Source organism: Cervus elaphus, chromosome 5 (assembly GCF_910594005.1).
Source record: "Cervus elaphus chromosome 5, mCerEla1.1, whole genome shotgun sequence".
Lineage (NCBI taxonomy): Eukaryota > Metazoa > Chordata > Mammalia > Artiodactyla > Cervidae > Cervus > Cervus elaphus.
This window is the reverse complement of record NC_057819.1, coordinates 59123130-59253039: the sequence shown is the minus strand read 5'-3', so window position 1 is coordinate 59253039 and position 129910 is coordinate 59123130. Positions and strand designations below refer to the sequence as shown.

The 129910-nt window shown below is 40.3% G+C and overlaps 1 protein-coding gene and 1 pseudogene across 1 annotated transcript; one reads left to right on the top strand and one right to left on the bottom strand.

Annotated features, from left to right (window-relative positions):
• Positions 1-24186: 24186 nt before the first annotated feature.
• On the bottom strand, positions 24187-98750 carry EDNRA (endothelin receptor type A). The gene is made up of 8 exons (XM_043902569.1): positions 98340-98750; positions 93522-94011; positions 58693-58820; positions 41843-42041; positions 34771-34923; positions 29887-30020; positions 29373-29481; positions 24187-26712 (listed from the first exon to the last, which is right to left on the bottom strand). Exons 2-8 carry the CDS (start codon positions 93939-93941, stop codon positions 26572-26574), a joined length of 1284 nt encoding a protein of 427 aa, XP_043758504.1. The 5' UTR covers positions 93942-94011; positions 98340-98750; the 3' UTR covers positions 24187-26571.
• On the top strand, positions 86356-86451 carry LOC122695842 (annotated as a pseudogene).
• Positions 98751-129910: the final 31160 nt, after the last annotated feature.

The following is a 129910-nucleotide window of genomic DNA, read 5'->3' as shown; positions in this document are numbered from 1 at the left end:
AGCCTTTGGGAGGTAGCTAGGTTTAGGGGAGACATAGAGAGTACACCCATGATGGAATTAATGCATTTACAAGAAGAGGAGGTTGGCTCTCTCTCTCCACCAGTGAGGAAACAGCAAGCAGATAGATGGCTGTCAGCAAGCCAGGAAGTGACTCCTACCAGACACCCAGTCTGCAAGTACCTTGATCTTAGCCTTCTCAGCTCTAGAACCATGAGAAATAGTTTTTCTTTTCTTTTTTTTAGCCATTGAGCCTATGGTATCCTTTAGGAGCTCAGAGAGAGATAGCCCCTTGTACCAAGAACTAGTCAAGTTGGAGCTGTTGGCCCAGTGTCCATTGGGTGAAATATCCCATATTCAGTTCTCACAAAAATTTTCGTAATACCACTTGGCAATATTTTGATACTAAAATTGTTTTCAAGTAGCTATTTGCCCTATATCAGACTCAGCAAGTTCTAAGATATGAGAATTAATATGTTCAACTATTAAACTATCTAAGACAACAAACTAAAGTGTTTTCTTGGGAGCAGGACTTCAGAAAAACTTAGCTGACCCATTGCCTCATAGGCCTTGGCGTCTCGACAGATAATTCCCCCCTTTGGTAAAGACTCTAAAGACGCATCGAATGGCTTAATGTCTCACTTTTTTTTTTCAATGTCCTGTGGGTTTGTGTAGAGGGATGTTTCTTCCTTTAAATGTCATTTTATTTATTTTTTTCTCCACATATAAACATTTCTCCTTGGAGAGATCAAAAGATATAAATTGTTATTGATTTATTTATCTTGAATGCTTTTATTTGGCCTTGTATGCATGCTGAGTGCTCACAGAAGGTATTAGATTAATGAGTCTGGAGACTAAAGTCTTCTGTTTATCTACTTATTTGGGAAACTGAAGATCTCTAAGTCATTTAGTGTAAACTTGCCTGCACTATGTAGCTAATTGCCTCAAACTTGACCCAGGAAACTCTAGAGCTTCATCTATGAGTCCATGGTAGGGCCATAAAAACACTAACTACTACTCTAAATTGTTGTATAAAGAGGTCCATCCTTCCTTTTCTCTTTGTCTTTTTACTCTCTCTCCTGGTATTTCCAGGAGGCCACAGATTGGTTATTTTGTGACTTTCCGTCTCCTAAATACTGAAGGTGGCCATAACCATCTCCTCTCCAGCCCTTCAAAAATTCACTTTTTTCTTCCTTTACCTCTTAGCCCTTATGTACCTATTTTCTCTGTGTTCCTGGTACTTATCAATTACTTCCTGAATTAAACAGAAAAGAAGATAAGTAGTTTGCTAGTAATATTCTGTGAAACTCCTATCCTTATTATCTGATAAGGAAGGGGAGACCCTGGCCCTTCTGGGTCCATTTCTACAAGAGAAACTTTTATCCATTATATTTTTGTCTGAACACTTCTAGTATACCTTCACCTGAACAAAGGGTTCTGTGGGTAAAGGAGTTTAAAAACCGTTTGAGCTAGAGAATGTTCTTGCTCTGTCCACTGAAAATAGTGTTATTTCTAGAAAAAATTTGATACTGTTATGTCTTGCTTTCCTTGTCAATTTTCATTTCTGAAGTTGCCAGAAAAAAACTTGGGAAATCGGTGGCCTGTTTGAAAAGTCATGAAGTAGGAGTGACTTTAAATAATGGTTCTCATGTAAAGTTTCATTAGTCGAATCCACTTCTCACTAATTGACACAGTATAGCTAGAGAGATCTAAATAGAGTTGTCCTTCACAAAAGAAAATTCTCAGAAAAAAATATGTTCATGCACAAGAAAGTCCTAGGACTCTGAACACCTGATAAATCATTTCAATAAAACTGCTGCATATGTTAGAGAAGCAAATGAAAGTCTCTTCTCCCTTAAGGGCTTTGTTGTTGTTGTTTAGTAGCTTCAGTCCTGTCTGATTCTTGCAACCTCATGGACTGTAGCCCACCAGGCTCCTCTGTCCGTGGGATTTCCAAGGCAAGAATACTGGAGTAGGTTGCCATTTCCTGCTCCAGGGGATCTTCCTGACTCAAGGATCGAACCTAAGTCTCCTGCATTGACAGATGGCTTCTTTACTACTGAGCCGTGAGGGAAGTTCTTCCCTTAAGGGCTTTACCAGGTAATAAAGTATCACCTAAACTTTTTGTCTTTTTGATGGGGGTGTAGTTTATGAAAATGTACAGATAGAAAGTGAAAAATAATAAGCTAAATCAGAAAATTCCTTTCTCCCCCCTCAGACTTGTAGTGTTCATTTATCTTTCACTATATAAGCCACATCCTTTGGCTCAAGAAAAATAGACCTTAAAAATAGTTGACTTTCCTGGTAAGTGATGTTCATTTGTGCAGTGGGAAACTTCACTAACTTTGAAGACTGAGAACTTAATTGATACCAAAGTTTGTTTTTAAAATAAGTTCACATAAGAAATATTGTGGAACATTAAAGGAGAAGTTCACAAGTGCCCCAGAAATGTATTATTTTAGTGTTTAACTTAAGCTCTGGGGGCTAGAAGTTAAACAAATTATAGTGGACTGGGTTGTTTTGAAATCAGTATACCACTCACAGGGTTTCCCTGGTGGCTCAGATGGTAAACAATCTGCCTGCAATGCAGGAGACCTGGGCTTGATCCCTGGGTCAAGAACACCCCCTGGAGAAGGAAATGGCAACATGCTCCAGTATTCTTACCTGGAAAATCCCATGGACAGAGGAGCCTGGTGAGCTACAGTCCCTAGGGTCACAAAGAGTCAGAACAACTGAGCCACTAACACTTTCACTTTCATACTGCTCACATATCTTATTTAAACATTTGTGATTAAAAGAAACCAGATTTTGGCTCAAATAGACATCTATTTCCTCTTTTTCTTGAAGTCCCAAAATAATAGAAAATACATTTTATAAAAGAATAAGACCAAAAAAAAAAAAAAAAATCACTGGAAGGTGAAGAGAAGGACTATCAGAAGCAAACCAGAAGATCTGGAGAGTTTCAGATTGATAGAAAGCAGAAGGTATAGTATTGATGGAAAAAGCACAGCGGTAGAAAAACATAAGAATGTAATGGCAAGGAATTTAAGGATATTTGTTGGTAGAAAAGGGCTTCCCTTGTGACTCAGCTGGTAAAGAATCTGCCTGCAGTGCAGGAGACCTGGGTTCGATCCCTGGGTTGGGAAGATCCTCCGGAGAAGGAAAAGGCTACCCACTTCAGTATTCTGGCCTGGAGAATTCCATGGACTATATAGTCTGTGGGATTCCAAAGAGTCAGACACGACTGAGCGGCTTTCACTTTCACTTTTATTGGTAGGAAAAACGTGCTGAAACGCCCAATGGGAAGCCAGGGCTGTTTCCACGGGTATGTGATCTGTACAGTGGAGAAGTCCCTGTGCTTAGAGGCAGCCTCGGCTTGGCTTAATGCTCTGTTGTTGTCTGGAAATTCTTAATTTTAAAATGAAGAATCTTGCATTTTTATTTTGCACCAAGACCTGCAAACTATATCCTGGGCCCTACTAGTATTCTTCTATCCCTAAATTGGGGTGGTGAGGAACAGTCATTTTACTCTTAGGCCCACAGTAACTGTTTTTAGTCAACAGCGGTTTGCATGAGGATCCTGGAGAGATTACTCTGAACACAAAGGTAGCACAGAATTTGAGATAATGGTTGACTTCTAAAACAAAACAAAACAAAATGGAGAAGAAGGAGAAGGAGGAGAAGAAGTTGAAAAAGAAGGAAAGGAAGGAGAAGGGAGGAGGGGAGGAAGGAGGAGAGGGAATGGGAAGGAAGAGGAAGGAGAAGGAGGAAGTTTTCCAGGGGGTAAACTGCACTAAGAAGTCCTTCATAATTTGATATTTGAAAGAGTTCTTGGCTCCTCTCCCATACTGGCTGCCTGGAAACACACTGCTGTCCACTTACCCACTGTCAGATTTCAAGGGAGAGCCCACTGGAGAAAGGAACCCACACAACTAGAGAGAAAAACTGTTTCAGTTATACTATGCTAACTAGCATTGTCCATCGTTGATGAATATGAATAGAGAGCAGCTCAGTAGACACAGGAGGAAAGCAGACGGTGAGAAATGGAAGACTAAAGTGGAATCAATAACCAATTCTGGACAAAAGAGATAATTCAGAGAACAGAAGAGAATTTCTAAAATTCTAAAGACTATCCTCAGAGATATTTAAGAAACTATTATGTCCATCAAAAACCAGGCTGCTATATAAAGGGAGAAAGCAAATTTCAAGAAAGACTACACAGAAATTTAAGAAGGAATGGTAAAATTTTAAAAACTTGTACAGATGAGCTGAGTTATAAAATAAATGGGGAAAAAGATCAATTTGATAATCTAAAGATAAAATGAGATAATATCTTAGAATTTAGAGCCAAAAAGAAAAAGAGATGAAAAAAACATGAGAAATCTTTTCCTTATACCTTGCTTCCTTGAGTAAAATAAAAATACGATAATAATACAGTTCCCTGACTCTTAGAATGGAAAGGGCTCACAGAGCTCTAAGCAAATAACAATAAACACTAAAACAAAATGGAAAAGAGCATTAATTTGTTTTGTTCACAGCTCTCTCACTTGCACTTATATCACTTGTTCAGTAAAAACTTGCTGAATGAACAAATGAACAGATGAAAATATTCCCATGAAGCCTCAAAACCAAGGAAAAAGAGAAAAATCTCAAATGTGACCAGAGAGAATAAAAGAACGCATACTTCAAAGAAAAAAGAATAAGCATTCGATTGTTAGTAAATGTCTCTTCCCTGTTGGCTCAGACGGTAAAGATCTGCCCGCAGTGCAGGAGACCTGGGTTCATTCCCTGGGTCAGGAAAATCCCCTGGAGAAGGGTATGACTACCCACTTCAGTATTCCTGCCTGGAGAATCCTGTGGGCAGAGGATCCTGGTGAGTTACAGTCCTTGGGGTCGCCAAGAGTTGGACACAACTAAGTGTTTATATTGATGGAAATTGAAACATCTCTTCAACATCTATGGATCCTGATGACACAAGCAATACCTTCAAAATTTTAAGGGAAAATGATTTTGTACCTTGTTCATTATGAAGCAAAATTATCATTTCCATTTAAAGAAAAAAATAAAAGCATTTCCAATACTTTCAAAAGGAAGACATTTTCTCCTGTCTAAAAAAATTACATAAGGATATTCCCCAGGAAAAAAACCAAAAAAACCAAAAAACCTTAAGGTGGAGACACTGAATCCAGAGGCAGTGCAAGCCAGAAGTTCAATGCAAAGTGACTGCAGGATGGCAGTTCTATAGGGGCTTAGAAAGCAATACCCATAATGGAACAGGAAGACAGCGGCTCTATGAAGACTGTCTTTCAGAAGCAAAGTATTTCCAACCACAACTGGTGTGATTAAGAACACAGAGCGATTAATATCGCAAAAGCATATTTCTCTTCAGTTGTCAAAATAATAAATGGAAGACAGAAAGTAAAATGCTTCATTCCATACATAGTCCAAATACATACCAAAGCAAATTTTACTTCTCTTTTGGTTTGTAGAGCAAGTTCTAGGCAGTTCTGCCTAGTCCCGTCTTGGGTGGAAGATGAGGCTTTCTCATTATATTACTCTCATTCCGCAAAGTGTTAAAGTCTCCAAAGGTTGATGAGCATTATTGCAACTGGATACTCATTGATGATGAGTGGAGAATGCTCCTTGGTTCATGGCCTAAGTGAATTGATTTTGCTACTACTTGTTGAAAAGTCTTGAGCCTATATTCATCAGGAATATTGACCTGTAGCTTTCTTTTCTTGTAGTGTCCTTGTCTGGCTTTCGTATCAAGTTATGCTGGCCTCATAAAGTGAGTTGGGAAGTGTTCCCACTCTTCCAATTTTTGGAAGAGTTTGAGAAGAAATAGTGTCGATTCCTTAAATGTTTAGTAGAATTTTGCCAGTGAAACCATCTGATCCTGAGTTTTTCCTTTGTTAGTAGGCTTTTGATTATTGATTGAAGCTCCTTACACACTATTGATCTGTTCAAATTTTGTATTTCTTCATGATTCATTCATGGTAAGTTTTGTGTTTCTAGGAATTTATTCATTCCTTCTAGGTTATCCAGTTTGTTGGTATATAATTATTCATATTCGTCTGTAATGATCCCTCACATTACTGTTGTATTGGTTGTGATGTCTCCTCTTCCGTTTCTGATTTTATCTGTTTGAATCTGCCAAAGCTCGCTCTCACAACGTGCTCACCATGTTGTCAGCATGCACAGCAGCTGGCCATGGAGTGGAGCGTGTGTGAGTGAGGTGTGTGGCGTGGGGCATGCTGGGGGTGACTGAGGGCCGCTTGGGGGCTTCTGAGGCAAGTTGTCCCCAGGGCCTTGTGAACGGGCTATTCGAAGGAATCTGTGACACAAGCAGAAGGATCTGCTTCTTGTTCATGCCCTCTGAGAGTCTTATCTGCCTCTCTCTCCATCATTCTCTACTGCCCCCAGTCTTGCCTCTGAGGATTCAGTACTCTGTCCGTGTGAGAGGGAAGGGGCCTCTTTGGTAGCATCCTGCATAGCTGGAGAAGCCAGGTGCTCACTCACATGTTCCTTCTCCCTGCACCATCCATCACCTCCCACCATGGGGGGAGTCACAGCTGAGAAGGGCTCTCCTGGCCCTAGTCTCTGCTGTCTTGGGAAGGGGTTGTTTGGGTAAAGTCAGGCTGTTCCACTTACCCTCTCCCATGTGTCCAGACATGGATTTTTTTTTTTTTTCTTCAGTGCTGTGCTAGAACCTCTCTGCTGAAAACTTGGACCTCCACAAGCACTCTGCCATCTGTGGATGGTTGTCTAAGACAGTGTTCCCCAGGGGCTCCCAGTCCATGGCTGAGAGTAGCAGGAGCTGGTTCATGGGCCACTTCAGGTCCAAGATCTGCAAGCCTACTGCCCAATGCACAGAGTGGAAGGCGGGCCAAGGCTTTTCCTGGGTCTCTTGGCGTGTGATGCAGAACCCCACGGCTCCCACAAAGGCACTTCTGTCTGTGGGTGAATGCCACATTGTCTTTGAGGGAGGCAGTATGAGTGGGGGATGTCTTATTTGGCCATCTTGCTGATGTCACTCCTAGTATGAGTCATTTTGGAGAGCTCTGAAACTTAGGGACTGTTCCAAGTTGTTTGGTACTTGGTTCTCGGATGATTAGGGCAAAGGATTTGTATCCCTGAGTGTGAGAGCCAGGTAAAGATGGTGTGAGCTCTAGGTTAGTTGGTTTGCATATGAAAGATGAGCTTTTCAGGTCAGTTGTTTTCTATTTTAGGAATTAGCTAATCCTAAAAAGGGTCAGTTGGGGCTTCATTGGTGGATTAGCGGTAAAGAATCTACCTGCAATGCAGGAGACTTGAGTTCAATCCCCAGGTCAGAAAGATCTCCTGGAGGAGGAAATGGCTACCCACTGCAGTATTCTTGCCTGGAGAATTCTATGGACAGAGGAGCCTGGAGGGCTACAGTCCATGTGGTCATGAAAGGGTTGGACATGACTTAGTGATTAAACAACAACAAAAGGGGCAGTAGGATAAGGATAAAAAAGTTTTTCTTTTATTTTACCCAATTGGGTTCATCCTGTTTAGTAAACTGATGCATTCATATGGTGTCACTTGAGTAATGGGCCTGAGTTGCAGGGGAAAGATAGACTTTAATTTTTCCTTTTATACTTTTATAATTATTATCATGTTCATGTATTCCTTTCTGAATTAACAAGTATCATTTCAAAGAAAAGATAATCTTTCAAATGAAAGAAAAGAAAACCAAGAAAAAGTTTGTAGAATCCATATTTTTGGGTTTCCCAATGCAAAAGACTTCATAAAAGTTGCTACTGTGTGAAAGGAAAACTTTACATCTGATCTTTTGATGCTATTTAGCATTGATCAAGCTCTCAGAGTGGGAATGAGTCCCTTTCTTCCTTTCTCTCTTTCCCTCTCTTTCTCCTCCCTCCCTTCTTCCTTCCTTCTTTAAATTCTCTGCTGTTTTTCACTTAAGCAGATTTTCAGTGACCTGAGTACCATTGGAAGTAGATCTAACATGACTACAGTGATAACTAGGGTTGTCATCTTAACCAAGACACATTTATTTGAATGCGAAAATGAGCACTACTAATTAATAATTATCCTGGGACGACAGGCATAAACTGGAATAGTTTTGGTTGAACGGGGACATCCGTTCACTCTAAGCAAAGCTCTTCTTCACTGAATTGCCCTTGAAGTGAAGTCACTCAGTTGTGTCCGACTCTTTGCGACCACATGGACTAGAGCCTACCAGGCTCCTCCATCCCTGTTATTGCCTGTTATGCATATATATATGGAAACTTCCTGGATTTAAAAGGATTAATGATTCTATAATTGTGGAAGATATCTAGATAAGAAAGGAGTTATCATAAGAAGGACAGAAGTAAGTACCTTCAGTTTAGAGTAGGGTAAATATTGCCATATTTCCCAACCTCTGATTTTGTAACTCAAAGGGAACTTAAAATTCTTATTTGTTAGAGTATGTAGTCTCTAGAAAGAGAAATAACTTAAATTTCCATCAGTAAATTGCTAGCTAACTAAGTTTTAGTAAATCCACACAGTGGAATATTATGCAGTCACTTAAATTAGTAAGCTATATCTTTAAGTGCTGGATTGGAAATAGGTATAAATGTATTAAATAGAAAAATGTAGATGATATGTAAAGTATGACATGATTTTTGTAAAAATATATAAATGTGACAAGATATAAACATTCAAACTCGTTATCGTTTAAACGTTTCATTTTTAGGTAACTGTAGAGTCTCGTGCAGTAGTAGAAAGTAGCGACCTCCTACACCCTTCCTTCTGTCTCCCCCAGCGGTGACATGCTGTATGTCTGCAGCACAGTGTTGAAACCAGGACACTGACATCAATATAGTACACTGACCTTATTCAAAGCAAACTAGTATTACATTTTTATTTGTTTACTTATTTTTAAAGTTTATTTTTGGCTTTGCTGGGTCTCTGTGGCTGTGCCTGGGCTTTCTCTGGCTTCAGTGAGTGGGGGCTGCTCTTCCTTGCGTTGCAGACGCTTCTTACTGCAGTGGCTTCTCTTGTGGAGCTCTCTGACTGTGAGCTTCAGAGGTCGTGGTGCACAGGCTTGGCTGCCCCTCGGCGTGTGGAATCTTCCCAGACCAGGGACCAAACCTGTGTCCCCTGCATTGTCAGGTGGATTCTTAACCACTGGAACAGCAGGAAAGTCACCAGATCAAAGTATTTCAAATTAATTTCTGTTTTAATGAAAATTATTCATGTACATTTAAAAGATTAGTACTAAAAACTTACTACTCTTAAGTATCAATACTAAAAGACTTAGGTTCTAGTTATCTATTGATGTACAACAAAGTACTCCAATATGTAAAAGGTTAAACCAACTGTGATTATATTGTCTCATGATTTGCAGATGAGGAATACAAGCCGGGCTTGGCTGGGTGATTTTTCAGTTCCACGTGGTATTGACTGGTGGTGATCAGCTGGTGTCTGGTCCCACCTGGCTGTTTGAAGACAGTCTTGTTCACATGTCTGGTGTCTCGGTGGAGTGACTAGAAGGTTGTGCTTGGCTGGTTATTTCTCTCTCAATGTTGTCTCAGGGCCTCTCTGTGTGGTCTCTTGAGGGAGGTGTTGGTCTTTTTCCATGTTGGTTCAGGGATTACATGAGCCCACACTGGAAACTTCTAATCTTAAAAGCCAGGACCGGAAATGGTAGAGTGTCAGGCCCATTACTGGGAAGCAGTCACAGGCCAGTCCGTATTCATTCACAGGGAGGCAAAATATATCCCAGCCCTCCGTGGGAAGAATGTCAATGACTTTGTGATGATCTTTAATACACCACAGCTAACAACAAAGAAAGGAAGCCCCCTGCCCCATCCTTTACCTCTCTTGAGACCTACTCCGCAGTTGTTGTTGTTCAGTGGCCAAGTCCTGCCCGGCTCTTTGCAACCCCATGGACTGTAGCACACCAGGCTTCCTTGTCTTTCACTGACTCCTGGAGTTTGCTCAAACTCATGTCCATTGAGTCAGTGATTTCATCCAACCATCTTACCCTCTGTCATCCCCTTCTCCTCCTGCCCTCAATCTTTCCCGGCTTCAGGATCTTTTCCAACGAATCAGTTCTTTGCATCATGTGGCCGAAGTATTGGAGCTTCAGCTTCAGCATCAGTCCTTCCAATGAATATTCAGAGTTGATTTCCTTTAGGATTGATTGGTTTGATCTCCTTGCTGTCAAGGGATTCTCAAGAGTCTTCTCCAGCACCATAGTTTGCAACCACTTTCAACTTTTTAACTGTTTTTTTTTTTTTTTTTACTAGTATTTAACTCTGTATTTTTGAACAATGGTTACACTGCATTTCTGTGGATTTGTCAAATTTATGCATTACTTTTTGGCTTCTTTTCAGAGTAAGTGAGATCTTACATCAATCAATTCCACTGCCCCCTTCTGTCACACACACACACACACACACACACAGAGTTTCCCTTCTCTAATTACCCTAATGGAGCAAAGTTGTAATTTGGACAATATTAGATCATCTACTAATTTTGTCTTTTTTTCTCCGAAGACAAGACCCCCTTCCTAGAACTTTCTGTCCTCCTGCTCCCATCTGGACTGATTGCTCTAGGCCAGCTGCTGCTCAGCTGTCACCCTGGGACTTCTCTTCACTCTTATTCTGGGAAGTCTCTTTGCCTCTCTCCTGTGTTGGAGCCTCTGTTTTTCTGAATCTCACATTTTCTCTTTTTTGGTTAGCCCTCTTATTTCACTAGAGTCAGTCTCTTTGTCTACCAAACTCTCTCAGGCCTGTCTTTTATTTTTGGTATTAATAGAACACATTTGTCTTACTGGGGATGGAGAATGTTTGGGGGACCTTCTGAAGACTGGGAAGCAAAGCTCTCTCTTTCCTTCCAGGTATGGGAGATCTGGAAATAATGCTTCTGGAGAAAACACTTCTTACTCCTGAACAGAAGAAATGGATGCTATGGCATCCAGGTTTAATGGATGATCACAGCTCTACCTATTTGTTGTTAATAGCTACTATGTTAGGAAAAGAGTAAATAGGAATTTCTTGTAGTGGCAACAGAAGAAGGAGGACATAGGTTTAATTGGAAGAGGCTGAGGAAGGGAGAAGTGGTGTATGCTGGGGTGTGGAGGTGAGCAGAGGGCTTGGAGAGAGGCGTCACTGCCAGGGAAGTTCAAGGTTATGCCAGTGATGTTGCTGATCTTTACTGGGAATTTCATTTTGCCAGCCTCAAGCATCCTTCCCGTAAATGATACAGCCACTGTGGGTGTGGAAGCGATGCCTACCTGTCTCTGCTCTCCTTGACTCAACAGCACATAGAGGAAGCCACTCTCTTATTGGTACCCTACCTCTGCCCCCAGGACAACTAACGACTAAGGAGAAGCTTGGACACCTGGTGAGGAGATTTGTGAGTTGAACTCAGCATGCTTGAGCATCTCAGTTTGGAACATTAGAAGCAGACATTTGTGCTGTATGTACAGAGTACGATAAAGCCAGGATCAATCTAAAGTGACTATTAGATAAGTTTAGCTTCTCTGTTTCTATACCTGACTTCTTCCTCTGCACCTACTTAAATTTCTGGCGATTGTAGAAAGTCATTTTTTAAAGCTCAAGATTAACAGGTAATTTAGCTTATTCCAGCTTAATAGGTTCATTTGTGTGGGTGTCTATATACGCATATCCAAGCAATTAAAAATTCCAACTTCCTACCAGAGTTGTTGGGGCTTCCCAGGTGGCACTAGTGGTAAAGTACCTGCTTGCCAATGCAGGAGATGTAAGAGACTTGGGTTCGATCTCTGGGTCTGGAAGATCCCCTGGAGGAGGGCATGGCAACCCACTCTAGTAGTCTTGCCTGGAGAATCCCATGGACAGCAGAGCCTGGCAGACTGCAGTCCATAGCATTGCAAAGAGTCGGCCATGACTGAAGTGGCCTAGCACACACGCACCAGAGTTGTTTCTCTTCTGAAGAGTTTCCTTTCCTCCTCCTTGTGCCCAAGTTGGTGTCTGGGTGCAAAAGGGAGCTTATGTAATGTCTCTGCTGCTCACCGGTCAAGATACACCCTCACCTCTGCAGGGAGTGACCTGTTCTTGCTGTATCCGCCGCTGAAACGTCCAGCCTTGTCCTTTCCTGGCTCTCTGATCTACCCTGTCTCCCCTTGGACTTCAGTGTCATCACACCTCTCTCTCTAATGACCCAAAGGCAGGCTCCCTGGACTTGACTCTCGGTAAGCTTCCATGACCTTCTCTGGGAGCAACTGGAACTTCTATACCCTTTCTCTACCACATGGGAGACTTGAGGACAGTTAGTACAATCCTCACTCTCTAGTCACTCACACTTATTTGTCTTTAGCTGCAGACAACCACACTGGTTTAGGTCAGCCAAGGTGGCCTGCTCATGTGTTCTAAATAGGAACTGTAGTGCACAGGGCCTTTTCCTACAAAGGGCACAATTCACCACCCTGAGGCTTCCATCTTGTCTTTCTTTGCCTGATTTCTGTCTCCACAATCAACCAGCACCTCAAGTGGCTAAATCTTAGGAGTGTAAGTAGGAGTCGTAAAACCTGAAAGAATCCAGGTGGAATGTGCATGGTGTTCACCACTAGGCTTTCCCACTGCTCATCAGAAGAGCTGATGAGCATCTGGTGGATTCTGGTGGATACTTCTCTCATCATGTCTTCCTCTGTGGGTTTTTGTTCTAGGTGGTATCTGCCATCCCATTCCCTCAGGTGATTAAGTGATGGATGGATCTTCAAAGGAAAAAAAATCTGGACTATTAAAAAGGAAAATGTTCTGGGAAGCACGGACAATGATTTTTCTTGTTGTTCAGTCACTAAGTCGTGTCTGACTCTTTGCGACCCCATGAACTGATTTCTCTTATTACCTCTTTTACATGATTTAAAAATTATTTATTTCTGGCTGTGCCACCAGTATGTGGGATCCTAGTTCCCTTTGCAGTGGAAGCATGAAGTCTTAACACGTTGGACCACCAGGGAGGTCCCCTTCATTACCTCCTTTAAACTGACTCTGTAGGTTCAGTCTTATACCTGTTCTGTTGAATTCTTGGGCCAAGTCCATGATTTCTGGGGTCACTCATCAATAGTTGTAAAGCTTTTGTTCACAAGAACAGTCTGATATCAAAGCAAAAACATGCAGGCTGATGTAATAATCAAAACCCTGTACTTTTATCTAATTGTCATTATATACGTTTCAACTAAAAAGTTTTCGCCCCAAAAAGACCTTCTCTGACCAACCTATATTAAAAGTATCCTCCAGGTAGCCTCCTAGCCATTTTTATTGTTACCTTGATTTAACTCATTTAACATATACATACAGGGGATTCCATTCAGAATTATTCTAGTGTGCATGTGTGCTAAGTCACTAAGTCATGTCTGACTCTTTGCGACCCCATGGACTGTAACCCACCAGGCTCCTCTGTCCGAGAGATTCTCTAGGCAAGAATACTGGAGTGGGTTGTCATTTCCTCCTCCAGGGAAATCTTTCCAACCCAGGGATTGAACCTCTGTCTCCTGCATTGGCAGGCAGATTCTTTACCACTGAGCCACCTGGGAAGCCTAGAATTATTCCCCAGGCACTGGGAATAATATTACAGTAAACAAGATAGACCAGGTCCTTTATCTAGTGGAAGGGAGCTGACAGTAGACCAACTTAAATGAGCATGAAAAATGTCATGTAACCATGTGTGCTATGCAGAGAATTAAAACAGAGTGAAATGTTAGAGTGAATGGGTGACTCATTTACATTATGTGGTCAGGAGAGGTCCCTCAGAGGAAGTGACCTTTCAGCTGAAATCAGAATGACAACTTTTTACGTGTTGCACACTGTCTAATCCACAGAGTCAAGAGCTCGTAAGATCATATGTCATACAGTGTAAATTTTGTATGAGAATATTCAGCTGTGTGACCACACAGCATTCCCTGGAGTATTGGAACAACCTGGTGGAATGATGAGTGATCCCCAGCATGGTCAGAAGTTACGCCATTATTTTGCCTGAATTAATTCATGATTCAGTAGAATACAAAGTTCCCATGACCTTGGTGCTTTTTGATTGAAAGAGACCCTGGGATGTTGGACTGATGGCAAGTGCGTGGCTGCACCAAGTAACCCCAAGACCAAAGAATTGTGCAATTTACAGTATAATGCGATTGCCGAATACCTGAAAATGATGTGGAATGTGAGAAATGGAGGGTCCATGGTGGAGGAAGTGCAACTCAGGCTTCTTTCTGCCCGATGAATTTTGGAAATGGAGCCCTCAGTGAAGAGGGAGGAGTTAGAAAAGGGTCTAGCCTTTTATAGATTCTCTACGGATACACAGAGGAAGGGGAGAGAAACATGTTGGACCACTTCAGGGCTTTATCTCCACCACCCATCCTGACTGATAGATTTGGAAGACTGAGAAAGACTCCTTAGCATGGAATGGCTATGAGAGTTGGAGATGTTTGTAAAATCTTTATTTATGCTTTAAGGCATAGTTATGTGGATAGTATTATTACCCAGCTTTATGAAAATTTATTTTCCCTGATAGATTCTCCAAGGAAGCATATCACGAAATGGTTTTGATTTATCTTGAGTATTTGTTACATCACTATGATGATTAACTTTATGTGCTATTTTTATTTTTACTTGATTTGGACTAGGGATGCTCAGATAGTTGGTAAGACGTTATTTCTTTTTTTAAAAAAATGTTTATTTTCTTTATTTGACTTTGCCTGGTCTTTGTTGCAGCATGCGAGATCTTCAGTTGTGGCATGTGGGATATAGTTCTCTGACCAGGGATTGAATCTAGTCCCCCGGTATTGGGAGCATGAAGTCTTAGCCACTGAACCACCAGGGACATTCCTAAAATGTTATTTGTGGGTGTGTCTGTGAGAGCGTCTCTGGGAGGGAGGGACTGGCATTTGATAGACTGAATAAAGATTGCTCTCACCAATGCAGGAGAACATCATCCAACCATGCAAGCTAATTCCTGTAATAAATCTCTTATGTCTTATGTTTAGCTACTAAGTCGTGTCTGACTCTTTGTGACCCAGTGGACTGTAGCCTACCAGGCTCCTCTGTCCTTGGGATTTCCCAGGCAAGAATACTGGAGTGAGTTGCCCTTTTCTTCTCCAGGAGATCTTCCTGACCCAGGGGGTCAAACCTGTGTCTCTCCTGCTTTACATGTGAATCCTTTACCACTGAGCCATCTGGGAAGCCCAAATCTCTTATATGTAGCTATATATGTATATTCTGTTGGTTCTCTTTCTCTGAAGAACCTTGACTAACACAACTGGTAAACTGAAGAAACTTTAACACTATCATCACCAAAAATCAGATAAGTTTTCTTTCTGTATGTATGCTGTTTACAGATCAATACATATTCATCATAGGAAAGTCATATGGTTATGTTTCCCTGGCATCTCTGGACAGCCTTGAGTGTGGACGGGAACCTCTGACTCTACCTGTGGGTTCGCCTGCCCTGAGTCCCTCCAGTGAGGAGTTGAAGAGTTCATTCAGATTATACTTGGGTGGGTATCTTTCCAGGATATTCCTGAAAGTATGATTTTGAAAGGGCACTCTTATAGTACAAACAGGCCTGTTCTTATCCTTTATATAGACAGAGGACATTCATGAGGAGAAATAGGAAATCACATGCCTAAAGAAACAGAGGTTCATGACACTGTACAGGAGATAGTGATCAAGACCATCCCCAAGAAAAACAAATGCAAAAAGACAAAATGGTTGTCTGAGGAGGGCTTACTAATATCTGAGAAAAGAAGAGAAGCTAAAGGCAAAGGAGAAAAGGAAAGATATAAGCATCTGAATGCAGACTTCCAAAGAATAGCAAGGAGAGATAAGAAACCCTTCCTCAGTGATCAATGCCAAGAAATAGAAGAAAACAATAGAATGGGAAAGACTAGAGATCTCTTCAAGAAAATTAGAAATACCAAGGGAACATTTCATGCAAAGATGGGCACATTAAAAGGGCAGAAATGGTATGGACCTAACAGAAGCAGAAGATATTAAGAAGAGGTGGCAAGAAGATACAGAAGAGCTATACAAAAAAGATATTCATGACCCGGATAATCACGATGGTGTGATCACCCACTTAGAGCCAGACATCCTAGAACGCAAAGTCAAGTGGGCCTTAGGAAGCATCGCTTCGAACAAAGCTAGTAGAGGTGTTGGAATTCCAGTTGAGCTATTTCAAATCCTGAAAGATGATGCTTTGAAAGTGCTACACTCAATGTGGCAGCAAATTTGGAAAACTCTCAGTGGCCACAGGACTGGAAAAGCTGTTTTCTTTCCAATCCAAAGAAAGACAATGCCAAAGAATGTTCAAACTACCACACAATTACACTCATTTCACATGTTAGCAAAGTAATGCTCAAAATTCTCCAAGGCAGGCTTCAAGAGTACGTGAACCATGAAATTGAAAATGTTCAAGCTGGAGTTAGAAAAGGCAGAGGAACCAGAGATCAAATTGCCAACATTCACTGGATCATTGAGAAAGCAACAGAGTTCCACAAAAACATTTACTTCTGCTTTACTGACTACGCCAAAGCCTTTGACAGTGTGGATCACAATAAACTGCGGGAAATTCTTCAAGAGATGGGAATACCAGATCACTTCACCTGCCCCATGAAAAATCTGTATCCAGGTCAAGAAGCAATAGTTAGAAGTGGACATGGAACAACAGACTGGTTCCAAATCTAGAAAAGAGAACGTCAAGGCTGAACATTGTCACCCTACTTACTTAACTTATATGCAGAGTACATCAAGCGAAATGCCAGTCTGGATGAAGCACAAGCTGGAATCAAGGTAACTGGGAGAAATATCAACCTCAGATATGCAGATGACACCACCCTTATATCAGAAATCAAAGAACAACTAAAGAGCCTCTTGATGAAAGTGAAAGAGGACAGTGAAAAAGTTCGGTTAAAATTCAACATTCAGGAAACTAAGATCATGGCATCCAGTCCCATCACTTCATGTCAAATAGATGGAGAAACAATGGAAACAGTGTCAGACTTTATTTTTTTGGGCTCCAGAATCACTGCAGATGGTGACCTCAGCCATGAAATTAAAAGATGCTTGCTCCTTGGAAGAAAATCTATGACCAACCTAGACAGCATATTAAAAAGCAAAGACATTACTTTGCCAACAAAGGTCCATCTAGTCAAAGCTATGGTTTTTCTAGTAGTCATTTATGGATGTGAGAGTTGGACTATAAAGAAAGCTGAGTGCCAAAGAATTGATGCTTTTAAACTGTGGTGTTGGAGAAGGCTCTTGAGAGTCTTCTCAAGGAGATCCAACCAGTCAATCCTAAAGGAAATCAGTCCTGAATATTCATTGGAAGGACTGATGCTGAAGCTGAAACTCCAAAACTTTGGGCTCCTGATGTGAAGAACTGACTCATTTGAAAAGACCCTGATGCTGGGAAAGATTGAAGGCAGGAGGAGAAGGGGCCACAGAGGTTGAGATGGTTTGATGGCATCACCAATTCGATGGACATGAGTTTGAGTAGGCTCCAGGAGTTGGTGATGGACAGGAAGGCCTGGCGTGCTGCAGTCCATGGAGGTGCAAAGAGTCGGACATGACTGAGTGACTGAACTGAACTGAAAGAAACAGCCGTGGTTGATTACTGACCTTGATTCCTCACTGACTAGTGAAGAAGAATACTTCTTCTTTTCCAAGGCTGCCATTTGCATCTCCTTTTGTCTTGTATGGGAGCTTGATCCATCAATTATTTTCTTCTTCTTTTTTTCATCCATGCATGATCTATTCCTATCACTGGCCTAATTCTACTGTCTTAAATTTGCTGAGGTTGTTTTTCTATTTCTTTTTAAAAAAATATTTATGTTTTTGGCTGCACTGGGCCTTAGTTGTCTTAGTTGAGGCATCGGGACCTTTAGTTGCAGCATTTGAGCTCTTAGTTAAAGTATGTGGGATCTAGTTCCCTGACCAGGGATCGAACCCCAATCCCCTGCACTGGGAGTGTGGACTTAGCCACTGGACTGCCAGGCAAGTCCCTGGTTTTCTTTCTCTTGAAGAGATAAAAACCTTTCCTTTGACCTTGCCTTCCTCATCTTGTCATCTCAGCTCTTAGTACACTAGTGGGCAAACCCATTGAAAGAGTGAACTGTGCTTGTGACCAGCACTTCCCAACCGACAACTGACTAATCTCGCTAGCCTTCTCATTGATTTCTAGCTTCATTCACGACCAAACCTTCATTTAGAAGCCACTTGGGGAGAGACATGTTCTCTTAAGAGAAATTGCTAGTTGAATTCTTATATGAGGAATGTTTGGGTATACAGAAAAACTTAACTGCCATGCTCCAAGGAGCCTGACATGGAGGTCCTAGAGTGGTCAAGTGGGCCTTCATAGCCAATAGGGCTGTGTTTGAGGAAGTTTGGATTGCCACTTAGCAGAGAGCTCTCATGCATACTCTGATGCCTTGGAGAAAAATCAAAAGTGGTTTCAAATACCAGTTATCACTTAGTATGCTAAAGAATCTGACATGTTCAGTGTCTTGCAATTTGCATTTAAGTTCAGCAGTGAGATAGAAATGTGTGCTGTCTTTGGTCAGATTCTTCTAGAAGACCTCAAGGAAGGTGTGTGGGTGTCAGTGGTTTGTTAAGGCACGGTCCCCCAGAAGAAACCAGTGAGGGAAAGGGAAGAAGCTCCCTCATCTTTATTAAGGTGATGTTTCAGGTGAGGCTGCAGACTCAGCCTGTTCTCTGGGGGTGCTTGCTGTTTACCACCCCCACCCCCAGAGCCGCAAGAGCTGGGCTTCTGCAGTCCCACACTGGCCAGTCCTTGGCAATAGGTCATCGTGGCGATGGAGGGGGTGTAAAATCCCCAGGCTCCTCCTCTTCTCCTTTCATGCGAAAGGGCTCTAGTGTCCAAGGGCTGGCCGCTGACAGGTGCAGGTGCAGATAGTAGCAACAACGCTGAAACTGGAGGGTGAACAGGGCTAGTACACAGGATCCAAGAGGATCTGGTCAGGTGTCCAACTGTCTGCTACAGAGACCTAAAGGTAGGATCCCCCCAGTGTGATGGCACCCACGTAAAGAGGAGCAATTGCAAGGCACTGAGAGCCCTGAAACCTTTAATAATGGATCACTCCAGGACTGGTGGGTCACTCTGGAGATAGTTTGGCAGGACGCATGAATTGACTGCAATCCTGCTCCTCTTTAATTTTCCTAGAGAAATCACACATATCTCCATGGCTGCTGCTGCTGCTGCTAAGTCGCTTCAGTCGTGTCCGACTCTGTGCAACCCCATAGACGACAGCCCACCAGGCTCCACTGCCCCTGGGATTCTCCAGGCAAGAACACTAGAGTGGGTTGCCATTTCCTTCTCCAATGCTTGAAAGTGAAAATGAAAGTGAAGTCGCTCAGTTGTGTCCGACTGTTAGCAACCCCATGGACTGCAATCTACCAGGCTCCTCCGTCCATGGGATTTTCCAGGCAAGAGTACTGGCGTGGGGTGCCACTGCCTTCTCCAATATCTCCATGGAGACTCGTACAAAGATGTACAGTCAATGTAGCTTGTGATAACAAAGGAACTGGATAAGTTAAATGCAAGACATTGAAATAGGAGACATTATATATATTATATTGCATACATATTATATATTATATATATATAAAAAATGCCCCAGGTAGAGGAATTTCCTCTCTTTACAAACATGGATCATTCATTCATTATTATTTTGTTTGCACTGGCTTTAAATATGTCCTATAGCTGTTTTATTTTTTATAATTTGAAGAGAAAAAGTTACTTTTAAAGAAAATAATAAAAATCAAGGAATTAACTGAGGGAAAAATGTGAAAAAGCAGCAGAAAATAGGAGGAGTGGGATATATCCTTATAGATGGAGAAATCTCCTTAAAGATGGAGTAGAGAAGTGGCTCAGCTATTCTCTCCCTTTCTAAGGTGATGTGGGTTTTCCTTTGAGAAGTTACTCCTCGCATCCCTGGCTCCCCACCTCCAGTTCCAGGAGTTGGCCCATCTTGGCCTAAGCTGGTCAATAGACTTCCATCCCTCCCATCATGGTCTTGATTGACAGTGAGTGATCCAGGCTGAACCCCACTGGGTTGCATAAAATAGACAAAAGCCTGGACCTGGGAGGTTTTCCTTATGCATGAGCTTGCCCTGAAAAGCTAAAAGGTACATATGTTCCCCTTACTTGATCACGTTTAGCAGATTTTCTCATTCCAGGATATTTTAAAAATATAAGAATTTAACTGTACTTAGCCAGACTTGTTACACTCTGAGAGAAATAGGTATAGTTCAAGAAGGAATGTCTTATTCTGTAAAAATATGTGTCAATGGAGGGAGACAGGCTATGCCCAGGGCCTGCGGTTTGGCCGATCACGTGATCCTGTGTGATGTGGGCAGCATCTCTTACCCTCTCCCATCTGGGACAAATCTGTCACATGACACCAAGGACACAGTTGCCTCCACCGTCATGGAATCAAATTCAAGTAAAAGATGATCAGTTCCATGTACGTAAATTAAGTGAGGGGACTGTGAATGAGGACCAAAAAGGAAAAATCTATGGAATTCTCTCTGTCCCCTTAGGAAGATTCCATGACTCTTCTGATTCTATCTAGGTTGGTATTGCTGTTCCTAATTTATTACCTCCCAGGAAGAAATAGAAAGTCAACTGAGTAATATTGATGCTAAAGGCTTAGGAAACCGTAAGATAGTAGGACTTCTGACTTCATCAAATCAAAAGTGATCTTTGCTAGCATGCTTCGTAGGGAAAGTTGACTTAGTAGTTACAACTTCCAGTACTTCATTATTCCCTGATGCTAAGGACTGTGGCTTGTCTCCTTTCAGTTTTAGAAAGAAAAAAGCAGGCATATCAGTGCTGACCAAATATAGGTTCTAGTTTGTTTTTGTTACTACTTATAAAAGAGAGTGACAGTAGCTTCTCTAGTAAAGGATTGTTAAAAACCCCTGAGGTTTTTCAGTGTGAAGACTCCACTGGAATTTTAAAAGTGTTCAACTGCATACAGTAGATGTGTGCCTTGACTTAACTCTGCTTGTTTGAAGTATGGAGAAAAATCAGTAGATTCAGTATGGTGCTAGGTTATGTTTCAAACACAGGAATCAGAATTTCAGGCCTGGAAAGGTTTTGGAAGACTGACAGTGCATTTTCTTCACTCTGCACATACATAGTGTTTAATGCACTCTCACGGACTGACGATACCATTAAAAAGAACAACAGAGGTAATAATGAAAGATTCACATTTGTCTTGGCTATTTCCTGGACTTAATCTCCAATTTGTTTTGCTCCTATAATAAATTATCCTGGATAGGTTTATTTTTGGATGGAGAATAATGTACATTTGCAGATATTTATTTATTTATTTTTACTTCTTTTTTTTTTTTGGCTATGCCACTTGCCAGGTCTTAGTTCTCTGCCCAGGGATGGAACCTAGGCCCTTGGGTCGTTGGCAGTGAAAGTGTGGAGCCCTGAGCACTAAACCACCATGGAATTCCCTTTTCAGAGCTTTAAAAAGCTTCTAAAGTAGACACAGTGCTATATTGCTTCAGTTCAGTTCAGTTGCTCAGTCGTGTCTGACTCTTTGCGACCCCATGAACCACAGCACGCTGTATTGCTTATTGTTATGTAATTCCATGAGCAGTGACATGATTATACTCACCAAAACAAAGACTTCAGGGAATCCCCTGCCAGCCAGTGGTTAGGACTAGTGCTTTCACTGCTGGGACCCAGGTTTAATCCCTTGTTGAGAAAAAAATATCCTGCAAGCCATGTGGATAGTGAATTTTTTTTAAAGTTGTAAAACGAAGAATTATAGCAGAGCCCTCACACTGTGCTCACTGATGTCACCAGCTGAAGTTTCAAGAATCTGGGCTGCTTTTGCCTTTGTGCCATTACTGTCCTTGATGCTGACAGCTGTCGAGTCTCCACAAAGCACTTCAGTGCATGTATTTATTTGTATGTCTGATCTCACGTTCCCGGCAACTAGCACGAGGTAATATAGTGGGTGTTTACTACATCTGTGTTGAGTGAAAAGATAAATCAAGAGGGAGAGGAGGAGGGGAGGAAAGCTGGAGCACAGATGGGTTTAGGGCAGTGCAACTATTTTGAATGATAACACAATGGTAGATAACTGTCACTCTCCATTTGTCAAAACCCATTGAATGGACAACACAAACAAGCAATCCCTAATGTAAACTATGGGCTTTAGTGAACAATATTTCAGTATTGGTTCATCATAGGTACCCCACTAACACAAGGGGTAGATAATAGGGGGAGCTGTGTATGAGAAATCTGGGAGAAGCGGGCACAGGGAGCTCTCTGGATTTGCCAATCAATTTCTTTTTTCTTTGGGTCAACTAAAGCTACTCTAAAACACGTGGTTTGCTTGCTCAAGCTATGGGAAAGCATCAGGGAAAACCAGAACCAGGACTTAAAATGCTCTCTTTCATCTTTGTTACACTCTAGACTGACCGTCTTCAGAACGCCCACACCAGCGGTGGCTAGCACCTCATCGGCGTACAACCTTCCAGGCTTGCGCCAGTGGACTTTTTCTGACTTCAGCTCTTATTAGAAAACTCCCCATTGCTGGTTCACCTACCTTGGAAATGTCAGCACCTTTAGACCACTACAGGGGTTGAGAGATAGGCTCCCGTTAGAGTATGGTGTTTCCAAGGCTGGAAAAAAGTAGGCATTTGGGATCCAATTGCAGCTATCCTGGCAAGAGATCAGAGATAGTGGTGGCTCAGAAAAGGGAGGTGGAGAGAAAGAGAGAGCGAGTGAGAGAGAGTCAGATTCTGGAGATAATATGAGGATGGGGCTGTTAGGATTTATTGAGGAGTTGGGTATAATCGCTGAGAGAAAGAAATGGGACATGACTCTGTCCTGACAACTCAAAGGATGGGGCTCTTTCAGCTGTGATGGTGCATCTTCGGTGTCACTTGGCTGGGCTAAGGGACAACCAGATAGCTAGGAAGATATGATCTCTGGGTGTATCTGTGAGGGTGTTTCTGGAAGAGATCAGCACTTGAGTCAGGAGACTAACTAGAGCAGATCTGTTCTCACCAGCGGGGACAGGCATCACGCATCAGTAGAGCACCTGGAAGGAGCAATAAGGAGGATGCAGAATGAAATCCCTCTGTCTCTTCTTGGGGTGGGACATCCATCTTCTGCTCATGACACTGGTGCTCCTGGATCTCTGGCTTCTGGATGCTGGGACTTCTGTGAGCCGTCCGTGGTTTTCAGGCTTTTGGCCTCACACTGGGACTTCTACCATCAGCTCCTGTGTTCTTCAGGCCTTAGGATTTGGGCTGAATTATGCTTTTGAATTTCCTGTTTCTTCAGCTTGTAGATAGTACAGCATAGCATACATATCTCAGCGGCCACAGAATCTTCTATCTATCTATCATCTATCTATCCTCCTATTGGTTCTGTTTCTCTAGAGTATTTTGAGTAATACATGAGCAGAGGAAAAATATGGCAGCACAGGTTAGAAAGATATCAGGAGCATAGTTTTAGATGTAGTATATCTATTAAATAGCTGTGTGTGCATGTGTGCTAAGTCGCTTCAGTCGTGTCCAACTCTCTGCGACCCTATGGACTGTAGCCTGCCACGTTCCCCAGTCCATGGGATTCTCCAGGCAAGAATACTGGAGTGGGTTGCCATGCCCTCCTCCAGGGGATCTTCCTGACCTGGGTATTGAACCTGCATCCCCTGCATCTCTTGCATTGGCAGATGGGTTCTTTACCACTAGTGCCACTTGGGAAGCCCTGTTGACTAGCTCTCTAGTTGAAATGTCAAATAAGCAGTTATATATAGATGAGTCCAGGTATCCACCGGACATTGTTTATTGACAATAGTTTTTTATTTTCTAGCTTCTTCTAGGATGCAAGCTCCATGAGAGCAGGCACTTTGCCTGTTTTTTTCCCTGCTATACCTCCAGTCACTAGAAGAACTCCTGGTGCATAGTAGATGCTCAGTAAAATTTACAGGAACGGTGAATGAAGGATTGAATGGGAGTGTTAAGTGTTCAATACCACAAAGCTGGTTGAGAATACAGTACAATTGGGAATTATCTGTTTGAAAACCACTCACCTGTTTATTACTCAGGAGAGGTTTGCAACAGGCACTGTGTAGCAAACATTTCCTAGGTAGAACTATGTATTAATCCAAATGAAGGGACACTCACAAGGCTTCTGTAAACGTTTATTTTGTACTTGCGGGCCACTGCCAATGCAGGCCCTTGGCTTCTGGCTCATTTCTACAGATTTACTTGGAAAGATGTGATAAACGTAGAAACTGGAAATATTCCTACTTATCAACCACAGTCACTTACTGGTCCATAAACAAAATGCACATGGAAGCCCGTGTGGTTATTCAGAAATCTATGGCTTTCTGAACTTGTAAAATGCATTTTTGATATGCAGGAGACAAAGCATCTTAAAGAAAAAGACCACTGTCTAAACAAAATGGTGTGAACCTACGGCTTATATTATAGGGCTATATCACTGCCTGTGATGCACCCATGGACTAATGGAATTTGACTGCTAACACACAAATGAGCCCTGCAATTGGATGGCTGGCACCTGCTATCATTTTATACATGACTGTTCTAAAATACAGCCCAAGGAATCAGCTGAGCTAATTTATCATCAGACATTTTTCTGGTGAAATCTGATAGAAGCATTTGCCCACTTGTCAGTCTCATCACCATGTTGAGGACTGGGACAATATAATACTTCAGACTTTAATGAATTTTGCTCCAGCACAGGAAAAAATACAACCCCAAATACTGCTTTTTTTCAACTAACCAGCAACCAAAAAACCAAAATCCCTTGTCAACCCATGGCTCATCCTTTTTCATGAGGCCTCTCACATTCCATTTGTAATGGTAACATGGTCATGAGATTTATGAACATGGATAGATTAAAACCGACAGGTTGGTTGTTTTGAGGAACAGCCACCTAGATTCCATTTGGAGTGTGTGCTTTGGCACAAATGCAAGGCATTAATATTAGATTACATGAAATCCATACATGCCATCTGACCTCAGGCATATACCACACACACGGATACATTCCACAGAGACGATCACAGAAAAACTGGCTAAAAGAAATTTACGGTTGTTTATATACATATATATTTATATACACAGTAAAAGATTTGCTGCTGTACTCACAGTCTGTAAACATCGTGGAAAATGCCCAGCAGAAGTCACTGTGGGCCTTTTGAAATGGTGACCATGTGAGGAGTGTGGGTAGGGAAAGCATTTAGATTCATACTGAAAACCCAGGGACATGAAGAACCTTAAGTTCATGGTGGCATCTGGGAGTAATTATATTTCATTGACACGATAAACTCAGCTGGCCGCTTTGAAATTATGTTTTCCATATTCCTATATGAAAAAGGAATGACCAAAAATAATCTGTCAGTTAACATTTTAAAAGCAAGCAAAGGAATATATACATACATGTATATATGTATATGCATGTATATATATACATGATACATACGTGCATATTTGCACACACACATATACATGTTACTATTACCAAAAATAAACCTCAATGAGAATATCCAAATCTTCTAAAAATACACAATCCTTTTTTTCTTGCTTTGTTCTGGACTTCTATGCATTTCACTGAAAGTCTTTGGCATAGTTAAATGATACATACATTTAAATTTTAGTAAATGGTATTTTGATTTTTACATAAAATGCTTCCATTAAAAAACTAGGCTTGTGAAAAATAGAACTGTTTGATTCAAGCATTATTTTTCAATCTGACAGAAAAATAGGCACAAGATCTCCTATAATGAAACCCCATTAAAAAAGAAAATATAGGTTCTTAAAAAGTTTGCATAGCAGCTATTAAACTGCCATATATGGATATCAGTCTGTGCTTTAAGGTCCTGTAAGCTCCTGCAGCTTAAGAATTTATGTTTTAAAAAATAAGCCAGTGACATAAGAAACACTAACATTATTTCTCACCTGAATTCTGTTTTATGTGTTTTTAGGGGCAAAAATATGTGTCAATGAGCTCAGATCATCATCTGTAGGCTACTATGCAGTTAAAAAATACTGGCACTGAATGACATTTCAAACAAAGGAGACATAAACCCATACTGTGTTTGGCCAAAAAACCAAAATTACTTTAAAAAAAAAATAGAAAATCTTGTTACAATCTCTGTAACTTTTTCATGGTGACTGCTCTCATTGAACATTCTACAGAACCACCATGAAAGTTTGCCATGTACTCGAAAAATCTATTTTCATGCAAAGGTAGTAAATATCCTTCTGGTTTAACTGAACAATCTCCTTTCCCCCTGCCAACTCCCACCATTTTTTAGGGCTGAATATAACATGCAGAATATGTAAATCAGATAAATCAAAGAAGTAAGATTCGTTGAATTCGTGGGTATAAACCAGTCAGCCCTTCAAAGTTTTGGGAAATGTTTTTCCAGGGGGTGGGGCTGAGTCACGAGAGAAGGATGGAACAGATTCCTGGAGACACAGTTGCTGTGTTGATTTTTTCCTCCAGTAGGGCTTGAAGTACACCGATAAATGTTCCTCCAGTTTAGTTGATACTGTCCTTGTGGCTGCTCCTCTCTGTGTTATGGTTGTTTTGCTCCTGGTTCTTCCACTGGATGCTTGTGCCATTCATGGGCACCGAGGTCATCAGGCTCTTGGACTGGTAACAGCAGCAGCAGAGGCAAGACTGAGGGAAGGAACAGACCCAGATTAAGAGGAGGCCACCAGTCCGTTCCCAGCAGAACACACAGGCTCACCAACAAGGGTGCATGTCCACAGGCATTTGAGGACAGAGTGTGGGCCTTGCCAGAAATCTGGCGTAGGGCGTTTGTAACCTCTAGGGAGACGTTAAATGGTTTATTCTAGTGCAGAGTGACAGATCCCGTGTTCCTTGTTTTAACTGATTCACCAAGTCAAAGAGGAAAGGAAGGCAGTGTTGGTGGGGGGAGACTGTTCTATGACTTGGGGTGGGCGTGGGTGGGAAGGACTGGGAAGGGCCTGGCGTGTCTTCACTGCACCACCTGCGTGCCTCCCTTCATTGGGCACCTCATCTGAGGCTCTTGAACAGCCCTAGGGGGTAGGTGCTATTTTCCTCCTGAATGAGAACAGGGGGGCTTAGAGAAGAGGCAGAACTGAACTCAGAACCCAGCACTCTCTCTGTTGGACTCCTTCCCCTGGGTTTGCTGCCTTTTTATGAATATCAGTCAAAACTGTGTTTAATTTCTGAGAGTGTGCACCTGGATTTTTTTCCCCCTTACCCTCTGGTTAATAGGTAAACTAATTAGCAACTGATTTTACTCCAGATTACATAAATGTATTTGTTATGATCTGCATTTTCGTCACTCTTTCTTAGGGCAGAATCTTTCTGAGGGCATTTCATGACTTGTAAACATGACCCCAAAGTGTGGCAGTAAGAACTTCCATACCAAGTTTTATTGATTCCTATGATTCTCTGGTTAATATCTGTCTGTCTCCTTTTAGACTGCAGGAGTCACGAAGGTAGTCATTTGTGTTTTTCCTCTCTTTTATCCCTAACACCGATAAACTCATACTGAGCACTTCCTGCTGTCTCAAGCACTGAACCACTTATTCCACCTGATGAGATGGTGCATTGTCTGATACAGATACAGACGCAGCATCTGATTTACTGACGGGCAAACTGAGGAAGCAGGAGCGGCCCCACTTGAACCTGGTTTTAGATAGTCAGCTAGTGCAGAGCTGGGATGTAAATCAAGACTGTTCACTTCCAGATCCTGCACCCTTGAACTCTATGCTCCTCTTCCTAATACGTAACATAAAATGAAGTTAAACATCCTGGCCAAAGTTAACGGATTCCAGTTAGGACTAACTCTATGCTAAAATCATTCTAGGAACTGGAAAAATAATACCTCAGTGAGAAGTGCTTTGAACTTCAGGAGAACATGTGTTGGCTTAGCTACAAGGAGGTTTGAAGAATGGAAGGAAACTGATTTTGAATTAAATTACATTAGTTCAGATTTCCAGAGCCATAAACATTTAGTTTTCTTGAAAAGACTATTATGAAGTATACTATTAAGGAGCACTTAGCAAGAGCTTTCTTAACAATGAGTTTATGTTTTGTTGAGACTGTGGTTAAAAGTCTAAGGCCATGTAAGGCATGAATAAGTTTAATCTATTCTGTTGGCCTTGGAGCTCAACTTGGAAATATTTCTTTTCAAAGCAGGATACTAAATTGGCATGTTACTAAATTAGTTCTTTTTATTTTAACTTTTGAGTATGTTGTTTGAATAGATATTGCTTTTCTGTTATGCTGACAATCTGATGCTCTTTCTGGGTAACAAAATGTAATTTTCACTTCTCTTCTGAAAAGTTCAGCTGCTGACAGTACTATTGTGATTTTCACTTCTCTTTTGAAAAGTTCAGCTGATGAAAGTGCTATTTACAACTGGAATGAGCCATGCCGGTTGGATGTCTAAGATACACAGTTGGCTGTTCTTAAAAATACTTGCTTACAAAGCAGAAATAGAGACAGAAGTAGAGAACAAATGTATGGATACCAAGGGGGACAGGGAGGTGGCAGGATGAACTGGGAGACTGGGGTTGGCATATCCACACTCCGGGTACTTTGTATAGAATGGATAACTAATGAGAATCTACAGGGAACTGCACTCAGTGCTCTGTGGTGGCCTAAATGGGAAGGATATATATATATATAAAAGGGGATATAGGTATATGTATGGCTGATTCACGTTGCTGTACGGTAGAAACTAATAAAGCATTCTGAAGCAATTATACTCTATTAGAAATAAAAATAAAGAAAAGACAGAAGAGGAAAAAAATCGAATTAAATGGAAACAACTGAATTTGCTATTATATACTATTGCAAATGGGCGGCTCAGCGGTAAAGAATGTGCCTGCCAGGTAGGAATCTGCTGCATGACGCAGGGTGCTCAGCCCAGTGCTCTGCAGCAGCCTAGAGGGATGGGCTGGGGAGGGAGGTGGGAGGGGGCTCAGGAGGGCGGGGACGTATGGATACCTGTGGCAGATGTACGGCGGAAACCAACACAATATCGTAAAGCAATGATCCTCCAATTAAAAAAAAAAGGAATCCACCTGCCAATTTAGGAGATGCAGTTTGGATCCCTAGGTTGGGAAGATCCCCTGCAGTAGGAAATGGTAACCCATTCCAGCATTCTTGCCTGGAAAAATCCCACAGACAGAGGAGCCTGGCAGGCTACAGTCCATGGGGTCCCAAAAGAATTGGACACGACTGAGTGACTTCACAACAACAGCAACAACCATCACATATAATTAATCACTAATGCCAATAATTATTATGAAAAAGATCTTGCTAAAAGAAATACTTACCTGGAAACAATTTTTAAACTTCTTGCTCACAAAATATAGAGCTATTGGGTTGATACACGAATTCATGGTTGCCAAGTTAATACCGATGTAATCCATGAGCAGCAAGAAACTTGAGCAAAAGGAAATAGAAGAGATAAATTAGAACATCATATTTTAAAACCTAACCAGCATTTATCTCTAGAATAAGCATTTTTCTTGCCCGGGAGACATTTCTCAGAGGTGGCAGGCAAAATTAGTTTTAAAGCCCTTGTTTAAATGGCAGTTTCAGTTCTGCAGGACATGTGCAGATATACCCACCACTTGGTTAACCCAGGAGGAGAGCAGCAAAGTTATTGATAGGGCTTGCACAAAATTTTAAGGTTGGTCATGGGCTGCAACAGCTAAAGAAAAACAATCAACTTAGAAGATTTTATTTCCAGGGCTAACGTGAGTGTAGAGCAGGTGGTTTTGTAAAAGTCTTAGAAATGTGAAATCAGAGAAACTCCAATTTCCTTCTGAGTACACAGGATCCTACCTAAGTAATTCACATCGGTTCGTGTCCATTTCATCATACACAGTTTTCTTCAAAATGCGGCTTAAATGGAGAGGGAACCAGCACAGAGCAAAAATTACAACCAAGCAGAAAACTGTTTTTGCCACTTCTCGACGCTAAAGAAAAGTGAGAGAAAAAAATACAACAAGTTTAGTGTTTTTCTACTAGAGAAAATCAATACACAAAAGGAAGTAGGACAATGTCGGGTTAGTTTCAACATGACATTGTAAAGCAATTATATTGCAATTTAAAAAAAAAGCAGTAGATTGGGACAGAGTACTGGAAGAAGAGGCAGAGCAGCCCACCTCACTACCCTCTACCTCTTCAAGATTTCGAGTCCAGGAAACTCCCTTGGTCCAGTGGTCAGGACTCTGAGCTTCTGCTCCAGGAAGCATGAGTTCGATCCCTGCTCGGGGAACTAAGATCCCACATGCAGCACAGTGCAGACAAATAAAAAATAAATAAGGTTTGGAGTCCAGTTGTCTTAAGCGAGGAGCCGTTAGTGATTCTTCTGGGGCAGCTGCCAGGAAGCATGGTAGCCTCAGGCTGGTTACCAGAGCCAGGTCAAAGGTTCGATGGTGGGCAGAGCGGGGCACTGGCTGGGACTGAGCCAACACTGTGACTGGGTGTGTATGTCTGTCGAACATGTGGGCGGAAGGTTAGTTAAAAGTCTCCAGAGCAGGTAATTCACCCGCATTGATGATAGCATGGTAGTCAAGGTGACTGACCCTAGCATAATAATAAAGTGGGACAAATCTAGGAAATTCCCTGGTGATCCAGTGGTTAGGATTCTTGGCTTTCATTGCTGAGGGTCTGGGTTCAGTCTAGCCTGAAACCACTTCCCCTGGTTGGGGAACTAAGATGCTGTAAGCTGTGTGGTATGGCACCCCCAAAAAACAACAAATAAGTCTCCAAAGATGTTTGGAAAACAAAATAGGAGTAGGAAACAGAAAAAGAAAAGGAAGAACAACATGTTTTCTCCATTTCTTGATCTTGGAGAAAGCTGGCATTCGGATTTTTTTGGCTTTTAAAATTCTTTCATTAATGACAGGTAGTTTCCAAAGATACATTGCAAATATAGAGTGCGGGCGTGCTAAGTCACTTCAGTCCTGGCCGACTCTGCAACCTTATGGACTATAGCCCTCCAGGCTCCTCTGTCCATGGGATTCTCCAGGCAAGAATACTGGAGTGGGTTGTCATTTCCTTCTCCAGGGGATCTTCTTGACCCAGGGATCAAACCTGGGTCTCTTGTCTCCTACATTTGCAGGCGGGCTCTTTACCATTTAGCGCCACCTGAGGGTGAAGGATTATCAGCACAGACAGTTGGAAAAACAGGGACATGTGGACTCTGACCTGACTCCAATGGCAGGTTTTGGGGTCTGCACAGGATCAGTAAAACCTCAGGTTAGGAATTATCTGCAGCCAGCCATTTGCGTGCCCTGTATTTGAGTATTCCAGGGCATGGCATTAGGAAGCCCAACTGGGAACATAAAATACAACTTGTCTGTAACCGGGATCACTTAATGTCAGAATAAAACTGATTGAAAACAGGGTTTGAAAGGGTAAGGCTGGTTCAATCCGAAGCATACAGCATTAAGTAGGGGAAGCCTGCAATAAACCCATGTGATTGATAGAGCTATTTAAAAAGATCTCAGGGCAGTTGTCACAAATTGTGGCTTTAGCCCCAAGAACTGGGAGTTCTTTAATCTTTGGGTTAGCTAGCTAGCTGGCTATGGCTTCAGAGAATGTATAAACTGAATGACGATTGAGAACAATAAAGGATTCCTTTATTTATTAATCTACAGGAATGGGGGATCATTTTAATGGGCCATTTTGTGTCCACGGAAAGACAGTGTAGAAAGGAGTGTGTTGGGAGAGAGGCTGTCTCTTTGGAGCACATCCTCAAAGTGGGTAAATTTACTTATTTATTTAGGCTATGCCACATGGCATGTGGGACCTTAGTTCCCTCAGCAGGGATTGAACCCGTGCCCCATGCCATGGAAGTGTGGCGTCTTAACCACTCGACCTCCAAGGAAGTCTGCAAGAGGATAACTTTTTAAAAGGTAATATTAATACTTTGCTATGTGACAGTCAGCTATTTGGTTAATCAATATCCATCCTTCTGAGTTTTCCTTACTATCAGTCAGATCCTGGATTTTGTCACGGCTGCAGAGGAGCCTGGCTTCCTCACCCGCACGGATCTTACTGATCACACCAGTAGAAGCCGTTGTGCAGGGTTTCTGACACGGCCAGGCATGTTCAGAGTGGTATGGCCATAGACGTGGGGTTTCTGGAAAAGTCACTTAAACGTGGGGGCTACTCCTTTGGTGCACACACGCTAATGTGATCTGCATCCTCCCACTTCTGGCTGCCTAGAAAGGGGGTTTAAGGGCAGAGCTGTCGCTGCGGTCTCTCAGTAATAAAGGAAAGGTGAGCAAAGCAGCAGAACCCTGGCTCCTGACTGCCTTGACCACTGAGCTGATGACATCTGAGTTTTCCGCTGTGGGAGACAGAGGAGCCCCTACCTGTTATTTGGGGTTTTCTGTTCATACTTGTGCTCAGTCACTCAGCCGCGTCTGACTCTTTGCCACCCCATAAACTGTAGCCTGCCAGGCTCCTTTGTCTATGGGATTCTCCAGGCAAGAATACTGGAGACAGTTGCCATTTCCTCCTCCAGAGGATCCTACTGACCCAGGGATCGAACCCACGTCTCCTGCGTTGGCAGGCAGATTCTTTACCACTGAGCCACCTGGGAAGATTTTCTGCTACCATCATCCAAACACAACCCCTAACTGATAAAGGTGTTGTTGGTATAGTGAAGAGAAATTCTAGAAAAACATACCAGAAGCAGGATCAAGAGCCATGTTGGACTTGGATGGGCAGGCAGGGTTTTCACTCTAAGCTGGCTCCCCTGTGACCCTCACCCCCAAAGGCGTCCCAGCTAGGCTTGCTCTCCTGCAGTCAGAACCTGCTCAGTCTCTGAGTGGAACGCAAGGCATTGTCTACTGCACGGGGACCAAGTTTTGGATTCTAATGTCCATTTCGTTGTGCTAGTCTCTTAAACACTTGTATAATAAAGGCACATACCTGTCCAGCTTATCTCACAGAGTGATTGGAGGAATCAAATACCAAAATGACGTGGAAATGCTCTTTGGGAACTTAAAAAATGCTATGAAAATGTGAAGCAGCAGCATCTTATTGCTCCCAAACCCTATTTAATTATTTTCAGAGCAGGTGTCACTCATAGCTTGAATAGGCTCAATTGTGGTGCTAATGCAAAATTGACATTTAAAAACAGTTTTTCACTAATCTATTCTAATTAGTTACCTCTATTGCAGGAATGAAAGGTCATACAGCTTAATATGTTTCACATCTGGAGTACTCTGAACTTTCATGCTTGGATGATGTCATGCTAAAGTTTCTCAAGATAATTTTCCTGTTAAATTTTAATAAAGGATAATAGCTTCCATTTGTATAACATGTTAGATTTTTATGAAGTATGTGAATGCATGTTAATTCCTTTGATTCTCATAATAATACTGATTCATATATTATTATGTCCAGTTTAAGATAATGAATTGAGGTTCAAAAAAATCAGTACTCTGGTTAAAAAGAGTTGCCGATGAAGACTGATGCTCATGTATGGTAATCACACAGGGCAGTTATCCAGGCTCCATCAACAACTCACATTTACATACTTGTCTGTTGAAGCTGAACACTTACCCACAGTCCTAGTTTTACTCTTTGAATTAATATATATCAACAGTATCTGACTACTTAGTATCAGCTGGGTTCTCTTAGGCACCATATATGCATTACAATATCCCTTTGATGTACTATTATATACATTGCATTAAAAATTTTTAAGACTCAAAATTGAGCTAGTTTTTGTACAGAAAAGTGCAGGTGGGACCTCCCTGGTGACCCAGTGGCTAAGACTCCACACTCCTAACACAGGGGGCCTGGGTTTGATCCCTGGTCAGGAAACTAGATCTCACAGTCAAATAAATAAATATTTAAAAGGGCAGACATTATTTTATACATTTTTTCAAAAAAACTAGAAGTTCAGAGAGAGACAATTGCCCAGTGTCACAGAGTCAGCAAATAGAAGCTTCACAGCTTTATCTGTCCTGTTTGCTGCCTGGGAGAGACAGATAGCCTCCTACTGACAGGCTCAGATGTCTTCTAGGACTTGAGGCTTTCCAAAATGCGACTTCTTATGTACCCAATCCCATTTCTTTCCGTGAGTCATACCTTAGACATTGCTTTAATGAGGTCTGTCTCCTTTTCCTACTCCTCAAAGGCATGGTACTCATGTGTGTTCTAGCTAGATCCCCATCAGGAACAGTTCAATCCTCCTCATGCATGAACGGTTTCTTCATGACTTTATCTCATATCCTCCTTGGCTTTCTATAGCACAGGCTACTTTTACCACACCTTGTGATTCTGTTTTTCAATTATCTCATGTTTGTGTTTTATTTCCACAACAAGACTAAAGCCTGCTGGGGAGAAAGTCATGTGCTTCTTCTTCTTCTTTTTTTTTTTTATAGTCCTGGCACAATTCCAAGCCCAGTTCAATGTACTACTAATCACAAACACACGTTTGATAGATACTCTTGGCAAAATTAATGAATAGTTCCTCTCTATTTGGGCCCTGCCCCCAGGGCCACCTGTTTCACAGGTTGGATCCTGACTTCACTGGAGAAATGCTCAATATTTTAGAGAAAACAAGGCATACAGACAAGTAAGACAGTATTTTAATTTTTAGGGAATCAGGCTAAATCTGCAAAACACAGTATCCATAGTCCTTTCGTTGTCAAGGACAAACCAGTCTTGGCCAGATCGTCATGACCTTATGAGGTTTACCTGTTTGAGATGCTCACTGAGGGCAATTCTCAGGCTGCCGTTCCTTCGGTTTAACATCTCACAAGTCATGAGGGTGTAGAAGATGGCCGTGCACACCAGAGGCATGCAGAAGTAGAACCCGAACAGCCACCAGTCCTTAACATCTTGATAGAACTGGAAAGAGGAGAGGAGGGAGAGAGGAGGAAGAGTGTTAGAAGGAAAGTTCACTGCGCTGTGCCTCTGGGGGCTTCATGCTTACAGCTGTGTTTGTATATTCATGCTCGCTGCTTGTGGTAATGGTCTGGGAGGTCGTGCTCAAAACTCAACTAAACTGGGAACCCCGAACATGTAGTTTCTGGTTTAGCTCTGTGTTGTGTGCTGTGGGTTGCTTTTTATAACAGCACATGAAGAAACTGCATTAGTATTATTCTGACAATACTATTCACAATAGCCAAGACAACAGCAACCTAAATGTCTATTGACAGATGAATGTGGTACATATATATACACACACACACCGTATACATATATATATGCACACACACCATATACATATACAATATACACCATATATATACACACACCATATATGTATATATACATATATAATGGAATATTACTCAGCCATAAAAAGAATGAAATAATGCCATTTGCAGCAACAGGATGGACCTAGAGATTATCATACCAAGTGAAGTAATTTAGACAGAGAAAGACAAATAACATATGATATCACTTATATGTGGAATCTAAAATATGGCACAAATGAACTTATCTATGAAACAGAAACAGATGCACAGACATAGCAAACAGGCTTGTGGTTACCAAGTGGGAGGCAGGGTGGGAGAGGGATGGATTGGAAGTTTTGGATTAACAACTGCAAACTATTATATATAGGATGGATAAACAACAAGGTCCTGCTGTATAGCCCAGGGAACTATAGTCAGTATCCTTTCATAAGTCACAATGGAAAAGAATGTGAAAAAGAAAATATACAACAGAGTAACTTTGCTATATAGCAGAAATTAACACAACATTGTAAATCAGCTACAATAAAATAAGTTTAAAATTATCCAAATTATTAAATAATTTTAATAATTATTAACAATTATTAATATTTTTAATAAACTGAAGTTGGTTTGAATTACACAGTGGGAGAACCCTCATCAATAAAAGGAATTCCCTTTCAAAGCTCATAAAATATGCTTCTGAGACATACAGAATCTGTATCTTTATTGGTGAGTCTCAACGTTTTGCTAGCGCCTGGTTTACTTCTGACTGCTGTGGTGAAAGCGTACTTAATGTGCCTGTCCTGCTTGGAAAGAGCGAAGGTTATGAATGGCTTATCTGTGGAGCTCTGGTTACTGGGAGTTAACCCTTTGTCTGGTATGTCTGCTATGCGACCTCAGCCAGCCAGTGTGAGCCATCAATAACCATGTCCTTCCTCTCTCTCTTAATACTTACCACCTGGAAACTATTGAGGCAGAGCAGCTTATCTGAAGGCATGTTGAACCTGATCTCCCTGTGGACAGGATTTGTAAATACCAGGATTACTCAGTTTTATGTCTTTTTAAAGGAGAAAATGTAATACCCAATAAAAATGGAAATTAGAAAATTATAGCTAAATTCTTCCTCCCACTAAATTAATCACCAACTTGGGAAGAACGCTTTTCCTTTCCTAATGCTGTTTCTCCAGATAGTTTATTTACTAAGGATAATGCAGCCTCCTGCAATATCTCAGTTCCCACAGTAAAAAATAATCACACTGCTCTGTGAAAAACCGGAGAGTTTCTGAATATAGAAAGAGGCCCAGTAGGCTGCATTTATAACATGTCTATTAAAATATGCTATAAATGGTTCCTGAGGAAAAAAAGTTCTGGGCAGGGGTTCATAACTATTTTTTTGTCAGGGACCCCTTTGGATTTCTGGTGAAGACTATAATTCTGAGAATAATACTTAAAAAAATTATTTTATATTAGAGTATAGCCGATTAACAATTTTGTGATAGTTTCAGGTGAAGGGACTCAGCCATACTTATACATGTATCCATTCTCCCCCAAACTCCCCTCCCATCCAGGCTGCCACATAACATTGAACAGAGTTCCCTGTGCTATATAGTAGGTCCTTGTTGGTTATCCATTTTAAATATAGCAGTGTGTACATGTTGATCCCTAATTCCCTAACTATCTCTTTGCCATATTCTTCCTCCCTGGCAACCATAAGTTTGTTGAGAATAATGCTTTAAAATGCATGAAATAAAATATGTACCATTACAATGGAAACAAATTACATTAAAAAATAGCTATAAAAATATGAAAAAGAAAATTCTAATATCACAATATATGGGCTTATTAACAAATTAAATGACAGATCTAATGAATTCTATCAGAATGTGGAACCAATGATGAATGTAAATGACATTTCCAGATTATATGTTATATAGTATGAAAATGTCTGTTATTTCCATTTAGTGAAAAAAAAAAAAAAACATGGTACTGTTAAACACTACTGTGATTTGTTGCCTATATCCACATTAATTAAAAGGAAATGATAAATTTCAGTTAGAAATTAGTGAAAATAAACATGTAATTTCCTTTTCCTTCAAGTTCACAGACCACTGAATTGTAGCCTCAGGTTAACTACAGAATCTCAAAGGAGTTGGCTTATTCAAATCTGTTTATACAAATATTTTCCTATTCACATCACACTGTAGAAAGATCTTAGTACTGAACTTAAAACACAAACAAAAAAATCAGAACTCTTCATTTAAGTACCACGCACACACTCCTTGAAGAAGCCCCTTCCTTTGTACCCCCTCCTGCTGGGTGCCCCGCTGGTGGGCTGTGACTGCCCAGAAGCAGCTGTGGGGGGCCTGGGAGTTGGCCCTTGCTGGAGGAGACTGGATGGAGTCCCCTGCCCCTTCCAAGGCAGAGGCCAGTCCAGAACGGGATCACACATTTCTTTGGAACTGATGTCATCGACAAGGGTACAGAGGGACCTCCCTCCAGTCTTGTGAGTCCTCAGCCACTTCAGTCGTGGACGACTCTTTGTGACCCCATGGACTGTAGCCTGCCAGGCTCCTCTGTCCATGGGAATTCTCCAAGCAAGAATACTGGAGTGGGTTGCTGTGCCCACTCCGGGGCATCTTTCCCACCCAGGGATCGAACTGGCGTCTCTTGTGTCTCCTGCATTGGCAGATAGGTTCTTCACCACTAACACCACCTGGGAAGCCCCTCCCTCCAGTCTAGCTTAGAGCAAAGCTGAGAAGGAAAGACTGGAAAAAGAAGGGGAATCAAATTAGAAAAAGAGACCGGGGGGAAAGAGAAGCCTAAAACCTTAGACTTGAAAAGAAACCTACAAAATCATCAGTGCGTGGGACTTCCCTGGCAGTCCAGTGGTTAAGACTTGGTGCTTCCAGTGCAGCAGGTGCTGGCTGGATCTGTAATCAGGGAACTAAGATCCTGCAGGCTGAGCTAGCAAGGAAGCCAAGTGGCACTGGGGGTAAAGAACCCGCCCGCCAGTGCAGTAGCTGTGAGAGACGTGGGCTTGATCCCTTAGTTGGGAAGGTCCCCTGGAGGAGGAACTGGCAACCCGCTCCAGTATTCTTGCCTGGAGATTCCCAAGGACAGAGGAACCTGGCAGGCTTCAAGTTCATGGGCTCACAAAGAGTTGGAAGGGACTGAAGCAACTTAGTATGCATGCATGTACGATCCTGCATGCTGAGGGGTGTGGCCAAAAAACTATCAGTTCAAACTCAGTACTCTTTATGCAATCCTCCAGGCACCCCCGCCCCTGCCTGAAGGGCACCCACTCTTAGCTTCATTGCTAACAAGGAGATGCTTTCTTCTGAAGAAACCTATTTCCTTTTATCCAGCAAGAACCATCAATAAGTTCCTTATTACACTGAGCCTTTTTTCTAACGTTTCAGCTAGAGGTATCCAGATCACTCATTCCCACTGCCCAAATTCTGAGAATACACAGAAGAACTATACAAAAAGATCTTCATGACCCAGATAACCACGATGGTGTGATCACTGGACTACAGCCAGACATTCTGGAATGTGAAGTCAAGTGGGCCTTAAGAAGCATCACTACACATAAAGCTAGTGGAGATGATAGGATTCCAGTTGAGCTATTTCAAATCCTAAAAGATGATGCTGTTAAAGTGCTATACTCAATATGCCAGCAAATTTGGAAAACTCAACAGTGGCCACAAAACTAGAAAAGGTAAGTTTTCATTCCAATCCAAAGAAAGGCAATGCCAAAGAATGTTCAAACTACTGCATAATAGCACTCATCTCACACACTAGCAAAGTAATGCTCAACATTGTAAAAGCCAGGCTTCAATAGCATGCGAACTGTGAACTTCCAGATGTTCAAACTAGATTTAGAAAAGGCAGCAGAATCAGAGATCAAATTGCCAACATCTGTCAGATCATCGAGAAAGCAAGAGAGTTCCAGAAAAACATCTATTTCTGCTTTATTGACTACACCAAAGCCTTTGACTGCGTGGATCACAACAAACTGGAAAATTCTTCAAGAGATGGGAATACCAGACCATCTGACCTGCCTCCTGAGAAATGTGTATGCAGGTCAAGAAGCAACAGTTAGAACTGGACATGGAACAATAGACTGGTTCCAAACTGGGAAAGGAGTACATCAAGGCTGTATGTTGTGACTCTGCTTATTTGACTTATATGTAGAGTACACCATGTGAAATGCTGGGCTGGATGAAGCACAAGCTGGAATCAAGATTAACAGGAGAAATATCAATAACCTCAGATAGCAGATGACACCACCCCTATGGCATAAAGTGAAGAACTAAAGAGTCCTTGTTGAAAGTGAAAGAGAAAATTGAAAAAGTTGACTTAAAACTCAACATTCAGAACACTAAGATCATGTCATCTGATCCCATTACTTCATGGCAAATAGATGGGGAAACAATGGAAACAGTGTCAGACTTTATTTTTGGGGGTTCCAAAATCACTGCAGATGGTGACTGCAGCCATGAAATTAAAAGATGCCTGCTCCTTGGAAGAAAAGCTGTGACCAACCTAGACAGCATATTAAAAAGCAGGGATATTACTTTGCCAACAAAGGTCCATCTAGTCAAAGCTACGGTTTTTCCAGTAGTCATGTATGGATGTGAGAGTTGGACTATAAAGAAAGCTGAGCACCAAAGAATTGATGCTCTTGAACTGTGGTGTTGGAGAAGACTCTTGAGAGTCCCTTTGACTGCAAGGAGATCCAACCAGTCCATCCTAAAGGAAATCAGTCCTGAATATTCATTGGAAGGATTGATGCTGAAACTGAAACTCCAATACTTTGGGCACCTGATGTGAAGAACTGACTCATTGGAAAAGACCCTGATGCTAGAAGGCATCAGGAGGAGGAGAAGGCAGGAGGAGAAGGGGACAACAGAGGATGAGATGGTTGGATGGCATCACTGACTTGATGGACATGAGTTTGAACAAGCTCTGGGAGTTGGTGATGGACAGGGAAGCCTGGTGTGCTGCAGTCCATGGGGCTGCAAAAAGTTGGACATGACTGAGCAACTGAACTGAACTGAATTGAAATTCTGAGCACTTCCTACCACTTCATTTTTCACTGTGGATGTTGACTTAGGAAAAAAAGTCAGTAGATCAAGAGAAAACTTTAATTTTTAAGGTTGCCAATTTGGCTGTGTTCAGGAACACTTTTAATTTTAAAACAAGAATTTCCAAGCAGGGTAACTGGTCAACCATAAGACCACTAATTTTTGTGAATTTTCCAAGGTAGAAAACATACCATAAGTTGTCTGTAAATGATTAAAGGTGGAAGCAGACTTTGTGAAACTTACATCAAAGCATTGAATTATGCTGATTTAAGAGAAATAGAAATAGTTACTCTTGGTTTTTCTCCTTGGTCTACATGGGACTAGTTTTGCAGAGGAAATATGCATTTGAAATGTTTCCTTACATGCTAGGCTATGTAATTAAGCTGTTCATAAAAATTAATGTGGTCAGGTATAATAAATAACAACTGAATTTGTTACTCTAAAATGCTTTTTAAAAAAGTTCTGAAATTTTATATTATATCATTTTAGAATCTGTACTAAGATAAGCACACATGAGAATGACTTCCTACTTTCAACTAGTACATCTATTTTTTAAAAAACGTATGAGAAACATGCATTTCCCAAAGCAGCATCAAATAAGTATCAGCGTGTTTGTCAGAGCACAATTGTTGTGCTGTATTCCTTATTCTCAAAACAAATTGCACTACACGTATACACATCAATCTCTCTTAGTTTGTTTCAGAATTCTGAGTTGTTTGGCACAGAGCAACAGTTGTGTCTACAGTCACAAAAGGGAAAACAGAGTAGACGTTCTAGTCAAGAAGCCAAGCCCTGGTTTAACATCTACTTTTCATGCAATTGAATAATACGGTAAGTCTCCTACATATGAATGAATTACATTCTGCAAGAGCGTTCATAAATCCAGTTTGTTCATTAGCCCAACAAAGTCAGCCTAGGTACCGAACTAACACAATAAGTTGTATAGTACTGGACTGTAATAGGTTTATTGTACTTTTCACACAAATATAAAAACAACAAATGATATATAAAAAACAAAATATAAGGAAAATGTTTTTAATCTTACAGTGTAGTATCTTGGAAAAGCGCAGTAGTACAGTGTGACAGCTGGCATACAGGCCCATGTTCACATCTCTGGAAGTTCACAACTTGAAGGCTCATTTGTGGGGACTTACTGTATTTGACTGAACTAACAGAGTAAACCAGGCTTCCCTGGTGGCTCAGAGAGTAAAAATTCCACCTGCAATGCAGGAGACCTGGGTTCGATCCCTGGGTTGGGAAGATTCCATGGAGAAGGGAATGGCTATCCACTCCAGTATTCCTGCTTGGAAAACCCCATGGACAGAGGAGCCTGGTGGGCTATAGTCCACGGGGTCGCAGAGAGGCAACTACTGAGCGATTCAGCACACACAGCACACAGCACGCTAAGTCACACTCGGCACTGTAGTGACATCCAGTCTTGGTGATGGTAAGCGAAGGCCTCTCCCACTCCCCAATTAATTTCCTTTAGACTATTCATACCTCCATGAATTTTGACGTGGCATTGAGCATACAGGTTCTGTGCTGGGCACCCTTGTATTCAAAAGGTACCATGACGAAGCCGATGGCTTCAGGGATGGCCAAGATAAAAGAAAGGATCCAGATGGAGACAATCTCAATGGCTGTGACCAAGGGAATCCCAATTCCCTGAACACGACTCCAGGAGGCAACTGCTCTGTATCTGGGAAAAAAGAAAGACGAGAGTGATGGAACCAAGTTGTTAGGAAATTTTGTTATTTCAATTCAATAAAAATTCTGTTAATAAATGTTGGAAAATCCTTTCATTGGCCACTGACCAAGCCTTTTTAGGAATTTTCTGTGTGTGAAAAATAGTTGGGACCATTAAAAGTTCCACCCGTTTGGAGGTTCAACTGGCTGGCAGGCCTGCGTCTGAGATCTTCACTTGGGATTTAGTGCAATCTCGTGAGAGTTTAGCATGTGGCCACTAAGATAGGCGTGCTATGTTTTTTAAGTTGTGGGAAAAATTGGGTAGTGAAAACTGCTGGTACTTATGGTAATATCTTATTTCTGTTTCTATATTAAAAAAAAAACTTGGAATATTATATATGAAGTGGATCTAGATATCTTTAAGTGAATCATGACCATAGATATTCCATTGTTTTCTCCCTTCTTCGACCCTCAAATTATGGTTACAGTGGGTGGCCATTTTAGTAAATAAATATTTCTAATCATTACACTTTAGTGTAGTCAATAAAGCAGAAGTAGATATTTTTCTAGAATTCTCTTGCTTTTTTGATGAGACAACAGGTGTTGGCAATTTGATCTCTGGTTCCTCTGCCTTTTCTAAATCCAGTTTGAACACCTGGAAGTTCTTAGTTCATGTACTGTTGAAGCCTGGCTAGGGGAATTTTGAGATTGCTTTGCTAGCATGTGAAATGAGTGCAATTGTGTGGTAGTTTGAACATTCTTTGGCATTGCCTTTCTTTAGGATTGGAATGAAAACTGACCTTTTCCAGTCCTGTGGCCACTGCCGAGTTTTCCAAATTTGCTGGCATACTGAGTGCAGCACTTTCACAGCATCATCTTTTAGGATTTGAAATATCTCAGTTGGAATTCCATCACCTCCACTAGCTTTGTTCATAGTGATGCTTCCTAAGGCCCACTTGACTTTGCACTCCAAGATGTCTGGCTGTAGGTGGGTGATCACACTGTCGTGGCTATCTAGGTCATTAAGATCTTTTTTCTATAGTTCTTCTGTGTATTCTTGTCACCTCTTCTTAACATTTTCTGCTTCTGTTAGGTCCATACTGTTTTTGTCTTTTATTGTGCCCATCTTTGCATGAAATGTTCCCTTGGTATCTCTAATTTTCTTGAAGAGATCTCTAGTCTTTCCCATTCTATTGTTTTCCTCTATTTCTTTGCATTGATCACTGAAGAAGGCTTTCTTATCTTTCCATGCTATTCTTTGGAACTTTTGGAAGTGGTTCAAAATTGGGAAAGGAGTACATCAAGGCTCTATATTGTCACCCTCTAATTTAACTTCTATGCAGAGTACATCATGTGAAATGCTGGGCTGGATGAAACACAAGCTGGAATCAAGACTGCTGGGAGCAATATCAATAACCTCAGATATGCAGATGATACCACCCTTATGGCAGAAAGCAAAGAGAACTAAAGAGCCTCTTGATGAAGGTGAAAGAGGAGAGTGAAAAAGCTGGCTTAAAACTCAACATTCAAAAAACTCAGATCATAGCATCTGGTCCCATCACTTCATGGCAAATAGATGGGAAAACAATGGAAACAGTGACAGACTTTATTTTCTTGGGATCCAAAATCACTGCAGATGGTGACTACAGCCACAAAATTAAAAGATGCTTGCTCCTAGGAAGAAAAGCTATGACAAACCCCGACAGCATATTAAAAATCAGAGACATTACTTTGCTGTCAAAGGTCCATATTGTGAAAGCTATGTTTTTCCAGTAGTCATGTATGGATGTGAAAGTTGAACCATAAAGTGGACTGAGCACCGAAGAATTGATGTTTTTGAACAGTGATGCTGGAGAAGACTCTTGAGAGTCCCTTGGACTGCAGGGAGATCCAACCAGTCAATCCTAAAGGAAATCAATCCTGATTTTCATCAGAAGGACTGATGCTGAAACTGAAGCTCAATACTTTGGCCACCTGATGTGAAGAACTGACTCATTAGAAAAGACCTTGATGCTGGGAAAGATTGAAGGCAGGAGGAGAAGGGGATGACAGAGGACAAGATGGTTGGATGGCATCACTCACTCAATGGACATGAGTTTGAGCAAACTCTGGGAGATGGTGAAGGACAGGTAAGCCTGGCATGCTACAGTCCATGGAGTTGCAAAGAGTTGGACATGGTTGAGCAACTGAACAACAACAAAATCATAATACTTTAAAATGTAAAAGAATAACTATAGCTCTCCCATGTGGCCTGGTGCCAGACTATGTAAAACTGAACTAAATATACCTTGGTTCCTAATCTTTAGGGTTTATAATTTAATATAAAAAGAATGGCTCATATAGAAGCATGGGATATAAATGTAACTGAACAATTTTGCAAATCAAAACACCAACTGGCATTAAGAAATTGTGTTTGCCTTACTTCTTACCTTAATATTTTATGATAATAATCACATTTAAATGTTAAGTATAAAGAAAGTTTGGTTTCAGAAACTCTGTGCTCTTTGACCTGATGTGATGGTATGGTGCTAACTACTTTCAGATTTACAGTTAAGAAAGGACCTGGGATGTGGTACAGTATTTTTGTGGCTTCATTCTCGAAATTTTTGCTGTTGTAATGGAAAGGAAACATTCTCTTTTTATAGCTTTCATTAGATAGTGCCAAAAGGCGGCTGTGAAACAGACCAAGGCATTGGAGACAGGTGCACATGGGTTTGCAGGCCAAGCAACTTAACTGGCAGGATTAGTCAGCAACACCCAGGCAAGATACAAAATACCCATCGCCACTGAAATGAGCCCTTCATCACTTACAGTTAGTGTTCTGTCTCAGTACATCCAGAGAGTACATGTGTGAAAACATAACTCCTAGGAATTATGCTACCTTGTTCTTTACTGTAGATTAGAACCTATAGTTTTGGTACACACAATGATGCCACGTGACACATACATAACTCAATTTGCTGGAGAAATGTTTTGCAAAAGATTTTTAGGGCAAATAAGATTGGTGTGCAGTTAGAATCTCTGAAAAAGTCTAGACTAGTCCACAATGGAATAAAATACAGCTATGCAAACAGACCAAGAAAATCCTTTTACGATATAGCCAACATTACATTTTAAAATTTATGGCTATTACCAGTGGAATAAAGACTACAATATATTATGCTTTCTACTTCTGTTGATTTTGCTGCCTTATTAGACTGGCAGGCTGATGTCCAGTAAAAGCTAAAAGGAATGGAGACGGGATGTCTATATCCCCAGGCTGCTGATAAATTTTATCTATTTCTTCTCCCTTTTTCTTATCAGGAAAGGTGATGTAAATAAAATACTTTATCTCTTAAGAGAGTCAGAAAGCCAGATTTCTTAGGCAGGATTGGAGATGGAAGGTGGTTTAGTAAGAAAATGTGGTCTACATGTTCTAATGATGAATATATTCACAGAGCACCTTCATTTTGTAAGTGCCAATGAGTTCCCAGAATATTACAGATCTATAATCCAATGTAAAGTCAACATTTAAAAATAAGTAGAAGTAAGTTTTCATATCTAGTTGAGTGAATGATTCATAATCAGTCTGCTCCTTCCTTAACCTGCAGGACTGAGAACTAGAATATTTTCCATTTTTAATCACACTGATCTCATTTCTTGAGAAAACAAAAGCAATTACAAATAATCATTTATGATGATAGAGGTAGAGAAAGATGTGGAGAATAAGAAATACTGGATGTTCCAAAAATGATTTCTATCTGGAGAGAAAAACATAACACATAACACATAATATGTTCTTATAAGGTATGATTATAAATGGTCTTCAATCTAGTTGGTGTGTATACATGTGATATATGACACTGTCATTGAAAATCTGCAAGTGTGGAGCCAACTGCAAACAAATAATATTCTGGAAATAATTCCTCCTCTTTGAAATGCTTTCTTCACTTGGTTCTGACGATCTTCTGCTGGTTTTCCTCCTGCTGATGGGATTGGTCACTTCATTTCATCTCCGTGGCTGCACCATGCCCATGCCTCAAACTCTTAGTACTGGATTTCTCCATAGCCCTTGGACCTCTTTTCTACCTACCTTTACTCTCCTAGTAATCTCATCTATTCTCATGGCTTTAGTATCATTTAAACTATCTATATGCTGATAATTAATTCTCAGATTTGTAACTCTAGCTTAGAACTGCACCTCTAACTCTAGAATTGTATATCCACCTACCTGCTTGGGATCTCCACTTGGATATCTAATAGGCAGTGAACTCACCCAAACCAGGCTCCTGGCTTTCTTCCTTGACCCTTTCCTTGCCCTCTCTCCAGTTTTTACCATCTCAGACCCCCAAACCTTGAACTTAACCTTCACTCCTCTTTTTATCTTTCACTGCATATCCAGTTTTGTTTTAAAATTAACTTTTATTGGAGTATAGTTGCTTGCTGGAAACAGTGACAGACTTTATCTTCTTGGGCTCCAAAAGCACTGCAGATGGTGACTGCAGCCATAAAATTAAAAGACGCCTGCTCCTTGGAAGAAAAGCTATGACCAGCCTAGACAGCCTATTAAAAAGCAGAGACACTACTTTGCCAACAAAGGTCCATCTAGTCAAAGCTATGGATTTTCCAGTGGTCATGTATGGATGACTATATGTATGGATGAGAGTTGAACTATAAAGAAAGCTGAGTGCGGAAGAATTGATGTTTTTGAGCTGTGGGGTTGGAGAAGACTCTTGAGAGTCCCTTGGACTGCAAGGAGATCAAACAAGTCAATTCTGAAGGAAATCAGTCCTGAATATTCATTGGAAGGACTGATGCTGAAGCTGAAACTACAATACTTTGGCCACCTGATGCAAAGAACTGACTCATGAAAAGACCCTGATGCTGGGAAAGAATGAAGGCAAGAGGAGAAGGGGATGACAGAGAATGAGATGGCTGGATGGCATCACTGACTTGATGGACATGAGTTTGAGCAAGCTCTGGGAGTTGGTGATGGACAGGGAGGCCTGGCGTGCTGCAGTCCATGGGGTCGCAAAGAGTTGGACATGCCTGAGCGACTGGACTGAGCTGACAGCTGCTTTACAATGCTGTGTTAGTTTCTGCTTTACAGCATGGTAAATCAGCTGTAGGTAAACATACATCCCCTCTTTTTCGGATTTCCTCCCCATTTAAGTCACACAGAGCACTGAGTAGAGCTCCCCGTGCTACACGGTCAGTTCCCATTCAGTCCATTCTCCAACCCCACAGCTCAAAAGCATCAGTTCTTCGGCACTCAGCTTTCTTTATAGTCCAACTCTCACATCCATTCATGACCACTGGAAAAACCATAGCCTTGACTAGAAGGATCTTTGTTGGCAAAGTAATGTCTCTGCTTTTTAATATGCTGTCTAGGTTGGTCATAACTTTCCTGCCAAGGAGTAAGTGTCTTTTAATTTCATGGCTGCAATCACCATCTGCAGTGATTTTGGAGCCCCTCAAAATAAAGTCTGCCACTGTATCCACTGTTTCCACATCTATTTGCCATGAAGTGATGGGACCAGATGCCATGACCTTAGTTTTCTGAATGTTGAGCTTTAAGCCAACTTTTGCACTCTCCTCTTTCACTTCCATCAAGAGGCTCTTTAGTTCTTCTTCACTTTCTGCCAAAAGTTATCTATTTAATCTCATTAGTTATCTATTTTACACATAGTATCAATAGTGTATAAATGTCAATCTCAAACTCCCAATTCATCTCACCCCCAACATTTAGTTCTCTAGTAAACCTTGCAAACTTGTCCTGCAAAATATATTCAGAAGTAACCATTTCTCACCATTTTGCCAGTTACCATTCACTTAGATGACTGTAATAACTTCCTAACTGATCTCCTTGTGTCCCCTTTGCCCTCCTGTGGTCTGCCCTGAATACAGGAACCAGAGGAACCTGTTAAAATGCAAGTCCATCATGTCACCCTTCTGCTCGAATCCCCCAGTGGGTTCCTATGGCAACAGGAATGCCTGCAGGTGTCCTTAGACCGGCCTCTTTACTTCCCTCTGGTCTTCACACAATGGTGTCTTCTAACAGAGGCTTTCCCTCAACACCCTATTTGAACTGCCAGCTTCCCGTCCAGACCCACCCTGTCCCAGTCAGCCTGATGATTCTTCTCCATAGCACTTATTACTAGGGGACCAATCAAATTCTGGGTTGGCCACGAAGTTTGTTCAGGTTTTTCTATAAGATGTTACGGAAAAACCCAAACAAACACTTTTGCCAGCAACCCAATATTTTACTTATTTATTTTGCTTACTCTCTCTGTCTACCTCTTCCTTTAGAATATAATCTCCTTAGGGCAGACATCTTGTGTGTTGGTCACAAGACCTACATCAGTAGATGCCAAATAAATATCTGTTGAATTAAGCATCTTTGTTTGTTTCCTTACCATGCATTTGGCTTTACTGGGCAAAGCCAATCTACAATCCCAATGTGTTCTTATTTTTCAAGTCAGGCTTGAATTAGGCAACAGATAAACAGCTAATACTGTTAGAATCCTAAAATGAAATAATTTAAAACCAAGAGGGAACTCTGGGCTGATCTTCCTCCCTTTGTGTTCTGGTTGGGAACCTGTTCTGACCTTTCTTTCTTTTTGTTCTGGGTGTGTAAGCAAGTCCTCTGCCTGGCCGTCAGTGAGTATGGGGCGCCTGGCCTAGGGCTCTGGTCTGCCAAGTTCCAGGGCAGTCTTTTCCCATGACCCCACCTTGAACCCTGTCATGTGGCATGCAAAATAAAATAATAAATTATATGTTATATTTATGTAAAATATGTGTGCTACTGTGTATGTCTATAAATAGTTATTATACATGTTTTCAAGGCTAGAGTCATTTAATACATGTTTTTGAATCTTTATGATTTGGGAAATAAAAGTAAATATTATTTGATGAACAATGTAAAAGAAAATTTAAATTCAAAGGATCACTTCAGCAAAATCTATTTTTATTTATCCTTATCCTTTGCCCATTTCTGTTCTCATAAGTATGATTTGAATATATATTATAATCTTGTCAATTTTGCTACAATTTTGTATTCACTTTTTAATGTTTCTACATAGGAATGGCATTTATTAATTTCATGGCTACACAGTATAACAAGATATTGATAAAATTTACCTAAATCTTCCTCCTATGATTACATTATTTCCAGTGTTCCAAGGCTGTAAAAAACATGTCTATAACTATGTTTGCATATACAGGTTTTTTGAGTGATTTTCCTGGGTTAATAATCTTAACTGAGGTTACTGAATCAAAGGAATGAAAAAATAGCTTAAGTACGTTTAAAAATGTTTCTACTAAGTGCCTGCCAATGCTTCCCTTCATTAGAATTTATTTTTCTTCAATTTTGCCACTTTTCATAAGGCAAAATAGCACTTACATCTTTATGTACATCATTAATTAGCAACAAATATGACCATTCGTAACACTTTTTTATGATTTGTGTCTCCTATGTGATTGGCAAACTAATTGCCATGCAGAGGTTTGGGGGCAACACAGCAGCAGAAAGAATGTTAAAGAGAAGCCAGGTGAGATGGATTAAAAGATAGTTGCAGAAGAATGAAATAATGCCATTTGAAGCAACATGGATGGACCCAGAGATTATCATACTCAGCGAAGTCAGAGAAAAACAAATATTGTATGATGTGATTTACATATTGAATCTAAAGATAATGATACAAATGAGTTTATTTATAAGACAGAAACAGACAAACAGACATAGAAAACAAATTTATGGTTATCAAAGGGGAAGGGGGGGAGGGATAATTTAGGAGTTTGGGATTGGTAGTTATACACTACTATATATAAAATAGATACACAACAAGGGAACTACTGTATAGCACAGGGAGCCATATTCAATATCATATAATGACATATAATGGAAAAAATCTGAAAAAGAATAATGCTTATATATGTAAAACTGAATTACCTTGCTATACACCAGAAACTAACACAATGTTATAAATCAACTATACTTTAACAACAAAAAGAAAAAATAAATTAATAAAATTAAAAAACAAAAAGACAGCTGCAGATATGTATATATATATATCATTCAATTTTTATTGGAGTATAAGTCCTTTACAATGTTTTGTTAGTTTCTATTGTACAGCAAAGTGAATTAGCTATATGCATATATATATCTCCACTCTTTTTTGGATCATCACAGAGCACTGAGTTGAGTTCCATGTGCTATACAGCATGTTCTCACTAGTTATCTATTTTATACATAGTATCAATAGTGTATAATGTCAATCCCAATCTCCCAACTCATCCCATCCCTCCATCCCCGCCCCGCCCCTTGGTGTCCATACATTTGTTTTCTGCTTCTGTGTCTCTTATTTCTGCTTTGCAAATAGGCTCTTCTGTGTTGTACAGAGTGAAGCAAGTCAGAAAGAAAAATACAAGTATTGTATATTAACAAATACATGTGGAATCTAGCTGCAGATATTGGACACTTCTTTGGTGGGGTGTGTCATCTGGGCTGGCCTGTGGCTGCTTGGACCAGTTGAGCACAGCTGGAATCATGCTTTTTCAGTTTCACACCTGTCCCCTCCACGGAGCAGCAGGTTGTACCCTGGAGCTCCGAGCCGGCTGGAGCAGTGTTGAGCAGCCCTGGGCTCGTGGAGAGGGAGACGCGCCCCGCTGAGCTCACGTGTCTAGTTGTTCCTATCAAAGGGCCAGTCATGTGAGTCTTGGAACCATGAAACAAGCTCAGGAGCCACCTGAAATCCACCAGGAGACCCCAGTCAGAGTAACAAGGAGTGGAAGAACTGCCCCAATTTCTGCCCCACAACACGGTCAGACTGTAAGAAAATGATGGTTGTTCTAAACCATTCAGCTTGGGGGTAGTTTCTTACCAAAGAAAAATGAGGCAGCAAGACTACCCAGTCACCTGATCTTGACAACAGAATTAAAAGAGTGAAAAACTCTGCAAGGGGAGCAGACTCCAAAGTGAGATCCTGAGCTGCACCACACACAGTTTTTGCTGTTCAGTCATTTAGTCCCTAAGTCGTGTTCAACTCTTTGCAACCCCATGAACTGCCGCCCGCCAGGCTCCTCTGTCCATGGGGTTTTCCAGGCAAGAGTACCGGAGTGGGTTGCTATTTCCTTCTCCAGGAAATATTCTTGACCCAAGAATCAAACCTACATCTGCACTGGTAGGCATATTCTTTACGACTTCCTAGGAGCCACAAGGGAAACCCACTACATGCAGGGTGAAAGAAAAATCAAAACACAGGAGAAAATAAGAGAAGCCAAGACCAAGTCTAAGTAAAAGTGAAGTGTTTTAGAAAGTCACTTCCACGCTTCTTGAGTTATGGTCAATCTTTGAGACTATCACAGAAACCACTGCATAACTACTTGAAAAGAGGGATGAGGAACTGACGCAAATCAAAGTTGCCTTATTAATGGATCCTTGCAACTTTCCCAGGTATCTAATTACACATCATCTGGAGTAGTTGTTAAAGGAGTTTTATCTTTTTATAGCTTCCTTTCCCAGGCAGCTTTTAACTACCTTTTGGAGCTGTAACCAGACCTCTTTACTGGTCTGACCCCCATCATTTCCCACTTTAAACGCGACTGTTAACCTTACAAAGAATAGCATTGAATTCCTCTTTCCAATCCTTGCCCCTCCTTTTCCCCTGAAACAAAGTAACATAGAATGCTTGCCACTTAAAGCAAGTAAGAATACTTATTCAAATTATTGGTAATGGCTGGAATAAGTGATGAGCTTTCTCTGTTTTGTTTACCTTATTTAGATTAAAAAAACCTCTAGGGAGGGGGTTTCCCTGGTGTTCCAGTAGCTGAGACTCTGCACTCCCAATGCAGGGGGCCCGGTTTTGATCCCTCATCCACCCCACATGCAGCAACTAAGACCTGGACAGCCAAATAAATAAATAAATATTAAAAACAAGCAAACAAACAACCCCAAAACCAAATACCTAGACTGAGAAAGGTAGGCCTTTTTTTTTTTTTGATCCTGCAGTATTAGTATTCACTAAGCTATCAATGAAGTAATGAATCGTATAGAGCTTGGATGAATTGTTGTTTAGTTGATAAGTTGTGTCCAACTCCTTGCAACTCCATGGACTGTAGCTCACCAGACTCCTCTGTTCGTGGGATTATCCTGGCAAGTACACTGGAGTGGGTTGCCATTTCCTTCTCCAGGGCATCTATCTGACCCAGGGATCAAACCCGCATCTCCTCCTTTTCAGGTGGATTCTTTACTACTGAGCCCAGTCACTCCCATTATTTTCCCTCAAAAGCCACGTATAAATCACAGACTCTTCCTGGGACATAATTTGATTCAGCTCATAAAAGGAAAGCAGAGATTCTCAAATTGCAAATTGTTTCGTAACAGAATTCAATTCCCCTCTTTTTATTGTTTGCTTTTTTTTTTTTAAGGAAGAAATTTTCTTATTTTTAGTAGAATATAATGCAACCAAATCAAGATGCAAAGCAAATGGTATCTAATCTTCAGGAATTAAGTATGAATGATTCATTTTACAGTGTGAAAGCTTTTGAAATAGAAATGTCAAAAAAGATTCCTTCCATACAGATCTCAAAGTTGAGTCAGTACCAAGTGAAATGCAACAATTTATAAAGAAAGGACTGAGGAACACAGGATGGTGAATTGATTACCAGGGAAAAATCTGGATTAAGGCAGATTTTTGAGAAAGTGGAATTTTAAAATGGTTCATCTCCTTGATCTAAAACCGAGACTAGGGACTTCCCTGGTGGTCCAGTGGCTGAGACACCACGCCCCCAGTGCAGGGGTCCCGGTTGGACCCCAGGTCAGGGAGTTGTATCCCAATGCCACAGTCAAGTGTTCCCATGCTGAAACTAATGATCCCTCATGTTGCAAATAAGATCTGATGAAGCCAAACAAAATAAAATAAAAAACGAACAAACAAAAAACTGAGAGCAAGTCTTAATGAAAGAGATGCTTGGCATTCTTTTTTCTTTCTTTTTTTCAAACCAAGGACATTTTACTTGATACATAACTGATAACTTGTGATTGAACCACTGAGTTAATTTTTCTCCCTGCACGAGCTAGGGGAGGACAGGGTATGGTTGAGGTGAACCTACACCAGAAATAGGAGTCTATGACCCAATCCTTCCATTTCCTCCTCCCATCATCTCCTCCCAGTTCCCTTCTTCCTCCTATCTACAGGTAGGGTAATTTTCTTTTTTACAGGGAGGGTTTATACTGGGGATACTGAAGCAATATTGCCCCCTGAGAGGGGGCAGAACAAGATGAAATAAGGAAGGAATTGGAAGTTTTTGATGACTTAGGACTTTGGGGAATCCCATTGCATGACTATTTCCCTTGTGCATTTCATTCTTCCTTGTTCCCATGTCTGTATCTTCACAACCATTGAAACTCTAAAGCAGCAGCCAGGCCTGATTCTTCATGTCTGTACCTCATATTCTTCTCTCCAATTGTTCTGTTGAACTAAATGATGACTTATGCTTCTCAATCTAGGGATAATTCATGATATGGTGTATCACTGAGGAATAAGTACCCTAAAATATTTTTCAATCAAGAAAAAAATTAATTTTTTATACTTTTCTTTCTTCTTTTTTTTTTTTTTTTGTGGCTGTGACTCATGGCATGTGGGATCTTAGTTCCCTGACCAGGAATTGAACTCAACTGCCAAGAAAGTCCCAAGAAAAAATTTTATATTTTCTATATTAAGATTCATATGAACTGCAAAAGGGACCACTAAACTATAGCACATAACACTATTTAGAGCACATATAGTAAATTTTGTCACATGAAAATATACTGTAGAGATGAAAAGTTGCCTATATTTCTTATCAAACCAAGCAAATTTTTTTCTCTCCTTGTTCTCTCTTTTCATCAATCCCTATCTTCTCAGAGGATTATACTAAGCTGCCTTCAAAAAGGTTTTACTATTTATAGGAGCCAAGCATCTTCCTTGTCTTCCTTCTCCTGCTTCTCATTCTTGTGTCATAGGCTTTCTTTTCTGGATTTGGTTAGATGTTTCCTCAGGTGTAGTTTTCTTAGAACACTGAGTGTCTATTTCCTAAAACTTGTTATCATCCTAGTTTTTACCTAAATTTTGGGAAATTTTCTAAATAAAAAGTAATTTTTAAAATAAAATGCTATTTTCCCAAATTTGATGGTGCTTTTGTAAAGGCAAGTGTAGGCGTGGAAATAACTCTGAGCTGAGTGTGTACATGTATTTCTCCACACAAGGCCTATATATATTTGTGTTTTAGAGCTAGAGTCATAGGAAATTAATGTTAATATAAAATAAAAGTCATAGGAATGAGCTGGGCAAATGAGAAAAATAAAATGTAAAGAATACCATGAAGTAAATAAGGAAAACTGGTCACAGATAATAAAACTAAATAAACTTTCAGAACTTTTTTCTGCTTGTATTAATAGAACAACTACTAATAATATGATGAAAACCCATTATTCTATCCCTTGACATAACTATTAATAATATTGATCACATTACTTTCGAGAAATTTTATATTCATAAACCTACACATTTAAATTGCATTTAACATCCCTATCCTTTTACCTAAAATGTTGCTTTCAAAATTTCCTGTAAATTATCTCGTTTACGTACCTAATTTCTTTGTTCAAATTTTGGATCATTTCCATAGGGTTTATTCTAAAAATTGTAATTATTGGGTCAGAAGGCAAAAGTAGGGTTTCCCAAATGGCTCAATGGATGAAAATCCATTTGGAGCAACTAAGCCTGTGGGCCACAACTACTGAGCCTGTGCTCTAGAGCCTGGGAATTGCAACTACTGAAGTCTGAGTGCCCCAGAGCCTGTGCTCAGCAAGAAGAGAAGCCTGCACACAGCAACAAAGACCTAGCACAGTCAATAAACAAATGAATTAGAAAAAGAATCAAAAGCATTTGTTGGACTTTACTTTCCAGAGCAGCTGTTCAAGTTTCTATCATTACCAGAGAAGTATGCTTTTCAATAAGAACTTCTCTGATTACATGAACATTATTCACATTAATGACTAATGTTAGTCATTTTAATTTTTTCTTTGGTGATTTTTATACTCATGCCTTTTAATATGAAAGTGTTAAGATTTTAACTACTAATTGTATGGATTCTTTAAATACCAAGAATATTAACATGCAGTTTTGCTGTAAATATATTCCCCAAATTATTGCTTTATTTGGTTTTTAATTTTATGAATGTTTGATCTTCTTTTAAAACTTTATGTCCTAAAATGCATTTATAATTTTACTCAGATTTTCTACCATCCTTTTTAGGTTTAAAAACGCTTCCTTTTCTAGAGACCAAAAAGATACTGGTTTATTTTCTTCTACTGCTTGATGGTTTGAGTTTCTGCATGATTAAGCATAGTGTTTAAGAACACACACTACTTTTATTTGATCACTGCCTCCAAAACTATGTAGCTGAGTGACTTTGATTAAGCTCTCTCAACTTCAGCTTCCTCATCTGTGAAGTGGGGATAACTATAGCACCATCACAGGTGTTATAAGGATTAAATAAAATAATTTCTGGGAAGTATTTTTAACAGGGCCTGGTACATACTAATACTTAATAAATGGTAATAATTGTAACAACAGACTTTTTCCAAATAGGAAAAGGAGTACGTCAAGGCTGTATATTGTCACCCTGCTTGTTTAACTTATACACAGAGTACATCATAAGAAATGCTGGGCTGGATGAAGCACAAACTGGGATCAAGATTGCTGGGAGAAATATCAATAACCTCAGATATGCAGATGACACCACCCTTATGGCAGAAAGTGAAGAATTAAAGAGCCTCTTGAAGAAAGTGAAAGAGGAGAGTGCAAAAGTTGGCTTAAAGCTCAACATTCAGAAAACTAAAGATCATGACATCTGGTCCCATCACTTCATGGCAAATAGATGGAGAAACAGTGGAAACAGTGGCAGACTTTATTTTTTGGGCTTCAAAATCACTGCAGATGGTGACTGCAGCCATGAAATTAAAAGACACTTACTCCTTGGAAGAAAAGTTATGACCAACCTAGACAGCCTATTAAAAAGCAGAGACATTACATTGCCAACAAAGGTCTTTCTAGTCAAGGCTATGGTTTTTCCAGTAGTCATGTATGAATATAGAGAGTTGGACTATGAAGAAAGCTGAGTGACGAAGAATTGATGCTTTTGAACTGTGGTGTTGGAGAAGACTCTTGAGAGTCCCTTGGACTGCAAGGAGATCCAACCAGTCCATCCTACAGGAGATCAGTCCTGGGTGTTCATTGGTAGGACTGATGTTGAAGCTGAAGCTTCAATACTTTGGCTATCTGATGCGAAGAGCTGACTCATTTGAAAAGACCCTGATGTTGGGAAAGATTGAAAGCAGGAGGAGAAGGGACGACAGAGGATGAGATGGTTGGATGGTATCACCGACTCAATGGACATGAGTTTGAGTAAACTCCGGGAGTTGGTGACTGACAGGGAGGCCTGGCGTGCTGCAGTCCTTGGGGTCACAAAGAGTCAGACATGACTGAGCAACTGAACTGAACTGAACTTAATAATTGTAACTAATATTGTTGATATGTAGCACAAGATAAGCTGTTAGCATGTTTTTTCCCCAGATGGTACATAGCACTATTTGTTGATGAATCTTTCCTTTTCCCATTACAATCACAGTGATTTCAGCCTCTATTATATTATTGTATACTTATTTTAGTGATTTCAGCCTCTATTATATCCTTGTACACTTTGAAACCTGTTTCTGTTTCTCGCACTGATTTGTCAATGTATTTACGGGTATATACCACATTATTTCACAATTGTAGCTTTATAACACTTAAGAATAATATTTAGGAAGAATTTGCATATAGGAAACACAATTTAAAAAAAATTGTCATGATTATTTTACATAAGTATTGTATTATCTAAAAATGATGTTATTGGGGTGCTAGGAGTGGGAATGGCAGAGTGAGAACTCATTAGTGAATAAAATCCAGATTATTTGCTTGCTCATATTTTCAGACATGGTCACAAGTAACAATTATTTGTTAAGTGGAAGTGATACAGTGGCTACTTATGGTATGTAAATATTTGTATGTAGCAGTTTTTAACATTTGATGTGATGCAGAAGAAACCTATATAGACCTCAGGTTTTCCTGACAATCACTGTGAATCCTAATTATTCATGCTTTTATTTATGATCTTTGTGTTTACCATTGCCGTGTTTATAATTTTTGTCAATACCTTACTGCAACTTAAATGCTAATGAAATTTTCTTTGTTTTGATTTCAGCAATAAATTTATTTTTAATAATACCACTAAATTTTTTTTAGTGTTTCACAATTATTATAACCATACATTTATAACAAGGATATCATTTTAATTTTCTATTACCAATGGAATGAGTATCTTTATGGTTTAACAATAAAAGTTTTGGTCCTGAAAACTAATTGTAAATGATAAATAACAGAATATCTGTAAACACTTACACTGTTCTTTAAGAAAGTGGGCCTTTTATTTCTATATTGATGGGACTTGGGTGCTCTGATAAAGTGATTGTTAGAATGTGAAAGGAAAAATGAAGACCTCTTCTAAATTGTAGGTAAACCACTTAAATAGGCCATTAAACAGCATTTGCTAAGGATTATATATGCATGCTAAGCTGCTTTAGTCGTGTCCAACTCTTTGTGACTCTGTGGACCATAGCTCGCCAGGCTACTCTGTCCATGGGACTCTCCAGGCAAGAATATTGGAGTGGGTTGCCATGTCCTCCTCCAGGGAGTCTCCCTGCTCCAGGGATTGAACCTATATTTCTTATGTCTCCTGCATTGGCAGGTGGGTTCTTTACCACTAGAGCTACCTGGGAAGCCCTCAAAGGACTGTATTCAATATAAAAGAGCACCACAGAGTTCCTAATTTCATTTTTTATAATTTCCGCTATAAAAGTTAGAAGATATATAAAATACCTTCTAGAAATTCATGGAATTTAAAAGGACCTCTTTAAAGAAGTCTTGACATCCATGTTTGAGAAGAATTCTGGAAAGACTTTGAGACACTTGATGGGTTTTTCAGAGCTGGATGAAAGGGCACTTCTATTGTCCTCTTTTTAGGAAGCCTTTCAAGCATAGATTAGAATATAATTCTGAGTACTCATTACTCTGTTCAAGGAATCAAGCTTTAGAAATATAATTGAGTCATATCTTTTTTTTTCCAATGAGAAATCTACCACTGAAAATACAGAGTTTGGATGTCCTAGAATTTCCTTTTCCAAAGTTCATTCCATCTAACATATTCCTTGGGCTTCTCTTTGCCATAAGGATGTCAAAAGGATAAAGCTGGCGACATGCTCTAGGTGCAGGTGGCCTAAACCAAAGATGGCTAGTAATCAGCAACTGTGGAAAGTAATTCTGAACAGTATAGCAAGACTAACAATAGTTTAATTCCCTGGGAACCAATGAACCACTGTCCTGGGCATCTGCTCTCAAAACTCCTTGAGTTCTCTTCTTTCTATGAAAAATACTTCACTAAGGAAATGGCAGCCCACTCCAGTGTTCTTGCCTGGAGAATCCCGGGGACGGTGGAGCCTGGTGGGCTGCCGTCTATGGGGTCGCACAGAGTCAGACATGACTGAAGCAACTTAGCAGCAGCAGCAGCAATCCCAACAAAAGAGTGAGGAGCAAGAGCCACATTACCTGTCAACGCTTAGAGCGCAGAGATTAAGGACGGTGATCCCCACTGAGGACTTCTGCAAAAAGGGGAACAGCTTGCAGAGGAAAACGCCAAAGTCATTTTGTTCAAAAGGCCAGCGCCCAGCCAGCAGCTGAAAAAAGGAAAGAGCGTGTAAGATAAATGGCAGAGCCAGCATGGGACATTTGGACACACATTTCTAATCACACTTCTAAACTTGTAAATTTTATCATTTATGATGCTTTTCAGTTGGACTGATAACAGGAGATTATTATCGTCATTATCTTTTCATATTTTAATGCTTCAGCAAGTTTTTTTAACCCTGAAAGATGTGGAGAATGATAAATATAATAACAAGAGATAAATCTTTGATCTTACAGGAAGTGGTCACGCGGCCTACTTTTCAGAGGAGCAAAAGTTGGGGGTTTGGATGACAGTTTAACCAAGAAGCAGGAAGTCATCTTTGAGCAGTTCTTACAAAGTCATGAGTTAAATGAGTCATTTTCAACCAGTGGCATTGGGAGATTATATTCACTCCTGACAAGCAGCCAAAGCTCTGAATAAGATGTTATGGAGAATACTGGGAAAATGGAGTGGTTTAGGATATACAGGCTTTGCCAGCTGGCTAACACCTAATATCACTTGAAACTCACCGTTTCCTCTGTGCTTAACAGGCTGCCTTGCCTCAGCAGGTATGACAGCAGTGACCTATCTTTGTTTAGGCTCAGATTTCTCTCTTTATCACACAGGAAAATGTGGTTATTGGGACCTGTTTGTAGTGTTTGCAGGAATGTCTATTCTTCCAGGTTGACAATTTGAAATTTTTGAAATTCTAAAGAATAGGGTGATGACCCTCTAGTGGCTGCGATAAATAGCAAGAACACAAGTCCTCTGTGAGTTGCTGGTATTCATCTACTTAGATGAATGGGCTAGAGGCATGGGCTTAAATAACAGTGCAGCTATGTAAATGGAGGGAGGAAGTCCCAACTGAATATATGATGCCTTTTCAAGAGCAAAAATGGCATTGATTTCCTTTCTAATGTTTGCTTAGTGACTCAGAACTTAAACTTACTCTACTCAATAGGAAATAATACCATGCTAACTTGACAAAATTTCCATTTTTTTCAAAGTACCCATTGCCATACTAACTCTAAGTTGACCTTCCAATGTTATTCTACCATGTCTAACATACTGAGGATTAATTTCATGGCTGGTGTGGTCATTAATATGAGTCCATGGAAAGAGGTTGGGAAACTCTTACCCCAGAAATACAAAATCAGAACATATGCATTTTGAAAATTTAATAACATAGGGCTCTCTATAATTATATTTTTTATGGCTAAGATCCTGTATGACTTTTAAACATATTTCTTCCCTCCCTTTTTTTGTATTGTTTTCTGAAAGGCCTTTTCCTTCAATCCAGTCCTGTCTCAGATATCTTTTCCCTCTCATTCTTGCTGGTCTTGCTTGGTGTCTTCTTAGAATTTCCATATAAACTCTTGTCCAAGGACAACCAGTGAACTCTTTACAGAAACAGTTCCCTAAACACTTTCAGTTCTCATGAAGCTAAAAAATAATTATACCATTGCTGATTGCTAGTTATTAATGCCTGATGCAAGTAAAGACACAAAACATTATTTCTGGGATGAATCACCCCCTAAAAAGAAGACCTGAAAATGACTTTTTATAGGATGAGAGTTTAGTATTTTGTTCCACAACAGTAATTCTCCACTAAAGACTAGAGAGATGTAATTTAAACATGTAGGAACTGTTATAGGATAAGGTTTGAAACAGTTGAACTGTTATGGTTGGATGGTTGGTTTATTCCTGGAGACAGAAGATCCTGAAATCCATGAGAAGAAATTTTCCAATTCATACATCCAACAAGAAGAGAAAAGGATGTTTCTGGCTTTAACAAGGGAGACTCTGAAATCCTGTGAAAGTCTTAAGTAACAAGCGCTAAGGAAAATGATCTGGAAAACCCTATAGCGCATGGTTCCAGGCTCTTCCAATCTCAACTGAAAAAGATTTTGGGCTTCCCAGGTGGGGCTGATGGAAAAGAATCTGCCTGCCAATGCAGGTGACATAGGAGAGCTGGGTTTGATCCCTGGGTTGGGAAGATTCCCCAGGAGAAGGGAATGGCTACCCACTCCAGACTCGTGCCTGGAAAATTCTATGGGCTGAAGAGCCTGGAGGGCTACAGTCCATAGGGTTGTGAAGAGTCAGACATGACTGAGCACAACAATAACATGAAACAACAATGCTTACTTAAACTCTTAATTAGGGTTAGCAGTAAAGGAAGAGCTCAAGAGAGGTATCAGTTCGGTTCAGTTCATTTCAGTCGCTCAGTGGTGTCCGACTCTTTGAGACCCCATGAACTGCAGCACACCTGGCCTCCCTGTCCATCACCAACTCCTGGAGTTTACTCAAACCCATGTCCATTGAGTCGGTGATGCCATCCAGCCATCTCATCCTCTGTCGTCCCTTCTCCTCCTGCCCCCAATCCCTCCCAGCATCAGGGTCTTTTCCAATGAATGAACTCTTCGCATGAGGTGGCCAAAGTATTGGAGTTTCAGCTTCAGCACCAGTCCTTCCAGTGAACACCCAGGACTGATCTCCTTTAGGATGGACTGGTTGGATCTCCTTGCAGTCCAAGGGACTCTCAAGAGTCTTCTCCAACACCATGGAACTGTTATTGTTTAGTCGCTAAGTTGTGTCCGGCTCTTCTGTGACCCTATGGACTGTAGTCCACCAGGCTCCTCTGTCCATGGGATTCTCCAGGCAAGAATACTAGAGTGGGTTGCCATGAGCTTACCTACTCAATCTCAAGTAGGATCTGCCTGTTAACCTCTTTCATGGAGCCAATGTTGAAGTTTATACTCAAAGACTCCTTTCAGACAACTCTGCCTTAGCAAGAAAACATATACAAAAGGAAGGCGAAGAGACATAGAGTGTAGCCCACCTATTTTTCTCTTATTTAGAGGAGTCATTTTGGAGCTTAAGAAAGGCTACTGGAAATGCACACTTTCTGTTATTTACTAGCATATAAAATGGAAAATACAGTATTTAAAATTGCAAAAGTTAAGCTGTATAAAAACTTACATAATGAAAAGGAAGTCACCCTTCTATTCAAGAACTCTAAATTCCCTGCCCAAAGGCAGTCACAGTTAATTATAAAGTGTGTTTTATTCCAGAAAACTCCCTCTGTACATAAAAGCATATGCCATTTTTTAAAAAAGTGAGAACATATGGAAATAATACCTCTCAGCAGTCTTTTATGATCTTTTTTTTCCTAGAGCAGATTTCTGAGAACTGGTTCTATTGCCTAATTAAAAGGTTTTGATTTTTAAAAGCACGTTGAGGAAAACAATTTAGACTCATTGGAAAAGACCCTGATGCTGGGAAAGACTGAGGGCAGGAGGAGAAGGGGACAACAGAGGATGACATGGTTGGATGGCATCACCAACTCAATGGACGTGGGTTTGGATGGACTCCGGGAGTTGGTGATGGACAGGGAGGCCTGGCGTGCTGCGGTTCATGGGGTTGCAAAGAGTCAGACATGACTGAGCGGCTGAACTGAACTGAACTGAGGAAAAGATAAAGAACTGTTTAGCATAAACAGACCATGGTAAAAGAACTAGTTGATTTCATTACCATTAACAAGTTATTAACAATTTAATGAAAGAGAAATCAAACCAGTCTGACAAACTAACAAGTCTGATTGGTTCAAGGGTTAATCTGGCACCTTGGAGCAGTCACAGCTTATTTTTGCCATAAAAGAGTCTGTACTTTTATGTAACCCTCATATTTATAACTTCCAAGAGCATCACACAGTAACTAGTACCCTGTAGGTGCTGAACCAATGAATGAATTTCAATTCACTAATTCAGGAAAATACTTTTACATTTTGAAATCTGATAGTACCAATTTTCCTCAGAAACTACAATCATCTTATAGTTTACTATTTAAAAGTTGTTTAACTGTATCCGGAAGTAGTATTTCCATCTTTATGTGGAAACAAACAATGCACCGTTTCAACTGGTTGTTGGAGGAGGTGGGAGACGAGAGCTCTGCTGAAAAGTCCACAGTGGAGAGGAGCTGCCAGACTCCGTGTGGCAACCCCTCCCTTTGTGCCAAGACTGTCCAACTGGATGAGAGGCTCAGAGAAGCACCTGAGATGACGCCTGTCCTGTGGCCCGATCGAGGGCTCAAGTGGACTGCAGAGGAACAGTCCAGGGCAACTGAGGCAGCAGAGGGCAAGCTGCTGAGTGTGGATTTTGTTTTAGGACCCCTGCTGTGGTTCTAGTACAGGGGAATTTTCTTCAGTCAAAAAGTAGTTAAAGTCCTGATCTCCACCTGAAAATTAAAGCACTACTAAACAGCCCAATGAGTGTGGAAGTTCTGTATTTGTGTGGCTGACTTGGGTGGTGTCAAAATCAACATTATGAAATTGACAGGCTGCACAACATGGATGGAACTAGAGATTGTCATACTGAGTGAAAAAAGGGAGATGGAGAAGAACTATCATATGAAATCCTTATGTGTCAAATCTAAAAAGAAATGATACAAACAAATTTATTTACAAAACAGAAAGTGACTCACAGACTTGGAAAATGATCACAGAGGAGGATGGGGGAAGGGATAGTTAGGGAGTTTGGGATCGACATGTACACACTGCTATATTTAAAATGGATAACCAGCAAGAACCTACTACATAGCACAGGGAAATCTGCTCAATATTATGTGGCAGCCTGGATGGGAGGGGAGTCTGGAGGAGAATGGATACATGTATATTCATGTAAAGGATCCAAGGGCTGAGTCCCTTTGCTGTCCAGGTAAAACTATCATGACATTGCTAACTGGCTATATTCCAATATAAAATAAAAAGTTTAAAAAATAAATGCAGTATATTTTTTTTCTATTTCCAGAGAAGTAATTTTTTCCCTTTATAAGTGCTCTATGAATACTTAATATCTTCCATAAGGTATACCCACTTGAAATACAATGCCTGCATTAGAAATACACCAAAAAAGCAATTGACAGGCTGCATTTTTTTAACCTGTTGACACAGATTTACCTAACTACTTGTACCACGTGATCCACTGATAAGCACCCCGTTTTTAGAATGAGTAGGTCCCAAAGCAGGCTGTCCAGCCACTACTATATTTAGTACAAAGCAATTTCTATGCGATTGTGACCTTTTAGATAAATGCAGCATACCTGTTTATGTCAGTTTTCTGGAACATACCTGACAACCAGAAAGTAAGCAAAAATGTAAGGCGCCAAATGCTTGCTATGAAATTTATGCCCTAAAGCTCTTGTCCTTTACTTATGGGCAGACTGCCTGAGTCTTCCACACAAGTTGATTTTACTTTTACTTTACACACAATTTTATTGTTCCATTATTCATCACTGCACATACAAAGCTACTTATTAATATGAACCCTCCTGATGAATGGTTCTTAGTCTTGGCTGTACATCAGAATGACTGAAGGAGCTTTTAAAAATCCTAGTGTCCAGGCTATGCCCTTAGACAACTGCTCTTTATCCTGGGGTGATCTTGTCCTTCAGGGTACATTTGGCAACATCTTGTGACATTTTTGGTTTTTACAGCTTGTTGGGAGGCTATTAACATCTGGGGGGCAGAGGCCAAGGATACCGCTAAACACCCAATGCATAGGCCAGGCACTCCAATGAACAATTATCTAGCCCAAAATGTCTATAGTGCTTAGGTTGAAAATCCTGTCCTAGGCCAATGAAATCAGAATCTCTGGCGCATTCAGTCACTTCAGTTGTGTACGACTCTTTGCGACCCCATGGGCCGTAACCCATCAGGCCCCTCTGTCCATGGGATTCTCCAGGCAAGAATCCTGGAGCAGGTTGCTGAGCTCTTCTCCAGGGGGATCTTCCCCACTCAGGGATTGAACTCGCATCTCCTGCATTGCAGGTGAATTCTTTACTGCTGAGCCACTGGGGAAGCCCCATAGTCTCTTGAGTTGGGACACAAGGCCAGCAGTTTTCCTTTTTTTTTCAAATGGAACTTGCTTTTACGTGATGAAGACATGCACTTGAGTGTGGGTGGTCAGGAGTTCTCATTTGTGTTTTGACATCCCAAAATAATGAATTAATGAACATGATAAACTGTTATTGCTGGCAATGGCTTTACCCCAAGTGGCCAAGTGGCACTGTCTGACTCACGACTCTGAGTCCTTGGTGGGTCCCCCCAAACCTCGCCCCAAACCTCAGTGACCTCCCCCTCTTCCATCTTACTTGCCGCTTTCTCTCCTCCATGTCCAGGAGTTTTTAAAGCTTCTAGGTGGTTCCAATGCAGAGCCAAGGTTGAGACTCACGGCTTTAGTGTACTTGTTCTCAAGTTTTGGCTGCCATCAGAATCATCCGGAGGGCCGGAACTTCACATACTGAATGTACACTGCACAGATGTTAGTTATTCTGAACTGCTATAGTTTGTAATTATAAACTGAAACATACCAATTATTCATGACCATGAAGAAAAGGATAATAAAAATGAATTTATCCCCCCTTTTAAAACCTGTTCCAGATGTTAATGCCACTATTTGGATATTATCTTTGTTATTGTCATGACATCTTATTAATGGGATAAGTAAAACCAGGGGTGCCTTCTTCTTTATGCTAATTTCCCTTCCAGCCCATCCAGGGAGGCTGACAGCTTCTCCTCCTTCCCTTTATCCCACTCCACCCATCCTAGAGAGGAATGAGGGATTTATGAGTACAGTTTGTAATAGCTGGAAACCTCAAAGTAAATAAAATGTTTTCTTCCCCTCAACATGGATTACGCAGGTCACTTGAAGTTGGACATGGTGAACCAGGTATAGTCTTAAAAAAGTGGGGTTCTGAGGTTTTTTTCTTTCTGGGAGTGGGACTGGGAGGTATTCTAGAAGCCTGTACATCATCGAACCAGCAGTAAAGATGTTCTACATTTTCTGACACTACAGACTGGCATGGTAATAAAGCCTGTGATGCCCAGGCCTTTCATCAGAACATGTTTTCAGGCTGTTGCAAGTCTCAGATTGGTTGTAATAAAATAAATCACTTTGCGTGACTGAGAATGAATTTTGCTCTTCCCTGAGGCTTTAATTGCTTCAGGATTGAGGCAGAATTTTCACAGAAGTCAAATGAAATAAAATCAAATCAATAAGGCAAAACCAATGGCTTCTGCCCTACTCCTACGATTTTTCCTTTGACAGGGTTCTCATACCTCCTGGCCAGCCCTAGAATTTGGGGAGCATGACAGATGCAGAGCAGAAACTCTATAAATGTTCCTGACTCTGGTGCTGGGTGCTCTCTGTGATGAAGGCTGGGGGTGGGGGGTAAGGGAGAATGGAGAAGCACTCCTTTGAATGAGAGCAAGCAGCTTAGCGTTATAGAGTGTGGGCCCTGAAGCTTAACCTCCTGGGTTGGACCAAATTTCAGCTCTTCTATATTCCAGATCACGTGACCTTGGTGCGCTGGTTAACCTCACTGCTTCACAGTTTCCTCCTCTAGAAAACGGAAACGGTGCTGGCAGCTACCTTGCCAGTTTACTGTGGGTGACAGAAGAGACCATCCAGAGAAAGTGCTTAGCAGAAGCAAGTATCTGGCAATGGGAGCTCTTTGCACAGCCTACCATTATCAGTCTCTGCTTTGTGTCTGCTTTTCCCAGTGAGATTGTGGAGGAGGGGCATCCAGGTCACCGGGTGCTGGGTGGTGGCAGACCCCACGGGCACAAAGGGCCCCACCGACCAGGAGCTGTGGTTTACCCAGAAGATGAACAGATGCGATGGTCCCTAGGGAAGCTGCAAGCAGCATCCTGGAGGGGCTCAGCAGATGAAGGCCTTGACCTACGTGACTCACGTGATAGAAGTGTTTCTCAGTGAAAACCAGAGATGAAAGAGAACCTACGCCATAAACGGCTGATGTGGGTGTGAAATGAACCCAGGCAGAGCCTGACTCATCGAGGATCGTAAATGGGAGTTTCTGTGAGACACGGATTTTGAGGAACTGCTCCAGCTACTCTGCACTTAGATTAGAAACTTGAAGTTGTTGCTACTACCTGCTACCCATCTATTTAACTACTCAATATCCAGTGTTTTGGTTCTGGCTGAGGTCTTCACTTTTTAGAATCTGAAATACATAGATGTTAATAACCAGGTGAAGGAGAGAATGAAAAAGAGGGAAAAATACCTTTAAAACCAAATTCCAAACCCAGGAAGGGTATTTCATTAGAGGAAAGATGGTTCACCCAAGATATGGGCTTAGTACATCCAAGAATCTCAGTCATCCAAGAGTTTCATTTTCAGAGGCTGGGGATGAAAAGAAATCTCTCTGTTTGATAACTCTGCTATAAGGATGCAAATCTAGAATCAATAGACTTCAGACTTCCACTTTTTCAGTATACCTAAAACCAAAGGGTCATTGGGTGGAGAAGAATTAAACTTCTCTAAAAAAGAAAAGTGAGAAGTACTCAATATCAAGATTGTACAGTTTACTGTCAGTACTTTACAATTTAATTCATAATGGAGAGAAGCTTTACATTGGAAAGAGTGAAGCCAACTTTTCCTGAATGGAGAAAAGATAATTAATTATAGAAAATAAATGCTCTGACTTGGACACACAGTAAGACTCAAAACTTATTGAAAAAATGTTATTGTTTATCTTAAGCACTCTCTGTGGTAGCACATGCTAGTATTTACTTAAAAGAAACATGAAGGTGAAAATGAAGCAGAACCAAACAAAATGAAATAACCGGCAGAGATTTCTACACGTAGATTTAGGTAGTTGTCCCAAAAAACTTATCAGGAAGGTGGTAATAAGTAGGAAAAAGTAAAAACCAATGGCATATTTTAGAGCATGCAGCATATTGAATGATGTAATGTGTAAAATCTTAAGAACTGGGGTTAGTTCTTCATTGTAAAGTATGTCACGTGTTCACAATTATCCTGTGTCGATGGAAACGATGACCCAACTAAGATGTGGTATGTGGTGTGAAGAAAATGATACCATATGTGTCTTCTGGAGAACAAAGAATATGGTTGATGCTAAAGCTGATGTATTGCAATAAACAAGGTTGAGGTGATTTTGAATACTTAGTAACAGAAATTCATTGGGAAGTAAGACTTCATAATTTGCAATAGCTGAGGCATGAAGTGAATTAGGAAGACATGCTCAAGATGTCTTAGTTACCAGTCATGTAATGATGCTTCCCTTAAGAATGACATGCATCGTCACCCACTAAAGTATTAGAAGAGGGAAAGACGGACCATACTTCAGGGAAGGAGAAATTCTGGCTTCCAGCTCTCGCACTGTCGAAAGTCTTTGGGCTTTGGCTTCCTCCTCTGCCATATGATCTTGTTCTGGCCCAATATTTCTTATCTCTAAATTCTCTGCCAGCTCTTAAATTGCATGATTAAAAAAAAAAATATCACAACTCCAACCTGTAACTGGTTTCTTTGAAATTATTATCAGTTCCATTTATCCCTAACCTAGTCTAACCTGCGGTTCATGGGGTCACAAAGAGTCAGACACGACTGAGCGACTGAACTGAACTGAACTGAAGTCTAACCTCAATCCCTCCCTTCACTTTATTTATTTATATATACATATTTATTTATTTATGGCTGCACCATGCAGCATGTGCGATCTAGTCCCCCGACCAGGGGTCAAGCCTGTGTTCCTTGCAGTGGAAACATGGATTCTTAACTTCTGGACCACTAGGAAAGCCTCTTCCTTAATTTTATATGGTTAATTTTGTTTTCCCAATTTCTCTTTTATTCTTCCCAACCATGAATATTTTAGTCCTTTTTGCCTTTTCCTTTAGTTCTTTTTGCTTTTTTTTGGTCCTTTTTCTACCCCAAAGGATGAAGGATGTCAGATATTATGGAATCCCATAGATGAAGCCCTGAGACTATTTATTTACCTTGACTATATAAATAGTATTTTATTCCTCTCCAGGGAGAAGTTAAAATACATGGAAAATTTGCCAAGTGAATATAATAGGCACCATGCTGTAAAATGTAGGAAAAAATAGTAGGTAAATGGCTATTTTAAGCTTCTAGTCAAGGGCTTGTTATAAATCATAGTGTAAAACTAAGGATTTAAAAAAAACCTTGAAAATTAGTTTGATCCTACTTTGTCTTTTTTCCAGACATTTAGAAATGAGACAATATTAAACTGTATGAGTCAAGAATAATAGAGTTTAACCTAGTTTTACTTCTGTCTTGATATGTGACACATTCTATATTTCCACTATAAGCATTTTGTTTATTTTTAGTGCTACCTAGAACAGAAAACATACAAATTTGGGGTCTAATGTAATTAGCCTACAGTGACGCTGGGTTTCCTTTCATAGACACTTGAGTACTGAGAGAGGCTTGTGCTATTTCCTTGAGATTTAGGGCCAAAGTTCTATTTCCTTTTAATCTCTCTTAAAAGACTTGGCACATTTTTCTACGTGTAGCAATTGTCTAGGGATATTGACTCATGAAAATCAGCCGCTTAAGAAAATGTTATTACAAGTTTGGTAAATGATATTTATCTTAGATCTGCAAAACAATAGCATTTTAGAATCGGACAGGTGCTTAGAGATCATCTAGATCAGTGGTTCTCTAAGTGCTGTCCTTGGAGCCCTGGAGATTCCCTTTCAAGGTTCAGGTGAACCTTCCAGAGCATTTGCAAGATCAGGAAAACACTGAGACGACTGCCTTTCCCACTGGTTGGCTTTGCACTGTTGGTGCAAAAGTGACAGTGGGTAAAACTGTTGGTGCCTTAGCATGTATCAAGCAATGGCACCAAACTGTTCTAACACTAGTTGCATTCTTAGCCATCACACACTACCAAGGAAAAAATCTGATGCTGCAAGAGCAATGGTGAAGACTCCAGCAAGGTCCTAGGCCACAATAGCAGTAGACAAATATTTGTTGCATTTATATATAAAACCAATTTATTTTTCTAGAAAGGAAAAATACAAAAATGAAATTGAGACAATTCCATTCAAAATTGCATCAAAAAAGAATAAAATACTTAGAATATAAGGAATAAATTTAACTAAAGAAGTATAAGACGTGTATGTTGAAAGCTGCCAAATACTAGACAAATCAAAGATCTAAATAAATGTTTATGGATTGGAAGGATCAGCATTGTTAAGATGGCAATATTCTCTAAATTCATCCAAAGAGTCAGTACAATCCCTATGTAAATTCAAAGAAATTAGCAAGTTGATCTTAAAATCTGTATAGAAATGTAAAGGACCTAGAATAGCCAAAAATTTTTGGCTATTTTTGGAGAAAAAGAAAGAACAAAGTAGGACCTATAGTACCTGTTTAAAAACTTACTGTAAACTACAGTAACCAAGACAGGATGGCACAACAGTAGACACACAGGTCACTGGACTAAGAAAGAAAAGACAAATAAGCCCTTATATTTATTATCAATTGAATTTTAACGGAGGTGCCAAGTAATTCAGTAAGGAAAGGACAGTCTTGTTAGCAAATGGCATTGGAACAACTGCATATGCCTATGTAAAAAATGAACTTAGATGCTTACCTTATACATGGCATAGACATACTTTGTGATTATGGATCTAAATTAAGGGCTAAAATTGTAATATTGTTAGAAAACAATTAAAAGATTTTTTTTGTGATCTGGGCTGAGGCAAAGGTTTCATAGATATGACTCCAGACATGTGATCCACAGAGGAAACATTTGATAAATTGGATTTAATAAAAATTTAAAAATTTTGCTCTTCAAAAGCTACATTTATAAAATGAAAAGAAAAGCCACAGAGTGGGAAAATATTTGCAAATCATATACCTGATGGACTTCTGTCCAGGATAAATATTATTTATTAAAATATAAATACTATGTATTTTTTAATCTATGATGTTTCATATAAACAACATTTTGTCCATTGTCAGACATGTGTGTGAGAAATCAACTTCACTCTATTGAAAAAGAAGCAAAACAACAATAACATGAAAACTCCTACAGTTAGAAAAGATAAAGAACACCTACAATTAAAAAAAGTCATAATTAAAATGAGTAAAAGGCCTAAATAGACATTTCACCAAAGTAGAAATACAAATAGCTAGGTACATGAAAATAAAAAATGCTCAACATCATTCATCATTAAAGGAAATGTACATGAAAGCCACAGTGAGATACCACTACACATCATTAGGATGGCTATAATAAGAAAGACTGACAGTGATAAATGTTGGTGAGGATGTGGAGAAATTGGAACCCTCGTATAATGCTGGTGGGAATGTAAATTGGTACAACCATTTTTTACATTGATGTGATCCAGTGATATTCAGATGTGTCCATTGCTACTCATGTGTTGGTATTTATGCAATTTTATCACAGGTATAGTTTTGTGTGTTGACCTCCAGTCAAGATATGGAGCAAATTCGAGACCATAAGGATCCCTGATAATGACCTCATAAGTGTGATTATAAAAATCACACTCCTTTGCCCTCTCTCTTGAAATCCCTAATCCCCGGCAACCATTAACCTGCCCTCCATCTCAATAACTCTGTTAGTTCAAGATGAATGGAGTTAAATGCAATCATAGTATGTAATATTTTGAGGTTGGCTTTTTTTACTCACTCAGCATGATTCCCTTGAGATTTATCCCAGTTGCTGTGTGTATCAATAGCTTGTTCTTTTTTTTATCCCTGAGTCGTACTCTATGGAATGGATGTACCATAGTTTGCTTAATCACTTACCCATTGAAAAACATTTGGGTTGTTTTGGGGTTCAGGCTATTACAAATAAAGCTACCATGAACATGCCTGAACAAGTTTTTGCATGAACATAATTTTCATTTCTTTGGGATAAATGCCCAAGAGAGCAATTGCTGAGTCTTATGGTAATTGCACGGGCAGTTTTATAACAAACTTTCAAACTCTTTTCTAGAGTCTTTCTACAATTTCTCATTCTCACCAACAAGGTATGAATGATACAATTTTTCCTCATCTTTGCTACTATTAAGGGTTTTCATTTTATGCATTCTCTCATGTGTGCAGTGATATCTCACTGTGGTTTCAATTTTGCATTTCCCTAATGGCTAATAATGTTGAACATCTTTTCATGTCTTTACTGATCATCTTTGTATCCTCTTCAGCAAAACTTCTGTTCATGTTTTTTTTTTTTTTTGCCCCTTTTCTGCCTGGATTTTTAAAAAATATTAATCTTTTAAAAATTATTTATGTATTTTGCTATGTTGGGTCTTAGTTGTGGTACATGGGTTTTCTCTAGCTGTGGTGCACAGGCTCAGTAATTGTGGCTCATGGGCTTAGTTTATCTGCTGCCTGTGGGATCTCAGTTCCCTGACCAGGGATTGAAACCTTGTCCCCTGCTATTGGAAGGTAGATTCTTAACCACTGGATCACCAGGGAAGTCCCTGTTTGAAGGTTATTTTTGTTGTTGTTGTTGAATTTAGACAGTTGTTAATAAATTCTAGAAACTACTCCTTTGATTAGACATGCTGATTGAAAATATTTTCTCCCAATCTGCAGTTTTGTTTTTTCATCCTGTTGATGTTTTTTCCATCCTCTTAAGAAGGTCTTTTGCTGAGTAAACATTTTAAATTTTGATGGGGCCTTATTTATCTGTTTTCTAGATGGTGCTTTTGGTGTCAAGTCTGAGAACTCGTTGCTGTGCGTGCTTAGTCGCTGAGTTGTGTCCGACTCTTTGTGACCTTGTGGACTGTAGCCACCAGGCTCCTCTGTCCATGGGATTTTTTTCAGGTGAGAATACTGGAGTGTGTTGCAGGGGATCTTCCTTGCCAACCGCTCCCCCTTTTGGTTTTCATTTCTCCTGAGTCTCCTGCATTGCAGGCAGATTCTTTACCCATTCAGCCACCCAGGAAGCCCCAAATGACAGATGTTAAGTCCTAAAGCACCTACTTCTCTCCAGTTTCTAGCTAAGAAATAACACTTTATTAGACATGTTCAGTTCTAGTACCAGCTTTTTCTTCTGGGCCATTTCCACAAACCAAATATTTATCACTTCATCAGAGTTCATCACAGTTACTGCAAACAAGTAAAAAATTTCAAAACCACAGTAGAGATAGACTTGGGCCCATCAGCTGAGAGACTGCCTATATTCTATCGCCTGCAAGCAGGGCCAGTTTGGATTAGTGTTTGTAAAATTATAAATAGCTCCAAGTTCTGGTTCACATAGTTGGAACTACAAACATTGACTGCTCACATTCTGAGAGTCTAGGCTCCCTCCCTCTCTTCCTTCACGTCCCCCCTTTAGAAAACATATCTGAAAGTCTGCAGTGTGACTGCTGAATTACACAGGGGCTAAAAGTGGGGTCTCAAGGATGAATCTCCAGCACCCAACTCTGTCTTCTTCCTCCCATCCCCTGTAGCTCCCCCTTCCTTCCCCAATAATTTATAAAAGTTGTATACAGATAATACCTGTGCCACAAAATCACACACATACATACATAGTTTTAAAAGAGAAGGAACATGGAGTAGGTCTTATATGCTTCCCCACCTCCCCCTTTGTCTGTGACAAGGCCTTTCCGTCCATTGTTGTTGTTTAGTCACCGAGTCGTGTCTGACTCTCTGACCCCATGGACTGCAGCATGCCAGGCCTCCCTGCCCCTCACCATCTCCTGAAGTTTGCCTAAGTTCATGTTCATTGCATGAGTGATACCATCCAGCCATCTCATCCTCTGATGCCCTCTTCTCCTTCTGCCCTCAAATCTTTCCCAGCATCAGGGACTTTTCCAATGAGTCAGCTATTCGCATCAGATGACCAAAAAACTGGAGTTTCAGCTTCAGCATCAGTCCTTCCAATAAGTATTCAAGGTTGATTTCCCTAAAGATGGACTGGTTTCATCTCCTTGCAGTCCAAGAAACTCTCAGGATTCCTTTCTAGCACCACAGTTTGAAAGCATCAATTCTTCGGCACTCTGCCTTCTTTATGGTCCAGTTCTCAAAACTGTATGTGACCACTGGGAAGACCATAGCCTTGACTATATGAACTTTTGTTGGAGGAGTAATATCTTTGCTTTTCAACACATTGTCTAGGTTTGTCATAGCTTTCCTGCCAAGAAGCAGACAGCTTCTGATTTCATGGCTGCAGTCGCCATCCGTGGTGATTTTAGAGCCCAAGAAGAGGCAATCTGTCAGTACTTCCACCTTTTCCCTCTATTTGCCAAGAAGTAGTGGGGCCAGATGCCATAATCTTAGTTTTTTTAATATTTAGTTTTAAGCCAGCTCTTTCACTCTCCTCCTTCATCCTCACCAAGCAGCTCTTTTGTTCCTCTTTGCTTTCTGCCATAGAGTGGTATCATCCACGTATCTGAGGTTGTTGATGTTTCTCCCGCCTATCTTGATTCCAGCTTGTAACTCATCCAGCCCGGCATTTCTCATGATGTGCTCGGTGTGTAGATTAAGGAAAGAGGGTGACAGCAGACAGCCCTGTCACACTCCTTTCTCCATCTTGAACCAATCAATTGTTCCAAACAGGGTTCTGACTGTTGCTTCTTGATCGGCATACAGGTTTCTTAGGAGACAGATAAGATGGTCTGGTATTCCCATCTCTTTAAGAGCTTCCCCAGTTTATTATGATCCACACAGTCAAAGGCTTTGGCACAGCTGATGAAACAGACGTAGAGATGTTTCTCTGGAATTCCCTTGCTTGATCTATGATCCAGCGACTGTTGGCAATTTGATCTCTGGTTTCTCTTTTTTTCAACACAGCTTGAACATCTGGAAGTTCTTGGTTCTCATAATGCTGAAGCCTAGCATGTAAGACTTTAAGCATGACCTTACTAGCATGGGAGTGCAATTGTCTGATGGTTAGCACATTCATTAGTACTATTCTTCTTGGGAACTGGGATGTTGGCCTTTTCCAGTCCTGTGGCCACTGCTGAGTCTTCCAGATTTGCTGACATATTGAATGCAATACCTTGATGGTATCATCTCTTAGGATTTGGAATAGTTATACTGGAATAGTTCTGCCCATTACCAATAAATATTCCTTGAATTTTATAGCCCAGAGAAAAAAATTCATCTATGCTTAATTATGACCACAAAGTTTAATTGGTCTATCAAAGAAATATAAAATGCAGTGATTTTTCAGATCAAATAACTTCAAGTATGTAAAGCTTTTATCTTTAAGATCTCTGGAGAGTACCTCTCTTTTTTTCTTCTGTGTGAAATTTCCCTGAAATAAATGGAAACTTCGTCTTTATTTTGTTCTTTTTCTTTTTTAACTGCAGCATGAATTGCTGCTTGAAGATTAAGCCTCCTGATTCAGAGCTGCTACTGATTGCTTGAAAGACAATGGAATGAATGTCTCTAAGTGTGTGACAAATAATTGAAAACTTCTTCAATGTTGATAGAAAACATACAGTTTTGTCCAACAGGTTTGATGGATACCCAGTTGCTAAGACCTTCCAGGAAACCAGGTTTGGAAGTTTGCTAACATAAATGGGGAAGGCAGAAGGAAGATAATAGCCCTGGGTTGTTCGACTGATTTATGTCAGCAGTCACCTCAGGAACAGGCTGACTATGTGTCACTGTGCTTAATGGGATTCCATGAGATGGCCAATCTTTATTTCTTCATACAAAGATAATGACTTGAAGGGACTTCCCTGGTTGTCCAGTGGTTAAGATTTCACCTTCTAATGCAAGGGGTGTGGGTTCAATCCCTGGCCGGGGAGCTAAAATCCCATGTGCCTCGTGGTCAAAAAATCAAAACATAAAACAGAAGCAATACTGTAACAAACTCAATAAAGACTTTAAAAGTGGTCCATATCAAGAAAAAAAATCTTCAAAAAAGATAATTATTTGAAAGATCAGTGATTTATTTATGATCAGTCACAAAACTATTTTAGAAAAGAAACGTACTTTGATCTCTTGGGATTATGCCATCTACTATTTTGGTGGTTGTGGGCATAAGTCACTTAAGAACAGTGAAGGTTATGAAGGCTTACTCATATTTTGAGGTTCAGATCTTGAGCTCTGACCTGCTTTGGGACAAAATGGAGGAGGATGAGAGACAGAGATGAAAGGCAGGGCCAGGGCAGTTGGTGAGATGCTGCAGGGGTTGATAAACTTTTTCTGTAAATGGCTAGACAGTAAATATTTTAGGCTTTGCAGATCCTCTGGTATCTGTCGAAACCATTTATGTAAGCAATGGGTATGGCTGTGTTCCAATAAAATTTCATTTACAAAAACAGGCTTTGGGCCAGATTTGGTTCATGGCTGTAGTTTGCCCATCTCTGGGTCAGAGAATCAGACAGGATTAAGCTGAAGTGGTGAGCACTCACTGCTTGCAAATTAGGCCCTGGAATATCACCTTAGTGCTTCCAGACTCCCTGTAGATTTACTTTCCTCCTTTATGGTAATTCAGGAGCTGGAGGCAATTTTAAGTTTACTCCATAAAACAAATAAAAATATTACTGTGGGCCTAACTATTTCCTCAGAACAAAAAGCAGGAAAAGTCTCAACTAATCATCTACCTTTAAAGTTAAAGGCATGATCATAAGACTGCAAAACCCAGTGTTCACGCAGTTCTGAATACCTTCTTGGGAGGATGTATTAAGTGCCATGTAAGACCACTGCTGTGTTCCATTTAAAATCTAGTCATTGGTTTTGATAAATAAAATTTCTCTCTAGGGATGTTGCAATGCAAATTTGGGTGTTGACACTTGGAAGATTTTCTTTTATTAATAGATCTATCTTCATATGCTATAATTTGGTAAATTTTTTGTAACAACCCTCTCTTACCAATCTTGTCTTAGAATAATGTAGTAACCCGATTACAACTAAACTTCCAAGTTTTACCAAGCAATTGGCATACCCCAAATATGTCATTTAACAAAAATAACCTCAGAGAGATTGTCTGGAAAATTTCATCAATCCAACTTAAACTCTCGTAACATTTACTGTCTGAAATCAGTGCTTTTTAATCTATGTTTCATGGGGCGTTGTAAAGTTTTAAAATAAATGACCATTAACTGTAGCATTAATGGAAAAGGCTGAAACCTAATTTTATCTTTGTGTCTCTGGGGAGTAATTTGATTAATTTTGGCATAGCTGTATATATTACTTTAGGAGAAGGAGAAATGACATTTTCTCTGTTTTTAAAGAAAATTTTAGTAGGTGTTTTACATTCAAAATGTAATTTTTTTTTCAGCAAAATTGTGTTCAGTGATCCTCCAAATTTTAACAAAACAGTGGAATATAAAATTCCCCTGGCAGTCAGGCTAATTTGATGGAATATATGTTTGTATCCTCAACATGGAAAGCCAGCCACTCAAAGGCATTTCTGTCCCAGATTTCTTTGTGCTTTCTATAGACACTTAGTAAATGTGTGAATTGATTTGGGGATTATCCAATATGAAGGCAGATAGTGGATTTGCCTGAAATGCCAAGAAGAATTATAATGAACAAAGTTCAGACATAAGCCACACAAGTCTTTAAAATGTTTAGAGAAGAATTCTGCCTAGGAAATTTTGCCTAGTTCCCTGTGCCTGTCCTGGTGGCGCTCTAAAATTCTGATCAAAATATAAAAGGATTATGCTCAAGATTTATATTTAAAGCATATTTAGCATACAGATATATATGTTGATGTTTAAGTATATACATTTGTATATAAATGTTGCCTTTATATCTATATATATATTTCAGCAATATATATGCACACACTATTCATATGAGCTCAAAATCGGAAGCTATTTAAATGCCTACTTAAGTAGAATGAATAAATAAATAGTGATATATTCAGACAGTGAAGTGCTATACAATAACGAGAATGAATGAGCTACAGCTAAACCCATCAGCATGGGTTACTCTCACAAACATCATGCTGATCAACGGAAGTCAGACAGAAAAGAATATTTACCGTATGGTTCCATTTATATAAAACACAAAAGTAGGAAAACAAATTCATGCTGTTAGAAGTCAGGAAAGTGGTTGCCTTGGGAGTTTGGACAGTTATTTGACCGAGGGACTTCTGGGTGCAGTAGTGTTCTAATTCTTGACCCTGGGTACACAGAATCAAGTTCATTTGGTAAAAATTCACAGAGCTGACATTTATGTGCATTTTTTTCCCCTGTATGTATGTTATACTTCAGTAAAATGTCAAAAAATTTACAAAGTATTATGGCTCTTAAATAATATAACACTACCTTAATTTTCATAGGTTTAGCTTTCATAAGAACATCAAATTTGTGGAAACAAAGGAAATAGGCAGAGACTCCCCCCCCCCCCCCCCCAGCATTTGTGACACACATCACACAAAAGGCACATTCTGGAGTCTTCTAGACATTTCTGTTTTGTGAAACTAAGTTAAAAGTTCACATGTTCTTTTTAAGGCAGACATTCTATAGAATTGCTTTATGTGACATAAAACTCATGAGGGATTGGGGCATAGTAGTATACTATTCAATATTTGGCAAAGACATATGCGCCATTACTTTTTATATTTTGAAATGAATGATTCTGGATATTTTGGACGTGCTCAATATTTTTAGCTTTACTGGTTGCTTTTAAAGTTAGGGATATTAGAGATGATCATACTAAGTCAAGTAAGCCAGACAAAGACAAATACCATATGATATCACTTACATGTGGAATCCAAAAAAATGATACAAGTGAACTTATTTACAAAACAAAAATAGACTCACAGACACAGACAACAAATTTATGGTTACCATAGGGAAGCAGGGGGAGGGGTAAATTAGGAGTTGGGGTTAAAATATATACACCACTATATATAAAATAGATAACCAACAAAGACCTACTGTATAGCACAGGAAACTATATTCAATATCTTGTAATAACCTATAATGGAAGAGAATGTGAAAAGGAACTGAATCACTTTGCTGTAACCTGAATACTATAAGTCAACTATATTTCAATAAAAATTAAAAAAACAAATTTAGAGATATTAATAAAGTTCCTATTCAAATAGCTTCAGATTTAATGAGACTATTTCATTAAATTTCATATGTAAATTTTTAAAAGCTAAGAATTTCTAGCTTATCCTTATTTTATATTGAAGCATAGTTGATTTACATTATCATATTAGTTTCAGGTAGACAGCATAGGGATTCAGTGTTTTTATAGATTATACTCCACTAAAGTTACTACAAAATAGTGGCTATAATTCCAGGTGCTATACAATATATACTTGTTGTTTATTTTATATATAGTAGTTGGTATCTCTCTTAATCTCCTACACTAACTCCCCTAAACCAATGGTAACCACTAGTTTGTTTTCTATATCTATGAGCCTTTTTCTGTTTTATGATACATATCCATTTGCTTTATTTTTTAGATTCCTCAACTAAATTATATCATAAAGGATTTGCCTTTCTCTGTCTGACTTACTTCATCAAGCATAATATTCTTTAGGTCCATCATGTTCCTGCTAATGGCAGAATTTCATTATTTATGGCTGAGTAATATTCCATTGTATGAATATACCACCTCTTCTTCGTACATTCATCTACTTCCACATATTAGCTATTGTAAATAATGCTGCTATGAACAATGGGGTTGCATGTATCTTTTCAAATTAGTATTTTAATTTTTTCCTAGGTATATACCCAAGAATGCATCATTTGATATTTCTATTTTTAGTTTTTTGAGGAACTTTCACACCACTTTCCACAGTGGCTACACCAATTCACATTCCCACCAACAGTGTACAAGCATTCCCTTTCTTCCATATCCTTGCCAACATATGTTATTTGTCGACTTTTTGATGATAGCTATTCTGACAGGTGTGGGGTGATATCTTATTATTATTTTGATTTGCAGTTTTCTATTAATTAGTCAAGTTTTTGTTTTATGTGCCTGTTAGCCACATGTATGCTGTCTTTGGAAAAATGTATATTCAGGTCTTTGGCCATGTTTTGATTGAGTTGTTTAATTTTCTTTGATATTGATTCTACAAACTGTTTATTTTGAATATTAAGCCCTGTTAGTCATATCATTTGCAATAATTTTGTCCTATTTTGTAGGTTGTCTTTTTGGTTTATTGATGGTTTCCTTTGCTATGTAAAAGCTTTTAAATTTATTTAGGTCTTATTTATTCATCTTTGCTTTTATTTCTTTTGCCTTATGAGACAGATCCAAAAACATATTGTTACAATTTTTGTTAAAGACTGTTCTATGTTCTCTTCTGGTAATTTTATGGTTTCTGGTCTTACATTTAGGTCTTTAATCCATTTTGAGTGTTTCTTTCTTTTTTGATTATGGTATAAGGAAATGTAGTCATCCAGTTCTCAGCACTACTTATTGAAGAGAGTGTCTTTTCTCCACTGTATATTCTTGCCCTTCTTTGTTGCAGATTAATTGACCATAGGTGCATGAGTTTGTTTCTAGTATCCCTATTCTGTTCCATTGATTAGTGATGTGGCTGTTTTTGTGCCAGGACCATATGTTTTGTTTACTGTAGGATTATATATAGTCTGTGTGATAGTTTGAACATTCTTTGGGATTGCCTTTCTTTGGGATTGGAAAGAAAACTGACCTTTTCCAGTCCTGTGGCCACTGCTGTGTCTTCCAAATTTGCTGGCATATTGAGTGCAGCACTTTCACAGCATCATCTTTTAGGATTTCAAATAGCTCAACTTGAATTCCATCACCTCCACTAGCTTTGTTTGTAGTGATGCTTCCTAAGGCCCACTTGGCTTCACATTCCAGGATGTCTGGCTCTAGGTGAGTGATCACACCATCGTGATTATCTGGGTCATGAAGATCTTCTTTGTACAGTTCTTCTGTGTATTCTTGCCACCTGTTCTTAATATTTTCTGCTTCTGTTAGGTCCATACAATTTCTGTCCTTTATTGTGCCCATCTTTGCATTAAATATTCCCTTGGTATCTCTAATTTTCTTGAAGAGATCTCTAGTCTTTCCCATTCTATTGTTTTCCTCTATTTCTTGGCATTGATTACTGAGGAAGGCTTCCCTGTCTCTCCTTGCTATTCTTTGGAACTCTGCATTCAAATGCTTAAAATTCTCCAAGTAATGCTCAAAATTCTCCAAGCCAGGCTTCAACAGTATGTGAACCGTGAACTTCCATATGTTCAAGCTGGATTTAGAAAAGGCAGAGGAACCAGAAATCAAATTGCCAACATCCACTGGATCATTTAAAAAGTTCACTTAAAATTCAACATTCAAGAAACTAAGATCATGGCATCTGCTCCCATCACTTCATGGCAAATAGATGGAGAAACAATGGAAATAGTGAGAGGCTTTATTTTTTTGGGCTCCAAAATCACTGCAGATGGTGATTGCAGCCATGAAATTAAAAGACGCTTGCTCCTTGGAAGAAAAGCTATGAGCAACCTAGACAGCATATTAAAAAGCAGAAATATTACTTTGCCAGCAAAGGTCCATCTAGTCAAAGCTATGGTTTTTCTAGTAGTCATGTATGGACGTGAGAGTTGTACTGCAAAGAAAGCTGAGTGCTGAAGAATTGATACTTTTAAACTGTGGTGTTGGAGAAAACTCTGCAAGGAGATCCAACCAGTCGATCCTAATGGAAATCAGTCCTGAATATTCATTGGAAGGACTGATGTTGAAGCTGAAACTCCAATACTTTGGGCACCTGATGCGAAGAACTGACTCATTTGAAAAGACCCTGATGCTGGGAAAGATTGAAGGTGGGAGGAGAAGGGGACAACAGAAGATGAGATGGTTGGATGGCATCACTGACTTGATGGATAAGAGTTTGAATAAATTCCGGGAGTTGGTGGACAGGGAGGCCTGGTGTGCTGCTGTCCATGGGTGGCAAAGAGTCAGACACGAATGAGCAACTGAACTGAACTGATAGTACAGTCTGCAGTTAGGAACGGTGATACTTCCAGTTTTGCTAAGATGGCTTTGGCAATTTGGGTTTTTGTGGTTCCATATAAATTTTAGAATTATTTGTTTAGTTCTGTGAAAAATGTCATGGGTATTTTGATAAGAATTACAGTAAATCTGGAGATTGTTTTGTGTAGTATGGCCATTTTAACAATATTAATTCTTCCAATACAGGAGCATGAAGTATCTTCACATTTCTTTGTGTCATCTTCAATTTCTTTCATCAGTGTTTTACAGTTTTCAGAGTATAGGTCTTTTACATGCTTGGTTAATTTTATTCCTAGGCATTTTATTTCTAGCTTCTTTTAAAATACAATTTGAGACATGTCCCCAAATGTCATTCATTATTCTTTCACATTCCCCGTTTAATTCCTATGCATTTGGTAAACTCCTGGGGAGGAAGGTCTAGAAATGCAACATTTAGTTTTATCAATAAAATCAGGTGTTCATATCCCACCTGGAACTGTGGGATAGCCATAGACACTCATGTTTCTGTCCATGCCTACAAATTGCCTAGCTTTTCCTGTAATAACTGGATGAGACATCAGTTTGGCAAAAAATGTTCCTCTGAGCAGATATATATGTCAAAGCAATCAGATCATCAAAGGACTTAACCTTTTCCTTTTCTTTCTTTCTTTTTTTTTTTTACAGTTTATTTACTTTTATTTTCTGGCTTCCTTCTGTCAGTTGATCTCACCAACATGACAATGAGTATAGAATACAAAAATCTGTTTACCAGATGTTCCAATGCAATCTGCAAGACTTACAACACAAATGCTATTCTGGAGAGCAATCTCTGTTGCGTATACATCCTTCCTTTGTAGTGTGTGACTTCTGTCCCAAATAAACAACTAAAGAAATATTGGATTTAATACAGGAAAGAAAGGGGGATGACTATTTTTGAACACAGTCTTTGAAAATTTATTTCTGTACTAGGGCTGACATCTGGATGACTATCAAGTTTGCCTTATGAGGCATATGGAAGAGAAGCAGTGTGGCAGCTTAGCTAACAGCATGGCCTCTGGGATCAGACTGGATCCTGATCCTGGCTCTGCAACTTGCTGACTGTGTGACCTTGGGAACATTCTTTAAACGCTGTGCCTCAGTTTCTTCATTTTCAGGCAATAGCAGTGCAATAAGTTTGCTGTGAGGATCCAGTGAGTTAGCTTGGTACAGAGTAAACACTAATTAAGCTTTAGGGGGCAGTATTCTCACACTATAAATTGGTATGGTGGTGCTGGTTTAGTTGCTCAGTCGTGTCCAACTCTGCGAACCGTGGACTGTGACCCACCAGACTCCTCTGTCCATGGGATTTTCCAGACAAGAATACTGGAGCAGGTTGCCATTTTCTTCTCCAGGGGATCTTCCCCGACCCAGGGGTCAAACCCACCTCTCTGGGATCGCAGGCAGCTTCTTTGCTGACTGGACCACCAGGGAAGCCCTATAAACTACACAGAGTGTATTTTCAGTGTATATTTTTCCTTCATCGATTTAGGAAATGCTTCTCAACCCAGTAGCCGGCAAGTTCTTTTTAAAATGTAAAATAGATCATATCACTCATCTGTTCATAATCTTCTAAAAGTTTCCTATCTCACTCACAGAAAGAGGCTAATGGTTTTATAAAGGTGTATAGGTAGGGTGACTAGGCTTCCTACTTTCCCCAGGACAGTCTTGGTTTACGTGTATTGTCCAGATGCACTTATTGATAGTGTCTCCTTTTACTCTCAAAGCATCTTGGTTTGGACAATAAATTAAATCGTCATCTATTGCTAGGCTCTATGTTATCCGCTTCCCCTACCCCAGTATTTCTGTGACATCTTGTGTTACTATTCTCTCCCTTCCAATCAACCACCATGGCTTCCTTGCTGCTCCATTAACCCTCTGGGCACATTCTTGCCCCAGGGCCTTTGCACTTGCCATTTCCACTGGCTGGATGCTCTTTCTTTAGATAGTGGCGTGGTTTGCTCCTTTAAGTTTTAGTTTTTATTCAATATCGCCTTCTCCTGAGTTCTTCTTTACCCATTCCTCCCCCTTCTTTTATTCCTCTTTCCTGTTTTGCTTTTCTCCCTAGCTGTTTTTTCACATACTTAGCTTGATCATTGTCTTGTTTTTCCACTAAAATGTAAACTCCTTGAAGACAAGGATTGTTTTTGTTCACTTCTATTTCCCCGATAACTGACATATAGGAGGAGCTCAATAAAATTTATGAATGAATAAATAAAGACTATTTAGAGAAAAGAGATCTGATGTAACTGAGTAACCAAATGGCCAACAGTTGCCCACCTCCATTACTTTCTAGTATAAAACTTGATCTAAAATTATGTTTAAGTGCTATAAGAAGCATGATTTGAGTAGCTTCTGCTGTCTATCCCATTTGCCAAGTAAGTCATGATGGCAAATGATGCTGATGAAACTTTTAGAGAAGTTTGAATTCTAAATTCTCTAAATTTTAGAGAAATTTAAATTTGCATGCTCACAAAAATAATACTAAATCTGAGGGCACACTTGATTTTTGCTTCTTGAGTTCAGGAACATGAAGACTTCAAACCTCCCAAATTTAAATAAACATTTTAGAGCATGTGGTTTTGTAAAAATTTTGATGTTCAAATTTGAAAATAAGGCTATCAAATATTAACACCGAATGAGACTTATGTTCAGTTCTATTACAGTTTAATATCAACTATTACCTTTATAATGTAGGAAAGTTTTTCCAAGAAAAACTAGACCTAGTTAAAAATAAAATGGTAGCTATAGAAAGCAATAATTCTAGCTCCCAAGAGATTATGGTAGATCCAGAAAACAGTTGTAGAATTTCTGGCTGTGTATCAAATTTATTTTGACAGAGTTTCTTAGAATATTCCTTATTTAACCACTCGAGCCTTCAAATCGACTTCAGAGACAGAAACTTCACACCCCATCCTCTTTCATTTTAGTTCATACACTCTATATACAAACTGTGTAAATTTTGTATGATAATAAAGAAATAACACTCCCATGCTAGCAAACTCATGGGACAAAGACACTAGAAATATTTCAGAATACCATAGCCAGGACATCTGCTTTTACTGCACAGAAGGATGGAATTACTGTAACACACAGTGTGTATGAGAAAATACTTTTCTCAAAAGTAAAGCATTTATGCATCACTATTTCAGTTTAGAATACAGCAACCTCTTCCGTGATCTGTCCTGTTTGATGCAGAAGTATCAGTCACAATGTTCTGTACATCCCAACACCTTCACAGTGAGAAGGGGACTGAAAGCATCTCTCAGCCCTGGGAACAATACTGCTGTTATGCATGGTTTCCATCCCCCCATTACTGAAACGGGAATAACTGTGCTGTGAGCCAAAGGCTGAGGGTTAGCTGAGTAACCTCACATGAGAATAATTACTTAACAGGACCATGAGAGAAAGCAGTGAGATTCCCAGACACAGGAAACGAAAAGTCAGAAAGGGAGGTAGAGTTGGAGAGTGTTCTGAAGCTTTTTCAGACAGCAACTTCCTTATAATAAACAGCAAATTGGGTAATAAATTTATCACTCTGTCATTTAATATGTACATGTATCCTTAGGTCAGCTAGTTAGCATAATGAACTTTTACAATCTTCCTGTGTCTCAGCCATGCCAGAAAATCAATCTGTTTCCTGTTCTCTAAAAAGCAAATAAAATCTTTGGTGATATGAATGTTCATTTTGATATTCCAAATCACTTGTAGGTTGAATATTTCAGTTGAAACCACAATTACAACTAGGCTGAAGGACTGTGTATTGCACAGAAATCTTGAAACGAGATTCTTTAATTGGTTACACTACTGAAGAGAGAGGAAATTAAACAATATAATGCCAGAACCATAGAAAAAGAACTCTTGACCTCTAAAGACAAAAGGAAAACAATCCTGTTATGTGGCATATATTTCTCTCCTGGATTTATGGACTTTGAGCTGTCCCTGATTTGCAGGAGAATAGTAGAGACTCAATAAATTCAAAAAGCAAGCCTGTCTTTAGATCTGGAATTGCATGGGAGAAAAACATTCTTATAGAGACAAATACAGCACATTTTTCTTATTTTGCTCATTCATCAAGTAGTTTTGAAACTGGGCACAGTGTTGGATGTGGAGAAACCGTGATAAATGAGAATGATGGCAGCGGGCCTCAGGGGACCTGCAGTCTAGGAGGGACAGACAGGCAAGGGGATTGACAGAGACAACGGAGCGTGTGTTTCATGCTCTTACAGGGCTAACAGAGAGTCATGGGAGCCCAGGAGGAAGGCCCTGACCCAGTCTAGGTCAGGCATGCTTGCCAGACAAAGAGACGCTGCAGCTGAGATCTGAAGAGTACAGTGGAATAAACCAAAGGAGGCACGAGGGGGGAGATTTCAGGTAGAAGGATCGTCTTGCTACTCTTGGTTAGCTGGATAAAGAGGAGTGGACTAGAAGCATGAGGAGATGAGGCCGAGTCAGAGACATTTAACAGGACGTGATGAGCTGGGGTATGGGGTGCCAACAAGGAGAGAGAAAGCTCAGTGAAGGGACACGTTTTCTTTCTGAAAATTTAGGGAATACCTAATTTTATGGTTATAGTGCTATTACTGGAATATATGAGAAAGGCCTGTTTTTACTTGCTTGATGATGAGTAAGAGGCAAACATCATGATTATATATGCAGCGGTGGGTAATTTGATCAGCTTGGGGGAGCAGTATGTGCCTTGTTTGTAAATGAAGACTCCCTCTGACAGATCAACATCATTGTCCTTACCATCATCAATATTTTAATTTGAAGGTCTCAGAAAAATCAGACTAGAAGTATGTTTTAGTGCTCATTTCAGCAGCACATATATTAAAACTGGAATGATACAAATGGCCCCTGGGCAAGGATGACATGCAAATTTGTGAAGTGTTCCTACATATTTTACTTACCTATGAAACAGAAAGAGACCCACAGACATAGAGGACAGACTTGTGGTTGCCAAGGGGGAGGCAGGGTTGGAGAGGAAGGATTGGGAGTTTGGGATGAGGAGATGCAAACTATTATCTATAGGAGGGATAAACAACAAGGTTCTACTGTATAGCAGAGGGAACTCCATTCAATATCCTGTGAAAAACCCTCATGGAAAAGAATATGAAAAGGGATATATCTGCATGACTGAATCACTTTGCTGTATAGCAGAAATTAACACAACCTTGTAAATCAACTCTACTTCAGTGGGAAAAAAAAGAAGTTAATTTTAGTCGCATCATTTTGATATGGTTTTGTTAAATTGTATTAAAAAGCACTTATTGAACAGGTTCTATGTTTGAGGCACATGATTTATATGCTGTGGCAATTTGTTTCCAACACAGATATTGCCCTGGTGATTTGATGCGTCTGGAAACAACTTTTGTATGGCTGCCCAAACAAGATGGATTCCAGTTGCACAAGATGTCAAAGTCTGTGTGAATATGGAGATAAACTGTCTTTGTGTGCATGTCTCTGCTTTCCACATCGCTCAGATCCTCTGCCAGAGCAACATATTGGGAATCTTGGCTTTTTGTTGCAAAATATCCTTGATAATTTCATACAGAAATTGTATTTGTTTATTTTTCATTGTTGTCCTCAGGAAGAGGTGGTTGCTTGGAGTGGATTCAATTAGTCAACAACTATTTACTAGATGTGTCACTGGCTGCTTAGCTTGTTCTCAGAGATCTGCTTTACCCTACCCACTAAGTGGAGACGTTACTCACCTACAGTATTGTCTATGATGTCACTGGTTCCAGCTCCCCCCTCTGATGACATTTCCATGCCATGTCACTGGACTCAACTGCTTCCCTCTTTCCACGGCTGCCATCCTCATCCTCTCCATTCTGCTTCCTTCCTATGTATGTTTCCCCACATGCCTGTTTCTACTTAAGAGGCTGAGGTGCAATGGCTTATGGGCATACCTGTGTGTACCTCTGAGTTACTGTTATCCTGAAAGCACATGGCATCATTGACTCGATGGACATGAGTTTGAGCAAGCTCCAGGAGTTGGTGATGGATCGGGAAACCTGGTGTGCTGCAGTCCATGGGGTCACAAATAGTCGGACATGACTGAGCAACCGAACTGAACTGAACTGAAAGCACATGATACCAAGCTTTGGTCCACCCATGCACCAATATCACTTTTAGGGTTGCCACTCTATTCAAGTTTAAAACCTATCTCCCTAAAGTTTACATAAATGAGTCATTAAAAAAATATATATAATTATTAAATTCTATACTTCTAATCTATATTGTTGTTGAGTCATTAGGGGGTATTTTTGGATTCAAAACACAGATAATGATGTTTTGTCATTGTAATGAATGTAAATATTTTATATACAGATTGATCTATTTTGCTAAGTTTTTGTCTTCCTTGAAAATTTAGCATATCAGATAGTATAATTCTTGATAGATTGAATCCATCATCAGTTTGGTTATAAGTGTGACTATTTCAAAGTGTCTACTAACTCCTTTTCTCTTCTCTCTCCTATTTTTGTCAGTCTTCTCATGAAGCTAATGATATATATATATATTTTTGTACAATTCAAAATTAGAGTAATCCCTTGATAAGTAATAGCATTTCTTCAACATTGCCATTTGAAAGTCAACAGGGTAATTGGCATTTATTTGCATCCTTTGGTTCCTTCTACTTTATAGTTTATTGTCTCAGACTGTCTGACTTTTATTACCAGGTAGTGTGTGCGTGTGTGTGTGTGTGTGTGTACTCACACAAGTATAACCAAGGCCAGAGGAATTTCTCTTTACTTTTTAGGTTATTTCTTCTCCATGCAATGTATATAACTTAAGACCTAGTTCATGTTTAAATTCAGGATTTGTACATGCTTCAGCAGAGGCAATTCAGTGACTATATCCAGCCTCAGGGCAGAGAATGTTACTTAGGGGGAGTGACGGCATTGGACGAGAGCTGCACATGCGTGTTAGGAAGAAGCAGGAGCTCTTGGGGGTGTCTGAGCAGAGCAGCACGTGATAAGTGCAAGCAAGGTTCATTGCAGACTGGAGGAAGAAATCCTGACACAACAGACATCAACAAGGAAACCTGGAAATTCAGATGCATAGGGCATGCCTCTTCCATGCCCACAGAGGATCCCAAGCCACCCAACACTAGCTGCATGGGATGATGATCGACCAGAAAGAGCCTAGTTGTCTGAGACTGGCTGCACTGCTCTTCCGTTGTGCTTTCCAGCACATAAATACATGAAGCAGCTTCAGTACAACCTCTTTTAAAGTGAAAGAAAGATAACAAAATGTGAATAGAAAGAGAAATTAAGGAAACAATACCATTCACCATTGTAACAAAAAGAATAAAATACTTAGGAGTATATCTACCTAAAGAAACAAAAGACCTATACATAGAAAACTAAAACACTGATGAAGAAATCAAAGAGGACACGAACAGATGGAGAAATATACCATGTTCATGGATTGGAAGAATCAATATTGTGAAAATGAGTATACTGCCCAAAGCAATCTATAGATTCAATGCAATCCCTATCAAGCTACCAACGGTATTCTTCACAGAACTAGAACAAATTATTTCACAATTTGTATGGAAATACAAAAAACCTTGAATAGCCAAAGCAATCTTGAGAAAGAAGAATGGAACTGGAGGAATCAACCTGCCTGACTTCAGGCTCTACTACAAAGCCACAGTCATCAAGACAGTATGGTACTGGCACAAAGACAGAAATATAGATCAATGGAACAGAATAGAAAGCCCAGAGATAAATCCACGTACCTATGGACACCTTATCTTCGACAAAGGAGGCAAGAATACACAATGGAAAAAAGACAACCTCTTTAACAAGTGGTGCTGGGAGAACTGGTCAACCACTTGTAAAAGAATGAAACTAGAACACTTTCTAACACCATACACAAAAATAAACTCAAAATGGATTAAAGATCTAAATGTAAGACCAGAAACTATAAAACTCCTAGAGGAGAACAGAGGCAAAACACTCTCTGACATAAATCACAGCAGGATCCTCTATGACCCACCTTCCAGAATATTGGAAATAAAAGCAAAACTAAACAAATGGGACCTAATGAAACTTAAAAGCTTTTGCACAACAAAGGAAACTATAAGCAAGGTGAAAAGACAGCCTTCAGAATGGGAGAAAATAATAGCAAATGAAGAAACAGACAAAGGATTATTCTCAAAAATATACAAGCAACTCCTGAAGCTCAATTCCAGAAAAATAAATGACCCAATCAAAAAATGGGCCAAAGATCTAAACAGACATTTCTCCAAAGTAGACATACAGATAGGTAACAAACACATGAAAAGATGTTCAACATCACTCATTATCAGAGAAATGCAAATCAAAACCTCAATGAGGTAACATTACACGCCAGTCAGGATGGCTGCTATCCAAAAGTCTACAAGCAATAAATGCTGGAGAGGGCGTGGAGAAAAGGGAACCCTCTTACACTGTTGGTGTAAGATTGCACTGTTGGTGGGATTGCAAACTAATACAGCCACTATGGAGAACAGTGTGGAGATTCCTTAAAAACCTGGAAATAGAACTGCCATATGACCCAGCAATCCCACTCCTGGGCATACACACTGAGGAAACCAGATCTGAAAGAGACACGTGTACTCCAATGTTCATCACAGCACTGTTTGTAATAGCCAGGACATGGAAGCAACCTAGATGCCCATCAGCAGATGAATGGATAAGGAAGCTGTGGTACATATACACTATGGAATATTACTTAGCCATTAAAAAGAATTCATTTGAATCAGTTCTAATGAGATGGATGAAACTGGAGCCCCTTATACAGAGTGAAGTAAGCCAGAAAGATAAAGACCAACACAGTATACTAATGCATATATATGGAATTTAAAAAGATGGTAATGATAACCCTATATGCAAAACAGAAAGAGAGACACAGATGTACAGAACAGACTTTTAGACTCTGTGGGAGAAGGCGAGGGTGGGATGTTCTGAGAGAACAGCATTGAAACAAGTATACTATCAAGGGTGAAACAGATCACCAGCCCAGGTTGGATGCATGAGGCAAGTGCTCAGGGTTGGTGCACTAGGAAGACCCAGAGGGATGGGATGGAGAGGGAGGTGGGAGGGGGGATCGGGATGGGGAACACATGTAAATCCATGGCTGATTTATGTCAATGTATGGCAAAACCCACTATAATATTGTAAAGTAATTAGCCTCCAACTAATAAAAACAAATGAAAAAAAAAAAAAAAGAAAGAACACTTTATCACGCACTCTCCTTTTTATTGTAATAGACTAATCAGCAAGTCTAGCTTGCCGCCTATACACTGCTTTCACTTATTCAGATTCTAACCCCACTCAATGCAATGTTTGCCCTCTGGAGACACCTTAGAACTGAGTCTAAAAAGCAACGGATGGAACTGCTAAACACAATGACCTGTGTGATTTGAAAAAGTATCTTTCTTTGAAGAACATGGCACATCCTTTCAACCATTCTTCTTTCAATCTAATTCTAATAGTAGGGGAGATAAAGAAGCTTCATGTATCCCTTTAATAGAATGTTCTTCAAGTCTATGCACTTTTCATTGGTACCTATACATAATGGTACAGTGAGATTGGATGGCTACTATTTTGCCCTGAAATGCAGAGATAGCTTGACATGGTCAGAGGAATCCATAGATCTGATGTGTGAGACTTCAAGGCATCAGACTCTCACAGCAGGAGCCAGTATGCTTAGAAGGAATTCTCTTGACTCTCAGGTAGAAGTCAGAGAAACAGGAGCATCTTATGGTTTCCTAACCTAGACAAGAAGACTGCCAGGAGGAAGAAGAAATAACTCTCGAATATTGTGAGACTTTTATGCTCCTTTCAGTGCTTTTCTCTTTTCCCCTGAAAGAAGACTGAAATGACTAAAGAGTAATTTTTTTTTTAACCCCAAAGGTTTACTTTCTAAAATAACCATTGGTTAAATGACTCATTACATGAGTTTTAGAAAAACAGGAATTATACAAAAGTACTACCACAACAAAGAAACACATCAAACCGTCCACATGGTTGGAAACGTCAGTATAAAGTAAGGGATTCCCAAGATGGAAGACTTATAAGGTCAAATAAGGAAGTGCTAGTTTTCGCACATTGCTGTGTGAATGTAAAACAAAGCTTTATTTGAATTTTCACCAAATTTGGAGATATTCCATGTGATCTGACTTAAAATGTTATTATGGAATAGAAATGAAGTTTAGTCTGGTGAATGGCAGGCAGCACCTCTAAGAGATAAGTCTCCTTCTCTGCAGATACTGATGTGCCAAAAAGCTGCTTCTGCACATGGTCAGATAGGGATTATTAATTCAGAGACAGTTCTGTTGTTTTCCTGAGCCATAATGGGTTGGTTAACTAACTGTATAAATATGAATAATCAATGTTTATTTAATATTCCACACCACGATTGTGAATAAGTCATGTCAACATTTTTTAATCTCTTACTAAAGAGATGTCTTGAGGAAGCTATATTGAGTACATATAATATTTCACAAAGAGAAAATAAAAAAACTTTTGAAAAGAAAAAAAATAAAGTTCTGTGGCATATGCTAAATATTTTAAATTATTTACACATTTGCCTCCTATTTACAATTTTGCCTCCTAATTTGGTTCTGAAATTCTGCTTTAAGTTCAAATAGAAAACACATGTGTTCATGCCCTTCTGTCGAAAGATGGTATGTGATTTTTAACTTTTTGTTGTCTAATTCCCCCAATTTGGCAAACAGTGTATTGGAATAATTGTGAGATGATTTATTTCCTTGTAATGTTCAAAGTTTTCATCAGTGTTTTCATCTTTGCTGTCAGACCACTGCTTTTTCTAGTAGGCTAGTGTCATTTCACCAAGGTTGGAGTCTATCTACTTAAAACCGAGAGGCTATTATTTCTCGTAAAACTAATCATGTCTATAACTGACAAAACTTTCCACTTCCAGTCATATTTCAGGATATTCTTGCTCAGAATAGTTTTGTTTCTACAGATAATACATAGAAGACAAAGAAAAAAAGAAGTCTGAGGAACGTGTTATCCCTGGGCTAGGAATAAAGACATTCCAAAACATCTGGCAAAGATCATGAAACTTCATTTGAATTTTAGCTCATTTGAATTCTTGCAGCAGTTTCCCCCTCACAACCACTAAACCAAATATGGAATGACTTATTCCTTTTGGCTGTAGTTGTTTTGGTACTAGTTCCGAGAGCAAGGTGATCACACCAACAATGGGCGAGTTATCATTTTCTCCAACCCAGGCACTAACTTGGGTCCTACCGCCTAGCTCTGGACAGTGGGTGCACACAGGCACACAGTGGGTGCTCCAAAAATGTAAGCTGAAACAAGGAAGGAGGCAGCAGTAAACTGATGCCTGTTTTAAATGGTTTTAGCAACACTGCTCAAAGTGGTCACCACTGGCTTGCCATCACGTGCACCCTGTTATCTCTAAGTCACCCAGATAACTGCAGAAGCCAGCATGACCTTTGACTTCAATCATCCAGGCAGTCAAAATAAAACAAGCCCTCTCATTTCAAGTCACACTGTGGATATCTGGCTCCCAGACAGCATCATGCTGAAAAGGTAACTAAAACTGAAGATATATTTATTTTAAATACTTCTTGGGCTCAGTAGGTCTCACCCCAGAAATGGAATCTCAAAAAAATCCACTGATCTTTTCCCATATTGCCCACCCACTCAGCCAGCTTAGGACTGGCATGAGAACCCCATTCATAGAAGACCATAACCTGGAAGAGTCATCCCTGAAATACTTTTTTGTTAATAAATAAGTCAGAAAATCAGTGTCCCGTTGAAGAAATAATAAAAATTATAAATGTCACCTGGTTTTAAGACAGCAGAAATGGCTCTCAGTAAAAACACAGACTGAAATTCCAAAGGACAGAAAGGTCTGTAGCACCTCTCTCAACTGTGGAACCAGAGCATGCATGCCAACCTGCAAACGCACGTGTGGTGATTTCCTACCTTAAATACATTGATAGGGAGATCAATGACCACATAGATAAGGTCTCCAAGGGCAAGGCTGGCTATCAGCGCGTTGGGGCCATTCCTCATGCACTTGTTCTGGTAAATGATCCTGAGCAGGGTTGCATTTCCCACCATTCCCACGATGAAAATAGTACATGATATCACAGTGTTAATGTATTTGAAAGCTGAAGTAATCTTAGTCTGTTGTGGGCAATAGTTGTGCATTGAGCCATTGCTGGGGAGGGCCAAATTCGTGGGTTGATGAGTGGTAACCACGAAGCTGAGTTCTGTCCCACGGAAAGCGGTGACACTGTCCACGTGGATGCTTAGGTTTGTGCTGTAGCTTTCAGGGTTATCACTGATGACACCTCCAACCAGCGCCACCCAGAAGGACACCCTGAGCCAAAAGGTTTCCATCTTGATGCAAATTTCAGGAAATGTCACTTAATCTGTTGATTTGACACTTTTTTTTTTTTTCTTTCTCCACCTGGAAAAAGAAAAGAGAAAAAATGATTTTGGTTACAAATCCAGCTGCCAGTAAGATTGCAGTCAATGATAATTTACTGCTTCAATTAAAAAGCAGGATTTATTTGGTAAGTAGATAAGATAACATCTGTGTCAGGTTACCCCATGGCAGAACGAAAGCAGACAAGATCAAAGCTCTCTATTAGGGCAAGTTATATCTCTGTATCTCTGCCTCTGCCTCTGCCTCTCTCACCTCTCTCCATAGCTATACCTACATCTGGGGCTTCCTGGGTGGCTCAGTGGTAAAGAATCCACCTGCAATACAGAAGACGCAGGAGATGCCTCAGGTTCAGTCCCTGAGTTGGGAAGATCCCCTGGAGGAGGCATGGCAACCCACTCTAGTATTCTTGCCTGGGAAGTCCCACGGACAGAGGAGCCTGGCGGGCTACAGTCCATAGGGTCGCACAGAGTCAGATATGACTGAAGCAACTGAACGCGCATGCACACATCTACATCTAGATTATAATATGAATGAAGACTTGACAGTTTGTCCTTTAAGTAGTATAGAAGAAGTTACTTTCTCTTCTTCCTTACACTTAGGCTGATAGCCTGAATTACAGAAAATCTTCAAGAGTTGAGATAACAATATTTTATTTACTAATGGAAAAGACATTACATACTGAGTGAAAGTCATATAGTAGTAAGGCATAAAATCACCAAATTCTATAATTAACAATCTAATATTTCAACATGTGTGCTGTTTTCCATGTGGTAGAACATAGAAATAAAATGCAGCTCAGGAAGCTATTAAGTATTATGAGACGTTCATTGAAAATCAGAACTGTGATTAAACCATCAATACATTTAACAACTTAGTCAATTAAAAATAAGATAGTTGATAAAGACAGAATATCTATTTTATTAAAAACCTGTACAATCTACATCTTTTTTTGGGGGGTGGGCATTGCACTCACGTGGGATCTTAGTTCCCTGATCAGGGATTGAATACACACCCCCTGCTTTGGAAGCATGGAGTCTTAATTACAGGAAGTCTTAACCACAGGTCTTAACCTTCAGGGAAGTCCAATCTACATCCTCTAACAGGAGTTTTTTTGGTCTTCCATTTGTCAGAAATTACTATAAGGATATTTGTCAATGAGTAGAACTATGAGTAATGGACTTTCCCAACCCAGGTGTACTATTTGATTTTCCAAATACCCTTTATATATTCTTTAAACATCCTTCATAGCTATATTGATTCTGACCAGCCATTCACCACGTTGAGCACTTTACACATGTGATGTCATCTCATCCATACAATGACCATGAGAACCATATATCTGTTTCCATTATAAACACAGGGAAACAGGCTCAGGAAGGTCAAGTAGCTCGTCAAGGCCATAGCTGATGTGGCCCTTCTATGACACCAAGGCAGGTGAGTCTGACTTTGAGTCTGAGCTCCTAACTGCTAGACTGTACACTCACTTAGCACTGAAAATGTTCAACAATGTTTCCAGCATTCTGAAGAAGCAACAGACATTGCAGGATGCTTAGATATGACTTCAAAAGACCATTTCATTGTTTTGTTTTAGTCACTCACAGAGGGCAAGTGGTCCTTCTTGTTCAGGAAGTCTAGATTTCTACTTCAATGCTTAAAGAAAAGATGCTGGGAAAATAAGGGAGGTTGGTGATTACACAACAAATATGGCTCTTCCCATTTTAATATTTTGGATATTTTCTGTTTTTGTGAATCTTTGATTTATGATATAGTGTGTGCATATGATGAACACACCCAGGTCACAATTTAAGTTTTAAGAATTGTGTCCTTTTGAGTCTATCCATGGTTGATATTAACCATTTTTAGGAGTTTGACAGTTACCTTGGTTATTAATAAAGATTAGGACTTAGTCAATATATGAAGAAATAAGATTTATTCAAGGTGTATAGAAGGTTTAAAGTAAATGTAAGGTGCAATACTGTATACTTCTGTCTTCCCCAGAGATTTTCTCCCCCAGGAATCTGAATTAATAAAAATATTTGGGACTTCCCTGGTAGTCCAGTGGTTAAGACACCGTGCTTTCACTGCAGGGAGCATGGGATCCATCCCTGGTCAGGAAACTAGGCCATGAGGCCAAAAAAAAAAAAAAAAAATTTACATACTATGGTAATCTATTGTACACCTATTTGTTATCTGACTTGAGCTTTACAACTCTAGGTAGGCAGGGAGAATATCATGAGGAAACAGCCTTGAAGAAGTTACATTTTTGTGACCAAGAAGTGGTAGGACAGGTATAACCCTTCACTCTAATTAATCATAGGACTTGACTCAGTCTGATTAAATGATTAAAATATCAATTTGTCTAAGCTAAGGGCATACTGGGCATACAGTTCTGCCTAGACAATTGTAAGTATTGGATTGGCCAAAAAGTTCATTTGGGTTTTTTGGTACCAGCTTATGGAAAAGCCCAAATGAACTTTTTGACCAAGTCAAATAGTATGCAGTTTTCTTATGTGTTTTTTTTTTCCCCTTTCTTCTTACAGTTTGGAGTATCTGACAAAATATTGATAGACCTATGAAATGCTGCTATTTCTGTTACACAGTGGTGATCAGGACTCCACTCCATACCACTCTAAGAATAAAGCATATTGTCATCCTCCTCTTCAGATCAGAGATGGAAAAAAGGAAATTCTTCAATATCTTGTGCTATTTAATGACTAATGCCTTCCAGTTTCCCAGTGGGAATGAATCTTAATAAGGAGTTTTCTTCAAAGTAAGAGACAGAAGGCCTTTCTCAGAAATGGAATGGCTCTTTGCCCATCACAGTCTGCTAGGAGGATATTTTGTGAACGGACCTGGCTAGATGGTTCACAGAAGTAGCACTACTGTTTGAACATCAGCACTTTGGTTCACTTGGTGAGCTGATTACCGCAGGAGTTGAGGAGTCTTATCAAAGCTGTGGGTTCTTATCAAAGGGTGAGCTGGCTACCATAAAAACCACTTGCCTCCCTCCTCCAACAGTGACACCACCATTTCTGAAGTCATCTCGCTCAGCCTTGTCTGTACACACATGGAGCTGCAGAACTAAGGTATATTTGGCAAAGGCATGTGACTGCCATATCATTGGATGAAAGACACAAAACCAAAGGGAAAAAAACCCTCTGAACTGCATGTTCCTCCAAGGATGAGTCTTAGCTCATCTCCATGGATCTAAGTCACACTGGCTTCAGATCATCACTCATCATCAGTCATAGCTCTAGCGAAGCCTCTCAGGTTCAGACCTGAAGGACCTGGTTTACAGATTCAGCATTCTTCATGTTTGGGGTCTAAGGATTTGCTGGAGTTCAAAAGCTATTATGAGGCAAGAGGACTCTATCCTGATGCTTAAACCTTTTCACATCTGGGGACTCAGGATCAAAGTTCACCAAATTAGCGATTTGGAAATTCCAACCTTACCCACATGGCATGAGTTTAGAGCAGGTAATTTACATGAAATGATTGCCAAGGTATTTCTCAATTAGTTAACACAAAACGGAGGGTGGGGGCGAGGGAGCCATAAATAATCTATAAGAGGGGGAAAAAAAAAACAAAACCACAGATAAATTAGGAACTTTTAAATAAGTTCCGCCCCCCCGCCCCTCGCCCCCGACTTTGGTGGGTTTTGCTGAGTAAGAAATTAGTAACTCTTCTGACTGACGACGCCTGTCTTTAATAGGCCTCCCAGCACACCCGCCTCTGCCGCCAAGTACCCGGAATGCCATCAGGACGGCGTAAACAGAGGCTGATTATCTGGGAACGGCCCTTGTTTTCCGCACGTGAAGGGCAACAAGTGTCCCTTAAAGGAGGGCACAGAACAAAACGCCCAGACCTCCACGGGCGGGTTTCCAAAGTATCTGCCCTGGGGGTTCTCCAAACACATCTTTCCCAAACACATCTGCTCCTCACACCGGGTGCCCTTGGCACGTCCCGGGCGTGCGGTGGCAGCGGGCTGCGGGGCAAACTTCACAAGCCGGCTTTGGAGCCAGCGACACGGGCGTGATGGTCCACAAAGTTCTCGCACGCCTGGAAAAGGGAGACCCAGGTTTTCTTTTGACGAAAACTCCGCCGCCCGCCCGGGAAGGCTGAGGGGCTTTGGATCAGTTCCCCAAACCCCAAACTTTCCCGGGAGCGCCCCCGCCCAGGAAGGCGCCCGCGCAGCCACGCGCCCCCGCGGGCAGGTGATGCCAGCCCTGGTGCAGGAGGTACCGGCGCCGGGCGACAACGCCCGGAGGTCGCCTCTCCTCCCCACCCAGGGGCCCACCAGCGTCTCCCCCACCCGACTTGGGACCCCGAGAGGAAAGAGTTGCACCGACCGTGGAGCTCCGCGGGCTCAGACGGCTGCCCGGTCCGCGTGCGGCGCCCGGGCGAGTTGAAGCCGAGCCGGCGAGGGTGAATGGCGAGTGTCCCGGGATCCGGCGCGGCGGCGGCCCCGGCTGCACCGTTGCCTCAGCTTCGGAAAACTTCCTGGGCACGGCTTCTCTGGGGAGGTCCTCCCCAAGCCGCCAGGCTTCAGCCACCTGGGGGATGAAGCTTCTCCACCTCCTGTCCGCAATCGCCAGCCCAAAGGGCTGGCTGTGTGCGTGCGCGAGGGTTCGCAAGAAAAAGAAAACTCCGAAGGAACGCGCCTCGCTCCTGTCCTCGCCTTCTCCTCGCAAAGCTCCCAGATCTTCTACTCCATCTAGGGCGGCGAGAATGTCCCAGCCTTCCCGCCCTCCAGGGATGCAGCCACTATGAAGCACTAGGCGGCCGCCCCCTCCCAGGCCCTGACGGGCAGAGTCTTTTTAACTATTTCCTTCCTGAAATGAAAGTGGTGGTGGTGAGCGGGCGGTCGTCGAGGAGGAGGGTAGTTTAACAGACGAGACCGGGAACTAAGGAAGGCCTTGCTGAGAAACCTTTCCCTCCCCAGTGAGTGCAGGCAGATTTGATCTGGATGGAGCAACTGCAGAGTCAGGGGCCGGAACTAGCGGTTTCTGCTCTGCGTTCCCTGACCCTTTGCTGGGCTTCTAAGCTCCCTCTTAAGTTTATAGCAAGTTAAAGTGCTGGGAAAGATTGAAGGCAAAAGGAGAAGGGGGCGGCAGAGGATGATATGGTTAGGGTTGCATCACCCATTCAGTGGACATGAATTTGAGCAAACTCCAAGAGATAGTGAAGGACAGGGAAGCCTGGTGTGCTGCAGTCCACGGGGTGGCAAAGAGTCCGACAGAACTTCGCAACTGAACAGCGACAAAGAGCCAGTGTGCACATCAGCTGACTGTATCAAGGCCGTTTTGTGTCTACGTGGTCCCTTGAAGGCTGTATACTACTGGCTCAGGGTAAAATGGGAGCTTCTGAAGAGACTGTGGAAGGGTCCAGCGTGTGGCTCTGAGAAACCTATGATTCCTCAAGAAATCCAATCAGGGAGGGTGCAGATGCTGCAGAAGGTGGGTTTCAACATTTTTATCTTAAATGGGAATATGGGAGAAGACATGAGGCAGATGGTGAAAAAAAATGAAAACTTCTTAAAAAGGACACCCTTATATGCTCTTGATGGGCATGTAAATTGGTCCAGCCACTGTGGAACACAGTAGGGAGATTTCTTGAAAAACTAAAAATAGAGCTACCACATGATACAGCAATTCTTAGGTATATCTCTTAGGTATATCTCTGAAGAAAACTGAAAACACTAATTCAAAAAGATACATGCACCCCAGTGCATTATTTACAATCACCAAAATTTGGAAGCAACCCAAGTGTGCATCAATAGATGAACAGATAAAGAAGGTGGTGGTGTTCAGTCGCTCAGTCATGTCCGACTCTTTGTGACCCCATGGACTGCAGCACACCAGGCTCCCCTGTCCTTCACCATCTCCCAGAGTTTGCTCAAACTCATGTCCATCGAGTCGGTGATGCCATCCAACCATCTTGTCCTCTGTCGTCCCCTTCTCCTCCCGACTTCAATCTTTCCCAGCATCAGGGTCTTTTCTAATGAGTCGGCTCTTCGCATCAGGTGACCAAAGTATTGGAGCTTCAGCTTCAGCATCAGTCCTTCTAATGAATATTCAGGACTCCTTTAGGATCTCCTTAAGGATTGACTGGTGCAATCTCCTTGGAGGCCAAGGGACTCTCAGGAGTCTTCTCCAACACCACAGTTCAAAAGCATCTGTTCTTCGGCGCTCAGCCTTCTTTATGTTCCAACTCACACATTCATACATGACTACTGGAAAAACCATACCTTTGACTAGATTGACCTTTGTTGGCAAAGTAATGTCTCTGCTTTTTACTAAAGTACATATATATATATATATATTATGGAATACTACTGAGCCATAAAAACCCAAACATTTTGCCATTTGCAACATGGATGGATTCAAAGGATATTATGTTTAGTGAAATAAGGCAGAGAAAGACAAGTACTGTATGTAATTACTTATATGTGGGATCTAAAGAATAAAACAAACTAATAAATATAAGAAGGAAATGACAACCCACTCCAGTAATCTTGCCTGGAAAATTCCATGGACAGAGGAGCCTGGTGGGCTATAATCCATGGTGTCACAAAGAGTCAGACATGACTAAACAACAATAAATATAACAAAAAGAAACCACACAGATATAGAAAATGAACTAGTGGTTACCAGTGGGGAGAGAGAGGAGAGATAAGACAGGAGTTGGGGATTAAGAAGTATAAGTTTCTATGTATAAAATAATATACAAAGATATATAGCACAGGGAATATAGGTAATGTAATAACTTTAAATGGAGTATAATCTGTAAAAATTGTGAATCACTGTTATATACTTGTAACTTACGTAATATTGTAAATCAACTACACCTTGATAAAAATCATGACAGAATATTTAATCATCTGATTGTTTAATATCAAGTACATAATCAAAATAAAACATTTTATGGAAAAGAATTAATCAAGGGCTCCTTAGGGAAGACCTCACCTGGGAATCCTTCAGTGCACTGTTGGTGTGAGGCATGTTGTGGAAATGTGAGTTTGGAGCACAGGTCACATTATATTCCAGACTCTCCTGATTATCAGCTGCAGCTAAAGAAAAATCACCCTAAAATGGTAGTGGTTTAAAACAACATACCTTACTCATCAATCTGCAATTTGGGCAGGGTTTGGCTGGGACAGATCATCCTCTTTATTGGGGCTGGAGGCTCCACTTGCAAGATAGTTTGCTTTCTCGGTAATAAGTGTTGGGTTTTCTCCATGTATATCTTCCTATGAAGAGGTTCATCTTTCCTCACAGAGTGGTGGCTGGGGTCCAAGAAGGCGTGTCCCAAGAGACAGGAAATGGTAGCTGCCAGTGTCTTAAAGTCTGGGCTTAGAAACTGATACAGTGTTACTCCTGCAGAATTCCTATTCCTATTCCAGTTACTCCTATTAGTGAAGCAGTCACAGATCCCAGATGAAAGGTAAGGGGTTATTGACTTCACCGGTCAAGGCAAGGCGTGTCAAAGGATTCAAGGCTCATTTTGTAATACTATCGAAGAGATCCACAGAATACCACCATTGGAAAGGACCTTAATAGTCATCTAGTCCAATGGACTGGATATTAGCCTGTGCATTAATCTGTTCTATCTACAGCTTCCTCATAATGAAGAGTCAGTCAGTCAGAATAATTAATAGCTTTTATAAGTGCCTTTGTTTGCATTAAAAAAGGTGCCACTTCAGGCACATGGCTTAGCAAGCTGACAATACTTTCAGGGAAGAAAATGTCCTAATCCAGGGTTCAAACCTTGGCACATGAAACGTGTTGATTTTCAGCCTTTGTGTACCCTGTGACCAGATGCACTTGGATAGTGCATGACCTGCACAACTGAACACGCCAGTCTGTTCGGTCTCTGGTGGAGCACGTCCGGCAGTCCCCGCCTGTGGGGACAGCTCATCCTGCTGTGCTACAGGTCTACTTATTCCAAGTTTTTTCTTTACACTCATTAGGATAGGTATTATCAAAAAGTAGAAAACAGCAAGTGTTGGAAATAATGTGGAGAAATTGAAACCCATGTGTGTTGCTGGTGGGAATGTAAATAGTGCAGCAGTTGTGGAAAACAGTTTAGCAGTTCCTCAAAAAATTAAAGATAAAATTACTGTAATTCCATTTTGGGATATATACCCAAAATAATTGAAAGCAGGAATTTGAACAGATATTCATACACTCATATTCATAGCAGCATAATTTACAATAGCCAAAAGATGAAAACAATTCAAATGTCTATCTATGGATGAATGGACAAATGAAATGTAGTATATACATGTAAATGAAATATTATTCAGGCTTATAAAGGAATAAAATTCTGATACATGCTACAACATAGATGAAACTTGAAGACATTATGCTAAGTGAAGTAAGCCAAATGCAAAAGGAGAGCTATTGCACCTCATTTAAGTCGTAGTTATATGGGGTAGTTGGAATGGTAGTTGATATCATAGAGACAGAAAGTAGAATGGTGGTTAAGAGGGACTCTGGGAAGGAGGATTTATTATTTAATGGGCTTCAGAGTTTCAGTATAAGATGATGAAAATGTTCTGGAGGTGGATAGTGGTGATGGTTGCACTTAATGCCACAACCATACATTTAAAAATGGTTAAAATGATACATTGATTTTATGTATATTTTACCATAATAAAAAAATTCTTCCTGACATTAAGATGAAATCTTCCCGCCTATAATATTATCTTTTGACCTCCTCTATAAGTTCATTAAAGAGCTTTCTGTCTCTCTGATAAAGATCTTCAGATACAAACAAATATGTTTATGTGGATTGCCAGCATAGATCTGCCTTTGTAAGACACTGGAGTTGCCTCATTCTAGGTGAGAACAATCCAAACCTTCCTTAGTTTTTGGAGATTTATTTTCTCATCCTCTCTGCTTTACTTTGGGGAAAATGACTTCAGTGGATTTTAAACCAGCTATTTAAATTACCTACCCTCTCCCCATAGCCAAGACTTTAAATACTTGCCCCACTTCTGTATTCTCTGCCTTGTACTTTTAACAAACATATAATTTATATTTTTGACCAAGTTTTTCAACTCAGCTCCCAAAGATTGTTTATTTTCCCTAGAAGGTGGATTGGATGCAATATGCAGGTCTTATAGGTTGCAGGGAGTCTTTCTCAGGTGCACTTGACTTCTAGTTCAAGCTGCTCATTAAGTGGAGAATTACTGTAATGGCAGTTACAATGGTTTTTCTTAGCGTCATATTATCATTGATCTCCTGAAGAATAATTGCAGAAGATTAAGACATACTCAAGATAGCACTTAGAAAACAACTTTTCATCTGTCCTTGGGGTAAATGTTCTTTGAATTTAATTTAAGTTCCTTGATTCAAATGTGCAGACCCATTTCATAATCGCTAATTCTTTAGCTCCTCAAATCTGAACTGCAATAAAGGATCTGAATCTCGCAGTGTTTGCTAGGAATGTTGTGTTCATTTTAGGGCTCCCTGGGGGCAATAAAACACTGAAGGGTTCAGGGAAGAACCACGGCGATAAAGGCCGGACAGCTGGTTGTGAGAAGAGAGACTGAGAGAGTGGGGAAGCATACACCAGATCCTGAACCTGTTAGAGCAGCACTAAGCGTTGTCAGAGCTGAGACTTGCTGTCGGCAGTGAGTGTCACTGGTCTGGAGGCGAAAAAGCAAGCCCTGGGAGTTGAAGGTCCATTTTTAATCTAAATTCACAAAAGGAAGTATTCGAAACTGTTGCTTTTTAAATAAATAAGTAATTGATTGATTATTTAATTTGGCTGCATTGGGTCTTAGTTGCAGCTCGTGGGCTCTCTAGTTGTAGCACGTGGGGGCTCAGTAGTTGCAATGCTCAGGCTTAGTTGCCCTGCAGTATGTGGGATCTTAGTTCCCTGACTAGGAATTGTCCCCTGCTTTGGAGGGTGGATTCTTAGCCATTAGACTGCCAGGAAAGTCCCTCTAACGTGTTTTCTCACTGCAACAATGTTTTTCACCTGGTGGTCAAGAGTGCAGGATATCTCATCAAAATATACTGAAGGTAGAATGTAGCCCAGATGTTTTATAAACTGCTGGTGGCCTCACTGGAGGGCTGAAAAATCAAGCATCACTCATGATTGGCTGAGCAGATATTAGGTGTCCTCTTATGACATATTCCATCTGGCCCAAAATGTTTAATCTGAATCAAAACTTTAGCTATTCTTGTTTCCAGGAAAGATCGAAGATGAACACACAAGTTAAACAAATACCATGGAGAAGCAGATAGATAAATTCAGAAAGTATTACATTTTACAGGACAACTAACCCTGTCTCTTCAATGAATTAATCAATAAAAAAGGGATTTTTTTCTAGATTAAAAACTTAAAGGAGTTACACTGTCCTGGATTGGATCCTGGTTTTCATAAACCAATTATAAAGGACATTTTTTTTTTTTTGAGAACTGGGAAAATTTAGATTTGGACTAGGCATTAGATTCTTTACTATCTGAGCTAACAGTGAAGAGCTGAAGCTCCAATACTTTGGCCATCTGATGTGAAGAGCCTACTCATGGGAAAAGACCCTGATGCTGGGAAAGATTGAGGGCAGGGGGAGAAGAGGGTGACAGAGGATGAGAGGGTTGGATGGCATCACTGACTCAGTGGAGATGAACTTGGGCAAACTCTGGGAGATGGTGAAGGACAGGGTGGCCTGGCATGCTGCAACCCATGGGATCTGCAAAGAGTCGGATACAACTTAGCAACTGAACAACAACAACAACAAGGTATTAGATGTCATTAAGAAATTATTAATTTATTCAGTGATATTATTTGAGGGTCATATAGAAGAATAGTCTTATCTTTTCAAGATTCTCTTAAGGGAGATCGAATTTACTTTTAACTACCAAAGAAGAAATGAAAAAGATAAGAGTTAAGAGAAAAAAAGAAGAAAGTATTAATACCCGAAGTCTTGGCACATAACAGGAGTAATGGCAATAAATGATAGCTTTTTTCACTTTCATGGGTTCCTTCCTGGTTTGTCCATGTGGTTACTGGTAGAGCAGAATAAGCAGCATCATGTGATATTACAGTAGAGGGACTAAGGCCAGGGGGCATCTGAGGAGCCACAGGTAAAAGCTGCCAGGCGCTCTGCCACCTTGAGTCGGTCAGAAGAATAGTTATCCACAGCAGAGCTGATGTCAACACTGCAGCAGGAATCCTTAACAAGATGCAAGTGGCCTGGGACTCCCCTGGTGGTCCAGTGGTTAGCCCTCTTTGCTTCCACGGCAGAGTGTATGGGTTCGATCCCTGTTTGGGGGACTTAGATCCCACATGCTGTGTGGTATGGCCAAAAGAAAAAAAAAAAAGATGGAGGGGCCTAAGTGTTCCAGAGTTTGTTAGTGGGGACAGGCCAAGATGGGTCCTCTCATGACATCACTGTTTCTCTGGCTCTTGAGTGATCCTTAGGTTGAAATGGGCTTGAGAATTGTGAGTTGCACTTGTAATCAAAGAAGACAAACAAAAAACCTGATTGTGAATGAAGGAGACTTAGTGAAAGGAGGTGTGTTGGGCTGCACCCCACGGACCTGCAGGCCCTGTATTGCCCAGCCTTAAGACTGAAGAAAGGGCCTAGACTCAGAGACAGACACATCAGGGCTTTATTAGATGGGAGCTCTTACATGTCTGAAGCAAAAGTGTCCTGGGGCAACAGCCCACTGTGGACAGCAGACAGCCGTCAGGACGCAGCAGCAGTCTTCACTCCTGAGGCAAACGGGAAGACTACCAGTTATAGGGGGAATTGACTCATCAGTTACCAAGGAAACCAGCAGAGGGTTACAGCCTTCTTAGCCCCTTGATCTAAGTACCTTTAAGGGGCAGAGGTCTTCCATTTGCTAAATTATTGTAGGGGAGCCATTCTGATCTAAGGATTAGAGAAATCACCAACTAAGGCAGGGGGGCAAATATGTAGGTATTTGCTGATTAGGCTCTCTGATTGAGTGAGAAGGTCACTTACGTGAGTAAGTTCTGGACCAGCAGGGAGTGTGCAGAGAGCAAGAGTATAACCATCTTGAATGGTCTGGCCATACAAGGCAACAGCAGGTCTCATATGTAGTAACTTCATATCAGGAGAGGGAAAGGCAATTAGGTTTTAATCGTTATTTAGATATATCAGGGAAACGTGGTAGACTTTGACATTGACAGAAAAGATTGGTAGGTGTCCTGACTGGTTAGCGCCTTGTGGATATGATATTGTCAGCTGGGGCTGCCACAATGAAATACACAAACCGGATGGCTAAAACAATAGAAATTTTGTTGTTCTGGAGGCCTGAAATTCCAAAATCAGGGACTATAATGCTCAGGGTGTGGTAAGAGTCCTCTCTTTCTGGCTTATAGATTACTACCTTCTTGCTCTGTCCTTACATGGCAGAGAGAAAGAATGAGATGATAGATGATGGATAAATAGATAGAGTACTCTGGTATTTTCTTATGAGGGCACTAATCCCACAGAAAAGCTATGACCATCCTAGATAGCATATTAAAAAGCAGAGACATTACGTTGCCAACAAAGGTCCATCTAGTCAAAGCTATGGTTTTGCCAATCGTCATGTTTGGATGTGAGAGTTGGACTATAAAGAAAGCTGAGTGCTGAATAATTGATGCTTTTGAACTGTGGTGTTGGAGAAACCTCTTGAGAGTCTCTTGGACTGCAAGGAGATCCAACCAGTCCATCCTGAAGGAGATCAGTCCTGGGTGTTAATTGGAAGGACTGATGCTGAAGCTGACATTCCAATACTTTGGCCAGCTGATGCAAGCAACTGATTTGTTGGAAAGGACCCTGATGCTGGGCAAGATTGAAGGCGGGAGGAGAAGAGGATGACAGAGGACAAGATGGTTGGATGGCATCACCGACTCGATGGACATGAGTCTGAGTAAGCTCAGGAAATTGGTGATGGACAGGGAAGCCTGGCATGCTGCAGTCCATGGGGTCGCAAAGAGTTGGACATGACTGAGTGGAACTGAATCCCGTCCTCAGGGCCCAACTCTCATGACGTCATCTAATCTGGATTACCTCCCAAAGCCCCATCTCCAAATACCGTCACACTGGAGGCTGTCTTTAACATATGAATGGAGGGGAGGATACAGACATTCAGTTCATATCACTCCACACCAAAATTCATGTCCTTCTCACATGCAAAATACACTCATTGTTCTTCCCCGGTGGTCCAGTGGTTAGGACTCTGCACGCTCACTGCCAAGGGCCCAGGTTCAGTCTCTGGTTGGGAAATTAAGATCCCACAACTCACACGGTATGGCCAATGAATAAACAAATAAATTAATAAAAACTCCCAAAATACATTCATTCTCATCCAACAGCTCCCAAATCTTAACTTATTCCAGCATCAATTCTAAAGTCTAAGGTCCAAAAGTTTCATTTAAACATTATCTAAATAAGATTCAAGTAGACTCAGGGTATGATTCACCCTGAGACAAAATTTCTCTCCTGCTGTGAACCTGTGAAACCAGACAAGCTATATGCTTATAAAAACAATGGTGGGGTAGTCATAGGATAGACAGTTTCCTCATATGTAATGGGAAGTTGTAAAATGATATTAACTTTAGGCTTTTGTATGCTTTATAATTCTACAATTCCTTTTGCATGGAGCTTATCGTATAAGCTCCTTGGCTTTAGGATCAAAATGGATATTCTGAATATAAAAATAGATATTCAGGAGATAAAATGGACCTTGTGTTTAGGAAAAAGATGTCCTTATTTATCATTGATCAGGATATGTGAAAGAAAAGTTTTAGGAAGATTAATTCGGCAAAAGCGTTTTACATGTCTTAATAGTAACTAGGGGCAAGAAGACAGGTTAGGTTGGTATATCTTAGTATGAAGCATGGAGGTAGAGAATAAAGTGGTAATGGACACTGCTTTGGTGGTTTGGAGGTAATGTTTAAGGCAAAAGTCCTGGAGACATTTAAAATGAAGAAGACTGGTGTAGCAGCTAGCTTATGCTGCTTATGCGGCATAAACAAATCCTTCCCCCTCCCCCACCAAAGACATATTGGCTGAAAACAACAATGGTTTCCTAGCTCAAGATTTTGCACATCAGAAATGTGGGCTAGGTCATCTAGGTGGTTCTTTTTGTTGGTCTTGCCTAGGCTTCTTCATGCAGTAGAGTGTGCTCACATATCTGAAGGCAGCTAGCATTAGATGACCTTGCTCACATATTTGGCTCTTGGCTGGAGTAAGGGGTTAGTTATCAGGGTCATGCGTCTTTCATCATCCAGCAGGCTTTTCTGGCCCATTCATCTAGTGGTATTAGGATTCCCAGGGCAGCAGGGAAGGGCAAGCCTCAATGAACAACTGCTTTTCAAGAACTTCATATTTGTTACCATCCCATTGGCCAAAGCAAGTGACACAAGCCCAGAGTCAGTATTGAAGAAAACTAGATAATAACATGAAAAAAGAGAAAGGGAATTATACTAGTCATTTGTGCAAACCAGCTAATGCAACGCAGAAATTTTTTTTTTTTTTTTGACGAGGGAGTGCAGATAGGATCTATGGGATGAAGTGAGAAGAGTCTAAAAAATGACCCTAAAATTTCCTGGAGGGACTTCAAAACTGTTCATCAATATTTATTGAGCAAAAACTGTATTAGGTTCATCTAGGAACAGAGATTTGAAAAAGTAACAGCAAATAAGATAGGACCCTATTCTAAAGAAGCCTTGAGTCTAATGGGGAAAAGTTATGCAATCAGCTTAAAAACAACCCAGTAAGTGTTAGGATAGACCTATCTGGGTCTTAGATATCCTTAGATAAGGGGCTGGGAAACATTCTCTGTAAAGTGATGTCTAGTACATAGTTTTGTCTCTGTGAACCCAATAGCGTCTATCAACAACCACTAAACTCTGCTGTGATCACTTGAAAGGAGCCCTAGAATATATGTAAGCAAAGTGACCAGGTGAAAAAGATGGACAGTGAATCCATTAGGGTGCCTGGAAGGGGAAACCAGGTTTGATGGGGCAAGTGGAGCTTATGTGGGAAGAAGAGAAATTCAGTTTTTTAACAGTTTGAATCTAAGGGCATATGAGAGCTTTGGGCTTGAAATAAAACTACAGTAATCAGTAACTGAAGCCAAGAGTTGGATGCATTTCATTTGGAGAATGTGTAAAAGAAAAGGGCAAAGAAACAAGGATGAGCTTCGTACAAAGCATTCAGTAAGAAGCTTGTCAAACGGAGAGAATATCCGAGAAAGAACCAGAGAAGGGCAGTGTTGGTGGCACGAAGAAAGAACAGAGTTTCAGGAATGAATGAGTGGTCAAGAGAGGTCAAAGGGAATGAAGAGTGGAGCCGGGTCACGGAGATGGGCAATAAGGGGGATATTGTTCTAAGGCTGCCAAGTCGAGCCTTTAGGGAAACTTTTCCACTTTACACACATTCAAAATAGCTTAGTAATTAGAAACAGTGCAGAAAGACATGCAGAAACATTGCTAAGTAGCGAGTATAACTCTTTTTGTTAAGTATATTTTTGTAATAGGTGGAAGAAAAATCAACACCATCTACAATTAGCATGTGCTACATTAGGTTTTTTTTCAAGACTGCTTGTTAACTTTTGGAAAATAATTTTCTTGGGATATAGTTCCATTTCTATTTTTATATGGAAGGGAACAAGTGACAAGGAAGTCTGCATGTAAAGTAAAGCTGGAAGCAAAGCCTTTTCCTAATTTCTAATTTACATTTTTAAAAAGTGAAGATGTTTTCCATGGCTTTATCTGAATGCTGAGTTAAAGCAACCTAAATGTCCTTTGACAGATGAATAGATGAAGAAGATGTGGTGTGTATTTATATGTATTATATATGTATGATACACACACACAAAATGGAATATTAGCCATTAAAACAAATGAAATAGTGCCGTTTGCAGCAACGCGGATGGACCTAAAGATTATCAGAGCAAGTGAATTCAGGCAGAGAAAGACAGCATGTGTGTGGAGTCTAAAAAAAAAAAGATAGGCATGAACTTATCTAAACAACAGAATACAGCCTAAGAAAACAAATTCATGGTTACCAAAGGGGAAAGGTTGTGGGGAGGGATAAATTAGGAGTTTGGCATGAACATGTCCACACTACTATATATAAAATAGATCATCATAAGGCCCTCTTGTGTAACACAGGGAACCCTGCTTAATATTCTATAATAACCTAAGTAGGAAAAGAATTTAAAAAAGAATACATATATGTATTTGTTTAACAATCACTTTACTGGACACCTGAAACTAATACAACATAGTAAATCAATTGTGTTGTTGTTGGATAGTTGCTAAGTTGTGTCGGATTTTTTTGTGACCCCATGGACTGTAGCCTGTCAGGCTGCTCTGTCCATGGGATTTTTCCAGGCAAGAATACTGGAGTGGGTTGCCATTTCCTCCTCCAGGGGATCTTCCTGATCCAGGGATCAAATTCGTGTCTTCTGCATCTCAGGTAGATTCTTTACCACTGAGCTACCAGGGAAGCCCATAAACCAATGACGCCCCAATATAAAATTTAAAAACTTAAAAAAAGGAAAAAAAAAAAAAAAACTTAAAAAAAGGAAAGGAGCAATAATGGAGAGAGGTAGGTAGGAGGCGAGTGGTCTTCCCAAGTGGCGCTGGTGGTAAAGAACCCGCCTGCCAATGCAGGAGATGTAAAAGACCCAGGTTTGATCCCTGGGTCGGGAAGGTCTCCCTGAAAAGGAAATGGCTACCCACTCCAGTATTCTTGCCTGGGGAACCTCATGGACAGAGGAGCCTGGAGGGCTACAGTCCATAAGGTTACAAAGAGTTGGACACGACTGAAGCGACTTAACACGCATGCACAGAAGTGAGCAGGCTAGTGCAGGAGAAGCCAGCAGTGAAGTATGGGGGTACCGGGACACAACAGGGGAGCTTGGGAGAGGACACACGGCCCGGGGACCGCGCCGGCTTCCAGGCACCAGAGTCACGCCTGCGCAGTGAGCAGGAAGCGGCTCGCCCTTGGCTCCTCCCCTCCCAGTTCCTCGTTTCTCCTTCCTGCCGCCTCTCCCGCCGTCTTCTCTGAGGGCTGTGTTGGCGGTCCTGTCTTGCCTGCCCTTGTGCTGGACCCTGCACATTTCAGAGGCCCAGAAGTCTCCTGTCCACTCTCAGCAAGGAGGAAACGGCCAGGTCAGGACTCGGGCCCAGGTAGGAATCCTTCCCCATGCCGGTGGCTCCAAATCTTCCAACTTGTGACCTCAAGTTCAAGGCCCACCAGGGTACCAAGGTGAATGACTTGCTGCTAGTTGCAAACTTGAGTAGGAAAACAGGTACTGATTTTTGAGAACCTCAGTTATGTGGTGAGGGCTGAGACTTTCCAGAAAAGGAGATAGGAGAACTTGCTCACCGCCCCCTGCCCCAGCCCGGCACCTTCCCCTACCTGTGTTTGATTCCTTGATTGGATTTTGAGTCTTGCTATCTTGTGAGTTCTGTTCAGTCGCTCAGTTGTGTCTGACTCTTTGCGACCCCATGAATCGCAGCACGCCAGGCCTCCCTGTCCATCACAAACACCCGGAGTTTACTCAGACTCATGCCCACTGAGTCGGTGATGCCATCCAGCCATCTCATCCTCTGTTGTCCCCTTCTGCTGCCCTCAATCCCTCCCAGCATCAGGGTCTTTTCCAATGAGTCAGCTCTTCGCATGAGGTGGCCAAAGTATTGGAGTTTCAGCTTCAGCATCAGTCCTTCCAATTAACACCCAGGACTGATCTCCTTCAGGATGGACTGGTTGGATCTCCTTGCAGTCCAAGGGACTCTCAAGAGTCTTCTCCAACACCATACTTCAAAAGCATCAATTTTTCGGTGCTCAGCTTTCTTCACAGTCCAACTCTCACATCCATACATGACCACTGGAAAAACCACAGCCTTGACCAGATGGACCTTTGTTGGCAAAGTAATGTCTCTGCTTTTTAATATGCTATCCAGGTTGGTCATAACTTTCCTTCCAAGGAGTAAGCGTCTTTTAATTTCATGGCTGCAGTCACCATCTGCAGTGATTTTGGAGCCCCAAAAATAAAGTCTGACACTGTTTCCACTGTCTCCCCATCTATTTGCCATGAAGTGATGGGACCAGATGCCATGATCTTAGTTTTCTGAATGTTGAGCTTTAAGCCAACTTTTTCACTCTCCTCTTTCACTTTCATCAAGAGGCTTTTAGTTCCTCTTCACTTTCTGCCATAAGGGTGGTGTCATCTGCATATCTGAGGTTATTGATATTTCTCCCGGCAGTCTTGATTCCAGCTTGTGCTTCTTCCAGCCCAGCGTTTCTCATGATGTACTCTGCATATAAGTTAAATAAGCAGGGTGACATATACAGCCTTGATGTACTCCTTTTCCTATTTGGAACCAGTCTGTTGTTCCATGTCCAGTTCTAACTGTTGCTTCCTGACCTGCATACAGGTTTCTCAAGAGGCAGGTCAGGTGGTCTGGTCTTCCCATCTCCTTCAGAATTTTCCACAGTTTATTGTGATCCACACAGTCGAAGGCTTTGGCGTAGTCAATAAAGCAGAAGTAAATGTTTTTCTGGAGTTCTCTTGCTTTTTTGATGATCCAGCGGATATTGGCAATTTGATCTCTGGTTCCTCTGCCTTTTCTAAAACCAGCTTGAACATCTGGAGGTTCTCGGTTCACGTATTGCTGAAGCCTGGCTTGGAGAATTTTGAGCATTACCTTACTAGCGTGTGAGATGAGTGCAATTGTGTGGTAGTTTGAGCATTCTTTGGGATTGCCTTTCCTAGGGATTGGAAAGAAAACTGACCTTTTCCAGTCCTGTGGCCACTGCTGAGTCTTCCAAATTTGCTGACATGTTGAGTGCAGCACTTTCACAGCATCATCTTTCAGGATTTGAAATAGCTCAACTGGAATTCCATCACATCCATTAGCTTTGTTTGTAGTGATGCTTCCTAAGGCCCACTTGGCTTCACATTCCAGGATGTCTGGCTCTAGGTGAGTGATCACACCATTGTGATTATCTGGGTCGTGAAGATCTTTTTTGTACAGTTCTTCTGTGTATTCTTGCCACCTGTTCTCAATATCTTCTGCTTCTGTTAGGTCCATACCATTTCTGTCCTTTATTGAGCCCATTTTTGCATGAAATGTTCCCTTGGTATCTCTAATTTTCTTGAAGTGATCTCTAGTCTTTCCCATTCTGTTGTTTTCTCTATTTCTTTGCATTGATCACTGAGGAAGGCTTTCTTATCGCTCCTTGCTATTCTTTAGAACTCTGCATTCAAATGGGAATGTCTTTCCTTTTTCGCTTCTCTTTGTTTCACAGCTATTTGTAAGGCCTCCTCAGAAAACTATTTTGCCTTTTTGCATTTCTTTTCCATGGGGATGGTCTTGGTCCCTGTCTCCTGTACAATGTCACGAACCTCCTTCCATCGTTCATCAGGCTCTCTATCAGATCTAGTCCCTTAAATCTATTTCTCACTTCCACTGTATAGTCATAAGGGATTTTATTTAGGTCATACCTAGATGGTCTAGTGGTTATCCCTACTTTCTTCAGTTTAAGTCTGAATTTGGCAATAAGGAGTTCATGATCTGAGCCACAGTCAGCTCCCAGTCTTGTTTTTGCTGACTGTATAGAGCTTCTCCATCTTTGGCTGCAAAGAATATAATCAATCTGATTGCGGTGTTGACCATCTGGTGATGTCCACATGTAGAGTCTTGTGTAGTTGGAAGAGGGTGTTTGCTATGACCAGTGCATTCTCTTGGCAAAACTCTATTTGCCTTTGCCCTGCTTCATTCCATACTCCAAGGTCAAATTTGCCTGTTACCCAGGTGTTTCTTGACTTCCTGCTTTTGCATTCCAGTCCCCTATAATGAAAAGGACATCTTTTTTGGGTGTTAGTTCTAAAAGGTCTTGTAGGTCTTCATAGAACTGTTCAGCTTCTTCAGTGTTACTGGTTGGGGCATAGGCTTGGATTACCGTGATATTGAATGGTTTGCCTTGGAAACGAACATAGATCATTCTGTCGTTTTTGAGATTGCATCCAAGTACTGCATTTCGGACTCTTTTGTTGACTATGATGGCTACTCCATTTCTTCTAAGGGATTCCTGCCCACAGTAGTAGATATAATGGTCATCTGAGTTAAATTCACCCATTCCAGTCCATTTTAGTTCGCTGATTCCTAGAATGTTGACATTCACTCTTGCCATCTCCTGACCACTTCCAATTTGCCTTGATTCATGGACCTAACATTCCAGGTTCCTATGCAATATGAAGCGGGGCTTATTTCCACCCAGACCTCACCAAGGTTCATGGTTTCAGGCTCTAGTTACAATTAGAAAGGTAGTTGAGATAAGACATTTTTTTGATGGAATGGATGCTGAATCTGACTTCTGCACCCAGACACAGAATGAAACCTCAGAGACAGAGTTTTGAGTGAAGTAGAAAAGAATAGCTTTTTTTTTTTTTTTGCTTTGCCAGACAAAATGGGCCACAGTGGGTTAACGCTGTCAAGACTGTGTGTCCCCACCGGGAGGGGGTAGTGAGGAGCCTACCCCCTCATTGTAATGGATCAAAGAAAGCGTGATTGAGACCAGCTCCTGGACCTTCTTCTGATTGGTTGGTGGTCGGTAAATGGGAGTCAGCATATCAACCTCTGGTTTCAACTGGTATGGGGTCTCTGTGCTTGTGGGCGGCACACAGCTAACTTCTCCCACCTAGTGGGGGATTCAGTATCTGCAAAAGAGCTCCAAGGTAGAGTTCTGTGTATCCTTTGAGGAGGAACCAGGACCTTGCCCCAGGCCTGATCTGTTGTTTCTTTCTTTATTCTTGGTTGCCCTGGGTCTTTGTTGCTACACTCGGGCTGTCTCTAGTTGTGGCGCTCAGGCTTTCCATTGCAGTGGGTTCTCTTGTTGCAGAGCATGGCCTCTAGCGCGGGCAGAGTAATTGTAATGCAGGGGCTTAGTTGCTCCGAGGAATGTGGAATCTTCCTGGAGCAGGGATGGAACCCCTGTCCTCTGCACTGGCAGGTGGATTCTTTACCACTGAGCCACCAAGGAAGTCCTGCACCGTTGTTCCTTGATGTTCCTCCCTTGTCTCCTCATCTCCTCCCTTCCCTGATTAGCAACTGTTTGAACCTGCTCACTGGAACTCAGGGAAGGCCATGGAGGCTGAAGGACGCCTATTTCCTAGAATCAAGAAGTTGGATGGAGTTCTCTGGCAGACCAGTGGTTAGGACTTGGTGCTTTCACAGCAGAGCCTGGGTTCAATCCCTGGTTGGGGAACTAAGATCCTGTAAGCTGCACAGTATGTCCATAAAAGATATGAGGGTCACAGAAAGGCCTTTGTGCCCAGCAGCCCCTCATGTCCTCCTTGGTTTCAAAATGAGGAAAGAGGAGCTTTTAGGTGGTGCAGGGAGTTGGGTTATGGAGTGTTAATGGCTGGATCACATAGGTGTGAGTTACCAGTGAACAGAATATAGAATCCAGAAATAAACTGCTGTGTATGTATAAGTGCTTAATATAATCATAGTAGCTCACGTCTGTTGATGGCTTACATGTCAACTACTGGAACCCTTTCTCAGATTATTTTTTTTAACTCTGCGATAGGTGCAGTTACTATCTTGATTTTACAGTGTTACCTAAAGCCATCACTGGTAAGTGTTTAAGCCAGGCAGTCTGACTCCAGAAGTCTCAGTGGTATCAATGAACTGTTACAGATCATTGGTCAGTGGGAAAAAAGACTATCTGAGGAATGACTAAACATTAGGGATGGGCTTTACATCTGTTCCGTTTGTTAAATAAATACCAGATGAATCAAGAATTTAAATAATGAAACAAAATACAAGGAAAAAAAATCAAGACCTCTGGCTTTTCATGTATGTTTATTGATGATTTTAAGTAATGTTTAATGCAGAGTTCTGTAACATAGCTTTCCAGTGTTTTTAATGTTAATTTGTCAACCAAGGCTTTAGGACTACAACTTAGATGTCCAAAACTGATGATGGGTTCTGTGCTGTAAAGAGCTTAAAATATAGATTTCAGAATTTTCTCAATGTGCCATTACCAACAGCTCAGCCATCTTCCATGAATGAGGTTTCCTTCCCAGGCACTTTTATCCCTCAACTGGAAGACTGAGAGGTGGCTTTGCCTAAAGGAGGATGGGTGGATTAGATAGCATCTCAAGGACATTTGTTGACAGCTCTCAGATTTGAATATTTTTGGGCAGACACCTGTATTTGTTTGCTAGGGGTGCTATAACAAAATACTGCAGACTGAGTGACTTCAGCAACAGAAATTGATTTCTCACAGTTCTGGGAGCTGTAAGTCTGAGATCAAGGTGTTAGTAGATTTGGTCTGCTCTGAGATTTCCTCTCTCTTTGCCTTGTAGATGGCAGCCTTCTTGCTGGGTCTTCACATGGTCTTTGCTTATGTGAGTTCATGTCTGTTTTTAGTCTTAACGTTCTACAAGGACACTAATTCTATTTGTTTAGGGCCTACCATATGATCTCATTTGCCTTAATTAGCATTTTAAAAGCCCTGTCTTTAAATGCAGTTATTGGGGCTAGGAGTTTAACATAGGCATTTTAGAGGGGATACAATTCCCCTATGACTACAACTTTATATATGTGTATATATATATAATTTTTTAAATTGGAGGATAATTACTTTACAATATTGTGATGGTTTTTGCCATACAGCAACATGAATCAGCCACAGGTGTACACATGTCCCCTCCCTCTTGAACCCCCTCCCCCTTCCCTCCCCATCCCACCCCTCTAGGGGGTCACAGAGCACTGACTTTGGGTTCCCTGCATCATACAGGAAACTCCCACTGGCTACCTACTTTACATATGGTGATGTATATGTTTCAGTGCTATTCTCTCATGTCATCCCACCCTGTCCTTCCCCCACTGTGTCCAAGATGTGTTTCCTTTGCTGCCCTGCACGTGGGCTCACCAGCAGTCTCTTTCTGGATTCCATATATATGCACTACTGCACGCCATGTGCCGTGACTGCATCTAATGCTTGCAAATTCTGGGTCTAAACGGCAGCATGGAGCCCCCGCGCTCCAGGCTCTGCTCCTGCCTGCTGCTTCGTGTGCTGCCCTTTGCTTTATGTGCTTCACAAGTGTATATGCTTCTGGGGAACTATTCTAAAGTAAATCACAGCCTTTATAAGCCTCATGTCTAAATATTTGATTATTTCTCAACTATAAGAACTTTTTCTTCTTTTAAAGATTTTTTTGATGTGGACAATTTTTAAAATCTTAATTGAATTTGTTACAGTATTGCTTCTGTTTTATGTTTTGGGTTTTTTTCTTTTTTGCCCTGAGGCATGTGGGATACACCCGCTTGCAATGGAAGGCACAGTCTCAACCACAAGACCACCAGGGAAGTCCCATAAGAATCTTTTTGTATTGAACTCATTTGTGATTTTATTAAATGTTTATTTCTTTTCAAATGTATGAATTCAATTTTGAGATCTTCCTGAAGCACTTATTTTTTGCTGTCCCCTTTTAGTTAAGCATGCAGACTATCTTCTAGGTTGGTGTTTCATCAACATGTTACCATTGACAAAGTGTTCTGTGGTTAAGTAATGTTAGGAAATGCTGGTATGAGCTGTCTCAAGGATGTGGTGATGTCATTAGTCACCATTTTAGCTATACTCTGTTGCTGTTAGTCACTACAGGGAGACTTTATTCATGCTTTAGTTTTGTAATTTCTGTCCACATGAGATTTAGAAAAATCATGCCTCCAGGGTATTACATTTTAGACATTAAAAAAAAAAAAGCATTTTAAGCTCTTTTATGTTGAGCCATTGCCTACTTTATCATTGATGTTCTTTTTTTCATTTTTGGGACATGGTAATATTTCCGCAAGACATTGAAAAAAAAATTTTTTTTGATACCTGGTAGGAACTAACTTAAGAGTTGTATAAATGACTCCACCCCATCCCCTCTTCCTGTCTTTATTCAGAGCCGACTCTACATCCTTAGAACCACATTTAGTCACATGTACACACTCTTGCCAGGACACTGCCAGTATTTCACTGTTTTCTACCTTGAACTATGTAAAACTTTAAACACCTTGTTTCTTGTCTTATCTCTCCACAGCCTTGCAAACTGGAATCCTACTAGTCTGTATTTATAACTTGTTATAGGTCAGGCCCTACCTTTTTTTTTAAGCTTTATTTTTAACCATTAAAAGAATTGAAATATAGTTGATTTACAATGTATTAGTTTCAGGTGTATAACAAAGTGATTTAGTTATAAATATATATGTATATATCTATTCTTTTTCAGATTCTTTTCCCTTATAGGTTACTACAAAATACCGGGTTTAGTTTCCTGTGCTATACAGTTGGTCTTTGTTGGTGATCTGTTTTATATGTAATAGTGTGTATATGTTAACCCTTAAGTCCTAGTGTATTTTCCCCCCACTTGCCCTGTTTCCTCTTTGGTAACCATAAGTTTGTTTTCTGTGTCTGTTTGTTTTGTAAATAAGTTCATTTATATCATTTTAAAAATTCACATATAAGTGATATCATATTTGTCTATGACTTATTTCACTTCATACGTTAATCCATAGGCAGTAACTTTAGAGCCTACATGTTCTCTGAATTTAGTTGGACAGATATTTGGATAACTCTCCAGCAAGGCTCTCTAGTTCTGCCCTGTCCTGATGTCTAGGCTTGGCGCTTGCCACCCACCATGACCAGAGCACCCTCCCAGGTCCTTTTCAGAAACACACGCATTCTTTTATCGCAACCTCTGACTCACCTCACCTGTGAGCCCTTTCCAGACGTGGCCAGCTGAGTTCGTTTATACTCATCACTCCACAAGTTAGAATGTGTCCATTTCCTCTGTCTTCTAGATTACTTAAATGCTTATTTAATTATATTCCTTTTCCCCCCTTATTTAGGCTTTATAATGGAAAAGAATATAATAGTCCCTGGTTCTGCAAATTTTATAAGCTAAAAGGAGCATATAGAGCAATGCAGAGCAATCATTCTGCCTACCTTACAATGGAATATTTCTAGGGTTGGGAGTGAAATTTTTTGAAGGGGGTAATAGTTTGCATTTAATTCACTTAACTTTTTCAAACTGCATGTATAGCCAACATTTTTGAAGCCTCATGGCATTCCTATAAGAACAGTGGGGCAGGAATAGGGAAATCTTATTTTCTTACCAGAGTTTCTCAGGAAACTGCATCATAAGGTCAATCATTTAAGGATATCTTGTTCCCCCCAAATAGAAAAAGTTAACTTTTTAGGTTACTTACCTTACTAAAGACTTCCACTTACCTTAGAGCTAGTCTAAAAGCAGTATAGTAGGTTCTCAATAAAAAAACCTGACAAAATGCTTTCATATTTTTTTCTCACTGAATTGTTCTTAAAAATAACGCCCGATGACTTTCACCTTTACTCTCTTCAACATCCTCAGTTTATTCAAAGTTATAAATGTGGTTGCTTGATACCAGATGGATGGTGTCATCCATTCTTTGAAAGACACTGGACCTCCAAACACTTTGTCAATAGCTATCAGATATCAAGTTTCCTCATACTTTATTGATATCTATAAATAACATTACCAGGCTATAAAATCAGATATAAAAAATGGAACATTATCACAATAGTTCTACAATTGTAATAAGGTAGTATCTTGATTTAAGTATTGTATAAACTTTGGATGGTGGCAAATATGAATTATTAATGGCTATACAATTAATGTGTGTGCTACCTCTCATTACATGAGCGTAGCTAGGAGCAGGGAGGGATCACCCACTCTAATAAGAGGAAAGGTTGAGTATAGAGGTACAGCCACATGAATGCTGGTAGAATTTGTAATAGGAAGATGAGAAAGGTATTTTAAAATTGCCTCTATTTTCTCAGTAAAATAGGAAGTAAAGCCATTAGTTGAATGTGAGGATGGAGAATGAACAGATGGAGGTTTGAGGAAAAGAGAAGGGATGAAACTGTTGTTTCTGGTCCTGGACTCTGGGAGAGTGACCCGTGAGGGTGCAGTGTCATAAGTCCAGGCAATACAAAGGGATGGTCAGAGATGAGTGTTAACAATACTCATAAGTGTCAACAATACTCATGAAATGAGGCCAAACCCACTGGGGGGTGTTCTTCAGACCCTGAGGAGGCAGAGACTTGATTTCAGTTGTTCACAGTAGTGGTCCTCAACTGGAGGTAATTTTGCCCCCAAGGGAACATTTGGCAATGTCTGGAGACCTTTTTGGTTTCACAGCTGTGAAAGTGGGTGAGTGGGGAGAAGGGTTCTGTGGGCATCTAGGGTTGGAGACCTGTGTGGTGTATTCTTCCGGCAGCTACGGAGCAGAGGAGAACTTGGAATTTACTGTAAAGTAATAGGAAGTCATTGAAAAAGCAAGAGAGTTCCAGAAAAAATCTATTTCTGCTTTATTGACTATGCCAAAGCCTTCGACTGTGTAGATCACAATAAACTGTGGAAAATTCTGAAAGAGATGGGAATACCAGACCACCTGACCTGCCTCTTGAGAAACCTGTATGCAGGTCAGGAAGCAACAGTTAGAAGTGGACATGGAACAACAGACTGGTTCCAAATAGGAAAAGGAGTACGTCAAGGCTGTATATGTCACCCTGCTTATTTAACTTATATGCAGAGTACATCATAAGAAACGCTGGGCTGGAGGAAGCACAGGCTGGAATCAAGATTGCTGGGAGAAATATCAATAACCTCAGATATGCAGATGACACCACCCTTATGGCAGAAAGTGAAGAACTAAAGAGCCTCTTGATGAAAGTGAAAGAGGAGAGTGAAAAAGTTGGCTTAAAGCTCAACATTCAGAAAACTAAGATCATGGCATCCAGTCCCATCACTTCATGGCAAATAGATGGAGAAACAGTGGAAACAGTTGCTGACTTTATTTTTTGGGCTTCAAAATCACTGCAGATGGTGATTGCAGCCATGAAATTAAAAGACACTTACTCCTTGGAAGGAAAGTTATGACCAACCTTGACAGCATATTAAAAAGCAGAGACATTACTTTGCCAACAAAAGTCCGTCTGGTCAAGGCTGTGGTTTTTCCAGTGGTCATGTATGGATGTGAGAGTTGGAGTATAAAGAAAGCTGAGGGTCGAAGAATTGATGCTTTTGAACTATGGTGTTAGAGAAGACTCTTGAGAGTCCCTTGGACTGCAAGGAGATCCAACCAGTCCATCCTGAAGGAGATCAGTCCTGGGTGTTCATTGGAAGGACTGATGCTGAAGCTGAAACTCCAATACTTTGGCCACCTGATGTGAGGAGCTGACTCATTGGAAAAGACCCTGATGCTGGGAGGGATTAGGAGCAGGAGGAGAAGGGGATGACAGAGGATGAGATGGTTGGATGGCATCACCGACTCAATAGACATGAGTTTGGGTGGACTCCAGGAGCTTGTGATGGACAGGGAGGCCTGGCGTGCTGCGGTTCATGGGGTTGCAAAGAGTCAGACATGACTGAGCAGCTGAACTGACTGGGAAGTCATTGGGGAATTTTGAATAAGGGAGAAAGGTGCTCTGATTCATTTATAAAAAATGTTTTTCTGGCCTGGGTAGAAGCCAGGGATGGTGCTAAGCATCCTAAAATGCACAGGGACATGCCACAACCGAGGATTAGATGCCGCAGATTTCCGTAATGTCAGCTGAGAAACCTTGGTCCACATGTTTCCAAGTACAAGTGTTTTCTTTTGCTACTCGGTCATAATTCGTGTATTTCTGAAGAAAAAGCCACCTGTGACCCATGATTAAAAATCACTGAAATGCTCACCCTTAACCAGATTTTCAGTGTTACATTTACATGTAACATCACTGACAGGTTACTGGCATTTTGCCTTCCATACTGCATTTAAAGTGTTTATCAACTGCACGGTCTCATAGACTTTTCTCTGACTGATCCTGCTTCACTGAGAGGGTAGAGCTTAGTAAGATTCATTTATTTCCTTGTTTCGTGTGTTTTCTTCACTACTGTGGATACCGGATATATTCTGGAGATTCGTGTGTGTGTGTGTGTGTGTGTGTGTGTGTGTATCTATGTATATGCGTGTGCTCAGTTGCTCAGTTGCGTCGGACTCTGCAAGCTTGTGGACTGTAGCCCTCCAGGCTCCTCTGTCCATGGGATCCTCCAGACAAGAATCCTGGAGTGGGTTGCCATTCCCTTCTCCAGAGGATCTTCCCAACCCAGGGATTGAACCTGCATCTGCTGCATTGGCAGGCTTCTTCACTACTGTATCATCTCCACATATTTTTATTATGAATTATGTTTTAATTAATATGATTTTATAGTTCATTTTATTATTTGCTAGGGAAAAATGTCTCAATTATTCTTTTCACTGTTAAGCTCTTTTTTTGGTCACATTTACAAATAAACTTTAAAATCAACTCTTCAGGTTCCATTAAAAATAGTTTGGATTTTTATCAGAGTCACATGGAATTTGTAGCTACTGATTTGGCAAAAATCGATACATATACCAATAGGATAGTCCTATGTATAAAAGAATAATAATGTAGTTATTTATACATTTTGATATTTATTCAGACTTTTGAAAAAGTTTATCAGAAGTATTTAAACATTTTCTTACACCTTTTGGCTTTTCTTAAATATATGAGTATTTAAATTATTATAAATATGATTTTTAAATTTCATTTAATGGCTTTGTTGCTTTATGGTAATGTAATTATTTGATGTATCTTACATCTTGATCCCTCAGGAAACTCTCTATTAGTTCCAATAATTTTCAATTGATTATCTTGAACTATAACTATTTATAGACTTGTCTATTTTCTTTCTAATATTTATGCTTCATTTCCTTTCTTGTCTAGTAACTTCAAGATAAGTTTGAGTAATAGTGATGATTTGTCTTTTTCTTGATTCTTTCTTATCTTTTACCCTTAAGAATGTTGTTTGCTCCATGTTTCAGATACATTCTTTTTATCAATTTAATGGTTTCCAAACAGTTTCTTTCTATTCTTAACTTACTAAGAATTATGAAAGAGTCAGGAATGGATATAAAGTGTTCAAGTTTGTGTGTGTGTGTGTCCATCCATCAAATGGTTCTTTATTATGTTAACATAGTTCTGTGAATTAAGTTTCCAATGTAAAGCTTGTAAAGGCCTTGTAAAGCTATATTTAGTTATAATGCTCCTATGCTTTTTACTCTAGTAAAAGAATTAAGATAGTCTTAATTTGCTAATATTTTAGAAAGAATTTAAAATTATACATTCACATGTGAAATCAAGACTGCTGGGAGAAATATCAATAACCTCAGATATACAGATGACACCACCCTTATGGCAGAAAGTGAAGAGGAACTTAAAAGCCTCTTGATGAAAGTGAAAGAGGAGAGTGAAAAAGTTGGCTTAAAGCTCAACATTCAGAAAACTAAGATCCTGGCATCTGGTCCCATCACTTCATGGCAAATAGATGGAGAAACAGTGGAAACAGTGTCAGACTATTTTTTTGGGCTCCAGAATCACTGCAGATGGTGATTGCAGTCATGAAATTAAAAGATGCTTACTCCTTGGAAGGAAAGTGATGACCAACCTAGATAGCATATTAAAAAGCAGAGACATTACTTTGCCTACAAAGGTCTGTCTAGTCAAGGCTATGGTTTTTCCAGTGGTCATGTATGGATGTGAGAGTTGTACTATGAAGAAAGCCGAGCGCAGAAGAATTGATGCTCTTGAACTGTGGTGTTGGAGAAGACTCTTGAGAGTCCCTTGGACTGCAAGGAGATCCAACCAGTCCATCCTGAAGGAGATCAGTCCTGGCTGTTCATTGGAAGGACTGATGTTGAAACTGAAACTCCAGTACTTTGGCCACCTCATGCGAAGAGCTGACTCATTGGAAAAGACCCTGATGCTGGGAAGGGTTGGGGGCAGGAGGAGAAGGGGACGACAGAGGATGAGATGGCTGGGTGGCATCACTGACTCGACGGACATGGGTTTGGGTGGACTCTGGGAGTTGTTGATGGATAGGGAGGCCTGGCATGCTGTGATTCATGGGGTCGCAAAGAGTCGGACACGACTAAGCGACTGAACTGGCTGAACTGACTGATGTGAAATTAGTTTATGGTAAGAACTATAAACTCAGATGCCTAGAGGATCTAATTTGTCTAAAAAGTTTTGAGTAGAGCAGATGAGGCTCACAAAGAGAAGTGGAGAGTGTGGTAATGGGAGAATGGATGTTGGGTCTCTTAATATGTATGCTCAGTCATTTCTGACTCTTTGCGATGCCATGGACTGTAACCTACCAGGCTCCTCCATCCATGGGATTTTCTAGGCAAGAGTACTGGAGTGGGTTGCCGCTTCCTTCTCCTACAACATGTATCTTCAGCATTGAAAAATGCTAAGTATGATCACTGGCAAGGTAGGTATGGCTCAGAGAACCCAGCTAGTAACATTTAGTATATTTGTGTATGTATTTGTGCCAGCCTCACAGAATGAGTTAGGAGGCTATTCTTTTTTTCTCTTTTTAAATGTCAAGGGACAATTTAAATAAAATAGAATTTATTGGGGTTTTTTTTGTGTGTGACAAATTCACCCATAAAACGGTCTGGACCCAGTACCCTTTTGGGATCACACATATATACTTAATTTGCCCCCAAATTATTATCTAGTTTGGGTTGACAGTTTCTTCTGGAACTGTGTATATTTATGTTTTCTAGGAACATAGCATTTCATTGTGACTTTTAAAATTTCTGTGTAAGCAGACATGCTTTCTTCTGGACTACATACTAGGAGCAGCTGTCCAGGCTGAGACCCCAGGATTTCCAGTGCAAGAAATGTCTGGGTGAGGAAGTTGCTTCCTTTCGTGTGTGTGTGTGTGTCCATTGTGGGTGTCTGGAGTTACCTCTGGGCTTCCGCAGTGGCTCAGGCTATAAAGAATCTACCTGCAATGCAGGGACCCAGGTTCGACCCCTGGATCAGGAAGATCCCCTGGAGAAGGGAATGGCAACCCAGCCTTGGTTATGCTTCCATTTCATGCCCTATGCTAGGAGCCCTTCTCAGTCAGATCCTCTGGAAGCAATTACCCAGCCAGAAAATTTCCACAGATAGGGAGATTCAGGGCCACCCCTGGCTCACCTGTTCTGTCTGTGTTTCTTCAGTTGCTTATCTTGATAATCTCATCAACCTCTCTGCCCCTCTCTTTGTGGATTCAGAACTTGCAGTTTCTCTGAGACAAATCCTTCGAGATGAATGTCTCTTTCACGGCTGTCTTTCCTACACCTACTGTATGTTGCAGTTTTCTCTGGTTTGGATTTTCCATCAGTCTGATCTTATCTGCTTTTTATTTCCTCAAAGTTGCTGGTCTACTGATTGTATTATTTCTTGTTTCCAATGCTGTTAGGGGTTTATTCTTTGAAAAAAAAAACTTCTTATTGTCAAATGGGTTTTGGGAAGGAATAAAAAGTAAACATATATGTTTCTTCTGCCACCTTGAACTGAAAACTTTGTGAGCTCTGTCTAGCAATTGTTTATGACTCTATTAGGCCTTGTTCAGTCTCTTTTTAAGCAAACATATATTTTTTCCTCCCCCCTCTCTAACTGTTGAGTTAATGTTAGAGTTTTTTAAAAATAATTTGACATTATGGTATGAATGCAGAGTTAACTAGAAATATTTATCTTAATCACTTCTGAATCTTTAGATTCCTTATTATGTTTGACCCATCAACTTATTTGAGCATTACAAGTTTTGTGGTTGAAATTTTTTAAAATTATAGACGCTATGATCTTTATAGTAATCTATTCAGAAAGGCCCATATGGAATTCAGTCACTAAATCAGCTGAGGAATGGTTGTTATGAAACCTGTTGGAAATAGGGACTGTACTGGTAGATTCACTGTCTTCTCAGATACTCAAACAAGACATGAGTGATGTCATGAAAAGCTGTGGGGTTGGAGTTTGAAGTAATATAATTGTGTTTTGCCTTTAGCATTCCAAGCTTTGGGACATTGAGTAAGTCCTTTACATTTCTGAACCTCAGTTTACCCATTTGCAAAATGGTAATGATAATGCCTGCCCATCTCTATTGCATAGGTTGTGAGAGAATGAATGTGTAGTTCCTTTAAGAAATCAAAGCTAAATGAATGTGTCAGCTATTAATGTCCTCATACCTTACCAGTGATATCTCTTCAAAGACGGATTTTTAAGATCGATAGAATTCATGGCTTCCTTCAAGAGGAGAACAACTTGAACTCAAGTATTTGTTATTTTTTAATTATGAAAATGAGACCTTTTGTATAGGGAGAAAAATGCAGAATAATAAGTTCTCTGTTTAATAAAGTCGAACAGTTCATTAGATCTGTTGAAAAATGGGCATTTGTTTTCATCAGTGTTTCAAAATTATGCTTCCCAAAAGGAACCAATTTGGAGATGTTTTCATAGAAACATCTGGATAGTGGGTTAGAAATGTTTAGAATGTGCCTTGTCTAAATGTACTTAATTTATTTTGGCTGGCTAAGTCTTTTCTCTAGAACAGATATTTAGGACTCACCTTTCCTTGGTTAGTTCCTTACAATAACTAGCATCAGCTGAAGAGACTCTTTCTTTTAATCAGAACGCCCAACCTGGCCATCTGTGTAAGTTAGTCTTCAATCTGAGAATTCTGCCAGGCAGAGAATTGTAAAAGAAAAAAAAAAAAAATTGAAGTCAGGCCATGACAACTCAGGATTCATTTGTGCCCAGCTAATTCACCAAGGAAAATAACCTTGGGGTATATTTATTGTAGAAGAGGATGAAGCATTCTAATGGATCAGGGTTAAGCCTTTGGAAAAAGAGAAGGATTCGTTAACAAGAAGTCCCTCTCTTCTGTCCAACCTTCCTGTGACCTGAAGTTATGGAAACAAAATGCTCCAAAGAACAAATACTGTTGAAAGTTTGTTTGTGGTGGTTGAAGGGGAATGGCATTCCACAGAAATGGAACAGAATAACAGATGCCTTCTGGAAAGCCCAAGACTGTCCTCTTTCTCAGTGGTTAAAATGTTTAAAGCTTGAAAACTGATTTTATTGGTCTAAATAAACTGTTTAATTTGCCAAACTCTTTGAGATAATAAATAGATCACATATGTGCACATTCAAATATAGACAATAATTATTAAGATGTGAATTAACTTAGAACACCTTTGAGCATCACAAGCTCTCAGTTATTTTTCTTTGTGATACTTTTAGTGTATTGGGAAAATATGTTTTTAGGAAGTTAAAAAGGAGGATTACTTTATTGACGATTCAGAAAGAATACAATAATCCTTCTTGACTTCACCACCCTGCCTGCCACCCCCCTCCACCAGCCTGACCACATCATGGTCCTAAATCTCTGTTTCATTTACAAAATGTCTTGAAAGAATTGTCTGTACTTACTGTCTCCAATTTCTATTTTCCCTTGTTCTCTCTTAAATCCACAGAATATGAACGAGCCCAGACTAATTGGTTATGCATGATTATTCTGTTCCTTTGGGTACAGCCATCAAGAGAGGCCAGAAAGGCTTTGCCGTTCCTTCACCACCTCACTACCAGGTTACAGTGAAAGCAAGTTTCAGAACACATCTGAACACACGTGCAACATTTACTAGCAAGCAGGCACGAAAGGGTGCACAGATCTCAAATCTTTGTCCACTTTTAGGCATTCTGATCATAGCTTGTTTGGAAATATCATTAAGGCAAACAAGACAATATTCTAGAGGCATCATACAGCCAGCCCAAATCCTCTGAATTCAAAGCTGGATACAATTAGAGATCTCAGCAAGGGTGCTATCCTGAAGTGTACAGGCTACAGGGTATGCCAGACTTTCAGACCATCTTCACACAAAGGGGGAGCAAAATATTTTAGGCAGTCCATATTATCACAACTGTCCCTATGAAAACCTATTCAAACCTTCAGAGTGATCATGAGAATGGTGATCTTTTCTCACACTTCTATCATAGAATGATCGTGAGAATGTAGGGTAAAGGATCGTGAGAATGTGAAGACGACAAGAGGATCAAAGATTAAGCCTTGGGAAATAGAAACATGGCGTGTCAGAGACAGAAGTAATGCAACGAAGAAATAAGTTGTGTAGGAAAACCAGAGACTTCAGGGAAATTATCAATTTAGTTCATCCTTGTCTTTGTAAAATCACCTCTCCAATTTGTCAGTATGACACCATATTCCTGTTTGTCCAGGTTGAATTCAGAGCCGTCTTTGGGTCTCCGTTTTCTCTGACCCATTAGGCTCCTTCAGTGACTGAGATTGGACACGTCTTGTTGTAAAGTTTCTCATTCATTTCTTTCTTCTCATTACTGCTTGTCCAAGTCTTTATGCCTGCAAACCTGACTTATAATGAAGATCTGTCCGCTAGTCCTTTAGCTGTTTGAATCCATCTAGCACATTATTGTCAGAGTCATCTTCCTAAAATGTCATTTTGATTTTCCAGTTGCTTGCTCAGAAGTCTCAGAGGTTTTGTTGTTGTTAACAACAACTCTCTAGTCATATTTCTCCACTTTGGCAGACTGTGTTTTCTCACCTTTTTGATTTTGCACATACCTTCCCCCTTCAGTCTTCTCCTCATTTAGTGAAATCTTATCAGTTCTTCAAGACCTAGATCAAACCTTACTTCCTTTGGGTTTACATTGTGAAGCCAGAATGTGTGGATTCGAGTCTCAGCTCTGGTACTTAACTAATCGTGTGATCTTGGATAAGTCACTTAACCTTTCTGAGCTTCAGTTTCCTCATCTGTACATGAAGATAATATCAGCGATCTCATAAGTTGTTGTAAAAATTCAATGAGGTAGTGGGCATAAAGTACTTAAACTAGCCAGCGGCACATGATAAACAATTTTCATGTTAGATACATGGTGATGATGGTGATTTTGATAATGATGATGATGACATGATGAGAAAGTAGGTCTTTGAGCATCTTACCCCTCTCAACTCAGCATTTATTGACTAAATTATGCATTTAATAATTACTCATTTATTAATTGGGCTTCCCAAGTGGCTCAGTGGTAAATAATCCATCTGCCAAAGCAGGAGCTGCAGGGTTCGATCCCTGGGTTGGGAAGGAAATCCCCTGGAGGAGGAAATGGCAACCTGTTCCAGAATTCTTGCCTGGGAACTCCTGTGGACAGAGAGGCCTTGTAGGCTTCAGTCCACGGGATCACAGAGTCAGACATGACTGAAGTGACTGAGCATGCACACACACATTTAGTAACTGACAGAATGGTGTCTTTTCTTGTGTTGGTAATTACCTTTGTTTTTAGAATTCAATAAAAATTTTAATATGTTTACCATCTTGTGGGATCATCTTTTAAACTTTTTAAGTGTTATCTCCTCTTTTAGATGCTAAACTTCTTCAGGAAATGAGGGGATCTGTCTGATACTTTTCTCTAAAGATGTAAGAGTCTAAAAATGTAGCTAACGTCTAGTCACTGAAAGGAGAGTGATAGTTGTCACCAAGTGAAATCTGATTAAAAGGTAGAACCAAGTTCCTCTGCCATTTTCCTAAGACGAACTCAACCTGAGTAGATCTTGGGGCATATGCTGATGTCGAAAATAAACCAAAACCCCATTCCAATTAGTATTTTTTAGTGACTTTTTAGTTTGGACTTTGAAACAATGAAAGAACTGAAATGTGTTCGTGTATACATAATACATGTATATTCCCTACAAGTATTCAACAATAGGCTTCATTGGCTGGAATATATAATTTTTTTTTTAAAACAAAAAGCTTTTTTTTCCTTTTAGAAATACACTTTCTAGCTACAATTTAAAAATAACAACCAAGGGTACAGGGCACTGAAAAGGATCTCTGTTATTATAGCTGCTGAGATTTGGCTAGAATAAGGGAGAAGGTATCAAGGGGCACTGGCTGCCAAGAACTAATGATTCTGGCATTAATTGGCATGTCTGGGCTAAATTGTCTTCAGAGACAGTGGTTACAGTAACAAAGAGGT

Coding starts and splice junctions, on each gene's coding strand:
- EDNRA (XM_043902569.1), bottom strand. CDS start 93,941: ATGGAAACCTTTTGGCTCAGGGTGTCCTTCTGGGTGGCGCTGGTTGGA. Junction 42,042..58,692: donor TGCGCTCTAAGCGTTGACAG/GTAATGTGGCTC, acceptor CTTTTTTCCCAG/ATACAGAGCAGTTGCCTCCT. Junction 29,482..29,886: donor AACCGATGTGAATTACTTAG/GTAGGATCCTGT, acceptor CTTTTGCTCAAG/TTTCTTGCTGCTCATGGATT.